General features: G+C 47.8%; 5 protein-coding genes across 11 annotated transcripts; 2 read left to right on the forward strand and 3 right to left on the reverse strand.

Annotated features, from left to right (window-relative positions):
* Positions 1-472: 472 nt before the first annotated feature.
* Positions 473-7,813, forward strand: MAP1LC3B (microtubule associated protein 1 light chain 3 beta). The gene is made up of 4 exons (XM_083370464.1): positions 473-623; positions 2,033-2,088; positions 5,331-5,437; positions 6,641-7,813. Exons 1-4 carry the CDS (start codon positions 584-586, stop codon positions 6,813-6,815), a joined length of 378 nt encoding a protein of 125 aa, XP_083226590.1. The 5' UTR covers positions 473-583; the 3' UTR covers positions 6,816-7,813.
* A 492-nt stretch (positions 7,814-8,305) lies between these two features.
* On the reverse strand, positions 8,306-32,645 carry ZCCHC14 (zinc finger CCHC-type containing 14). Of its 2 annotated transcripts, XM_083370463.1 has the most exons (13): positions 31,559-32,645; positions 27,961-28,087; positions 21,199-21,272; positions 18,474-18,545; positions 18,121-18,230; positions 16,570-16,664; positions 16,403-16,457; positions 15,580-15,865; positions 14,937-15,028; positions 14,072-14,196; positions 13,696-13,836; positions 12,187-13,611; positions 8,306-11,279 (listed from the first exon to the last, which is right to left on the reverse strand). In XM_083370463.1, exons 1-13 carry the CDS (start codon positions 32,132-32,134, stop codon positions 11,224-11,226), a joined length of 3,234 nt encoding a protein of 1,077 aa, XP_083226589.1. In that variant the 5' UTR covers positions 32,135-32,645; the 3' UTR covers positions 8,306-11,223. The 2 variants fall into 2 exon arrangements, with proteins under 2 accessions (XP_083226589.1, XP_083226588.1); XM_083370462.1 differs by having other exon boundaries at positions 12,187-13,836.
* A 10,700-nt stretch (positions 32,646-43,345) lies between these two features.
* On the forward strand, positions 43,346-75,404 carry JPH3 (junctophilin 3; the record flags this gene model as incomplete). The annotated part of the gene is made up of 5 exons (XM_083370845.1): positions 43,346-43,727; positions 55,577-56,354; positions 68,663-68,787; positions 70,793-71,688; positions 75,119-75,404. 5 exons carry the CDS (start codon positions 43,346-43,348, stop codon positions 75,197-75,199), a joined length of 2,262 nt encoding a protein of 753 aa, XP_083226971.1. The 3' UTR covers positions 75,200-75,404.
* Positions 75,405-75,411: 7 nt separating this feature from the next.
* On the reverse strand, positions 75,412-88,113 carry KLHDC4 (kelch domain containing 4). 6 transcript variants are annotated; one of them, XR_014493460.1, is made up of 13 exons: positions 87,931-88,113; positions 86,910-87,001; positions 86,667-86,745; positions 84,651-84,749; positions 84,101-84,237; positions 82,808-82,900; positions 82,069-82,228; positions 81,477-81,546; positions 81,046-81,254; positions 80,527-80,950; positions 79,458-79,574; positions 78,342-79,113; positions 76,290-76,425 (listed from the first exon to the last, which is right to left on the reverse strand). XR_014493460.1 is itself a non-coding variant. In XM_083370847.1 (12 exons), exons 1-12 carry the CDS (start codon positions 88,027-88,029, stop codon positions 78,938-78,940), a joined length of 1,755 nt encoding a protein of 584 aa, XP_083226973.1. In that variant the 5' UTR covers positions 88,030-88,113; the 3' UTR covers positions 78,338-78,937. The 6 variants fall into 6 exon arrangements, 4 of the variants coding, with proteins under 4 accessions (XP_083226972.1, XP_083226975.1, XP_083226974.1 ...); XR_014493461.1 differs by having other exon boundaries at positions 76,300-76,425; positions 78,399-79,113; XM_083370847.1 differs by lacking the exon at positions 76,290-76,425 and having other exon boundaries at positions 78,338-79,113.
* Positions 88,114-93,557: 5,444 nt separating this feature from the next.
* SLC7A5 (solute carrier family 7 member 5) lies at positions 93,558-120,092 on the reverse strand. Its single transcript, XM_083370205.1, has 10 exons — positions 119,435-120,092; positions 111,338-111,463; positions 101,746-101,851; positions 101,428-101,472; positions 101,129-101,252; positions 100,853-100,956; positions 100,036-100,132; positions 98,998-99,147; positions 98,585-98,762; positions 93,558-97,666 (listed from the first exon to the last, which is right to left on the reverse strand). Exons 1-10 carry the CDS (start codon positions 119,964-119,966, stop codon positions 97,611-97,613), a joined length of 1,518 nt encoding a protein of 505 aa, XP_083226331.1. The 5' UTR covers positions 119,967-120,092; the 3' UTR covers positions 93,558-97,610.
* Between the last annotated feature and the right edge of the window lie 1,804 nt (positions 120,093-121,896).

Consider the following 121,896-nt stretch of genomic DNA (forward strand, 5'->3'; position numbering starts at 1 on the left):
AAATAAATCACCTCCAAGCAAAATGTGCCACGAACGAACCTGGGGAGTGAATCTTCCAGCTGCCAAATGCATCTGCAGCACAGCTCAAGGAGCAGGTTAGATGAGGGTGAGGATGATGGGCTCTGTAGCCCAGTAAGAACGATGGGAGTTGTAGTCCAGGATCTTGGAACTTAACATTTCTGGCGGTGACAAAACAGCCTAGGAGCCGGAGAGGATGGGAGAGCGTCAGGCCTAACTGGATGAGACCGATGGGAGTCGCGATCCCCAAATTCTGCCATGACGACAAGGCTGGGTCGCCATGGTAACCGCGGCGCCGGGAGTGGAGCAGTTTGCGCCCGACCCGCGCAGGCGCGCCGGCGTCCGCCTCTTCTCCGGGGAGCGCCGATTGCGCAGGCGCAGCTGGAGCCCAGGCGGCGCCGCAGCCTACCCTTCCGCCGCTTCCTTCCTCCTCCCTGTGACGTCAGAGCCCGGGAGGCGGGGCGGCGCCGGTCAGCTGACCCCGGGAGGGCGGGGGCAGGAGGAGGAGGAGGAGGAGGCCGGGCGCTGCCGAGGAGGCCGCAGAGACGCCGCCGCCGCCGCCGCGATGCCCTCGGAGAAGAGCTTCAAGCAGCGACGCACCTTCGGTGGGCCCGGGGGCAGACGGGCTGGGGGCGCCGCGGAGGCCGGCAGAGGCCGGGCGGGCTGCGGGCGATGGGAGTCGGAGTCTTCCCCGAGGAGGGCGGGAGGGGGCCCGGCTCAGAGCTGGGATCCCGCTCCCCTTTGGCCGCAGCCCCTTGGTCCCCCACAACAGCCCTGCGGAGGAGGCCGGGAGGGGGGAGGGGGGAGGGGGCAGGGCGAGGGAGGCCTTTCCCCCTCCCCGCTGGGAAGGACGGAGGATCCCCCCCACGACCCCAACCCTTTTCTCCAGGAAGCCCCCCCGAGAATCCCGAGCCCTCCAGCCCCCTCCCGGGGCCCAGGCATGCCCCCCCACGGGGACCCCCCCCGCCTGGAGCTGGGCAGCCTGTCCGCGCCAGGGCTGCCCGGGCGGCTTCTCGGAATCCGGGCGTAAACAGGCCTGGCGCCCGTCACTTCCGCCTGGCAGGCGGGCATGGTGGGCTGGCTGGCAGGCACGCCTTCCCCGGGAGCCCGGCGGGCGCCGGGTTGCAAGTGCCGGTCAAGGTTGGGAGGCCGAGCGGGTCAGGCAGGGCGATCCGGGTCCTGGGGCGGTTGGGGGGGGCGGCAGGGGCCTTCCTCTGCAAATGGAGGGGGGGAAGAGCCCTGCAGCTCCCCAGGGAATCGCCGGTGCCCGGCGCATTGCCAGGGTTCCTGCAGCAGAGGCCAATCCTTCCTTCAGGTGTCTCGTGAGACGACCTGATGGGCACCTCCGAAGAGCCGGGTTAGTTGTTGTGGTTGCGGAGAGGCTGAATCACAGGTGATTATTGCCCTAATTGCACGGCTGACTGCCATACTCAGGGGCAGGTGACTTCCCACAGGCCAGAGGCAGAAAAGGGGAAGAAAATATCGAAATGGGTTTTTACCATTGGGAGGGGAAAAAGAAATATCTGTTTTTGCAAGGCTTGTGAATTGGTTTGTTTTCTACTGGAGTTTTAAGTTCAGCTGTTAAATGGAATAATTCAGGCTTAAATGTGATTTTCTTTCTCTCTCTCTCTCTTTCTGCATAAGAGGACTGTGTTTTGTGTGGTTGATTCTGTTTTTGTTCTGCCTAAACTGGTTTTCCTGCTTCTCTGGTAAGGCGGAAGAAGAACTGGGACTTTGTTTTGTTTTTGTGCTACTGAAAATGAAAGTAAAGGTCACGTTTGCTGCTTGTTTTCGTTTAGGAAGCATTTATTGTCCACCAGCACTGCAAATAGACCCATATCAAGGTGTGGGGTGGGGGAGAGGAAATCTTAACTCGTCTAGGCCATAGCAGTAGAAATAACCGCTGGCTACCTTTGTATTTTTTGAAGGGGTTCGAAGCTGATTTTAAACAAGCCTAATTAGTTTCTTTTTGTGGGATAGAATTTAGCAATAACTTTTCTTTTTCCCCTTTTAGAACAAAGAGTAGAAGATGTCAGACTTATTCGTGAACAGCATCCAACAAAGATACCGGTGAGTTGGCTTCAAACTGGTCCCTCTAATGGTGAGACTTGGTTAACAGTATCAGCAATATCTGAGGGCAGAGGGTCTAAAGAGTTAATCAGTTTGTTGTTGTTGTAGTCATAATTAGCGAAAGATACTTTGCCCTGTGTTGTTTATTTTAAAGAAGGTTACACATTTGTTTTGCTCCAGAGCTCAATTTCTGATTGCAGCTGCCTTTTCTTTTAATATGTAACTGACTGGAGAAAGGAAATAGATTGAAATAACAGGGAGAACTGGATTCACAAGCTTCCGATTTATTTTGAGAGAGGAAGATCTAGAGCAAGAGAAGAATTCATTCCTCCGATGCAGTTTGAAGCTCCTTTTCGCTATTTCGTTAAGATGTTCTTGATAATATTTCTGTGGCCCTTGAGTGAAAACTCAAGATTGCATGCCACAAAGGGACCAAAAGTATACTTCTATTTGAAGCATCGCAAGACAGCAACAGAATCATTACTACAAAATAATAAATTCGTCCAAATGAATAAAGCCATATTAGATGTTGAAGAACGAAATGATGCCTATGTTGATAACTGGTAGCCTCTCTCAATTATACTATTCCCAAAGGTCTGTTCCCTGTTGTACATCTAGTTGGGAAGGAAATACAGACGACTTCCAAAACTTCGTGAGCTTGTGTAGGAAATAAGGAAATAGTGATAGAGCTGGACAGATCAGGCAGAGCAATAACAGAACAACAAAACTTGGAAGGGACCTTGGAGGTCTTCTAGTCCAACCCCCTGCTCAGGCAGGAAGCCCTATACCCTTTCAGACTAATGGTTAGCCAATCTGTTCTTAAAAACCTCTGGTATTCTTGGGCACTGAACACGAGGCCCAAGAATAGTTCTGTTCACAAGGATTTCTCAAATACCTTTGAACCCTATCTGCTTTTGTTGACTTCAGCCTTTTGCAGCCCCTGTCCCAAGAGGGGCTTGGGCAGATTGCGGGGGGGGGGGAGGGCATTGGAGTTAAGGATATTCTCTGAATTGATTGTCTCTTTCTAGGGTAAACCTGCACACTCTTCTGTGCTGTAGGATTGTGTACCTAGAATAGAGGTCAGCCACCTCCCATAGGGCTCCTGACCTTGTACCCCTCTTTTCCTGAGCCTATTCCAGGGAAAGATGCCGTTGCTTTAAAGAGCATCTGATGGGCTTTGTTCAGAACATTTAAATGAAAGGAAACCACTACCGCCACCACAATGTTAAAATGACAAAACTGGATTAGAAGAAAGTAAAAAAGGGGATTTCCGTCCTCTGGTCCAATGATAAGCCCAGGGAGGGTGCAATGTGACTTGTGCTTGCCCGATTTTGCTGTCTTAGATGCTTGTGCAATTCTTGGGCAAATCCCACTGCAGGCAGTGTGCAGTTTTTTAAGTTCTCCTGCTCACTGCAAAAGATAATATGAAACCATCATTTCCCAGTCATGTTCTCAGAGCAAGGAACAAAATTCAGAATAGCCTGACTGGCATTTTCAGTATTGTAGACCAGCTGGGGGCCTTATCCCCCACGCCCTTCCCTCCGGATTGTCCAGATCAATGGCTGATTAGGCTGCAGCACATGTTACCCCTCCCCCCACCACCTGGTTAAGGGGGTCTTGTGGACCAGTCAGGACAGTCTTTTGCCCCTGATCCGTTTGCAATTTCAAGGAAGGAAATCAGGTCAACTGCATGGAACAGACTCCTGAAAGGCCATTGGATGTAGCTGCTGAGATGATCCTTGGCAATTTTTAAAATTTATTTATCTCTCCATCATAAAAGTAACCTAGCAGAATTTGTGGTCTTTGGGAATAGCCTGTGAACTGAAGACATGACATCAAGAGTGTCTGGAGTTGGATGAGGGAGTAATTTCCATCAAATAAAGCAGTAAATAATGAAGGAATCATTGTGCATTTGTTCGTTTTCTTTTTTAACTTGCGTAATTGATTTGTTTGTTCATATATGTTGTAATACAGTACTTCTAATCCACCCCATCTGCAGGGATCCTGGGCAGTTTGCAACATCAAACAGGGAAAAAAATATAACTAGATGAGAATTTGTACAAGAAAAGAAAAATCAAGCCCTGGTAAAACTCAAGATAGGTATTATTATCAGCCAAAATTAAAATCAGCATATTTACATTTTTCCTTTTTTTCCCCAGTGCCAAATGTAGCAGGAAATTCTCAAAATTCTGTTTGATTTCTAAACACACAGCCCTTTGTATTGAAACTATGAAATCTGTTACTTTGAAGAACGTTGGTTTTTAGGTTTGAAGCCCAAGTAATCCTTTTCTTTCCAAAAAGAACTAACCATGGGGCAAGCAGTTGCATCCAGTTCCATTTTTATACCTGTCATATGATCTCTTTAGTCAAATCGACACTGGCCTGTCTTAAGTAATGGCAGCAGTTCTGCTTTAAATAGGCTTACATAATCTCTTTCAATGGCACCTCTCTCTTTCTCAATGACAAAAAAGTTGTCAAGATGCTCCTTTGCTTAACAAAGAGCCAGGTTATACTGTATCAGGCTGTAAGGATCAAGCATTCTTCTGTAATAGGGTTCAGATTGATTTTTCAGAGCATGTAAAAATGGGTAAAAAATACAAACAATAGAACTCTTTTGAGCTGATCTTTCTGCACAGACTGTCTGGGAGCCAATCTCATTGAAACGTATAATTTATATTGTGTGGGCATGCATAGGGTTGTATTATGAACGTCTTGGATGTAATGCTTGGCTAATCAATTCCTTTAGAAAACAAATGCAGTTACTCTGTAGGTTAAAAAGTTTTCTTCTGGGGCCATATTTACAAATGGCATCATTTCCTCAGTGGCCTCAAAAGAGCAGAGATAATGTCTGGGCAAATGTTGGATTGATGATGATGATCTGTAGTGCCTTTTATTTAGAACCTCATTTTTGTTACTTCCTTGATTTCTCCTGCAATCGCCTCTATCTTCTCTTGTTTTAAACCTATCGTGATAATTCTTGACACACTAAAGCAGGATTTTCATTAAAAGAAAGGCAACTAGATCCACGAATATCAATATACCCTTTGTGTTGTTCAAGGTGTTGGTTTTAAATACTGCCGAGTAGAAATCGCAGGTAACAATATGAAGCCCGTGCTTGTAATACCAATGAGCATGGGTTAGAAAAACACAGTTCCATTTTGCGCCAATCCAGCCATAAAATGTGAATTTAAAGTTGCCTGTCACATTCCAACGTTTGCTTCTACTCTCGGCATCTTTTTCAGGTAATTATCGAAAGATATAAAGGAGAGAAGCAGCTTCCCGTTCTGGACAAAACAAAGTTTCTGGTTCCCGATCACGTCAACATGAGTGAGCTTATCAAGATAATCAGGTATTTAACCTGTAATCATTTGCATGCAAATTCACTTTCTCAGTGGGTTAGGACGCTGAGCTTGTCGATCAGAAGGTCGGCAGTTTGGCGGGTCGAATCCCGACTGCTGCGTAACAGAGTGAGCGCCTGTTACTCGTCCCAGCTTCTGCCAACCTAGCAGTTCAAAAGCAGGTAAAAATGCAAGTAGAAAAATAGGGACCACTACGGTGGGAAGTTAACAGCGTTCCGTGCACCTTTGGCGTCTAGTCATGCCGGCCACATGACCACGGAGACGTCCTCGGACAAGCGCTGGCTCTTCGGCTTTGAAACGGAGATGAGCACCGGCCCCTAGAGTCGGAAACGACTAGCACGCATGTGCGGGGGAACCTTTACCTTTACCTTTAAGAAACAAAAGGCCACCAGTTTTTACTGGGACTCTGTTGGCTAAGAACTCTAGGCATTGTTGTTCTGCAATATTAGGAGAATGTCTAAGCCAAGACAAGCTACTATAATGGGTAACTCAGCCAGGATTCCACAGGGCTCAGCTGACTTGTGGCAAAACCCAGATCTTAAAAGGCAGCCTATCCTCCGCTTACTCAGGGGTAAAGCTGAAGACGGGCAGGTGCTGTTGGGCGTTGCTGACCGAAAACTGCTGGTTGTCCCAGAGGTGCTTCTCCAAAAGGCAACTGGACTTGCTTGGTTTTTCCTTGAAAACTTTTTGCTTCTCATCCAGGGAGCTGCTTCAGTTCTGACTGAGTCAGTACTTTTGGGACAACCGTGAACTCAATAACATCTCCCTAGACCCCTGCTGGTTGGTATGGAGAAGGGTGGGTCTATTCCAACCTGAGCAAACTAGGTGGAACCTGGAAAAGGATCCCAGGGTCTGTGCAATGCATTGACGGAGAGGAGGGGGAAAGGATTCCATTTTGTCAGCCCATTCAAAATCTGTGAATGGCCTCGGTGAGCCTGGCAGCCACTGTCCTGGCGGTGGTGGCAGGCGCCCAGTCCCTGGAGGTCTGCGTAAGAGGGAGAGGCTGAGAAACGCTTCGGAAGATCAGCTGAATTGGGGGCGATCATTTCTGGATGCGATAAAGGGGACGAGATTGTCATCCCTTCCTTGGGGAGTTCCTGAGGCCAGTTGGCCTGCAGTCAGCCTGCTGAGCTGAGCGCTGGTGCTGGCGTGGGTGGCACACCTTTCCTGAACCGCTTCCTTTTCCCTTCCAGACGGCGGCTGCAGCTGAATTCCAATCAAGCTTTCTTCTTGCTGGTGAACGGACACAGCATGGTGAGCGTCTCCACACCCATTTCGGAGGTGTACGAAAGTGAAAAGGATGAAGACGGATTCTTGTACATGGTGTACGCCTCTCAGGAAACATTTGGCATGAAATCCTCCATGTAAACCTCTTGTCCCCCCACCGGCTTGTAGCCTAGCCTAGTTTTTATCCTTCCCCCCCCCCGCCCCCGCCCCTTTGCTCAGAAAAAAGAAAGGGATATCGCGCCACTGATCTGCTCAGAGTAGTTGTGCTTTGCGGGATGTTCTTAACATCCTTTCCTTTTGTTTGTAAATATTTAACAGATGAGTGCCAGTATTTGGACAAGCAGCCCAGCTTTGTAGACCCGCTATACATTTGCACAGGCATACTTGCTTTTTAAAAGCCTCTGGAATTGGAGCAAGACCCTAACGTGCATGTCGACAATAATAGTAATAATAAAAATGGTGTTACTCAAAACATAGGAACTGGGGTAAATGTTAAATAGCCAACTGAAATACATCTGTGTGATATATCCTGCTAATTTATATTTCAGCTCCTAAAAACTGCTTCTCCTCAAAGGCAGAAGTTAAAAGTCTGCCTCTTTCATTTTCTTGGTGTTTGGAAAATCAGTGCGGGGGGGGGGGCGGGGGGAGAGAGAAAAGGGTTAATTCCCTGGTATTGCTACTTTAGACAATATCAGCAAAACACCAGATTCCTCATTATAACTATATACCAAGCATAGCTTTAGTTTAGGAAGTGTGTATTTTAAAAATTAGGTTATGTACCGTACTTAACAGTTAAGAACGTTGCTCCAATATATTTGTATTCTGTCCTGCATCTTTTTTTCTTTTTCTTTTAATCAAATCCGCCCATCTCGCTCTCCCAAAAGAGGGCTTCCCTTTATCCTTCAAATGGTAATAACAAGCAAGCGGTCAGATCAGGTGCAGGCGAAGGCAAGCTTTTTAGCCATCACCTTTGGGTGTCTTCATCTTTTCACCCACCGAGTTCTTGAACTGGGACAGGTAGAACAAAGATTGAATCTGCATTGCATCCATGCTGAAATCCTTGGCTTCCTTCTGTTTTAATTTCACACTGAACATAATTTCACTTTATTAAAGTCTAGACTGTATCTAAAATGACAAAAGAGTGCGTGTGGATTCGATTGCTACAACTTTGTATCTGCTGCATGTTGACTGAATTTTCATTTTGTTGTGAGTCCTGTGCAGAAGTATTTCAGATATCCGTTTGGATACTTCAGAAATGTAAATTTACTGTTATTTATGAATGTGTAGGTAGAATGGTGTTGTAGAGAGCTGACTTCCAGCAAGGAAATCAGGCTGAATCTTAGTCCGCTGCAAGCGCTCGGCCTGCCAGCCAGCTTGTAGTTTGGGAATTAACCTATGCAGGGTTTGCTTTCAAAATTGTCACTGTGAGATCTCACTGTAAAAATGTAATGTCTTCTGTGCAACTTCAAACCATCAACAAGGATAACTGGAAAGACACTGGGGTCTTTTATTTATTTATTTTTCAGTACATTAAGTTTACTCAGATAAAAACATTCTAAAAATGTACAATTTTACCTTTAACAAAGTATAATAAAACATAAAAATCCCAATACCAGAATACTTGACATTTACAGTTCAAAATCATATTGGGTAAATATTAAATATTTACAAAACTCTTGATATTTATATAAAGTTTCGTGCACATTTTGTAATACTAGGAGCAAAAGAAATGGCTCGAAACGGGCAAAAGGCATCCCTCTTGCTCCAAACGGAGAGTCATAACTGGAACACACGTTAACCTGCCATTTGGGGACATAAATGTTTATTAACAGAATTCGCTTTACGGAGAGTACTCCAAAGGAAGATGTGGGTAGTGGTAGCTTCCTGAATTGCTGCCATCTTTTAATTTCTGCTTCCAGGTAAGAGAGAGCCTGTTAATAAGAGGGTGCAGATACGTCTACTTGTCTGCACCTTTGGCTAGCACAAGGAATCTAATCATTTTAGGGTCATCTCAGCCTTGAAATGAGGTGCATCTGGGAGAGCTTTTCCTCTACATGTCTTAAGTGTGTTTATTTCAGGACAATATGGAAGGCATCGTTTTTAACAGAATTAGAAAGCTGCTCTCTTAATCAGATGCTAGTCTTGTAGTGCTCCATTAGGCTCTCGTTAATTAACTCCCATACCTGGCAAGTATCTTACAGTACAGTCAGTGAAAATAATCTTCCTTCAATGCAGTGTGTCTTGATTTTTTAGCAAGGAAATGCTTCATCCCTCTAGGGCAGGATTTTGGGCAATCCTGCATGTGCTGTTTTGTTTTTTTTAACATGAATTGAGTCACATTCCTTCAAGTCCATCAGTGCAAAGTTGCAACCAAACTGAGGCACACAGTTAGTATGTTCTAAGAAAGTGTTTGTTCTTCCGTGTGAGGCCTGCATGGACATTTCTTCCTGTGTGAAACACTGCCAACCTCTTCTGAGTAGTGGAGAATGTGAATGGAGAACTACAAGGCAAACCTATTGCTCTCAGAAGCGAAACAAAGTCCGATCAGGTTTTCTTCTGGGGATTCCGCTGCATTTTCTCTGCTATTATCAAAGTGGTTCTCTTCGAAAGTTGGAGGGCTGACCGAGTGGCTTTTTTCCCATGGGAAAGAAAATCACTTTTTTTAATTGCACAGAGGTGACAGGCAAGTTTCTAGAGGCTTCCCAATTAAGAAAACCAATCAGATTTTTATTCTGCTAAGCTTGTGGGATGGTAGGATTCCTTTTTTTATGGACATTTGGCTCTTAGCATATATTTCAGACTAATAAAAAGTATTTTCAGCTTTAAGAATAAACATGAACTGAAAGATGTAATAACCATGGCAGGATGCTTCTACTCATGGCAAGATCATTAAGGCCACGTAAATTGCTGAGTTCCCATCCACTTTGAATAGTGTGTTTTGATTTTCCTAACAGTAGCCAGGTATAGCAGCAGCCTCAATCATTCAGGGCACTACAAATGGATTTTACACATTATGATCTTGGCATACTGATTTTAACAGCAGCCACATTACACCCGAGTTTGGAGCGAATAAAGTTCAACGTCTGTCTCACACCCATCTAACCCTGTTTTGGTGAAGCCGAAGTGAGATGGAAACGGAATACTCCATTGCATAGAAATAACGGATGTCAGATGCAGGCATGCCAGAATATCAGTGTCCAAGGCAACAGACCAGCTCAGGAATGGAACTCGCCACTGCTTTGCGGAAAGCAGTGTGCAATTATTGGCACTGCCACTCCTACTGGTTCAGAGGGGACCTCTCTTCTACTACAAAACAGCCATTTAAAAAATGGGGAGAGCCAGCCAATCCCGTCCTACATGACTTATGAACTGAGGCAGCCCAGATGATGAAGCAAGGTGTGCAGCAGGGAGAATAAATTTTTAAAAACCGTTGCCTCCCTTTGACAGGTAAATCCACATTGTTTCAACCCCTTTGGATAAGCGCTACTGGCTGCTACATAGCTACCAAAGCTAAATTTTTTATAGCTCATATCGAATGAAATAGGCAAACTATAAACCTTCCTAAGTAATGAAACGGTATGCTACTGTACTGTATTTGACGCTGTGCCTTCTAAACCCAACAAATTCCTGGAAGAGTCTGAATTTTAAAATTTATTACAGATGCAGAACACCATTTCCTATGGCAGAAACTGCTGAACTGTTAACACTTCCTTAAGTTGTAGAAGAGGATTTTTAAAAACAATCAAACAAACAAACCACCACAGAGTCTCTGGCACTAGACCCTTGGAGACTAAGTTTAATCCACTGCTGGTAACTTAGTCTTACGTTAAGAGTAATTGCTGACCAACGTGGTGTAACTTTCCAGAATGAAGCGTTCACCTCGGTTCTTTGGGAAGAAAAAGAGGGTGAGGTTTTTTCCCTTTATGAGAAGACCCACGTAGCCTGCTGGTGCCTGATCCCAACACCTCTTCCTCCCCTGACCTCAGTTTGCTAGAGGTGCAGATAGTCAGACCAGAATTATACATTCTTCTGTAGTGCAACCCTTTAAAATCCCAGAGTGTAGTGCCTGATTTATTTTGAGAGGGGAAAAAAAGATATGTTTCTCTAGCTTCTGAGGTTGAGTCCAGCAGGCGAATGGCAGCGGCTGCCCCACTGGCCTTCAGCTCTCACTCCAACTCCAGACTATAACGTAGCTGCCCAGGAGTTTAATTTTTCAGCATGGAAGGTGAAATTATGGCAACATTCTTCGGCAAAAGTGCAGCAGTTTCCATACAACAGAAAAGAGAGTTGGCCAGTCTCGCCTATCTTCGGGGAGATCCAACATCTGTTATTGTTTTGGCAATTTCAGGAAAAAAAGGGCTTCAAAGCCCCCCCCCCCCAACGACCCCCAAAGTTTCAGTTCCTTCCTAGGGTTGAAGTAGAGCACCTTTGGATTAAAAAAATAACATTAATTAAGCTCAACAGATAGACTCCCTATGTTCCAATCTGAAGTTTCCTAATTATTTCATGGCCTTGTTGCCATCACAAAATATTGCATCTGAAGTTAAGGTCAGTCCGTGGACTCTAAACTCTCAGCCGGGGGAGCGTATTTTAACCGAAATGTACCTGAAGGAAAAAGAAGGAATGTTAAATTAGCACGTTTTACAATCTGGATTGTAGGAATCCCAACTCAGATCCGTAGATTCTCAGATAACCAGGAACACAACACAGGTAATCCTCGACTTGCAACCACAACTGGGAGTAAGGAAGCTGTTAAGCAGGTCGTGCCCAGTTTTACAACTATTACTTAAGTGAATCCCTGCAGTTGTTAAGTGAGGCACGCCTTCATTAAGCGAATCCGGCTTCCCCCACTGGTCAGAAGCCGGCTGGGGAAGGTCACAAGTGGTGATCACGTGACCCTGGGAAGCCACACACACCCCCTCAATCATAAATACATGCTGGTTGCCAAGCCTCCAAATTTCAATCCAAAGACCCTGGGGAGGCTACGCTGAGTGTGAGTCATCTTTCAGTGCCGCTGCAACTTCAAGCGGCCACTGGCCGTAAGTCAAGGACCACCTGTAGCGGTTCACCTTATGGGCAGCATTTTCTGAAGGAAGCCAAGACCCCTGGGGGGCTACCCTGGCTGCCTTCCCATCTCGGCCTCCTCATGCCAAGATAAGCCTTTACCCCTTCAGCTTCTTTCCTACTACAGAACACTCGAAAAACGATTCGTTTTTTATATTCTGCCTTTCTTCTCGTCCTCACGATAACCTTCTAAAGTAGACAGGGCAGAGGGCGGGGCACTTGCACCCGGGCCTTCTGCTCCCCAGCCCGTGTCCTTCACAACCACAGACCAGTGCTCCTACTAGGGCCATTCGGGGACCGGTTCAAACCTGGCCAAAAACGGCAAATTCACACTTGCATTTTCAACAGGGTTTGTTGTCTCTCCTGGTGCCCAGAACCGCAGGCCCTGACTGCTTTTATTTTGGGGGGGGGGCGCTAACTACCTCCATCAAGCCCTGCCCTGCCTCACCTTGTCGATTGAAATCCATCGGGGGCTGTTTGCAGTCCTGAGCTCGGTGGCCGCTGGCTCCACAGTTGTAGCAGGAGAGGTTCCCGGGCTTCTTGTGTCCCGAGCCCCCACCGTGGTTCGCCATCCCCTGGGCCTGGTACACCCCTGCAGTGCCGGCCATGAAGCTTTGCATGGGGGGCACTGCAAAGGCGGACTGTCCGCTCATGAGGGAGTCCGGCGTGGGGCCGCCGCTGTACGGAGAGTGAACCATGGGGAAGGCTGAGCTGCTGCTGTACTGCTGGGTGTTGACGTAGCCATTGCTGCACAGAGGGCTGAAGGGCAGGAAGGGGAACGTAAACATCGACGGTCCTGAAAAGGGGTGCTGGAAGTAGTTGGTGTAGCTCACAGTCATGCCACTGGAGCCGCAGTTCCCGCTGCAGCCGCAGGAACTGCAGACCATGCAGCCAGGCGGCTGCTGCTGCTGGTGGTGGTGATGGTGGTGGTGGCTGTTCTGGTTAGGGACGGGCACGTTCCCCGCGGAGCCGCCCCCGCCGTAGAAGCTGTTCTCTGCAGCCGAGGAGAGCGTGGGGCTGGAGCTGGGAGGGGGGCAGTTGGGCAGGCTGCCCATGTTGGCGAAGGAGGTGGCGAGGTGGCTGCTGGAAGACGCGCTGGGGTTGCTGTTCGCACAGAAGGTGCTGCTGGGCATGGGGGCCACCGGCATGCCGCTCATGGCGGAAAAGGCCACTTTGGTGTTGGCGGTGTACAGAGCCGTCCGAGGGCTGATTATTGCTGGGGAGACGCTGAATTGCATACTGTTGGAGCAGGACGGCTGCCCCGCCAGGGTGGCATCGGTGGGCACGGACGAGGAGACCAGGAGCTTGATGGGGGGGCGGGCCATGTGGAAGACCGTGCTCGAGGTGACGGTGGCTGTGGTGCTGGTTTCCACCAGGATGCCCGGCGGTTGGGATGGTTTCGCCACTCGGTCCAGCATGGGCGCATGGACCAATTTGGATCTCGGTCCGAAATGAATGGAGGGCGTGGAGGAGCCGTTTTCAGGGACAGCCGAGAGGACTTGGAGGGGCTGATGCAGAGACGTCGGGATCCGATCCGCCAGGGTGTTTCCAAAGCTCTTCTCCATCTTGACACTATTATGAGCGGGCCCGGCTGAGAACTTTGTCCTCTCCTCTAAAGGTAAAAGCGAGTGCATAGGCGAAGAAAGGAGCTTCAGGTCTGCGTTTCCGCGCTCGGATTTGTGCATAGAGTTCAATATTCGAATCGGAGTGGCCATCATTTGTCCTGGCAAGGGGTGGTGAGTGGACGGACTAGACCCTGCCTCGTTCTGCACGGGCAAAACCTGAGCGGTGGGCCGGGCCAAGCTGGAGCCGAAGTGATTCAGGATCATGACCGGCTTCTCTTTCTCCGAGGGCTCCGGGTGAATCTCCACACCTGCAAGGCAAACGGGATCAGCTGCATCACCCCAGCCGAAGGGAGGCACAGGGGCTGCCAGAGAGTGAACAGGGATGCCCTTACGCCTCTCATTCTCCTCAGCGCTGTCCGAACTTTCTTCCCGGGGCTGCATCCCCATGGGGCTGGAGGAGGAGCTGGAGGACTCTGAGGAGCTGCCTTCGCAGGGGGTGGTGGTGACCGTCTGATCCACGTCCACGTGCAGTTCTTGAGGGAGGAAAGCAGAAATCCTGATCAGAAAAAGGTGAGTGCTGCGACTAAGCAAGTTGCTTTTGTAAAGGAAGACCTAACCTTGGAAGTCACAGATTTGAGCAGAAAACAAGACAAGAGCCCTTTTCGGGATCACTCAGTCTTAGCTTGGTCCCTCAAGAGGCAGATGAGGAAAGGCTCCAGGCACTACTAATGGGGGAAGCCCACTCCTCTGACACGGGGACCCCTTTACCTGTGGCATGGTTCCCACGAATGTTCTGCATGGGGTTGATGTGAGTGGTGGGAGGAACTCTGGCCACCCCAGAGCTCACAGATGGGGAGGGGGCCGGGTTCATGGTCCGCTTCTCTGACTTTTCTCTGCCGTTAAAAAAAGGTTGGGAAAACAGTTGAATACTGTCATCATCGTCATCATATGTCTTCTAGCCAGACCGCAATTTTCAGATACCTCCATGAGTCATCCCTTTCCCAACACGGATTAACAGGTGGTTTTTCTATGAGATCGTTGAGACCATTCAGAGCTAGTACAGGCACAGATCCTTCAGAGGCGGCTCAAAGTTCCGATGATCCTGAACAAAAGGTGCTTCTGCCAGGTTCTAGTTCTAGAACATTTTAAGTACATTAAACCCACCATCACACGGCTTCAACCCAGCTGCGCGGTGATTGGCTCACTATGACGACACTGCAGTCCTGTGACCCTGATTTCCAGGGTTCCCTGCTGGCTTCCCGCTAAGTCAATGGGGGAGCTGGCAGAAGTCCAAAGTTGCAGTCAAATAATGTTCTCACTTGACAATGGCAACTGGACTGCCAGCATCACCATATACAAATGCTTTACAGCCGTGTTGCTTGGTGACAGCACTGCCTTCGTAAGTTAAGGACTACCTATACTGACCACGGGAACAGAAATTGAATGACCTCCTCCATCTAGTCTTAAAGTTGTCAAGGTTGCAGACCCCTAATCTAGGATCAAATCTGTCCCAGTTCTTTTTTAAGAACGTACAATACAATTCTGAGTTGCTGGGAATCATGTCTTAAAAACCAAGTTTCTTTAGAATTAGGTACAAATCACCCTGAGGGGAAACCTGCAAGCTGACGCTTACTTTTCCAGTTCCAGCTGGGTCTTGAGTTTCTTCTTTGCTCCCATGGTGAGTGTTTCAAACTTATTAAGATCTTCTTCGGTGAGGCTCAAGAACTTGTGGAGAAAGGCAAATAATCAGCACATTTTTTAAAACATAAAAGCATTTGTCAAATCGAGAATATTGAGAGGCAGGCATGATGAACTGGGATACATCCCAATAAGAGAGAGAATAATATTAAAATGATAAAAAGCAGCCTTGCACTGAATTCAGTGTATAGCTAAAGATATCCCAAAATACTCAAGATTAAAAATCTACTAGAAGATGCACATCAGAGCTGCTCTAGGTTTAAGTGACATGATTCACCTCCACCAGAGGGCACCCCAGTATCATTTTTAAACCAGAATAAGATTGTCGCAGCTTTACAACATACCTCTGCAAAGACCTACTACAAAAGCCATTTTAAAAGTGGCATTCCCCTCAATAAAGCCTACACTGGTGCAGCTCTTTCCCAGATTATTGAGAGATTCTGTTCGCTAGAAATTCAATTTGTGAATTGTGAAACTGAATAGGGAAGGGGAAAGGGAAAAGGGAAAGGGAAAGGAAGGGAAGGTAAAAATAGAAATAGAGAAAACACTGTATTCTTCTGGTGAGGCCTGCATCTTACCTTCTCCATTGTCAACTGTTTAAAAACCGGATAGTACTTGTGCAACCGGAGTTTTCGCAGCCAATCTAAAATTCCTTTTTGCTCCTGGGCCTGTGGGTTTTGTGAGCTCGGAGTCATTAAAACAGGGGAAGAGTTTTCTATCTGGGTGCGGCTACATGCTAATGTGGGTCCGGCCCCGCCTGAATGAGAGCAGTGGGAGAGGGCAACGGCTGTGGCGGCCGGATGGGGCAGGTGGTGCTGAAGACTGTTCTGTGTGGCCTGGACGCCTGCAACCCCACAGATGGGCCTGTAAGAGAGCAGGAAAGCCAAATAGGAAGGAATCATTCTCTAGGAAGTAAGGGAACCACAGGTAGTCCTCGAGTTATGACTGTAATCGAGCCCCCACAATTACTGCCATGTGTCGTGACAGTCGTAAAGCGGGTGACGTGACCGATTTTATGACCTTTTTTGCAATGTTCTTATTGCAAAAAAGTTCATAAAATCGGGTTCAGTCACGTCACCCGCTTTACGACTGTCGCGACTCATGAACGGTGCGGTTGTTAAGTGAATGCATTGCTCACTAAGGGATGTGGGGTTTTTTTTTTGCTGAAAACTGGAACAAATGCCAGCAAAAATGAAAATGCCTCAGCAGGGCAGGGAGGGAGCCTTGCTCAAGCCTTGTAACGTGAGCAAGAGGAGGAACTCGTAAGAATACGAAGCGTGGAATTCACGAAAACGAGAAGGCTGCCTGGGAATTAACCAAAGCCATTTCCCCTAATTACACAGGAAGTGGAACTACATTTCAGTTTTTCTGCATTATACCTGCTCCCTAAATTCATCTCACCTTCCAGAAGCACCCAGCGTCGTACCCACTTTGTAATGGGAAGAATTGCCAGTACCTAAAAACAAGGACATCACAGTATTTAGAGAGTTATTATCTGGCTAAATCTTTTTTTATATATACATATATTTTGGGAGAAGGTTGAGGTGGCGCTTGCTCTTGAAACTCACTTGAACTGTGAAATTGTGGGGAGTGACATGAAGTGCTGAAAAATTTCTTGACGTGGTCATTTTTCCAGACATGGGACGGTAATGATGCCAAATACCTGCAAAATTATTGTGGAGTATAATGTTTTCTTAGCTTCAGGCAAAACAAAACTAAGGCAGCAATGCTGTCAAAAATAACTCATTAGGAAATTACAAATATATAAAGTATTGAAGTCATGAGACAGCCACGATCCTCCCTGTGTGTGGGTTAAATCTGCCGAGACAATCAATTTAGAATTACAGGTAGACATTGACTTATGACCATTTGTTTAATGACCATTACAACAGTGTTGAAAAAAATGAGCTATAGCTGATCCTCACACTTGGAACTGTTACGAGTGTTGATAGGTGAAGCCAGAATCTCTTAACAACCCATGACTGGCTTAACAGCATCACTTAGGGACAGAGGTTCAACTCCCGATTGTGGTCATAAACCAAGGACTAGATTAAAATCTTTTCGCACATTAAAGTTCTTATAAGCAAACAACTCTGCTCACATAGTTTAATTAATTGCTTCTACCAACCAAACAGGAGTTTCCAGAGTTTTGACTCTGGCTTTCCGCTGATGCCCTATTATTTTTTTAAGCAGACTTGCCTTACCAGATGCAGCTGGCCCTTAAGATTTATTTTTTTCTGCCAAAGTTATTCATTTTTCTCATTACTCTACCTACACAATACCTCTTTTTAAGTTCTTTGAAAGAGCTTCCTGTCTGTTCCCAAATCTAGTACAAGCTTCTCAGACTGCTAAAAAATCAGAGGCCTCTTTAGATGGGAGCCACACATATGTTGCAGTGGGTTAATTAAATAAATAAAACGCTTCAGAGTGATCGATCCCGTGATTCTCACTTGTCTGGCTCTTATCAGCTTCAATCATCTCAAAGCCTTCTTGTTTCCTGAAATAACCCACTTTTTTTCCCTCTTTCCATCTGAAGTTGTCCCTCCAAGCTGTTTTTCTTACTTTTATTCCTTCTTCAAAGCTTGCTTTATCTGGGAAACTTCTCAAATAACCCTAGAGTGCATGTATGTTTGTAATTTCAGCAAAGCAACTGCAATTAAAACAATGGTAGGCCTCTCAAAGGGAAGACCTATTAAACCTGATCCTGTGCAGTGCTAATTAGAAAGATGGATCTGGGCCCGAAATTATGCACTTCCAAGGAACCAACTCCCCACTCCCCACTCCACCCCCGGTCCCCCAAAGGGACTGCATGAATTCCTACTGAGTAGACTTGTGTGAGGACTCTGCAGTACAGAATAACAGAACCAGGCACTGCTAATGAAAGCAGAAGGTAGATGCGCCATATGAGAATCTAAGCAGGGTTTCATAATCTGTGCTAAGAAACTATACTAAGTAACTGCAACCAAAGCAAGGGATGAAGCTATGGCAACTAACTGTGGTTATTAAATAAGTTATTACTTTATTAATTAGTTACACATTCATTAACCGAACAATAAAATAATAACTGAAAGTCACACACCCGCATGCAGATAAATTTCAGAAACAAATTCAAAGTATACCTAAGGTCTGATTCCAAGTCCATATGGCTTCTTTCTAAGTAAAATGAATCTGGACCAGCTAGAAAAGGAATGAATTTCTCCAAATTTTCTTCTGGACACAACTGACCTAACTAAGAAAGAAAATGTTGGTTTTGATTATTGGCATTTTACTTTATTGCTGTCAGCTGCTGCTCAGAATCGAGTAGCACATGAATTGATTACTTAAAATATTCAGTATGAAACTGACATTTAGCATGCAAAAAGTAATCTTACTGTGTGGTTTTTTTTAAAAAAAAAAAAGCTGTGCAAGATACACTATATATATGTGCTTCCAAATGTACCTTAAAAACACCAATCGTACAAAACCATTTTACCTTTGAAATGAAATCAGTCACTTCGGCAGAAGACTTTGTTACCACCGTCACTGAGGAATCAGACCACAAGACCTAAGGAAACAACAACAACAAAAAACCCTTGGTCACCTTAACCGTTCTCAGAATGGACGTATGGGGCTGGGCCATGCACCGTGGGGCAATTCTGCCGGCGTTTCTGAAGGTTAACGGTCCATGTTTCTCCCAAAGTGGACTTAAACCAGGGCTCCTCACCCTTGGCAACCTTTAAGACTTGTGGACTTCCACTCCTAGAATTCTGACTGGCTGAGGGATTCTGGGAGTGGAAATCCACAAGTCTTAAAGGTTGCCAAGGTTGAAGACCCCTGACTTAAACAATTCCACTGGCGTGATGCTTTATCCCAACACCGCGTGAAGCAAACCCGGCTTGGGTTTATTAATCTGCAGCTGCTTTTCTGCACAAAATACATTCCATGTGGAATATCCATTCTAAAAACCTTGCAGTGGCCAGGGCTCTTACCTGAGCCAGGTAAAAATTAGCCTGCCAGCAACTTTTAATGATAATATCCTTGTTTTCTTCATCAATTTGTATAGTACTGTAATCAAAAGACTGTGGGCAAGATATTGTCCCTTTGTTGCTCTCTTGTATATATTTACACCTGATCCAAGATCAGAATGACAGAACTATTCTTCAAATAAACAAAGTGTGCTTTAGAAGTATGTTTGGTCTCGTATTGGTAAGACAGGCAATATTGGTATTCCTCGACTTACAACTATTAGTTTAGCGCCGGTTCAAGGTTATAACGGCTCCAAAAAATGGGAGGTACAGCCAGTCCCCGCTTACAGTTGCTGCAGCATCCCCAGGGTCACATGATCAATATTTAGGCACTTGGTAAGTGTTGATGGCAGCACCACATCCTGGGCTCAACGTGATTGCAATCTGTAACCTTCCCAGCCATCTTCCAGTAAGCAAAGTCGACAGGAGAAACCAGATATGTGCCATGACCGTGTGATTCACTTAACAACCGCAGTGATTTGCTTAACAACCATGGCAAAAAAGGTCATAAAATCAGGCACGACTCACTAAAAATAACCTTGCTTAGCAATGGAAATTCTGCTCCCGGAATTGTGAATGTTGAGGACTTATATTGCAATTGTCCTTTCCAAACCTCGGGGAAGGGCATCTGGTCCAGACTCCTATCAGGAGATGACCCAAACTCCTGAGCTAGGAGGGTTTGTAAGAGAGGATGGATCAAATCCCACTAAATCTGCATCCTTTTCTCCCTGCAGGTTCAACCAGCTATCTGAGAACATCTCGTGAAAGTCCACAGAAGCCGAGCGATTAGCTGAACTAACATGTACTTATAATACAAGACACAGACGAACCCAGTGTGTGTTTTGCACGTATTCTAGAGGCTTTGGGGACAGGTGGGGAAATGCTGCCACTATCCTTTTTAAAAACAAGCAGGGATGCGATGAGCAGGAAGTTTCCACACGGTATTAACCACCAAATCCGTTTTTCCAGCCTCGAGGATACTGCCAAAAGCACTGATGGGAGGAAAGAGTTTCAAAATACATTACGCAATTCAGGAATTTCCTTTTTCCAGCCCTTGCTTAACTTAAACTAAGAAACAGAAATGGGCAGGCAGCGTCTATTCTTCCTGGGGCTTTGTTGATTTCTTTTGCTTCCCCTGGCTCTCTCTCTCTCTCTCTCTCTCTCTCTCTCTCTCACACACACACACACACACACACACACACACACAGAGGAAGCCTGCGAGGGGAAGAACAGCGATCCTGGATGCGTTCATTTACGAGACTTTTTGATTGCTTTTCTTCCACATATTTGCAAAGAAGAAAAGTGCCACCAAAATCCGATCAGAAGTCCACGGTTAGGATAACGTCTCCAGGAAAGGCATGCTGAAACACTGACCTCCTTGCTAGCCCCTCGGTTTGCTGTCGGCTTTCCTAATATTCATGTTATTTACGTGAGCTTCTGAAGTCAGGAAGTTCTGCATAGGTTTCCTCTGCAAGTCTGCCAGCGGAGGACTTACAGCCTGCTCTCAGGGGCAAAGCGAACAAGAACAGGAGCAGCTTTTTCACGGAAACCCATTTCTATAGACCGAGTTAAAGTTCAGATTGTACACCTTTCCTTATTTTTAGACTAGAGAGGGCAGTTGGCACATGACATGTCCTCAAGCTAGATTCTCAGGGGATGGAGTTTATAGTCTAAACAGATCAAAATAAAATCATAGGAATTATGGTACTTTCCTTATCCTGTGAATGGAGCTGAATTATGATATTGCACTATTTTTAGATTTAGATATTCAAAACCTCCATTTTTTCTTCTCACTACCTTTGGTACGATTAACCTCAAGGCACGAGATATATACCCAACAACTTTAATAGATATTATTTAATAGGAGGGCACAATGACTGTATTACTGCTTTATCATGGTTACTTTATCACCACTTATGGGGTAAGAGCTGCACGTTAACTTTCCTCTTGTATGTATGCAATTATAAACTAATAATTATAAGCCGACTATTTCCTACAACACAAAATTCTGGTAAATGTCCAAGACACATAATTTTGGAATCAGAGGTAATTTAAAATTGAATATAATATGTATTGAGGGCAAACTATTATTTTAAAGAAAGCATCCCCAAAGGCCTTAAAACAGCATTCTGAATGCTCCACATCTTGTTCCCTTCATCTCTCTTGTATTTCCTTGTAATCTTTGATACTCACCTCAAAAGAATATTCAACAATCCTATCATTCTTCTTGTGTGATAATCCCTTTAATTCCACCTTTTCAACGCTCACTGTTAAAAAAAGAAATGCATGTTACCTATGGAAGAGCCACAGGCCTACTTTCTTTGTTTCATAAGCAGAGAAGGCTGTAGTCATCAGCAATTACTTCTACTGGTCCATATCTGGACAGCAAATTCCATCCAAGATGCCTGGATGCTTTTTGTTGATGCCACACAGGAATGAAGTACAAGCAAGCCAATGTCATGGAACCAAGGTGTCCATTGGAGATTCTCCATCATCCGGGTCATGATTGTCCCAAAGGAACTTTTTCCAAAAGACAACTGGACTTGCTTTTTTTTTCTTTTGAAAAGGAAAAAAGCTTCTTGGATGAGAAGCAAAACGTTTTCACAGAAAAAAAAACAAGACAGTCCATGTACCTTTTGGAAAAAGCACTTTTGTGACAGGCTCACCAAACGTTTGAATCTGAATGGCAAGTTCTAGCTTCAAAAACCAAGATGGCTCCTTATATCATACAGAACATGAAACAATGCATTTGTTAATTATACTGCCTGCCCTCCTTTTCTGCTGCTTTGGGGGAAAAGACCCAACCAGCAGACCAGATTAGCAAGGGAGCTAAGATCTCACAGGTCCCCTGCTGCCCCCAGCCCTGATAATAAAGCCGGGTCTGGAGGGAGTTCAGGAAAATGAGATGGAACTGACCTCACTTGAGGTGGGATGGAGAATGTTCCATAAGGCGGGTGCCATGGCAGAGAAGGCAGACCTCCTTGGGCCTGCCAACTTAATTCCTTAACAGATGGGACCTGCGGCATGCCTTTTGCCTGATCTGATGGGCTAAAAAAATTTTTAGGCAAGCAACAAACGCATGACGAAGTCAGTGTCTTAAAGGTTTTTAATATACATAAAATGCTCATCTTTGAAAAAAGAGTTGACCGATTATCTCCTAGAGTAAAAAATTTTAACATCTTCTGGATAACATGCCAGAAGATAAAAAGGACTTGTTTAAAAATACCCATGTGTGTAATCTGAATATTAATCTCTCTTGGAAAAGCTAACACTGTTTAAAAGCACTTTTCTTAACTAACATTCCTGTTATGTTCTTTCTCGTCTCAAAACACATTTTCTCTCTATGTGGTAAATTAACAGTTGTTAAATGTTTAAAGTTCCTGTTTATTCTATCTTTCTGCAGGAAAGTCATATGAACTGAATCCAGTTGAAGCATCTGGATTAATCAATTGGATTAATGCTTACATTTGTGTCATAATTAAATGTTCTTAATGTTATTTTTCATCTTTTAATTCATAGGATGTAGTTTCCACCTAAACCTTTATCAGAAATTGAACTAATAGGAAAACAGATCATGCCACCAGTAAGCAAATGCTCAATTGTTATTTAGATAACCCCATCACAGGCACGCTAATACCAAGAAAAAACTGAATAGTTTTAAAAGAATACAGAAGAATTGTTTGATTGACTGATATCTTAAAATAACTGCTTGAGGAAAAGAGAAGTATATCCATATTACTAACTTTGCACTAGCTAGCTCTGAAAGAGTCACATGGTTTTATTAGCACTTAGACACAAGAGCACAGAAAGACTATAGATTATAATAGGAAAATAGGATAGTATTCTCTTAATATTTAAACTTGTTTTATACCTAGTCTTTATATGGATCCCACCATAAATTGTGAGAAACAGAAATGTAGCAGCTGCATTTCTTTCTTCTTTCTCTCTGGTCTTACACCAGGAAGATGCCAGAGAGAAAGATGCCAGAGAGACCTACACAAGGATGGCAATGCTAACATATCCAGTTACTACCTTTCTGCTACAAATGCAACCACAGATATGAAACACACATTAGAAACCCATTAAATCCCACTCATGTGGACAACATATGGAACGTTCAGTTCCAATTTACAGTATTAATAGACTTAATTTCCTGTCTGATTCTGCAAATTCATTTCTTTTTTATTTTCAGACCGTGAATAACTTTTTCATGTATTTCCAAAAGCAGGTTCAAGATTAAAAGATCTTGGGTTTCTTTTATTATCCTTGGTTTCCTTTCAATATTAAAAAAAAAGTTAAAATCAAAACAAATATGAATTCAGTGACTAGACAAGTAGTGAAGTCAGCATCTTAAGATAACCACAATGCCCATTAAGTATATTGGGAATTATGAGAAAAACATATAACTGCTATTTTAAAAACATGAGTAATCTCTGGGACAGGAAACTAAAACAGATGAACATTATTTTTGCACAAATAGCCGGAGTTCAATTTATTATACTCTCCGTTAAAAACACGACATTCTTAAACATGTTCTCTAGATAACTGTTTATACTGTTTCATGTATATAGATACATCAAAAACCACAAATATTTTTCAACAAAAAATATCCCATCCACCTGGAACTACGAGTAGCATATGTCTTTCAATCTTCAAGGAAAAAAAATGAGCGTATATACACTTCATTTTAAACTAGGTCTAAAGGGGATATAATCTGCAAGTTTAAATCCTGTACATCAGAGGCCCCCAACCTTTAGGCACCAGGGACCGGTTCTGGGGAGAGAGGTTTTTCCGCAGACCGGAGGGTGCGTGGTTTTCTCTGCTGCCTGCATCACACAGATGGGTCTTTGCTTGTTTGTGTGGACCAGTTGCTGGCATACGTGGCCCGGTACCGGTCCACAGACTGGAGGTTCGGGACCGCTGCTCCACATGAACTACATAAACAATAATAGGTACTGTTCTGTGTCTTTTAAAAAAGTAATCACTAAATCAAATAATATTCTTAGGATGGCCTAGTCTCAATATGCTTGAATTTCTGTAATAATGCTTGACATAACCTATCAACTTAGTTTGAGCTAGCTACGGTATCTACACCACAATAGAATTCCATTCTATGGGGTCACACTTAGGGCAAACATCAAAGGGTTAGGCAGTCATTTACTGTATGGGTTTCACAATGAATACATATGGATTAGAAAGGCCCTAGAGCAGAGGGGTCCATCCCTGGCAACTTTACAACCTGTGAACTTCAACTTCCAGAATTCCTCAGCCAATTCTGGAAGTTGAAGTCCACAACTCTTAAAGTTGCCAAGGTTGACACTCCTGCCCTAGATGACCTCAATATTGTAGTATAATTACAGAAACATACACACATCCCACACACAATAACAGAAAGAAACAGAAGCATTAACACACACACAAAACCCCAAAAAGCTTGGCAACAATTGTAATAGCTGGAAGAGCAAGTAACTGGGCAACCTTCTGCAGATTACTTGCACCAAATCAAAGTACTGAATCACCACGTTTCCAAATACCGGATCCCAGTAAGCTCCAATGAGAGTTTACTGTGAATTCTGCAGAGATGAATATTTTTACCCCCTTCAAAGGAGCGTGGGAGTGGGCAGCTTGCACCTGCACAACTTTCAGAAGCAACTAAACTCCTCAGTCAGCTGAAGCAGAGGAGGAGGAAGCTGAGTGTGCCCTGAGCTGACTAAGGTGTCTCCATCCAGGAGCTGCAGGACCCTACCTCACCCCTCTTCTATACTGGCAAGCCAACTCCATTGCCCAAGCTTGGCTTCGAGCCCTGTTATTCCTGACAATGTCACAAGAGCTTGCAGAATAATAACGCCAGCAGTCAAGAGCAACTTCCTTGTGGTCTAGGGTAGGTTAAGGACTGGCTACTTAACATCTTTGTTACCTGTCATTTTCTCTTATTTCACCCAAGCATCAAACGTCTGTCTCTGAATAGCTCACAATTGTAACGCACACTAACTCTTTATTTTGGCATTACTGTGTTGTTACTTTGGTCTGTGACAGTCAATGAAGATTGACAGGTAAGCCTTAAAGAAGATGCGGGAGATCAGATGACAGGCCGACACAATATTATGCACAAAAAAGGACGATGCCTCAAGTGGTAATCTTTTCAAAATTCAGAAACAAAATCTGTAGGTGCCACAATATCAAAACTGTGAAAAGATAGGGATTTAATGCATTTCAAATGAACACGGATTTCTTTATGAAGGATTTCAACTCCTAAATCACTTCTGCTAAGTATTTAACCTACTGCTGAAAACTATTTTTTTCTCCCTGAATATTCCTCTTTTAGACAATTCTACACTGTACACATTAATTTGAATCTTAATAGCAACAAACCCCCTCACTTCCCAACTACCAGTCATATGCAGTCATATGCAGAATTTATACTCAAAAGAGCTTTGATAAGTAAAAGCAGAACTAAACAACCAATATTTCTTTGGGGTAATTGCAACAAAGTCCGTATTTCTGTTTGTGGGCAAACAATGGTCTGAAATAATGAGCCACCATCTCCTTCCATGACTGCTTCCATGTCTCAGGATAATTCACATCCCCCATCACGCACTGATGCTTTACTTTGAGAAAGCCGCTGGATGCGACTGGTAGCACCTCCTCCAATAACTTGAAAAGGCAGTCATGGTCATAAGCAAAATGAACAGAGTGGCTTGGCCTGGTGGTATCCTTCCACAGATGATATGTATTTTGTGGAACTCACCCGCATCAAAATATCACACAACTACTCCTAATAAATGGCTTGCAAGAAGAAATTATTCAATTGGTAGCTTTATCCAATCACAACCTGAAAATCGTAAATAGTTCAACAGAGTCATAGTGGGATTCTTACAAGCAGTCTTTGTGACCATACCACTTTCCTTTCAGCTGGGTATCAAAATAATGTAATTTCATCAGCACCGTCCCTTCTACTTATTGTTAAAAATAGCATAAGCATGATACGCTAATGAAATGGATATGCTCAATGCAATGAGGTAATGTAATAAATCAATGGTCTTTTCTAAGAGGTGTAGCACAAGCAGTAGTGGAGAAAAACAGCTCCGTCTTCTCTGTTATTCGTCTTCCTTTTCTTTTTTCTTTAGAAAAAAACAAAATGCTGTTTCAGAGTATATTCATGCTGCTGGCCACATGACCATAGAAAATGTCTTCGAGCAACACGGCTCCCTCAGCCAGCAAATGGAGATGAGCACCATGCCCTACAGTCGGACACCTTTCCCTTTAACACTGCAGGACTATGATTATCCTTTGTTCACTGAGTTGCAATCAAATCAACCACAGCTTGGCACGACATCCGAATGCAGTCTTGGGAATCTATAAACCCAAGAACCGCTTCTCACGCTGTACTGCACTTTCTTATAGAGGCACACTAAATAAAACCACTTTGGATCTCCTTTAAGTTTAAATGCGTGCTCAGGTAGTCCTCGGCCTATAGAAGTTCATTTAGTGGCTGTTTGAAGTTACAACAGTGCAAAAAGTGATTTATGACTATTTTTCACATGACCGTTGGGTAGCATCCCCACAATCACGAGATCGAAATTCAGATACTTGGCAACTGACTCATATTTATGACGGTTGCAGTATCCCAGGGTCGTGTGACCGTATTTTGCAACCTCCTGACAAGCCAAGTCAATGGGGAAGCCAGATTCACTTAACAACCATATTACTAACTTAACTGCAGTGATTCACTTAACAACGGTGACAAGAAATGTTGTAACATGAGGTAAAATTCACTTAACAAGGGTTTTGCTTAGCAACAAAAATTTGGGGCTCAATTGTGGTTGTAAGTCGGAGACTACCTGCGTCTTCATTGGAAAATGGACATAACCTTAAAGTAATCTCAGTCCTTCCAAAGCAGAAACAAATGTCCTTTTCCCACCATAAGTAAGTTCTAATTTCTCCTGTTTTGGAAATTACTGCTTGTATGTTATTCTTACAAAATCCAGTAACTTTTGTTTTCAATATTTTAGAATAAATGCTAATGGGGAAAATAGATGAGGCTTCTCTACACAGCGTTAACACTGGTGAAATATTTTATCAGACAGAAAATAATATAGGTTGCCTTAAATAAAATCTCAGGTTTCTTTATCACCCTGATGAGAACACAGCTACACATTGGAAATGTCATTTGAGCTTTACACAATGAGATAGTCATAATGATGCTTCCATACAGATTTGCCATTTCATTAAACTATTGTAAGAGCTTATGGAGTGCAGAGTTCATTTCAACATCTGGTTTAATGTATTTTATCCCACACTATGCTTTTGGAAACTATGCTGTGGTCAAGACATCTGGTAAAGTTCTAAAGAGGCATGCTGCACAGAGAATGAAATATGACTTTCTATCCTGCTTGTTTGTACAAGAGCCAAGGATAAATAATGGTGATCTTTTCATTTAAGGGGCATTGTTTTCAGGGAAACTAAATAATGTAAGAGTTGGAATGTCCATACTTTATCAAATACTGAGTTAGATTCTATGTACCATCCTAGAAGCAAGATCTTCAACATAATGGGGCTACGCATTGCATGAATTACAGCGACTAATCTGTTGCCGTTCAAGTACTTTCTTGTGGAGTGGTATAACTATAGCAGGTAGTTCAGCTTGGCAGCAAGGCTACTCAAAGAACACAGATTCTTCCATGGTCATGAGAATTATTTTCTGAAGGCAAATGGGGAAATGAGTGAAACTCGAGGGTAATAAATTACTCCCATCCATTAAACAGAATCTTCCTGTTCAAAGGCTACCATAACTGATACAGAACAAACTGTTCCTTAGTCTTAAGAGTAACCTATCATTGTTTTGCAATATTAAAAACAGGGGTTTCCTTTATCAATTTATAAGCAATGTTTAAGCAGTCAGACTATGTTCCCACACATGCAAATAGGAATATTGGGCAAAACGTTGGGATGTACCTTTGGAGTGCTTCCCTGAAGGCCTTTTAGGCAATGACTCCTCAATGGAATGTGCTGATGTGTGGAGTGCATTCTCTAAGCTGTTACCCACCACATGATTTATGGGGGTGTCAGATCTTGGAGTGACCTAGGTAAGAGAAAAAGTACAAGAAACCAACCCGTCAATTTGGCTTACGCGAACTAAAAATATTCTTAAAAGTCGTTATTTCTAAAGCAACGTTATTTTCAACTTACTATCATTTAGAAGGCATCTTCAGGCCCCCGAATCTAATTACAGAATGTTAATGCTCATATTTCTGTTATACCTACATTAATTTGCTTTCTATTAAAAGTAATTCTCAAAGCAAAACAATTTGCTGTGTGTCTCAGACACGCTTCTGAGGTAAGGCCACATTTCATTTTGTTTGAAAAGACTTAATAAATCTTGTCCTAATCTCAGTCTTTACTAGTTAAATAATTACAGCGACTGACTTTTAGCAAACACATGGACCAAAAAAGCACCAAGTACTTTCAAGTGCCGCACTTAAGATACCAACTATTATTCTACTTAACCGCAGTTATCTAAGAATGGCTTCTGCTGAGTCAATAGCCTCAGATTCACCGTGTGAATTTTCTCAGCAGGAAATGCAACAAGTGTTCTTTATAGCAGGACACAATTTCTGTAACTCAATATATTCCAAATGCTTTTACAAGGTGGGTTGTTTTTTAAAAAACAGACCACAGGCAAAAGGGGTCAGCCAGACCATGATAGTCGGATCCTAGGTGACCTAATCTGCTTGAAAATTGTTATGGTTCACCATCTAAGCCGTTTTGCCAGCTCCTCCTGGCCAAGATCAAACACCTTCCACACAGTATGCAGCACATTGTTTTCTCCCATTCCTGAGCCGAGGGACACATGCACACAGCTGCATCTGGCCATTCACCATTGCTACACTATAATGCCCAGAGCAAACCGTTTATTTCCAATATATACCTGACCCTATTGCCACTCTAAACATATTGTTTTTTAATACCATACAGGTTTTTATCTTTCTACAAAATATACTTGGCTAAGTAAGTGAAAGTGAAAACAATTTTTATTCTAAATGATGCACGTGCCCATTAACCATGCAGAAACTGGAATTTATAATAGATAGATAGCAGGAATTCAAAAGGTTTTTTAACATTAAATAAAAGAAGGCGAGTATGAGATTTGCTGCCAATGTAACATGCTACAAGGTTATTTGCAGTAAGAATAGTTGTGCTGGGCACAAAAAATGTATCATATCAAGGATTATGCATAATAATGCACCCCGCAAACATTTTATTTCAATTCCATATAACACTAATGCCTCTCTGTGGAATTGTAAATAAACCTACTTAGATTTAGACCCTGTTTTTACAAACTAATGAAATTAGTTATGACAATGTTTCTCCAACTTGGCAACTTTAAAGATGTGTGGACTGTAACATTGTAACTGGTAGCCATGATATAACACTCTAGGAAGCTAGAGACAAAAGAGAAAAACCTACCATGAATTAGTGAGGGAGAAGAACACTTATCAAATGTATCAACTCAGCCTGCTTTTGCCTAAAATCCCAAACTTGATCTGATTCACCCTTTTTTCTTTTGAGAGTTTCAAGTTTGGGATTTGTTAATAACGCGATACATTACCAAATTAAGCATGTTCCACATGGAACCTTTTCTTTGAATTAGCCTATTTTTCCTCAAGTCCTAACATGCATTTTTCTTTTTCTATTAACATTGCAAACTTTTAATTGTCAAAGTTATCAGGAAACTTTGTATCAGAAATACTTTCATAAACTGTTAAATTCAGCTCAACAATGAGTATAAGAGCAAACGTTAAATTTGTTCCATAGCAAACACTAACAAGTAGTTCATCTCTGTGTGTCTTTAAGTTAACACAACTTGGAAAATTAATGCCATCTTTTTAGATTATTATAATTCAGAATGACTCTTATAACGATCTTTAAAACCAGAAATGAATACTGATATTAAAAAAAAATGTAGCACAAAATCCCATTGAATGCTTTTATCCAAACAGGAGTTAATTGGTGTGTGAAAACATTAGATTTTGTTTTACACAATACCTACAGGGATACACAGCACTTTTTATCTCAGTGTATTTTCTGGCTGCTCCTGCAAGTCCCAGCTCTGATTCAAAAGCTTGAATTTGGCAAAGCGTGAAGTATAAATTAGACTTACTTTGTTAATCCCCAGTTAGATTGTTATAGAAACACATGAAGCTAGATGCAGATGCTTACAAATGACATTAAACAAGTATTCAATCAAGAATTTATATCTAACGGTATTTGAAGTATTGTTAGCTGATTCAATTGCTTATATAAATTAATACTTAATCCTGTGTTTTTGTTTGAGAAATGAAAAATTGCCCATGGTATTAAGTTTTGAGAATTAAACCAACTGAGTTTATTCTTTGGAACACAGGATTGTAACAAAAATGTCCTCACACTGGGTTCTGTTTGATGAAATACATAACGTAGACTGTATTAACAGTAGCAACAGAATTAACCCACTCTTACTAGATCAGCGTTCCCCAATTTAATCATGATCCAGGTGCACTGTTCTTTATTCCAACACTGGAGGTTTTTAAGAAGTTGTTTGAAATGATATAGGTTTCCTGCCTGAGCAGGGGGTTGGACTAGATGACCTCAAAGGTTCCTTCCAACTCTGTTTTTCTTATATCCTCAATTTGAACTGCCTGGGGGGGAGGGGGAATCCACACCTGTATGGAAGCAAGATTGTGAAGAGTGGGTTCAAATTCGTATAGTCCAAATGCGGTATAATCTTAAAGAGCATTTACAGGTCTTATATTGAATTTCAGGAGACCACAATGAGAAGAGCAACATGCTTGCCTCAAGCCACTTCTGAGGAATTAAACAACTGTACAAGTTCCTTCCTTCTTGAATTATATCTCTGCATCGGCAAATTTAAAAGCATTCATCACTGCTTACTGATCCCAGTGATTACGAAGCAGCAAACTCTAATAAGAGCCAAAAACATTTAAAATAAAAAAGACACTAAAAGTTTCACATTGAGGACATCATTTAAAATACACACACCACTGAAGGAAATTAACTTTAGCAGGTCCACGTTGCATACTTCCAATGGATTACCACAAGTTGGGAAATAGTTTTAAACAATTGTCACTGATGATGGCCAAAACATCTGTCCAGTCTCAATTCCTGGTTACTAAAACTGTTTCACAAAACCAGGCTGCTTTTTATAAAATAAACAAATGCCTCTTCCCCTAGCTGTATTAACTGGAGAGAAAAAACCCCAATTTAGCTCCGGGGGCCAACATTTGTATTACAATCCCTAGGCCCGACAGGCTGGACAGCTACATAGCTTAGGGACATCTGTATCTTTTGCCAAAGATTGGAGATGCAACTCTCGACTGAAAGACACCCCTTTCCCAAGGGAAAGGAAGTGGGAAGAGGCAGCGGTGGTGAAGACTGTTAGAGACCTAAAAGAGGGGACAGAGAGAACCCCGAACAGCTGCCCTCCCAGCCCCCTTAACCACCGCGGCCTGCATCCCCTCCGGCCCCCTCGTCCCTTCCCAAGCCGGGCACCCACCTTGTGGCACCCAGGGCAGGCGGCCCCCGAGCCGGCCACCCCGGCGGGGGCGCCGGCAGGGGGTCCCTTGGGGGTGCCGGCCAGGAGGCTCTGGATCTTGGTGAGCTCCTGCCTCAGCACCTGCTTCTGGTGGAAGCTGAAGGCCGGGTGGTTGGAGGCCATGGTGAAGAGGAGCAGGAACTCATCGCCGGTGCGGCCCTCGTTGAGCTGCAGCCCGTAGTTGTGGATGACCGAGTCGAGGTGCGTGAGGGTGCGGAAGAGCACGCCGGCCGCCTCGCGGTGCGACGAGCCCAGCAGCGCCAGCGACACCAGCAGCTTGCTGCGCACCACCTCGTCCGTCAGGTTGGTCAGGCCGCCCAGGTCGGCCGCGTTGTTGGCCTTGATCTCCGAGTCGCGCAGCGAGTGGTAGTCCTTGCGCGCCAGGTCCTCCAGGCAGGCGCCCAGGAAGCGCAGCTCCAGCGGGATGCAGAGGTCCAGCAGGCCGCACAGGAACTCCACCCGCTGCGGGGACGGCAGCTCCGAGAACCAGCGGTAGACGCTCTCGCGCTGCAGCCGCGGGCAGCGCTTCTCCACCATGCTGCCCCGCGCCGGCCAGCAGGCCCGCCAGCCGCCCCGCCCGCGAGCGCCCAGCCCGGCCGGGAGGGGGGGGGAGCCGCGGGGTCGCCCGGGCAGGGCCCGAGGGGCGGGGCCTCAGCAGCCCCTGAGGGAGGGGAGCGGGCGGGGGGCCCGTCTGAAGCCTCCTCGGGCCTCCCCGGCGCGCTTCGCGGCTCTCCTCAGGGGGCGGCGACTCCTCCTTCCCGCCGCCGCCTCGGCCCGGGGGCTGCCTCCATCCCTTCCCGCCGAGGGAAAGAAGGCGAGGCGGCAGCAGCGCCACACCCTCGCCGCGCCCGCCTGCTCGCCTTGGCTCTCCGGGATGCGCCGCCTCCGCTGCCCGCCCTCCCGCCCGGCCGGCGCGCGACAAATAATCCCGCGACAGGAGGCGACGCTGCCGGGCGGTGCTTTTCCCCCGCTGCCGTTATACGTGGGAGGGATTCCGCGGGCGGAGGGATCCGATCCGGCGCAGAGGGTGAGGAGGCGCGGCCGGCCAGAGAGGAGCGGGAGGCCGGATCTTCCTCGCCTCGCCCACGCCCCTCTCCCCCTCTCCCCCTCTCGGGCGCGTCACGATTGGGCCGCGTTCGCCTCCGAGGCCCGCCCCTTCACGCCGGCCTTCCTCTCACCACCCACCTAACGGGACTCCGCCCGGCGGCCGCCGCTGTCACTCACGGCTCGCCCCGGGCCCCGCCCTTCGGCGGGTTGCGATTGGCTCTGGCGAGGCCGAAGAGGTGTGGCCGGGAGAGCGCTGTGTCTGCGCGTGTTTCGGACGCGTGCTAACTTGCACTGTCTGACAGGAGGGGGCGGGGGCTCGCCGGTCCATCGCTGACTGATGGGGCGGGGCTTGGGTAACCTAGCAACAGGGAGAGGAACGGCTCCAGAGAGTGAAGAGAGATGGGAAGGGGGGGGGAATAAAAGCTCGGGTTGCCTAGCAACCGGGTCATTAGCACGGAGGGACCCAGGAAACGGCCTGAGGACGGGAGATTCTCTCATGGCCAAGAAGGCTGCACCCCCCCCCGCCCTCCCCAATGACACAGCGACCCTCTGGGGCCAGACAGGCCTACCTCGCAGGGTTGCTGTGAAGGCAGAAACGGAACGTTACATTGTATACAGGGAAGTTACACTGGATCAGCCATGTGGAGAGAAGACGGAGGAATAACAGAAACTGATCTACCAATACAAATATATAAATAAATCAGTAAACAGCCTGAGGGTGGGAGGCTCCTGCATGGCCTTGAAGACCCCTCTCCTTCAGCCAGTGATCCAGACTGACCCACCTGGCAGGGTTGTCGTAGCCCAGGGAATGCATTAGTCTTTCCCACTTCGACCATGTGAAGGAGGGAAGATGGACGCAATTGATAAATACAAATCAATGGAAGCCATAAATGCCTCCCAGGCCCCAAGAAAGCGGAAGGGACCCCTGCCAACTCCTCCCAAAAGGACCACATTGACCGAGACAGCTGAGTGCTTGACCACCTAGGAGAAAGTCCGCATCGTTGTTTAAACTTGGCACCCTATAAATAAGAGGCACTGTCGATGGGGGGGGGGAAGCCACCAAGCCCTGGATTCCCCCCCCTTGCTTTGAGGAGGGGCTGCTACGAATTGAAGGCTTCTGCATTTCTTCCCTGGAGAAATCCACCTGGGGACCAACTTCTGGAGGGCCCACAATCCAGCCGTTTGTGGAAACCAACCTTCGGATTGAGTGGCCATCATAAATGGAGGATTCTGCCATCCAGTGTGAACCCAGACTTCATGTTCCAGGTATTCCACAGTTTCTGATTAGTTGCTTTCCTTTCTAATTAATTCTTTCCTCTTCTCTATAGTTATCCAAATAGGTGAGAGCAATGTTTGTCATCCCTGGCGAGTTTAAGATGGGTGGACTTCAATTCCTTGGCTGAGAAATTCTGGGAGTTGAAGTCCACACATCTTTAAATTCGCCAAGGTTGAGAAACACAGAATAAGAGTCAAGGCCATCTAACATTTACAGGTAGTCCTTGACTTACAACCATAATTAAACCCATCATTTCTGTTGCTAAGCGAACAGAACTTTCTTGCCACAGTTGTTAAGTGAGTCACCACACCCTGGTTGTTAAGTGAATCTATTTCCCCCAATGACTTTGCTTGTCAGAAGGTCACAGAAGGGGACTGCGTGACCCCAGGACACAGCAACTGTCATAAACATGAGTCAGTGGCCAAGCGTCTGAATTTTGATCATGTGACCCTGGGGATGCTGCACCGGTCATAAGTGTGAAAATCAGTCATAAGTCACTGTTTTCAGTGTCGTAAGTTTGAACAGTCACTAAGTGAACTGTTGTAAGTTGAAGACCACCTGTATTTTAGCTAAATAATTTCCTGCCTGCTTCTGGATGTGGCTCGATATTGCTATATTTTGGGATCATTTTCTCCTATCAAGTGAAAGACAATGGATTGTTTCTTTTTAATAGTGAAATGAAATGCCGCATTCATGAGAATGCTTTTTAGATAATCCCATCTGCCTGGTGACTGCATAGGGACAAATATGCTTTAAATCAGTTTAACACAGATTGGTACTGAGTTCACACATTACACTAAATCCCAGCCTGGTGAATAAACAGCTGTTGAGGGTTTCTTCTTCTCTAAAACAAACCAAGCATAGTTCAGTAGGTGGATTAAAAGAAAGAATGGCGTTGCTTACACATGCTTTGCATGTTATAGGAAAAACAGTAATAAAAATTGATTAGAGCTAATCGATAATCTGCGAGTTGCAGTTCCAAATCACACCCGATGTTGGCTGGGGACGTCTGCTTGCCATCTTCCTCTTTGGCCACTGTGGAAAACAGGATGCCGAATAAGAGAGACTTAGTTTAATCTTGGGCAGGCACTTGCATTTTATTATCTTAGATGCCATTAATAAAATAAACAAGGTTGTGGTACTGTATATCGACGTATGGTGGGTGTCCTCTAGTGGCTATTTCCGTGATAGCATTATGCTACAATACAAATCTTCCTTTCCTTGTCCATGAATAGGTTGGTAGAAAAAAGAAAAAAATACGCCTGTACTTGGAAGAAAAAGCTAGAGAAGCAAACAAGGCTTAAACAGAACAAAAATAATACAGTCATGTTGACAGATGCAGCAAAATAGCTAACATCCATATATATGAACATGGCTGAGATTGAAATGTAACCATAAAAAATACAATGAATGAAACCATCATACATCTGAGTTGTTTGTACAAATTTTCATCTAGACTCTCCTATTTCATATTGGCAACCTGTGATTACTAGATAAAAATAATGAGACATTGCTGAATACTTAGGTGTGAATTAAGTATATGAACATTTCAGTTATAAAAACCTGGTGGGACAATTCAGTCATTGCCTTCTGAAAATAACTGAGTGCATCTCCCAATGATAAACTGAGGCTGCAAAGCTAAGTGGGTTTAGTCGAGGCTAAAACCCAGGGAGAAAGACTATAATTGCACAACACAGCATGACATTGTTTGAAAAATCTGTTTCCTTTTGGGTAGTGGAACAAATCTGAGCTGTACCTAGGACTCTTAAAGCAGCTTTGGTGCTCGTATTTTGTTTTTCCATGATGCAATGAAATGGTTTTGTTCAACCATGAATTGTTTTAGTGCTATGGAGTTTTTTTAGAAAAATATAATAATTTCCCAAATCACCTGTGTGAGAGGTAAAGTATTGCAAAATGAGTGGGGGGCACTCCTTGTGCAGATGGGGCTAAAACTGTGGGTGAATTTGAGTGGTCTTTCTTTTTATTGTGATGCATCTTTTTAGTTGCAACCCCAGAGTCTGGGTATGTTTTCCATTTCAAAAAGAAGTTGAAGTTCACAAGTCTTAAAAGTTGCCAAGGTTGGACACCCCTGTCGTAGAAATTCAATAAACTACATTTGACTAGGTTCACACAACATGATATGGTGCAGCCTACAAACCACATCTGTGCCCTCCACACACCACAATACGGTCAAACCAAGCAACTCACATTCTAGTTTTGGGGTTTGTTAAGGATTGTGATGGTTTTGAACAGATACTCAGACTTTGCAGCTTGTGTGGTTTTAGCACACCAGCTTTTCAAAAAGTACACATCCACTGACAGAAGTGACAGCTCCAAGCTGGGATTTAGCCCCCATCACTTGTCAATGGCCGGATGGCTTCAGATGTCAGCCAGATTTTGTGCATGGGCGATGACGTCATTTAGTATAAATGAATAAAACTACTCATGAGGCCACCATCTTGTCAAATACCATGTCATGTCTCAGCAAGCCACCAAGTGGAACAAGGAACATTCAATCTGGTTATGGCCACCCTTATATCTAGCAATGCCACATTCCCTTCTTTGGTCCCCCACATGCCTTTTTCAAAGTGGGGGGGCACACTGCTAATAGCACCAATAGACCAAGAAGGTATTTATAACTCTGGGATTAACCCAATGGGCTGCTGCCAGGGAAACGGGGATGCTAAAACTGTACCAACAATTTGTTTAGGGAGATTGAAAACCAGTGTTTGTGCTTCAAAAGCAGCAGGTCAGCTTCCACCACCACCCACCCAGGAGAGTCCTGAGCTCAAGAGGTTGACTTTCTCTCCCCCATGGAGCTCTGCTAACTGTAACTAGCAGAAACAATACATGCCTTCGAAGGATTTGCTTGTATTCTCAGGAGCAGCACATTCTTGGCTGCTGCTCAGGAGCCAACAAAGCAGCTGTTGCAGCCATTCTAAAGAGAGTGCGCTGGCTTGCTTCCCTGCGCTCTGCACATCATGTGGGTCGTCTTTCTCTGGTGTCGCTGGAATGTCGAGAGGAGGGAACGTTTCTAAGGGTCCCCTGGCCAGCTTCGGCCCCTTTTCCAACCAGGTTCAGCTTTTCCTCTGAATAAATCAAACCCAAACCGTTGACTTTGTGGCCTAGAGCAGGGGTGAGAACAGGCAAAGCTGAGTGTTTGGTTTCATGATGAAGGCACCAGGGTAGAAACCAGGAGATTGTGAGTTCGAGTTCCTTCTCAGGCATGAAAGTCAGCTGGGTGCCTGGGCCAATCACCAGGAGATAGGGACTTCTAGTTCCGCCTTAGGCATGAAAGCCAGCTGTGTGACTTTGGGCCAGTCACTCACTCTCTCAGCCATCCACCTCACAGGGTTGTAGTTGTGGGGAAAATAGGACAAGAAAGGGGTATTAGATATGTTCACTGCCTAAAGGTGGCCATAAAATAATCTTTAAAAAAAAAGAAAGCAGAGCTGGGATGTGAGATTTCTGGGACTACAGACCATTGATGTTTATTTCATGATGCTAACTCTATATTAGGACTTTCAGGAGCATTTTCTGTCCAGTGTTCTCATAGTTAAAAAAAGAAAAAGCCTTTCCATCCACAATATTAATTCTATACATGTGCAAGTTGGTGCCGACTTGCATACTGATATTTATTTGCTCAAAAGATGCCGGCTCCGTTTGATTAATTGCAATGTGAAGGAATGCAGTCAGGTGTACTGAGGTCTCTTGGTTTTGCAAACCATCAGGAGGATGGTGTGGTACCTGGATGAACTCCTGATAGCCGTTCTATTTCTTTCTTGGGCCCAATATATAAACTCACCCACCCATCTGGGAGCGGCTACTCTGCAGATAGGTAAAACACAGAAACGCTGATCATAAAGGGCTTGCAATAGCTCATTTCTTCCAGGTGGAGGAGCCTGGCTCCTTCCCCAAAAGGTGGTTCTTACAAAACAGGACTCAGCCTGGAATAATTACCTGCATCTCAGAAGAGAATTAAGCTCAAGCCTCCTCTGTTGGATGGCAGCCTTCTTCTGTTTACTGTGCACCCACGGAAGGCCTTAACCAGGGGCCCGGCCACAATCTATTTTGTGAAGAACCTCAAGTTTTACTCTTCAGCTCAAAAATATCTGAGTTCAGGTTCAGCTTCCCACAGGACCATTATGTCAAACATTTCATAGTCTATTTCAGGCTTTCAGAGTTCTCAAATCCTTTGGCCACCTAATGAGAAGGAAGGACTCACTGGAGAAGAGCCGGATGCTGGGAAAGGTTGAGGGCAAGAGAAGAAGGGGACGACGGAGAACGGGGTGGCTGGATGGAGTCACTGAAGCAGGAGGCGTGAGCTTAAATGGACTCCAGAAGATGGTAGAGGACAGGAAGTCCTGGAGCAGGGGTGTCAAATTCAATTTCATTGAGGGCCGCATCAGCATTGCGGTTGCCCTCAAGGAGCCAGGTGGGTATGGCCAGGGTGGGCGTGGCCTACTGGGTGGGCATGGCTAGACTGTGTATGGCCTACTGGGTGGGCATGGCCAGCTCTACATTGTTCGCATCAAGGGTGCCTATGGGGGCCTGGGCAGGAGTGGGACAGATCTGAGGGTCTCTGGCAGAAGGAGGGTCTCTGGGCCAGGGCCAAAACAGTGGGGGCCGTTCCTTCATGGTTTCCAAGATGGCTTTGCGGGCCACATGAAACCACTTCACAGGCCGGATCCGGCCCCCGGGCCTTGTGTTTGACATGTCTGACCTGGAGGAACGTTGTCCATGGCGTCGTGATGGGTCGGACACGACTTCGCAGCTAACAACAACAACAAGACTACAATTCTCAGAATTCCCCAGTAGGCCATGGGGAATTCTGGGAGTTGAAGGCCACACATCTTAAAGTTGCCATGGTTGGACTCCCATGTTCTAAGAAGTTTAAGCCTACGTCTATGGACATAAAAGAAGAGGAAAATCTTTACTTTTCCCCATTTTTGCTATTAAGATAAATCTGGGTGAAACCCAACCTCTGTTGCCTCTGCTCCCTTCTCACATTCTCTGTGACCTACCAGCAATGTGAGAATGACTCACACCATGCTTGTAGCAAGACCATCCCTTTTGAAACACCTCTATTGTAAGAGTGGCTCTTAAAAGCATGAAGAATAAGGGAAGAGTCTGTCTGGACACCTGTATTGTTTTCATGGATCCTAGCTCCTAGCTAGGCCTGCAGTCAAACATCTCAAATGATGAAGCATCCATGAGAGAAGTAATGGTGTTACTTCTGATGGCATTTGGAAAGTTTTCTATACAGTATGAGATAATTCATTTAATCTGCAGTAACAGGAGGCCGATTTATGTAAGCAGCAGAGTTTGCCATGGAACAAATGATTTTACCAAGGAATATTGAGGTTTGTTTTCCTATCCAGCTTCCTTTTGTGGAAAACCCACCTTAGGAGTTTATTCCTTTTTAGGAGATGGAGGATTGGCAGCTCTGGTTTGTTTTTTCTGGACTTGGTTTGAGAGCCAGCAGTAGCTTCATGGGTGACTTGCACTCTTTTTTCTCCTGGAAGCCGTAAGATCTCCAGGACTTGATAAAGCTTACTAGCCTTTGTGTTTTCTCTGATCAGGATCAGCTCTCTGCTGCTGAGTTTCTTGATTTCACTTTGGAAACTAGGCTGGAATTTTATCTGGCTGAGGAAGATCAGATTTACAGTGATTGGGAGGATAAACTCTACCAAGATCGCACTGAGATACAGCTAGTGGCCAGCAAAGCCCCTTTGCTAATTTGCTGCACTTATGCAGACAGCAAGAAGATTAAAAGCTTTGATCTCACCTGCACCCTTTGCATGACAGGCCCTTGTGAGAGGGCTCCATATTATTTATGCGCTACAAAGCATGTAAAGAGCATGCAGTTGTCAAGGATAAGTAGAAAGCAGTTTGGGGCTCTTACTAAAGGTTTTGGCAAAATGACTCCAGAGTCAAAAATGTGTCAGAATTTAACTTTTCAATTCATCCACTGCTGACTTTCTTAGCCTGAGAAAGTGTGCGCCCATCACCAACAAACAGAGGTGCTCTTAAGACTATCTGCAGTTCCCACAGATGGAAACCAGAAAGGTTTTCAGAAACACTGTTTATCTTTTAACAGCAATATCACTCCATTGGCTGTGTGAGCAACAGGTTAGATTAATTGGGCAGGTTGGTGTAAAAAGAGAAGCAGATTTGGATGGTATTGTCTGTTAAAAGCTAAACTATTGGAAGAATCAGAAACTCATGTTTCTTCTCCAAGAATGCAATGAGGCCGCTAACTCCTTCTGCCTTCCCTGGGAGTAGCCTCAGACATACGTGTGAAATTTAGTCTGGAAATATGAATTTTGACTTTTTTGAGGGAAGGTTGTCTGACTGCCTGGAGACAGAGCAAAGTTCAGGTTCAGCTCATAACAATGCATTCTTGGAAAACAGTAATATGCTTCATAATGGTTTACCTTTAAACCTCTAGCAACTGAAAGCTATATTAACTGTAAATGTCAGACATGAAGAATCAAAATAACACATTAGACTCCGTTCAGCTAGTTTGTTGTCATGCTGCTACGCAAGAACCTGGTCAGCTAACAGCGCTAAATTGGTGCTAGATAAAAGTCAGTGAAATTCAAGAGGGGTTGGACAGACCATTTGTGGGAATGTAAGTACTCCAGGCTGATCACTGTTTTGACTCCACACCCAGCTCTGCCTACTCTCCTCCTACAGTAGATGTTATCCTAGCAGTTATATCAGAAGACAGGAAAGACTTCCCTAAACTTAGTTTTCTTCAGATGGCCTAGGCTTCAGTTCCTGCCCTATGAAAATTACAGGAGAGAGAGGGGAAGCTTTCAGGCCTTCCAAGGACCAAGTGGACATCTTCCCCAGCAATATCTGGAAGTGCTGGTGAGCAGTTCTGAAGTTGGGATCCTCCAGAGCAGTGCTGGCCTTAGCCCGCATTGTTCCTGAAGAGAACAAAGTTAGCCTTCACCCCTAAGGTAGACCCAGTTTTCTGGATGAGCTCCATCATTTAAAGATTGCTCTTCCCTTCAGTTGGGTATCATCTTGGGTGAGCAGTTCCTTGTGTATACTCACATAGGTGGAGACACTTTTTCCCCCCTCTGGCTGGGAAAGGTGATAAAGCACTGAAGGTGCCTTCCCAGCTCAACATGGCCTGTATCAGAAGAAGCATACAATTCTTGTGTTTGCTAGAAACCAAACCTTTCATAAATAGCAGGCAGAGTATAGAAGGGTTTACTCGAGAAAGAAGTTCAAACCCTAGAAAGTTGTTCCACAGTCAGAAACATTTCATAAAAGCTGTCCCGTGTCTTGATCCCTTCAAAATTACTCTTCCGCCAAGCATTTTGCTTAGCAGCCTTGATTCAGCAAATATTTTTATTTACAGAGGAGATTTAAACCCCTATGCTCCAGAACATTATTTTAAGAATGAAAAAAAGGCTTAATTTTACCCTAACCAACTGCTGGTGAGGCAGAAGCAGGAGACAAACCATCCCCTTTTTGCTATAATATCAGTGTTTAAAATGGCCACTTTCATGGGGGTCATCTAGAAATGCCCACCCAAGTCCTTTTTTACTTTGTTTGAATGACAGCATTGTCATTGCTAAGAAGACTAATGGGTGGGCACAAATCTCTTAAAATCTATTTCCTCACCGAGTGGATGGGTTGGGTTGGGACTGCCTCTCCCAAAATTGCCAGATGAGAGTTGTAGTGCCAACATGCTTGAAGAGAACCAATTTTGACTTCTCAGCTGCAGACCAATCTTCAGATTTTGCAGGGTGGGTTGTTTTTATAACCTTAACACTCTCCCCCCCCCCCCCAGTGTGGAAAGCTGGAGCAAATCGCTGGAGCAATAGCCGGGCTATAGTTTTAATTGATACTAAATCGATGTTGCTGCTCTCTCTCTCTCTTTTTTAATGTGGAGCTGTAATAGTAAACATCTTCCAGAGTTGGTGGGAGACCAAACAAGGAATAAGAAAGAAAAAGCCCTCCTCAGCACTTACGTGAAGACTGCAGTCCTAAGCAGGCTCCCTTCTCATTCTCTAAAATCAAAGTCACTTAGGAAGCAGGATGAGCTATAGATGCCAGCCTTCATCTCCTGCCACATGCAGTACTTCCCTCTTAGGAATGCCAGCCTGCTGCAAGCTGACAGATCCCATCCTTTCTAGTTCTTTAAACTTAAAAATAACGATTTATTTTTTAAAAAAAATCTCCCTGGGCACCGTACCCCTTTGGCCTGAGCCCTCGGCCTCCAAGGAAGGGAAGGGAAGAGCGGCCGAGATCTGTGTCGGGGGGGGGAGGGGAGAAGGGGGGAGGACTCTACCTTCTGCAGTTGCTGTACCTTTAAATGCAAGAAGCTGGAGCCGAGACGGGGGGGGGGGCGAGAGACAGGGATGCTGGGCTCCCTTCCCCTTAATAAGCCACCGCCCATCTAGTGGGGAGAAGAAGAGGGCGAGGGGACCCAAGTGAGTCGGGGGTCGCGGGCGCGGGCTGGAGCGAGGCGAGGCGCTCCTCGCCCCTCCCCACTCGGAGCTCCAGGAAAGGAGCCCCCCCTTGCCCCCTCCCCCGCCGGTCTTCCGCCTCCCGCCTCTCTTCCTTCTGCCGCCCGGCTGGAGCCAGGGCCCCCTCCCCGAAGGGCAGCCCTGAGCGCCGGCATGGGGGAGCTCTGCCTGCCAGCCCGCCCGAGCCGAAGCCAGTGAGCGTCGAGTCGCAGCGGGGCGGGGCGGGCGGGGGAGGCGTGGGGAGAGGATGAAAACGGCCCTTTGGGGGGCCGAGAGAGCGAGCGCGGGTGTGTGTGTGTGTGTGTGTGTGTGTCTGTGTCTGTGAGTGAGAGAGTGCGTGAGATCGAGGCGGTCGCAGCCACTGCATTGCCGCTGACCCGGCGGCTCTCTCGCGAACACGCCGCGGGCAAGATGCTGCTTTGCCCAGGACCCGCGGAGCCATCGTGCCAGCCCAGCAGCAGCAGCGGCAGCAGCAGGTGGAAGGCGCCGGGGGGGCTGTGAGACCCTTTGTCTGGTCGGTGCCATTGCTTTCTCCCTCTCTCGCCCCCCCCTCCTCCTGCAAGTCCAGGAGTCCTCCTCCTCCTCCTATGTTGGCCGCTGGCCTTGGCCCGCGCCCCCTCCCCTCTCCGGCTGCTGCCCGGGGCCGCTCGGGAGGACCCCCAGCGGCGCCCCGCCCGGCCCCCTTGCTGCTCCGCGGGCCCAGGAGGGCTCTCTTCCCCCCGGCGGTGAGGCAGGAGGAGACGGATCCGGAACCGCTCGCCCCCCTCCCGCCTTTGGAGGGGATGTGCCAGCGGCCAAGCCCGGCTCCCTCGGCGGCTCTCGGCGTTTGGTGCAGCGTTTAAGGGGGCGGGTTTTTTTTGTTTTTTTGTCGCTCCGGCTTTCGCCTCCCCCCCCCCCGCCCCACCTTTTTGAGAATTTGCGAACTGCGTTACATGCATGTCCAGTGGGGGAAGGTTTAATTTTGACGATGGAGGGTCCTACTGTGGAGGTTGGGAGGACGGCAAGGCTCACGGCCACGGCATCTGCACCGGCCCGAAGGGGCAAGGCGAGTACGCGGGCTCCTGGAGCCACGGCTTCGAAGTGCTGGGCATCTACACCTGGCCCAGCGGGAACACCTATCAGGGCACCTGGGCGCAAGGGAAGCGCCACGGCATCGGCGTGGAGAGCAAAGGGAAGTGGGTGTACCGAGGCGAATGGACTCACGGGTTTAAGGGACGCTACGGAGTGCGCGAGTGCACCGGCAACGGGGCCAAGTACGAAGGCACCTGGAGCAACGGACTGCAGGACGGCTACGGGACGGAGACCTACTCGGATGGAGGTAAGCGGCGGCGGCGGCTTCCCCGCCTTCTCCTCCCGGCTCGAAGCGCACCACGTCGCCCTTTTAGATGCACCTGCTCGGTGGGGATGTGAAATGCGGTCTCCGGCCCTGCCCTGCGTTGCTGCCCGGGTCCGGTCCTTGAAGTTCAGCCGGCGCCTGAATTAAATCTTGCTGGCTGCAAGGAAGGCCTTTTTCCAAGCCGGGTTTGCGGGCTGGAGACTGGCTCGGAGCCCTCCTCGTTCAGCTAAGAGAATCTCTGTCTCTCCACCTAGCCCAGGACTGATTAGGCATAAACAAGTCGGGCAGGTAAAGGGCTTTTGTTGTGTGTGTGTGTGCAAAGGGTTCCCCTTCCAGGTTCTAAAAAGGCTCCAGGATCCTGGGTGGGAGAGGGGAAAGGAGGTCGCCTGGAGAGGAATTGCAGTCAGAAAAATGGCAGGCTTCCCTTGCTACTGTGAGTCTGGGGCATTTTGGAAAGGGCTGGCACAAAATCCGCCCAAGGGATAGGTGGCGTCTGTTTAATATTATGAGATTTGCTCAGGAAAAGCCTCTCTGTGGATTAGGTCTTCTGGACCAGACCTGGGGGTCTGCCGTGTTTTGTTCCTCCTGTTCAGCATCTACCTCATGAAACAACCATTTATGAAAGACAGGCTGGGCCTCCATTCACCGCATCACTAACCTTACAGGATACGATGAGGAGGGGTGAAATCTTGCCCTAGAAAACCCCTGCCATGGCCAGAGATTTCTCTCCAGGGTCAAACTCTATTGCAAACTCTTTTCATTTTTTAATTTCCCTCCAAGCCTGGCGCTCTACACCGTGGGTCTGCAGTTAATTTGATAACTGGTTGCAATTCACAGAAGATTCTTCTTGATGCGAATGTGTGGCTGGATGTCTGTGGAGCACCGAGAGGCCGATAGGAACATCTGTTTCTTGGCTTCGGGAAGAAGCTTCAGGGGTTATTGCAAGAGGAAGGTGGAGATGTGGACTAAGTGGAAGCAAAATTAGCAAAGGCCAATGGAAGAGAGAAAACCATGAGGACTAGTGTAAGATTAAGGTCTCACACAGAGTAGCTTTCCTTTGGAACGGTCTGAATCACTCCATCTCTGGTTAAGTGGCTGTTTCCTCTGCTAACCTTTCGGTGTGCAGGCGCCAGGCCTACTTACCCCATCCCTGGAGGAAAGCAGCGGGGGGGGGGGGGGGCTTTGGTCTTAATGTCCTGTATCTGCCTCTAAAACACCATTCTTCCTTTTCCTCTCTGCCCCCCCCCCCTCTCTCTGGCATGCCTGCTTTAGAGCTCTGTTCCACCCAATACATTCTCTGCTTCTCAAAGGCCCTGAGGGAAGAGATCAGGAAAGGAAAGGCCAAAGGGAAAATTTATTTCTGTGAAATAGAATTTGCTGATTGGAAGCAAAGAGGGGAGGGCAGGAACTGAGCAAACTTTATTTGATTTTTACAAGGCAGGTGGCTCAGTCTGGGAATCTGTTTTGTGAACCACTTGCAAGGAAGCAAGGGAGGGAAGCCGAACGGGATACACACTCTCTGTCTTTTGCTGTAATTACCTGGCTTATGTTATCCCCTTCTCCCTCCAGAAACCTTCATTCTCGGTGCCCAGGTTTCTCTGAACTCAGGGCTGAAGTTCAATCTGCATTTAATATCTCAGGGTGAATCCTCTAAAACTGCCCTTCCTGATCTGGTGCCCTGAAGGAACGTTTGGAGTGCAATGTCTGGGATTTCTTTCCGCCCCGTGGGTTGCCAGGCTTAGGAATCTTAGTTCCTGTGTAGAAGAAGGCAGATGGGTGGAAAGTGTTCTTGGCCTACCCATGCCTTTACGCAGAAGCCATGCAGGCAAGATGGTACAGTACTGCAGTGCTGCAATCCCCAATGAAACCTGAGAAAAAAAATGCATATATTCAACCAAAGAAGAGATAAGTGTGCAGAGCTTCCCTAACCTCGACGGGGCGGCCTGCTTTAGACTCGGAAAGAATCGAAGAAACAAACCTCAGACTGATGGTGAAAATTGACTCTGGGGATTTGGAAAAATTCTACCCAACCCCACAGAGAGCTAGTTTGTGGAGAACATTTAGGGTACGCAGTGGTTCTGATCCCACTGGTGGTCAGCCTGGAAAGGGGGCTGCACAGAGCCCTCAAATTTATGTCCCACTCGACTTGTCATCTTTCCTCATTTGTTTTGTTTATTTTCATGACGGTAACAAGGAAAAACAACCCATCTGAATTGGTGGAAAGTGCCAGAGAGTTCCCACTGAGCATTGACATCTCTCTTGCTCAGAGCCTTTTCTCTATGCCTCCTGAGAGTGACTTAGCAAATCTTCTACCTCTGGACAAAAGCATTCCAGATGTAGGAGTGGTAATTGCATTATACTGGGAAAGAATGGCTCCCCAGCTGCCATTAAGAACGGAGGCACTGTTGGAAATTAAGATTCCTGTAGCTCCTCAACCCATCTGCTGGGAGCCCTGTTGCTTCCTGGGATGTCAGAAATAATCTACCATATGCCATTTTTTTAAAAAAAACCACAGAGACATCAGTCTAATAAGCAGGTCCACCTTGCTGAGGATTTAGTAATATTAAAATAAAAGCTGTCATGTCTTAACCCAAAAGTCTAGGACAGGGGTCTTCAAACCTGGCCCTTTTATGACTTGTGGACTTCAACTCCCAGAATTCCTCAGCCAGGCACGGGCCAGGTTTGACGACCCCTGGACTAGGAGATAGACCTACCAGCAAACCCCATCCAGAGGCCTTCACTTTATTATCAAACCAGGAGGGACTGAAGCCCCACCATGTCCCTTAACTTGCTGTTGGAATAAAGTCTCCAAACAGCTCTGTGTTCCCCAGTGGATGTGGAAAAACCTTACGGTCAGGTGGTTTGTATCTTGGAATTCCCACACAGCAATCCCCAATGTTTGGGCATTCGTTTCAGTGTTACCATATGCCCCAGTACCCAGCTTTTTCAGGGATGCGGTGTTTGATTTGGATTACTCTCCTGGAAATGCATAGGAGAAGTCCCAGCTGTAGGTTCTTTCTGGGGCATCCGTCTAACACAGCTCAGGCCTCTCCTCCCCCCACCCACTGCCCCCCTCTTTTCCAGGGACAACCCATCCAATTTCTGGATCTCATAGTATTTACTTTCACTCAAGCTCGTTCTGTGTGAAGCTTGTACATAATATCCCATCCTCCCACTGACTCTTCAGCAGAAAACAGGATGGTTTTGTAGGCCCACTTCCTTGTGTGTAGATAAAAGGTTGACTTTGTGACCCCGCTCCCTCCCTCCCTCCCTCCCTCTCCCTCCCTCCCTCTTCCTTGTTTCTAGGCATTTCTGGAAGTGCCATTTCTATCTTTAAAAGTGGGCCTACATCAACCCAAAGTCAATTTTCGTATTTCCAGGACACACATCTTTGGAGAAGCCCAAACAATAAGAGAGGAAGTGAAGGAGAGCCGGTCTCCATTTATAGGCCTCAGAATTACAGTCTCTTTTATTTTATTTTATTTTTTATTTTTTAAAAAGCCTTCAAGCAGTTTGTGTGTCCTCACAATCTCTATTTTAGCTGCTTTATATTAGGAAGTTCCAGCGTAGCTGGCAGAACAATACCCAGAGAGCCCCACTCCTGGAAATGATAAAACAAGGCTGTAGTAATTGAGTCAGGCAGATGCAAGTGATTCAGATGAGCCGGATCCCCAGAATATTTAAAGCAACTTCAGCTGAATGTCCATCAATGTGAGCTTTTAACAACAGGCTTGTCACAGTATTTGCTTCTTTCTCCTTGAAATCCTTTTGATGTCTCAGGACCTTGGAGAGCACCTAACTCGCAGTCTCACTGAAAGGATGTGCCTTAAGTAAGCATTTTTGTCAGGACAGCAACAGTACACTTACAACCACAGCTGAGCCCAAAATTTCTGTGGCTAAGCATGACAGTTGTTAAGTGAGTTTGTCCCACTTTATGACCTTTCTTGCCCCAGTTGTTAAATGAATCACTGCAGCTGTTAAGTTAGTAACTTGGTTGTTAAGTGAGTCCGGCTTCCCCGTTGACTGCTTGTCAGACCATCCTAAAAGGAGGTCACGTGTCTTCAGGACTTTGCAATCATCATAAATACAAGCCAGTTGCCAAGCATCCAAATTTTGTTCACGTGACTAAGAGGATGCTGCAACGGTCGTAAGTATGAAAACTGCTCACCTTTCTTCAGTGCCGTTGTAAGTTTGAATGGTCACTAAATGAGCTGTTTGTTGTAAGTTGAGGCCTGCCTGTACTTTCTCCACTTTTTTAAACCTCCCTTTCTGAAATGGATGGCGGGTGAAGGCCAGGATGTTTGGCGTGCTGGGACTGTGATTCTCCAGCATCCTAGCCAGCCTGGCCTTTCTCCTCTTTGGCTGCTGACCCCAGGAGTTGCAGTCCCAACTCACAGCATCAAGATGTGGGAGCTGCTCTCTTTTCAACCCTGTGTGAAGCTCTGGCACATCCAGCTGTGGAGACAGTTGCAACTCTATGTCGAGAGGTCTACGGGGTGTCCTTTAATCCCTTGCCGTCCTTCCTTGGGCCCTGGAGGTCCGGAGAAGAGCAAGCATGGGACAAATCTGAAGTCAACGGGGAAGCCAGATTCACTTAACAACCCAGTTACTAACTTAACAGCTGCAGTGAGGTGGGGGAGCTACAGGGGTTCCTCCAGTGCTTCTTTGTAGGTGGTAGAACAGGCAGTTTGTGCGATTGTTGGTGGGCCAGCATAAATGACTGCACTGAAAGTTGCAAGGGTCCCTCCTTTGTGTCAGAAGATTTGGTGCGTGAAAGCTTGGGAGCAGAGTCCACGCTCTGCAGACCATACACAAACCTTTCAGGGGAAGATACGGCATGGGATGTGGTGTCCCAATGGCTGAAGCCGGGCAAAAAATTAAATTTGATTAAGGCGAAAGTCAGTTTAAAATGCTAAGAAGACTGCCCTTGGATTTAATTCCTCCCACTCCCAGTCACACTCAAATATTGCAGTCCAGGATTCCTGCTAGGAATCCCCAGTGCTACACTGGGGAAGATTCTTGCCAGTGACATCCAGTTTTCTTCTTCTTGTCTCTCGGCTTTGTTTTTCAGGAGGGCAGCAGTACAGTAAAAGCGATGCAAGTTTTTAATGTAAATCGGTGTTTTCCAACTTTGGCAACTGTAAGATGTGTGAACTTCAACTCCCAGAATCCCCAGACAATTGGAAGTTCGAGGAGTGTTTGGGAAAGGATGGTCTGCGAGAAGCACTTGTCTCTCTCACCATCCCTCTCTGTATTTCGAGGCTTCTGCAGAGATTAAGAGCTTAGTTTAACTGAGAAATGGGGCAAGATTACAGAGTTTATGATGAGGATTACTGAATTTGATGAGAAAGAGAAAGAGGGAGAGAGAAAAAAATTAGGCAGATTCTCCTGTACTTTGTACAGGAAGCATATTAGAATTGATTAGCTCAATGGATTGAGAAGCTTTCAGCACTCTGCCTGCTTGAGATCCAGCGTAGAACGGGAAGCCTTGCTCACTTCACAACTGGAAGAGGACCAGCAGACAGAGCAGAGTCAGTACAGGCAGTGCTTGACGTACAACAGTTGTTTAGAGACTTTTTGAGGTTACAACGGCAGTGAAAACAGCGGCTAATGAACCTTTTTCACACTTAACAATCGTCGTAGCATCCCCCAGGTCACCTGATCACAATTCAAGGTGTGTGATCCCTTTTGCAACCTTCTGACAAGCAAAGGCCATGGGGAAGCCAGATTCCCTTAGCAACCCTGTTACTAACTTAACGATGGCACGGCTTCACTTAACCGCTGGGGCAAGAAAGGTCATAAAATGGGTCAAAACTCACTGGGTTATCTCACTTAGCAACAGAAAATTTGGGTCATAATTGTTATCGTAAGTGGAGGACTATCTGTACTCACCTGCCATGTAGGCTTATTACTATTGCCAGAAAGAACCGCAGACATAATTTGAGAATCAACGCTGGGTTTCAGCAGGCTGGAGCCCAACTTCCTCTCTTCCACCAAGAGCTGCTGTGAGGTTCTGGTGCTCGGCTGGCCCACGTGGCCGTGGCTTTCCCCTCGGGCACCCGGGGCTCCTGGGACTCCGGGCCTTCTGCCCTCTAAGCAACCCGCTTCCGTAGTATTGCCATAGATACAACTCGCTCGGGCTCAGCTGCTCCTGAATCATTCTGGCGACGCCTGCCTGGATCGCCCACACGGCTGCCGTGGCAGAGAGAAGATCCGCTTGCTACTCTCCCTCTCCTGCCGGGGGGGGGAGGGTACAGGGAGTCCTCCACTTGTAACAATTCATTTAGCGACCGTTGGAAGTAACGGCACTGGAAAAAGTGAGTTAGGACCATTTTTCACACCTACAACTGTTGCAGCATCCCCAGGGTCATGTGACCAGAATTCAGATGCTCGGCAACCGACTCATATTTATGACAGGCACAGAGTCCCTGTGTGTGTGAGTGAGTGAGTGTGTGTGTGTGATCCCCTTTTGCGACCTTCCGACAAAGTCAATGGGGAAGCCAGATTCTGTTAACAACTGTATTATTGTACTAACTTAACAGCTGCAGGGATTCACTTAACAACTGTGGCAAGAAAGGTCATAAGACGGGGCAAAACTCACTTAACTGTCTCAGCAGCAGAAACTTTGGGCTCCACTGTGGTTGTAAGTCGAGGACTACCTGTACTGGTGGAAGAACCATTCCAGTTCATAGCAAGCAGTGAGGAAGTACCCAAAGGATGATCGCTTGGGTCTGGAAGGTTCTCCAACCCAGCTGAGACTCCCATCTTTTCACTAGACCACCCAGTGCCCAACAAGGGCTTGTTGCACAAACTTGGCTACCATGTGGAAGCTTGTCTGTTAAGTCACAGGAGGTCTCGGCTTCGATTGAACAAGAAGAACTAGTGACTGCTTTTGAGGCATGGCCATCTGTGTGTGGATGGGGGCAAGTGATGGCATATCTTTTGTGATTGTACAATGAGGTCATGATCTGCAAAAGATGCCACAATATTTGCCTGGGGGCTCCATCAGTGTGCACAGGAGAGGGATGAGGAGGGCCTGGTCAGCTGTCCTTCACTTCCTTTCATAAATGGCCACTCAAGAAAATCAATTCCTGGTTTGGAACTGAAGGGAGTTCCTTGTAGTTTGGGTAGTATTTGCCCAGCTTTATTTACAACACAGTTTCTCAACCACAGCAACTTTTAAGGTGTGTGGACTTCAACTCCCAGAATCCCCAGCCATGATGGGTACAGTGATGTCCAAAGGGGTTTCAACTCTCATAATGTCCTAGCCTTAGCTTCCACCTTAACCTTGAGACTATTTCTCAAAGCAGATCTTTCAGATCAAGTCTCGTGCAGGAAATCAAATGAAAAATAAATGACCTTGTCTAAAGGGAAGATTCTAGACCGACAGACACAGGAAAAAGAGGGGGGATAATCCATAGTCAAAGGCCAACTTAACTTCACCATGGACAACACTGGGCACTTCAGTTCCATGATCAAATCCCATCTCCCATCAGAGGAGAAACTTCCTGGCTAATCATGAGCAGGAAGGTGTCTTCAGCCTCAAAATCCTTGCCTGGTGAATGAATCCGGCTGTGTCCTCACGGGCTGTGGCAAAAAAAAAAGAACAGGTGACTCTTCTAGTGCTACGAAAATAGAATCTGTGATTACTGAGTTCAGAAGCACCTCCAAACAGGCCTTAAAATCACATGCCACGTTCTGAAACTTGGACTGTACTTAGTGGGATTCTACCCAACTCGTCCTCATAGAAATGGATGAAAACAAGCCTTTTCTTTCTCTCTGGAGGGTACAAAGCAGTGAGCTACACGTGTTTCAGGAAACAAAGAAAATGCTGGAAGAATATTGTCTTTTTAAGTACAGTATATTGCAGGAGACTACATGAAGTGGGATTTTTTCCTGATCCAGCTTCCAAGACCATTAAAGAAGGGTGCAGAAAAGCCCTCCCTGATAGCTACTCCTTCCTTCCTTCCTTCCTTCCTTCCTTCCTTCCTTCCTTCCTTCCTTCCTTCCTTCCTTCCCTCCCTCCCTCCCTCCCTCCCTCCCTCCCTCCCTCCCTCCCTTAGCAGTGCTTGAAAGTGAATGTCAGTCCTTGAGTAGTAATTAAATGGCACCACACAAACATTCACACTCACACACAATATTAGCTAAGCGTGGGAAGAACAAATAAGAACAATAAGATTTGCAGGACTAAAAAGTTTAAAAATAATTAAGGAGAATATACCCCCGCATGCATGCGCGCGCACACACGCACACACGCAGGACCTATGGGTGTTATGGTAGATGGCAAGCCTGGCTCTTGCCATATCTGCTTGCTATGCAGAGAGAGAGAGAGAGGGAGAGCATGCATGTGCATATTTTAACCTCATCTAATTTTCAACAACTAGCAAGCGCACAGCAAGTGCCCACCCAGTCCTTTTCCAGCCAAGGTCTCCTACATCTGCAATGCTTCTCAACTGCCGCTTTTCACATAAAGAAGGCTGACTTCCCCATCCACCATTGGGGAAGATCGAAGTTCTGCTAGATTGGTTTGTGCTGCACTCAACAACATTTCAAGCCAGTCTCTCCTGCCATTTTTTTCCTGGCATTCTTTTCCCCCTGGGCTCGCCCTGCTTCGGGATCCTGGCTTGCTCAGCAACCCAGTGCCTGTGATTTCTTTTTCGTGTTCATGAGGGCATCTGAAGTTCTTCCTCAGCTCCCCGAGAAACATTCTCCATAGTTCTTCAGATACTGTCTTCCTTTACTACCACAGTGTCCTCCTTCTTCGCTCCAGGTTCTCTCTTTAATCCTCTCCCACTTATTCCAGGCAGAGAGGAGCTGTGCCAACACCTCTGCCTTCGGCGGGAGTCTCCCTGGCGCCTGCTGCCCGCCAGCCTCTGGAGGAAGAGAATTCAGTGGGCTGGCCTCGTTCAAAGGACTAGGTGCCAAGGATATCCCCACCCACTCCCTTTCCGTGCCAGGCCAGGTAGCGAGTCACCTGGAATGGAAGTGAAGCAGCTAAAAGGAAGGGTAGGAAGAGAAGATAAACGAGACACTCATAATTGTGCTCTTCTCATACATGGCGACCCAAGAAGGGGATAGTGTATTGGGCCACTGAGTCACAGGAGAAGAGCCTGGATCTCAGGCCATAGAGCAGGCATGTCAAACACGTGACATCACGTGACATATCGTGATTTTTTTCCCCATTGCCAGCAATGGGGAGGATGCAGTTTCATCGTGATGCATCCGGCCCATGGACTGGCAGTTTGACATGCCTGCCATAGAGATTCCATTCTGACTGGCCTCATCCAACCCCACCCACTATCAAGCCACATTTTGGCTAAGGGTGTTGTGCGATCATGGACAACAACTGGGGACTCAGCTCTGTTTATGATCACAGTTCTTGATTAGTCTTCAGTGCCTCAGCATTCAGTACCTCTTCTTGGTGCATTAGTTACCTATCTGTTGCTTCTCTTCCTTGCTCCATTTGAATTACCCATCCGTGGCTCTTATTTATTTATTAAATTTACATGCCACCCATCAAAACAGAAACAAAGAAAGACAATACAGTTATTTCATATATGATCCGCTTTCTCTGGATCAGCGATGGCATGTTGGTGCTCCTTATGTTGGTCAGTGTGGAGGCCCAACATTTTCCCCACTTCCTGGAGAATTGCTGGGAGCTTGAGTCAATAATTTTGAGAAAAGCTACATATTCCTCCCCAGCTGCTTAAGTACACCTGGGAGCCAAGTGCTTCTGACAAATGAATTTGCCCAACACAGAAAGCCTTATGAGAAATGCTTGTTTTGGGCTTAACATGCTTGTAAACCCAACCATTGTGGGCCCTTTCTAAAACAAATGTACCACAAGAATACGGAATAAGCTGTGGCTTATTCATCCAAACCTTGGTGAGGCAACCATGATGAGTGAACCAATTTCTGAGACTTCCTTACAATATTTCCATCTAAGAAGGGCCTTTCCTGAGGCTAATTGATAGTTTCCTGCTGAGTCCTTGGTGCTTCTTGATCCTTCTCTTCTATTGATAGTTTCCTGTTTAAAGACTCGGCTTGGTTTGTCCTTTCCCTGACCAGCATTTGGGGATTATCCCTAAATTACCCTTTCATTAATCAGCTTTTATCTCTTCATCATCCACACGGAGCGAAGAGGAACACTGTGTCATTAACATTTTTCAACTGGATGCACCTAGATCTTCTTTCTCTTACAGTGAAATTATATATTATCTACATTGCCCAGGCTTTCAAGCTGAAGAAACCAAAGTCTGCTTTGTGATTGTTTTTACTAGGGAAAGTGAGCTACAAGTCCCGGGGCCTTAATCTTCCAGAAAAATAGATTGCCAAGTAAGGTCGCAGGTTTTGGGATCCATGAAAGTGCAACAGATGTTGTTATTTCATCTCTTGTTATTTGCTAGGGAATAGGAAGAGACAATGTAGGATTTCCTGCCTTTGGGAAGCTTGATTGGTTGAAGATAAACAGAAGCGCCCAGGGAGCCGTTGCCAGCAAACTGCATTGTCCCATCCCTGATAAATAAATGTAACTGCAAGTCATAGTAGAAATTTACCTATCCAGACCTGACTGCTTGTTCATTGCTGGAATTAATGTTTTGCAAGTTCACAAAATAGTCACATTCCAGATTTCAAAAACAGCACAATAAGGAATAGCATAGGAAATGCTGGAATACAACAATTAAGGGGGAAAAAAGTCTAAGGATTCCCTGTCATAAATAAGGAAAGGGGAGGGGAGGGGAGGGGAGGGGAGGAAGGAAGGAAGGAAGGAAGGAAGGAAGGAAGGAAGGAAGGAAGGAAGGAAGGAAGGAAGGAAGGAAGGAAGGAAAAGTGAGATGAGCAAAAGCTGGATCAGAACTATTTGGATTTGGTGACTTTTAGCTCAGGTATCAGGAACAGAAGAGAACGCAGTAGCCAGGATAACCGTGTTGATGGGTTGAGGTATCAAGCAGCAGGGGCCAATGAGCAAAGAGATTGAATGATGAGATCGGTCTCCTTCCGGAACTGTGCACATGTTCATTTGGATTCATCCTTCCTGGGATGTTGGATGACTGCTTTTGCAGCACTGTCCTCACATGACGCTTCAGCCCAGGGAGAGGTCATGGTGAAAACCAGCCTCCTATGCTGCAATCACAGTTGATGAGACAAATCACATTAAAAAAAGTCATGGCTTGATCCAGAATTTGCTGGAAGACTGACTGTCAAAAATATATGTGTAAGCTGGGCTGAGGTGCTCCTTGGAGACGAACAGGATGTAAACATGATGAAGAACTTCCAAGATGTTTGTTGGTAAGCAGATGCTAGGAGGTGCAGAGTACTGACCCCTCCTGGAACTGCTCTGCAGTAGGTTTTCAGCAACAGAGCCCTGGCACAACCCCCCTCTCGCCCACCCACAGCCACCTGTCAAGAGCTTCATCCCACGTTCTGGTGGCAAATTATTTTGGCTTCGCTTGCTGAGCTGAGTTGCCCTCCCCCACTCCCAACCTGCACAAGGAATCTCAGTCTCTTCCAGAAATGGAAGTTTGGACAAAATTCTTCTCCCCAACTGGAGAAAAGGCAGCTGAGGGGTCCTTGGTGCTCTCTGAGCTTGGTTGCTTTTCTTGCGTTTCATTACCCAAACTAGGTAACATTATCAGTGCTAGTTTTAAAAAGCAGCTGCTTTTAAAACATATTGTGAACTCAAATGTAATGGACCGTCCTGAAGTTTGTGGGGCGAGTATATGCATGGCCCCACATCACCCACGCCACCACGCACGACGGTGGCTGAGAAGGCTTTGTTGTGACCAGCCTGCTAACTCTGTTTTCTTTCCTTTCCCCCCTCTTGCTCGCAGGCACTTACCAAGGCCAGTGGGCCGGAGGGATGCGTCAGGGCTACGGTGTTCGGCAGAGTGTCCCATACGGCATGGCTGCGGTTATCCGGTCGCCACTAAGAACATCGATCAACTCTTTGCGTAGTGAACACACCAATGGCACGGCATTGCACCCCGATGTGTCCCCTGCTATGGCCGGGAGCCCCGCTGTCTCAAGGGGGGGATTTGTCCTGATGGCCCACAGCGACGCAGAGATCCTGAAGAGCAAGAAAAAGGGCATCTTCCGACGTTCCCTGTTGAGTGGCCTCAAGTTGCGTAAATCCGAATCCAAGAGCTCATTGGCCAGCCAGCGGAGCAAGCAGAGTTCCTTCCGAAGCGAGGCAGGCATGAGCACCGTGAGCTCCACCGCCAGCGATATCAACTCCACCATCAGCCTGGGAGAAGCTGAGACCGAGATCTCCATCATGGAGGACGACATTGACGCCACCACCACGGAGATTTACGTGGGTGAGTGGAAGAACGACAAGCGGTCTGGCTTCGGCATCAGCCAGCGCTCCGATGGTCTCAAGTACGAAGGGGAGTGGGCCACCAACAAGCGTCACGGCTATGGCTGCATGACCTTCCCCGACGGCACGAAGGAGGAGGGGAAGTATAAGCAGAACGTTCTCGTGAGCGGCAAACGCAAGAACCTCATCCCCTTGAGGGCCAGCAAGATCCGCGAGAAGGTGGACCGGGCCATTGAGGCGGCTGAGCGTGCAGCCACCATCGCCAAGCAGAAAGCGGAGATTGCAGCTTCCAGGTAGGTCTTTGGCAGTGACCTTGCGGGTTGACCAGTGAGGAGGAGGAGGAGGAGGAAGGGATTTGCATTGTTGTGGTGAGTGTTTTTGAAGGCCTGAGTTTGGGATCCACTCTTTAGGTCCTCCGTAGGATCTGAGCCTGCAACACCTGGTGAAAAGTGCTGATGGAGAACGGGTGGAGTGGTGCTTCCAGTACGTTGGAGAAGGCTGTAGATTTTCTGCTGAGTTGGTCAGTGTGCAGCCAGTAGCCTCCTTAGTCCTCTGTGGCCGTCTATTGCAAACTGAACTCAGTTATGGGATTCAGCAGCCGTATCGTAATAGCATCTCTTCTCCTCAGCCAGGAGATGGAAAGTTAGCATGGGAACAGCAGCAGTTCCTTGAGTGGCATCTTCTAAATCAGAGCTCAGAATCCATCACAGTCCAGGAACAATTTGCTGGGCAGGCTTCTTTTTCCTTCGATACAATCACTGCCTGTGTTAAAACTTCCTTCTAGGCGTATCCTTTGCTTGCCACTCCAATCAACTAAAAACCAAGGTTTCATCTTTGGTGTTTTTCAATGGCGCCATGGACCAAATTCTACAGAGCAAGAAGTATGCGGGCTGGCTACTTCTTGGGCAATTATTTTGCTCAGCATTCTGATCGGGAATAGATTGCTTAGCCTAAACTTGGGGTTTTGTAAAAATGCAGGAGAGTATCTTGCACTGAGATCACCCACGCTCCGTCTCTTGCATTTGCCCTGCCTGGAGAAGTCGGGGCTCTCCTTCTCGGCTCAGGTCTGAAGACCCCAGGGGCAGATAAGCGATATAAAGGAGGCCGGGCTTCATCTTCAGCTTTTTTGAAAAAGCACGTAGGTGCTTTAGAGTGCAGATTCCATGGCGGATTTAGCACCACCAACTTAATTTCTTGTCCCAAGTCAGTGGGAAATTGTGCCATTGACAACATTTCAGCAATGCCATCACGGATGTTAATTTAGGGAGGCAGAAGAATGGCCATGCCTGGCTTACAGATGGACGACTGAATATTCCCAGTTCGGAGAGAAGACTTTCTGTTAGCACTTAACAGGCGGTGGTGTTAATAGCAATATTATCATGCATGACGGTTGTCAAAGCCTTTGGATGTGTGAATAAGTAAGAAAAGAAGTGGGGCCTCTCTCTTTGTGTGTAATTTATTCACATTTCTGTATCATTCTGTGCACCAAAGAGATTCCACTTACAAGCACGTAAACGACTAGCACGCATGTGCAGGGGAACCTTTACCTTTACCTAATCTTATCTGGCCACCACAGGGCTTGGATGAATGGGATGTATATGTAAAGTTCTTCTCGTTCTAGACATCTGGGCTGAATGACTGAGAGAGAAGGTGCCCATTTACAGCTACCAGTAATAAAGAAAAGTTCTCTCAACCAGAGAATGAAATGTAGACACACCTCCTTCCTGGAGCAAGACTAAGATTAAGGCTAAAGTCGTTGCCCTGGTTTGGTCAGAATCCATCCGAGGCTGCATGCAAGGAAGAAGCCCAAGACTCAGTTGAGATGATTAGAGAGGGAGTCAGAGTTTCAGGGAAAATAGTAGGATAGCCATCCCACCTTGATCTATTTTGGAGGGGAGAAGGAGAGTCCAGGGACGCAGGCACTGTAATGGGATGGAGAACTTGGTAGCCATCTTCCAATACTTCCAGAGACGAGCGTGTATAAAGTGTTGTTTGCCAACCCCGAGACACCATAATAAATCTCCCAGCACTGCAAATGAATTGTGCTTCAAAAACACAATGCTCATCTTGCAGCTTCATAACAAGGACTCTGACATTTTCCTGGGCCGGTGTTCTGAACCAGCCCTCTTCTCGCACCCCTAATCAAAAGAAGAGTCTGGAAAGCGTCCAAGACCAAAAGGCTTCTGCCAAGTTTTAATTACACTGTTACAAGAATACAAGAGCTTGACTTCTCAAACGGAAAAGTTGCTTTCAGCAACCAGCCCCTCCCCAAACACTTCTTTTATAGAGAGCTCAGGGCGTGGTCTCCCTGTGCCTCCTCCCGAGGAGTCCCATAGCCTTTCTTTGTTTGTCCCTGCTCGTCTGCCTCCTGCGTCGGGCGTCCTTGAACAGGGCCAGCTGTGGGTCATCATCCTCCGCACTCTCGGGCTCACACAGCTGAGAAGAGGTTCCCGGCTGAGGACTCTGCAAAGTCTCCAAATCATCATCAGCCGGTTCGTTTCCCTCCTCCCCCACATCTGAGTCCTCCGATACATCGGACCCGGCTGTCGGACCCACAGGCTGGCCCTGAGTCACAACAGCCGGTTTGGACATTCAGAAGACCCCAAGTGGATTGAATTGAGATACAAATACAATGGAGAATGAATTGTACGAATGGCACACACTGTAGAAAAGCTGGCCTCTCTGGCTGGGTTACATCAGAAAGGCCTCAGAAGAGGCTCTGTCAGTCTGTCTGCCTGCCTGTCTGTCTTTGCTGTCTTTAAGACTTGTGGACTTCAACCGCCATGCTGGCTGGGGAATTCTGGGAGCTGAAGCCCACAAGTCTTAATGATGCCACGTTTGGAGAACCCTGGTTTAAACCAAAGAAGTAAACCTCGAAGTTTAGTTGGCCACAGCCAATGTCAGTTGGGCTGGCGGGTGGGGTCTTGTGGCACCTTAAAGAGGGCGAGATGAAGGTCTGAAGTTGTGGGCGAAGAAGAGGCTCAGGCCAGCTTTGGTTTTTGGGCAGACCCTCAGAAACGTTGTTTTCAAAGCTGCCACAATTTGAAAGGTTGGAGATGGGCACCTGCGGAAGGACAGCTTCCCAAACGGCAGATGTCCCCTGACAGATGATGCTCCGCTGGGGGAGGGCGCGCGGGGGGGTGTCTCTTCTCAGTGCATACAAGCCCAGCAGAGGAGGGGGTTGGAAAAGGGTCCATCTCCCACCTCACACCCCACAGGAGCCTCAGCTGCTCTGCTTGCTGAGGCTCCTGTGCAGAGCTCCTCCTCTTCCTCCTCCCCCTCCCCCTCCGTCGCTGCTACAGAATACCAAAATAGCGCTGCAGGGTTTGCCCATCCTCAGCGCCAGGCCGGGGAGAAAAACCGGGTGGGTGGGGACGGCTGGCCAGGCTTTGCAGAACTGGGTTCGCTCTCCTGGTCCCTAGAATGAGGTGTGGGGTGCTGTGGGGTCCGGGGTCCGCCCTGCAGGGGGGTTCCCCCAAAGGCAGCCGAAGAGGCTGGGAGCGGGGCGAAGGAGGGAGCGTGTGGCGCAGAACGTTCTGTCCCTGCGCTCTCTGGGTGTTGTTCAACAACAAGGCCAGATGGAAGCCGGCAGAAGCGGAGCGGCAGCCGGTAGCGAGACAGCAAGGAGGCAGGCAGAGGCTCCGGTGATTCATCCTTTTTCGGAGAAGGAGGTCAAGGCGGGGAAAGGGAAAGGGCCAGCCGTGTGCAAGAGAGGGGAATTGTCATTCTTCCCCCCTCCCCCCCCACACCCTACATCTGGGACAAACCTCCTCCTCCTCCTCCTCCCCACCCCCAGTCTTTCCTGCTGTCTCAGCCTCCCTCCACCCTATGCCCAGCTTGGCACAGACAAGGCCGCTTAGACCGCCTCCCCCTTATGGCAGGCCCTCGGCTACTAATCCTGCCAGTTTGGTTGCAGAGAGGAAGGACTGGTGGTCCCTGGGGGGGGAGGAGAAAGAGACTCCCTCCCTGAGGAGGAGGAAGAGGAGGAAGAGGAGAGGCTCAGATACTTTGGCTGGTTTCAGTCAAGAAGGCCCTTCCTCTGTTTTGCTAGTGGGAGCCTCCAGGGCTCTAGGAATCTCCCCCGGGCTGGCATTCTGCAGAGGTTTTAACTGCAAACACCTGGAATCCTTTGCCACACAGGGCAGGTTGCCCCTCCCTCGGGAAATTTTCAGAAAGTTGTAGTCAAACATCTATGACATAGGTAGACATGCACTGACTATTTCATCATCATCGTCGTCATTATCACCACCACCATCATCATCATATTCTGAAAGATTGAGCATCCTGTGTATGTCCATGCGAATGGTAAAATAAATACGATGACAATATGAAAATAGGAACTATTAATGAGCTTTACGCAAATTAGTTCAGGCTGTTCTGTGAAGTCATCCAAATGCTTGATTGATGGTTCCCTATTTCATGTCAATCCAGAAAGTTGAACTAAATCATGCTGTCCGTAATGCACCCTGCAATTAACAAACTTCTTCATAACACTGTGATCTATTCCGAAAGAGATTATTTTGGGGGGGCAAAATTGGAAAGATGGAAGAGGTAATCCAGACCGGATATAATGCTCAAGACGGATGGCTCAAGTGAAAGCAGGTGAAGGTCCGTCCGGTGCAAATGCATTTTGATTCCAGAACTGCTTTTGGACTGCATAAATCATTTCTTCTCACCCTTCTTCTTGCCTCCTTCCTTCTTGTCTTGCTGGAGACATAAGCTACTTTTCCTGCAATTTGAAGAGCTATGTTCACTCCCTCAAGCTGCTTGTTTTCAGGCAGCATGGCAGAAGCATGTGTATTTCTGCATTTCTCTATTGTACTTCCTCCCTCCCTCCCTCCCTCCCTCTCTCCCTCTGGAAGGATTACAAATGTGGCACCTTCCAAATCAGGAATTCTGGGATGGGTCAAGCTCAGGCACTCTCCTTTGAGGAAAGTTGCTTTAGGGCAAAATTGGGGAGTGGAGACTTTTCAGATGTTGCTGAAAGACAATTCCAGGATCTTCATTCAGCAGATTGAAGAGTTGCTTTCCACCAAGATCTGTTGGGCTGTTGACTCTTTGGGCCTAAAGCCAGGATGAGTTTGTTCTCATCAGTGCCTTAGTGAGTGACGCCATCACTGGAAACGGAGACTCTGCACAAGCTTTGCTCCTTCCTAAGGAGGCCTGCCTTCAAGAAGAAGGTGGTGTCTGATTCTATTTTAGATTATGCCGATCGTGCTCTGCAGCGGGACGAAAAGATAGCTGGCCATGGATTCTTAGGTAATCCAGATAATTAAAGGCTTTGCCCTCATGCCCAGCTTAGCTAGATAATGAATGCCAATCCCTTTGGTTACCCTTGTAATGTTGTGGCTTGTCAAGGTGGCATCACACAATGCTTCAGAGCCTACTGGGTTCAACAAGAAATGTGTTTGACAATGCAGAGCATACAATGCCCCTTTTGTGTGTTCCAATTGTGGTGGCCCTTTGTGTGTTCCAATCACAGTGAACCAACCTACTCAATCAGTTTCCACTCAATTGGTCAAGTTTGAAGTTTTTTCACCATTTGGATGGATGGGCAAATCAGCTTGTTTGTGAGCTCTTGTGTGTGTTGATCTAGAACAGGGGTGTCAAACTGTCAGCCCCCGGGCCGGACGCATCATCGGGAAGCCCACCCCATTGCCGGCAATGGTGAAAAAGCTCTGATACGTTGCGCGACGTCATGTGACGTCACGAGTTTGACGTGTCTGATCTAGAACAATATTTCTCAGTCTCAGCTGCCTGGGGAATTCTGGGACTTGAAGTCCACACATCTTAAAGCTGCGGAGGTTGAGAAACGCTGGCTTAGAGGGTCCGGCCCAGTTTGCTTCTACTGCTATCTGTTGTCTTGGGGGCTGGGGGGAACGGTGTACAAAAATGGATTTAAGAACAGATTTAGAAACATATTTTCACTCTCTGTTCTCTCAAACATTTTTTAAGGGTATTTTGATCTGTTTTGCAACTCCAAAGCTGTATTTGAACATTTGGAAAGTATAAAAGCCAGGAGATGACTAAATTCTGATCAAATTATTTCAGAATCTGCCCATGTCAGATTCATCCAACGCTCCAAATTGCAGGCCTCCAGATGCAACAAACAGTAATACAGAATTGCTCATGGTAGGGAAAACATTGTGCCTTTACAGGCACCAGAGCCTTGCCGGTTAGAACATAGAAGGTAACGTAGGAAATGAATGATACAGGCTAGTAGATCATGACCCAATTAGCACTTCATGCTAGGTTGTGGCCATTCACTAGTTGCTGAGGAGCAGAAGGTGCAGATGTCAACAATTCATCATTTTTTTCCTGTTGGAAAAATAAGATAATGGATTCTAGACTCCTAAAATGTTATAAGAGGCTGGTGGCCATTATCTATAAATCCCTTCATGGCAAAGGTCTGGATATCTGTGGGACCGTCTGACTCCAAGTGTCTGCTCATCCAGCAATATCTGACAGGATTGGTGTGCTCCATGTCCCAAAAATTATTTCTGCCACCAGGAGAAGAAACCTGGAGTAGGAGGACAGTAACATGTCTACAAAATCATTGCTCCCTCTCTTGAAAAGCACCCATCCTGGCTGTTCTTTACACTGAAGACCTTTTTCCCCATGATGAAGATGATGGCCCGAACCTCTACGTGACTTGGGCAATGATTTTGTAGACATGTTTCTGTCCTCCTATTTCAGTTTCTTCTCCTGGTGGCAGAAGTAATTTTGGGGGGACATGGAGCTCACCAACCATGTCAAAAATTGTTGGATGAGCAAATACGCTTGAGACAGATGGTCCCACAGATATCCAGACCTATGCCATGAAGGGCTTCATAGATAATGACCACCTACACTCCTGCAAGACTATCCTTATTTAGCTATAGTTTATTAATGAAACTGCAGTTGGCTGGGTGTAGTTGACTTACTAATCTATAAGTCATTATTTGTCAACCACATATAGAGAACCAAAGTGAAGTTCTCAAGCTTAGCATGTTGGTGGTCTTGGGTTAGAGAGCTAAAGATCTGGTACTGAAAGAAGTTTCCTGTGTATTTGAAGTCTGTGCAGTAATTTGGACCATACAACCTAAGTAGGATGGGTTTTGCATAAAAGTTGGCACAGTGTGGGATGGTATATGCAATTCCTGTATTTTTCTAAGGATTCACATGTCAGTGAATCGGCCCTGCAGGTCTGATTCTACAATAGCTCTATAAAACATATGGCTCTAGTCCACTTTGGGAAATAACAATGGAAAAGAAAGCAGTAGATCCAGAGAAAGATCTACCCAGCTTGAGTTAATTCATGAGCCTCTCCTTGTTAGCATCTGATAATGTGTAAACAGTGTGTGCAGATGAAAAAAGAGAGTCCTTGCATATGAACCCTCAATGGCTTGATTTCCTGTCCCTCCAGACATTTCCTGTGTATAATTTTTCCTGCCTGCCTTGTCTTAATCAGTCACTTCTCTGATGCCCTTGATAGTGTTCCATTAGAAGTGACAGATGGTGGGAATTGCAAGTCCCTCTCCAGATGTTAATCAAGTTGCAATCTGTAAATAACCAATATAGACATATTCGGTACACAGGTTTTGCATGGCAGAGCTGTCATCGTGAAATAACCCAAAACCAGCTCCTTGTATTCTGAAACCCACTTACATCTCCTGGTGAACATGTGCTTCAGAGGAACGTCACTGTGATATGAACATACATTTTTGCTTAACAGATGTCACTAGAGACCACCCACTGTGCACCTTGGGAAAAAGCTACCTATGCAGACAGGTAGCTATGCTTAACTTGATGCCCCTGTTAAGGCTCTCACGCTGGGTTTAAAAATGTTCGCGCCCAAATGAAACACACATGGGCACATATTTTTCATATACTCTGACGGAAGAAACTCAGACAGATTCTGTGTTACCTTTTAGATGGAGGTGGAGTGATGTCCCCCATCATTCCACGTCTCCTAAATGTTGCTTTGTCTTATGCTGAGCACATACAGGTGACTCATCCTGAGCTGAAAGTCAAAAGAATTTGCTGCACAGCCCCGCACACCTTCTTCTCTGAGTTACATACGTCATCTTCTTTAATTCATATTTAATTTCACCTTCAAGAAAAGATACAACCGTCTAAACCAATGCTTCCCAACCGTGGCAATTTTAAGGAGTGTGAACTTCAACTCCCAAAATTCTGGGAGTTGAAGTTCACACGTCTTAAATTTGCTCAGGTTGAGAAAGACTGATCTAACCTAATCAAACAAGCATAGACTTTATTTCCTTCTTCCACTGTGACTAACAATGCAGGCTTGATGTTAAAATTCAAAAATGGAAGATGAAATATGTATTTGATCTATTCTTCTTCCGTGAAGGAGCAGGAAATGCACGCTGGGTGGAAAGAAAGGAGCTGCTATCCCATTGGTGGGGGTCTTGAGAAGGACCCAGTATGTCCTAAGTGAAAGTCCACTATGAATGGCATGGACGCTCTGAGGAACCAGAAGAGTCTCACCCCAGATCCAAACTGCCCTGTGGCAACATAGCCCACAAAGTTCCTCGGCTCCTGCCATTGGCAACCATAGATGCCCAGGAGAGACAGTGGTGCACGGCAGGTCCCCAACAACTGAGAAAGAGGCTGTCTCAGATGTTACCTGTTCCTATCTTTACCCTCCGTCGATTTGTCTAACGTAGGTTGCAGGAGAATCCCTCCATCTCGTACCAGGGAATCCCATAAGTGGACCAGTATAGCTGATGTTAGAAGTGCTAGGAGGTAGATTCTGGTAAAGATGGGGGAGAAAACTCTGGATATTTGGGAGCATCTTCTTCTGAAAGAGCCATCTGGCAGCTGAGCTGCTTTGCGTGCGCTCCAGCCTGCCTCTGTGGCATCAATTAAGACAAGTCAGTTGTCAACCAAGAAGCCAGGCCTTTGCTGCTTGTAATTCAGGGCACTTGCTTCCCTGTCTGGTTTCAGAGTGCCAGAGCAGATGTTTGTGTCATGCCAGAGGTTGCATTAGCTGCTTTTCCTTTCCCAATTAGAGATCCAGCTAAGGTCCACGTTCCAGGGAGCGAGCAGGGAATAGCACGGAGGTAATGATGTACGAGAGTTGGAAATTGTCTACAGCAAGTTAATGGCACTGGCTAATGGTTTACTTCCACAACCTGGTATTTGTTTACTGGTTTAATCAATTATTGATTAGATGCGGATGGCAATCTGCTGAAAATCGGATGAAGTCATAAATGTAGTTAAAGGCGGAATTTCAGAGATAGGGGGGACTTACCAGACAGTGGCAGTTTTTGAGAAGGTGGAAACTAAACTGCATGGATGGAGATCTCAAAGCCCCTCCCTCCTAATGATGAAGCTGGAGCATCCTCAGGGCGAGAAGGATGCTGGTCCCAATGCCTACAATTTTAGAATATTATTTCAATTCTTTTTTCACCTTTCCTGACAGGGGCCCATGTATTGGCAGTGACCAGTGAGAGTCACTCGTCTGGTTCATCAGTAATGCCATATCTTCTGATGTTGCTTCCTTTTGGCATTGATTGATGTTACAATAGTCAAAAAGTCAACAGATCAACAAATTACGGCTGAACTCAACTCTTGGTTGGGGTTCCATATCATACTGATCTGGATCATGATTTGTTGACTTTTGACTCCATGTGATATTTAAAACCTAGCCAACCATGTTTGTATTTCATGGTCTATGTCATCATCTTATAGATGAACCAGCCAACTATTGTTGGTCGGGAACATACGATGTGCTTCCAGGTAAACTATTCTTGGCTGAGGAAATGAGATTAATACAGGACATAGTGGCCTTCTTTGTAAGGGTGGTGCATTGCTTTCTAGCTTAGTATTGTGTAAATCCAGATAGCTGCGGCATATTCAACAATCCACTGTGAAAGGAACCCTGGTTTGAAATGCTTCCTGAACCAGACCGTAGTGTACAATGGTCCAAGAGGCAAGGCTAGAGGGACCAACAATTCTGAATCGCAGAATACTGATGCGAAATAGGGTCTCTGTTGTTTCCCAAGCAAGGCCATAGAAACCAACAGCTGCTGTCTCCTTCCTTTGCCCTGCCTCCCCCCCCTGCCCCCCGCAACAAACAGGGCACCCTTCCTGCATTCTTCCTCCTCCTGCATGGATGGCTCCTTAAGTCTGCAGACGGAAGCCAACATCTGCAGTGTCAATAAATAATTTACCTCCCGCCAGTCTTCTTGCACCAAAGGCCAGGGTGATCAGGCTACCTTTCTCCGTGGATTGCTTCCAGAGACGGTGCCCCTGAAGCTGGAGAAGAGCTCCTGGCTGGGGATCCTGATCATAAACTGGCTCTTCTGGTTGTGCAGAGAAGCGCCCACCAGCAGCACTCCTAAAGGTGATCCGATCGTCTATGGGAGGGCTTTCCTTTGGGGGAGCAACCCTGCTCGTGGGTCTCTCTCATCCCGAGCCTGCTTTGCCTCCACATCCCTCCTCCCAAGCATCCAGGTTCTCTGCCTCTAAGCAGTCAAGCCCGGCTCCATCTAAATGTGGAGGTGGCTCCTCCCCCACTGTGGGCTTCTCCCCTCCTCTCCCTTCCCCCTTGCCTTCCGTGGCTTTGTTTCCAAGAGAGCTCTCTAGGAAAAGAGAGGATTCTGTGCCTTGGGTTCTAGCAGGAATTCCCGCCCCTGTGGCCTCTTCCCTCCCATCTCCGCAGTGACTGCCTGGCGTCACACAGAGTCCCTTCAAAGGGGGAAGGGTTGCCCAGATTGGTCCACCAGAGGTTGGACCACAAAGATACCTAGCGCAGCTGGTGGGTGGAAGCCTCTTCTGCTTGATGGCTTTTTTTTCTCTGAAGCCCAAGAAGCTTCTCATCCAGAACTGGAAGAAGCTCCTTGGATGAGAAGGGAAACGTTTTCAAAGAAAAATACAAAAAACGTCCAGTTCTCCTTTTGGGAAAGCACCTTTGGGACACTGAAAGCAAAGATTAATTCCAGGGACCCACTTTGGAGAGGGGTGTCATATGGGTGACTATTTGAGTTCCCCAGTAAGGAGGAAGATCAACCAATGCAGTGTTTCTCAACCTTGACAACTTTTAAGTATTCGCTGGCTGGGGAATTCTGGGAGTTGAAGTCCACCCATCTTAAAGTTGTCAAGGTTATTCGATGAGGGTGGTCCACCCCTCATCAGCTCCATCCCTTTCCCACCACAAATATTTGGCAGCTTGCTTTTTCATCAACATCATCTCTGCGAACAGTCGCTCAGTGGGACCATCGCTGAACGAGGACTTCCTGTAGGATCTAGCAGATGCTTGCTAATGACATCCAATCATTTGGCTCCAGTGCCAATGTGTCTTTACCTTGAGGAGAAATAATCGTGTTGCTCCTGATGCATTACAAGTGAAAACAAATTAATTTTAGCCTGCAGGCATACATCATATAATTTGCCCTGGGAAGGATTCATCCAGCTGTAGTAAAGATGGAACCGGTATGGATAGTACGCGACGCTCATTTTTATCCATGAGGCTGATTAATATATCTAGGAAAAAAAATCCCACATGTCCAACATTTGATTAGCGACTGGGCCAGTTGCATTTTGGAGCATAAGGGGAGACTGTAGCCCTGGATATTCTCTCATGGCTACAGAAACTGCTGCCTGTAGAAAACCAGGTGTGTGTCAGGTTGAAGGACTGAAACCTTATTTTTCACCTGTTGGGCCAATCTTCTAGATCAGGGGTCCCCAATCCTGATCCAGGCTGCAGCATGCCAGCAACCGGTCCACACAAACAAGGAAAGCCCCGTCTGCAGGATGCAGGCAGTACACAAAACCACCCACCCTCCGGTCCGTGGTAAAACTCTTTCCACGGAACCAGTCCCTGGTGCCAAAAAGGTTGGGGGCCTCTGTTCTAGATGCCTTGCCCGTCAGGACCTTCCTGCAAATGAGCTTCAACCGTGACCCGTGGGACTTGATTGGAAGGTCAAGATAGGGGCTGGAGACTGAACCAGCCGGACAAGTTGCGGGCTCACGGAGTCAATCTGGCAAACCGGATCCTTGTCCTCCTATCCTCCATCCAGCAGCCCTAAGCCTTAAAATCAAGTATTGTCCAGCTTTTTGAGTGTCTTGTTCGTTCAATTGTGAACTGTTTTCATAGCAGTAGTGATCCAATCATCTCCATTGTGATCTTGTGACCTGTCTGTTTCTTTCTTTTCCCTCATCCGCTGATGGACTCAAAAGCCTCACTTTACGTTGTTTCACTTACTTCCTGATTCCAGCCATTGGCTTTGATCCAATTCCTTCAAATCTGTTAGTCTGCAGAGCCCACCACTCCTCTTCTGTTCTTTGGGTGAAATGTGGAAAGTCTCTTCTTGTTGACTCTACGTTATCATGTTCTTGACAATCGAATTTGCTGGAAAAGTGTTGCGATTAAATTTGTGCTGGAAAAAGTAACTTCACCGATAGGCAGGCCCAAGTTCATTTCTTGTTCACTGTGATTTTTGCCACAAAAGTCCGACCGTTTGTGTGTTCTCCTTTCTGCCCATTGTCTTCATTTTCAGTTGTTGATGTCCTCCTTCCCCTGCTCAGATATCTGCTCACTTACCCAAGCCAAACGCCATAACCATTCGTACCTTTGTCTTTCCGTCTCCCACAGGACCTCCCATTCGCGGGCCAAGGCCGATGCCGCCGTGACAGCAGCACAGAAATCTCAGGAGGAAGCGCGGGTTGCTAGGATCACTGCCAAAGACTTTTCACCTTCCTTCCAGCACCGAGAAAACGGTCAGTACAATCTGGAGAGCCTCTGCAGAACCTGGGACTTAGCTTCTTTCCTCTTGTCCCCACCTCTAGGCTAGGGAGGCAGGGCCATCTGCGTTTGGTGGATTCCTCCCTGTTTCTCCGTTTGGCATGTAGAGTGCTCACCATCTTGATTCCCTGTTGGCTGTCCTCTTCTTTTTTTTCTTCTTTTTTTAAACAGGAACAGGGTACATCTCCCCCATGATAATCACTGGAGCAGCAAGGTGGATGAGGCTGTAGCCAGCCAATGCTGAGAGCAAAAGGGAATCTTGTGGATCTGATACGATTCATTAGTAGTTGCCCATTTATGTACAACCTAATTTTCTGCACTCGGGGAGATTGAGAGTTGTGAGCATTAAAACGTAAGCCAACGAAAGGAGAATCTGAAATAACGGTGCCAAAATTCATTCCTTCGGAATGGAGCAGCCCACATAAAAAACCGCAGCCCAAGTCAGCACAAGCTCTAACAAACCGCGTTTGGAGACATAATCCAAACAACGGGCCTGCAGAGAGTCACTAACAAGGATCTGTGGAGGCTTTGCAATAAAGGTCTGCCTTAGCTCTGTGCGCCTGTATCTGTCTTCTTGGGCAGGGCCAAAGATAGGATGGAAGAAAAGATGTAAGCTGCCTTCTTTAAGCAACCCACTCATTAATACACGTCTGCCGCAACAAACAATGCTAGTCTTTGCACCGAGTTGAAGGCTTTTGCTCACTTAGTGAAAAATGGAAGCTTTAAGTAGCTTTAATCCAGGGTTCTTTGGGCAAGACATTTCGCATTGTGGTTAGCTGTGGGTGTGTATTGTAGATACGTACATAATCTGCCCAGACAAGCAACATCTAGAAAATGCTTCACTCTTGGGACTTTACTTGAAAGAGGGCTGGTGCTCCGACGGAGGGGATTTATTCCTTAAACTGCCAATACCAGAATGTACTGGAATTTGAATTTTTGAAGGATGTGTTGGGGAGGGGCCACAGAGTGAAGATCAAAAAAGCCAAGATCGTGGTTGTGAGGACGAGACTGAAACTCTGCCTGCTTTGGATGGGTGTCTGAGGCGTCTGGTGAAGTGAGCGTGGCTTGCAATGCCTTTGAATGCAATTTGTTATTTGGAAAAGGTGTTACCCAACTCTTTTGATCTTCACTGGAAATGTGTGCCAAGTGCTACGAACGAGTAAAACCGGTGGATACAAGCGTCTTCTTTTAGTCTTGTCTTCGTCACGTTTTCAAGTACCATGTATGCTTAACAGTTTCAGTGTTTCCCCCCCCCACTTATTTTGCTTTTGCCTTTTAGTAGACATCTTTCCTCCCCCCCCCCCGTTTATTTCCCAAGACAATTTGAAGAACGTGGTGGAAATGTCACTTTAATTAGTTATTAATTTATTTTCTAGAAGTTCTGGAGAAAGCACACTGCTGTGCAGAAGGCGGTAGCCCCTGCAGGACCTTAAGTAATTTTGGAAAAAATAGGCAGATTTGGACCTGTTTAATATTTGGAAAGAAGGCCAGGAGGATCTCCAGAAGGGACTGCAGGCCAAAAAGTAAATATTCGAATCCTGGGAAACAGCAGCGGCAAACTATTTTCTTGCTGGTCTTTAAAAAACTCATTTGAAAGTGTGTGTGAAGCTACCCAAGGGCTAAGCTAAACTCGGGAGTCTACACTTTTTATAACGATTCAACAACTAAGATTGGATTCCCTCCCTCCCCTGGAGAAATGCAGTGATGGTTGTGTATTATATTCAGGGAATCTATGGGTGAGAGGTGTTTCATGAAAATGAGTGAGGCCATTAAACTGGTCGTCTTGAAGCTGTCTCAGGACACTCAGTTGTATATGTACAACAGGCTAGCGCTCTCTTTGCGTCCGTTCCCAAGATCTCTGCTTGACATAGAGCATGGGTAGGTCTTCTCCTGCCCCCTCTGGTACCGATAATGGGAGGGAAGTCCTTGTGGAACGGCCACCTTGTTTTGCTCATCCTCTGCTTCTTGTTCGCCTTCTAGGGCTTGAGTGTCAGAGGCCAAAGCACCAGCATTCAAGCGATGAGATCGAGGTCCTTTCTACAGGGACTCCCCTGCAGCAGGAAAGCCCGGAACTCTACCGGAAAGGAACGACACCTTCAGACCTCACGCCCGATGACAGCCCTCTGCAGAGCTTCCCTGCCAGCCCCTCCTCATCCCCACCTCTGGGTCCTTCCTGTCGGAACAAGAACGCCCACTTCTCCAGGCAGCTCTCCGTGGACGAGGAGAGGAGTGGGGAAATCCAGATGTTGGAGGGACGCAGTAGGGAGTTCATGAGGCCTAACAGCTGGGGCGAAGACAAGGAGGGCGGGCCTCATGGGACGAGAGGTGGGGTCATGCGCAGTGGCCAGTTGCAAGACCACCGAGGCCGGAGTGGCGGGCACAAGCATGGTACCGCCAATCACAAACCACGGGAGAGGTGGGCAGACCCTCCAACCGTGGTTTCCTGGACTTATCACCGCCCACACCACCATGGCTCGGGGAGCCACAAGCTCACAGAGCTGGATGAGGAGAAGCTGAGCAATTACGAGATGGAGATGAAGCCCCTCATGAGGATGGACGCTTACATGCAAGAGATGCAGTCCCAAAAAAGGCATCACGGCAAAATGGGTCTCAGCAAGAACCTGGCTGAAGAACATCCTGGGGAAGAGCGGGCCTTTGGTGTCCAGAGGCTGAGGTCAACCTCCCAGAGCAAGGAGAACGTCAGGCCGGCATCTTCTGGTGAGCCAGCAGTGCAGAAACTAGAGAGCCTGAGGTTCGGGGATAAAGGTGAACCCCGGCTGTTGAGGTGGGACTTAACTTGCTCTCCACCACAGAAATCCTTACCTGTTGCCCTAGAATCAGAGGCGGAAAATGGAGAGGAGCTCAAATCCAGCGCGGTAAGTGGAGCACTCTGGATGGGCTGGTCTGTGAGACGTCATAAATAGTGACGATGAAGCCCCAGGTGGATGTTGGCCCTGGCTGTGATGAGCAGGCCACTCGAGGGACGGTGGGCTCTGCACGTATGCAAAGTATGCCTGGGATCTGTGAGCGCTCACTTGCATGCTATGCGTGCAATTACTGATGCCTTTTCTCACTACGTTTATATTTTGAACTCTTAGTTGAATTTACCTTCTGACTTTCTACTCAAATCAAATAGTGTCACCTAACTAAAATAAGGACCATCCAACAAGAGGTTTTGGCAGTCTTTATTACAGTGGGGCCTCTGCCGTGGTTCACCATGAGAGTTGTTGTGTGGAATTTTAGAAGCGTGACAAGGGAACAGAGGTAGGGACAGGCAAGCCGAAAGCAGCGTCATCCATTCAGGTGTCTAGGGGACAATAATCAGCTCCCTTGAAACCATCGATTCCAGCTTAAAACCCTCCACATCTCTGCTTAGCAACTGAATGGGCAGCTCTTGGACAGGTGAGGTTGCTTGTATTTGCATCCCACCAGGAACCAAGATAGAATGTGGTTTGTTGACAGTCTGGGATGGAATGAATAACTTTCAAATCATCCCCCATGATCGTTCTCGTAAAAGAAATATTGGAAGCAAGCAGGTTTGCCCTCCGCTCAGAGGTGTCCTTGTTCAGTGCTAGTTTATTTGTCTACGTTTTCAATCATCCACCAATTCGGAAAGTCTAATTAATTTAAAAACAAAGACTGTTGAACATGATTTTTTTACAAATTCTTGTCTACTATGCAAACCGAGAATCCTCCTCTTCCCCCTCCTTTTTTGATTTGATTAAGAAAAATAAATAAATGAAGCGGTTTTCTTAGAACAGGTAGTACTATACAATATTCTTAGCACAATATTCTTGTGATCTGAGAAAGGCTTTGATATAATTGAATGGATTGCCTTGGTTTACTGAGCAAGGAGATCTCCCAGCAGCCCTTGTTCCTCTGCCAATGATCAAATCATGGATCTCTGTGTGGCCTGAGGTTCTTTCAGCTACAATGGATTGATGGCTAAGCAAAGTTTTGCTGGGTACTCCAAGACCGTTGGGATGTGTTGGAAACCCAGGTTATGTCTATATATGAATGTCAAATAATGCTAAACCTGATTTGCTTTATCTGATGGAGTTCCCATACTGTGCAAGACCAGTCGGGTGTGAATATGACATCTGTCCAGGGAATTTGTCAGACTCTGGTCAGGATCAGACCCTATGGGGTGGCTTTCCTTTTCCATGGCTGTGGAACATGGGAAAGTGCTGGAACGTAGGGGACAAAGAGGTAAGAAGCTTATAGAAGGTTAGTGATAGATATTCTTCCTGGAGTTGCTGAACCAAAGGGGCGGGGAATGATGGAACAATGTCACAGCCTTTTTTATCCAATGAGTATTAGCCAGTCATGGGCCCCCAGCCCCTTTGCAGGGAAAACCTTTTGGAATGACTGCTGAACTTCTCTTTGAGTTTGTGCCAAGCGTAAACTGCCCCTTGTGTTTACTTTAAAGCTTGCCTGGTGGCTTATTTATTTATTCAGTTTGTACACAGCCAAATCAACTAGCCAGCATATCCTTTTATGTGAGTTGGGCTTTTAGCCCTCAGGTGATGGCCGTGGGGAATGTCAAATCTGGCCTTGGCTTGCTCTAAGTTCCCTAATCTCAAAATGTAGAACCTAGAAGAAAAAGAGAAGAACAAGAAACAGTAGGCAGTGTGATGGCTGGCCTACTTGTAGGGCTTCACCCCTATTGCAGAACTGCGTTTTGTATCATCATTCCCTCTAAAAGGACAGGGACATCCTTGGGATCCACCTGTTCTCGTACTAAAACATCACTCTCCACCTCCTTCTTTTACACGTTGCTGTTCTTGCTTCCATTCTGCGGGAGCGTTTTTGCAGCGGCTGAGTTTGTTGTGCAACCTGGCTTTGTCCTGTTCACAATAAGTCTGGCACTGCACCTGGAGTCTTTGTGAGTCTGTGTGTTGCAGCAGAGAGATGTTTCAGCACCAAATTCCCAGGTGGAATCTGAATATTTAGAGCAGTTCTGGCGTTGGCGAAGGAAAACCCCAACAGTCCATTATAGTTTGTGTAACGGGTTCTCCATTTGCCAGCCTCGGAGATCAGGAAATGGGGACTATTCATGCTAAACCGAAAGGCTACAGACACAGATTTAAGGGACTGGTGGGTTCTTGAAGGCTGGTAGACAGATAGCTAAAGGGAGGTCCATCTACCTGGATAAAGCCAAGCTTGGGCAGCCAGGTATTGCGGAGAGGCATGTGAGCTGTTGATCTGGTTGGCCAGGATCCGTGCAGTGTGTTGCTATGCAGCAACAAGGATGTTTTTTCCTACGCTGGAAAAGGGGAGTGCTTTTTCTCTCTCAATCTCTCTCTCTCTCTCTCTCTCTCTCTGTCACACACACACACACACACAGAGAGAGAGAGAGAGAGAGAGAGAGAGAGAGAGGCTTTGCCAGATCCCTTCCTCTTGAAATGCCAGTCCTGCAGATAGGTTTAAGCTAGGAAACTCCCCAAGAGCTCCTTCAAGGCATCTGCAAGAGGCTGCAGCTATTTAGTTCTACACACTTTGCCACCCAAAGTGGCTGCTTCTCCTGGATGGGGAAAGAGTAATACTGTAAAACAAATCCTTCCACGTGGAGAGCCAACAGATTTCCCAGACCCCCCTTTTCGCTCACCCAAACTCGGGAAGAGAATCTCTCTGGTGGAGGATTTGGCCCTCTGAGAGTATCTTGTGGGCATTCTCACAAAATGGCGCAAAATAACTCCTGAACAAAAGCCAAGTGCAAGACATTCCATCCTGCCTCTTAGCTGCTTCTGCGACCCAAACCCTGAACGTGGACTACTTGACTTTGGTTAGCGTGATATAAGAACTCTGTGGCTCGTAGCTTAGCTGTATATGTAAGTTCTGGGTCAGTGGGGCTTCTTCAACCAATAATGGCTTAATGTAATGCCTGAAGCTTGTCTGTGCCATCTTCTATGGTGGAAACAGGAAACAGGATGGAGAATCACAACTGGAAAAGTTGAGGGGGATGACTCAAGCGCAGTCTTTAAGGATCTTTTTAAGGGTCAGTTGAGAAGGGGAGGTGAAGAAACACAGTGGGAACCCAACAGACCCTTGCATTGGATTTGGCAGGGTTTTCAACCTTGGCAACCTGAAGATGTGGACTTCAACTCCCACAATCCCCCAGCCAGCCCACAGTTGAAGTCTGCAGCCAAGTAGTCAAGGTTGAGAAACCCAGGGACTTGGGAATCATTGGTTCCGGGGGTGCCCGAGATGTGGAAATTCCAGCAGCCATTGATCAGCTGTCCTCCCCCCAATTGATCTGGGGGTCCCCCTATAATCCTCTCCCTCTTTTTCTTTCCTCTGTTTCAGGGTTCAGCTCCCATCCTAGTCGTCATGGTGATCTTGTTAAACATTGGAGTCGCCATTTTGTTTATTAACTTTTTCATCTAAACCGAGACTGTCTTGTTTGCAAAACTCCAACCAGTTAATAATTAATTAAAAAAAAAACAAAAAAACCCACCCCCAAGCGGTCTGAAAATGGGGATAATGCTGCGAGAGACCCAACGGGAGAAGGATGTCGTCGTTTTGAACTGTCCCGCGACAACTTTCAAGTCTTTTCACAGAAGACCCACCACCGATTGAGTCTCACTCACAGTTTGCCTTTTTTCCCCCACCCCCACCCCGCCCCCTTCCTAGGTAATGTTTTGGATTTTAGCCCCAAAATCCTTTGCTTGCACAATCCTTTTGCTGTGTGGCATGGCCGAATGGTAGCAGCAGCATTCCCGCCTCCCAGCACCAGACAGGACAGAAAGCGTTCCTCCGGGTGGATTTAGCCAGACCTAGGAAAGCGGTTTCACCTGAATTGCCTCCCTCTTCAGACGTTTAATTCAAGGCAACTTTCGGAGAGATGCGGCTGTCCTGGCATTGCTTGGTGATATGCAGCGGTTGGCCTTAGAGATACAAGGTGGGGGTCCCTCGAGAAAATCCCAGGGCAATCCCGGTGTTTGCCTTGAGCTGGGAAAGGCCAAAACGGAGAACGGTCCGAGCAGATGCCACTCAAGGGACGACGTTGATGGTTGATGACCATTTCTTGAATAATTTAAACCGCCATATCTAGCAGACAGGTCTTAAGCCCCTCCTCGCCTCTTCTTGAAGTCCCAAATATTTTTTCCCACCCAATGTGTTGAAATCATTCATTGTCCCAGGCGACAATAGAAAATTATTTATTTTACTCATTTGTAAAATTTATTGACGGCCCATCCTACCAAAGTTTTGCATAAAGTCACCTGCAGGATGCTGAGGCTCAGGTAAAAATCCTGTATTTATAAACTGCACAATCTTTTTTTTTTATAATCTTGTTCAAGACATGTTTTTAATCCTTTCCAGCAGGTGTTTAAAATAGACCCAGAAAGTTTTTGTTTTCTTTTGAAAGATGACCAAGGTTTTCCAGGAAACGCATCCCCCAGATGGCCTAGGAGTCGGCCCCTCTCTGTGGGGAAAGATGCTTGAATGTCCCCCCCCAAGAGCCCCCGTGGCACCCCGAGGAACGAGGCGTGACGGGCATCCCTTCTTCCATCTTGCCATGAGCCATTTCCAGATGCCTTGCTTGGCCTCGGAGCATGTAATAGTTTCGCATTTTGTCTGCAGGATGTATATTCCAGCTTCCAACATAATCCCTGTACAAAAAGAAGGAAAGAAAAACCAAAACCAAAATAGAGAACAACCACAAAAACAACAACGAAAACATTGTCAACAACAGCCTCTGAGTATGTAATGCTCTTTTTATAATTTGTTTTCTCTCCTCTATGTATCACTTAATTTTGGTATGGTCCAAAACATCTTTATAAGATGCCTGCGTTGTTCTTTCTTCTTTTTCTTCTTATTTGGGGGAGGGGCAAGGTGGGCTTCTCTGCCTTGGGTCTTTCACTGAAAGTACATCTTTCTTACCAAGGATGCAGTGGTGCCCTTTGAATTTCTAGCCTGGAAAAAAGGCACAACAGTTGTTCTCTTCGGATGGATCAAGAGTTCAGAAGACGGCTAGGACACGCAATCAAAAGCTCTAGCTGCCTTTCATGTCGTCTAAAGCCCAAGTCTTCCTTGATAACTAACGGATCTTCATTTGTGTGCGATGCCCAGATGGAGCTTTGTTTGCACTCTTGGCTGCCATGTTGACTTTTTTGACCATACCTTGTGAGTGTCCCAGTTCTATTTTATAAACTTGAGAGGATGTTCTCTCCCCTATCGGGTTTTTGTGCAGCTGGGAAGGTTAACTTCCGTGGTATGCTAGCTGGGGAATTCTGGGAGTTGACGTTCACGAGTTTTAAAAATGCCAAGGTGGGACACCCCTGATTTAATAAAAGGTAAAGGTAAAGGTTCCCCCGCAGATGCGTGCTAGTCGTTTCCGACTCTAGGGGCCGGTGCTCATCTCCGTTTCAAAGCCGAAGAGCCAGCGCTTGTCCGAGGACGTCTCTGTGGTCATGTGGCCGGCATGACTAGACGCCAAAGGCGCACGGAACGCTGTTACCTTCCCACCGGAGTGGTCCCTATTTTTCTACTTGCATTTTTACGTGCTTTCGAACTGCTAGGTTGGCAGAAGCTGGGACGAGTAACAGGCGCTTTAATACATCACTTTAAAAAAATCATTCACAGATACCAGACAAAAACAATCCCACAGCTTCATCACTAAGTTTTGGCGAAGGAGAAGGATGCGTCCGAGTAGCTTTGCAGCCCAAGCTGACTTTGTAAAGCTGGATCCAAGAGGCCTGGTCAACAGCTGGGGGTGGTCTGGAAAACACACAACTGGATTCCCATGCCTTTCCCACCAATCCAGAAATGGCCCTGTGCCCCTGCATTGAGTCTCCAGTGAGGGAAACGCAACTTTATCCTTACTCGAGACACAGTGCAATTCTCAAGAGCCACGGTGGGCCAACGAGACCCTCCTGATATTGTTCAAATCATCTCCATCTTTTCCCATGATGTACATTGGCAGGCGTTGCCACTTGGGCAACATCTGGAAGATCGTGGCTTAGCTACCCAGCAAAATAGTCAAGAGGGCAGTCTTTCAGATCTGTTGGCTGTGAATTATGGGTCTTGGATCCCAAGGTACATGCAGAGAAGCAGATGAGAAAGGTTGCTATTGATCCGTTTTCCTTTATTCTCTCTTGGGAACAGAAAGTGTGAGCTTTTGACCTTGACGATGTTATCCTTCCCATCATTTACCATTAGCCATGGGACAGACAGGATTTGGAGGCCAGCCTGTGGAAGGCCACCTGTTTCAACTCCAATTTCTTTTCAAACAGATTGTAAGAGGGTTAGAGTTACCCACGGAAAGAGCTCCAGGCTACAAGGGGTTTGGAACCAAGTCCCTTTCCCATCCCTCTCCTAAAGGCCCCCACATTCTGCTCATTGATGTTCTCCTAAACAAAAACATGAGTAATTTGGTGGAAAACTCAGTCCACCACGCATTTTCCCCACACAAGCTGATTTTTTAAGCAGCACTAATGATGGTGCAGAGAGAAGCGCCCTGCCAGCACAAGGACCTGATACTTCCTGCTCAAATAAATAACTCATTAAATAAAAATACCGCCCTCACCAGCAAAAGCATTTTTATTGGTAAACTCTCTTAAAATGGCAAATTCCAGCTTCCAGCCTCCTGCCTGCCTCCGTGTGAGATGTGGCTTCTGTTAAACGTTCCAAGGCGTTATTCCAGCCGCTCGCTCCTGAAATGCTTTCCGTTTTCTACGTTCATCCCTCTTTCTCTTCCAGCATAACCGTACATGCACAGGGCCATCGGAAACTACTCCGGCCATTCCGCATCCTCACGCCGCAACTCAGAAGTGCCCAGGAGAAGCAGTAATAACTGGGACTCTCTGACAGAACTAGCTTCACAAGAACATTGTGAGATGGATTTTCCTGAGGATCCTGAATCTTGTAAAACCCTCTCTGCCTGTAAAGGATTAAACCCCATAGAAAGCCTGTCCCTCAAAAGCATTGGCTTGACTTCCATCGATCAAGAACAATGTCAGATTTTCTCAGCATATACATCAGTTACTTTGCTCGCAAATCCTTGACAGAAGTAACTTATTCACCACAGGCCTTCTAAACAATCAACTGTCAAGTCAGATCCTGCCTTGTGGAAGACAGGATTGGCCAAGCACAACCATTCGGCCCATCGCTGGTAAGCCTTGCCTAGGTGGCACCTTCGTAGAATGCCTTCGCCATGGCCTGTCCCACTTTCACCGCCTTCTTCTCTTTGGCATCAGGGCCCAAGTTCTGGCGGGCCAGATCCACCCAGTAGTGCTCTGTCTTGGAAAGGTAGTCTGCAAATGTTTCATCCTGTTGCACAGCTGGATGTTCTTCCTTGTCTGAAAGAAGAAAAAGCAAAGGGTCAGTGTAGAACTGAGGCGAGAAAGGAGTTCTCCCACCGGGGGTGTCATATTGTCCTTTGGATCTACTAGAATCAAGGGCAGCCCTCACCTGCATGAATATTCATAGGCTTTTCTCCAGTTATCCATCCATTTACCTAATTTATGTTGAAGAACAGGTGGGTGGGCAAGATGCAAAACTGTAGGTAGGGAATCCCCACACAGCTATGGCCCCTGAGAGCCACCCATGGGAATCAAAACCCAAAGGTGAGGAACTGGACCTCTTCCTTCTCAACACACGCTGGACACAGTGGTCCTTGTCCAGGGTTTTTTGATGGCCTTACCATCCTCTCCGCTCTCCTCCTCATCAGAGTCCTCTTCCTCCTCCTCCTCTTCCTCTCCTCCCACAGCACCTTCCACGTCTTCATCGGACTCAGATTCTTCAAGCCATTCCTGAGTTTCTGCCACAGTAGAACATGTGTATGTGTGTGTGTATATATGTATACACACACACACACACACACATAAACAAATACACGGGAATGCACACATGCTAATATATGACCCTCGCATGCAGAAGAACATTCAAAATTAACACTAGTTGTTAAGAACGGTTCCTGAAATTACCACCAGTCCTCCATGTTGGCTTCTAAATGTCTGGCGGTGCCCTCCAAGTTAGTAGGAAAGATGCTGAAGTCAACCTGAGGCTGAGCTGTGACTGATTCCAAAGAGGGTGAACAATGCTTGAATTGTTAAAAGGACCCAGATTGTACAGTAATAATAACTTCCTCAAAGTCTGGAGGTCCAGAGAGGACTCTGAATCCTTGGGGCATCTCCTACTGAAATCTGTCTGGACTAGGCTATGGTGGCTGGACTGTTCCTGGGCGAAAAAAAGTTCAGATTTAGGTAAAACAATCACTTGTGGAAGGATTTCATTAAGGATCTTCCCTTCCCCAGTAATTCCAGCAACTGATAGGAAGGTTCAAAGTATTTGCAGCCCATATTAAGGGAACAGTAAGCACTAAGCAGCCCTTGCTAGGATTAATGAAAAAGTTCAGGGCCAGGATCAAGCAAGGCCAAGGCACGGTGAAGTCGTTCTTCCTGGGATTAAGCCCGGCCAAAATTAGCTGCTCTGTGCTGGCCGGTTGGTGACGTATATCCAGAACCCTCAGCATGAAGGTACTTCAGCCACAGGCCCACCCCGTCTCTGAATCGGCCCAAATAAGCTGGGACAGAATTAAACCCAGCTGCCTTTCAGCTCCTGAGGAACGTCTCCAAGAGAAGAATTCGGGAACTCTAAACCGGGCTTCACGTGTCACTTGCCCAGGGGCGCCTGCAGGCTCTGCAGGTACAGAGAATAAGATGGAGGTGAAACCTGAAAGCAGACGGGAGAGCGGGAAGGTCTTAACTCACTTGGGTCCATCTCCACAAGCACCTTCCACTCTTCCATCTTGTGGAGGTCGAGGGCATAGAGGTCGTTGAGAGTGAACTGGCGGTCCCCCACCTCAAACATCCCCCCGTAGAGGTAGAGCACCCCGTGCTTCACTGCCAGCATGGCATTTGATCGCGGGCAGGGCTCCACTGGAGGAGGGCTGGAGGCTTCATTTCCCCTGTCATCGTCGTCTTCAGACTCTGGTGACTCTGCGGACTTCCCCTGAGGAGCTGAGATGAGCTGCTTGACGATCATCACCGTCCCGTCCTCTGCCACCACCTCCTTGACCACCTCCACGGGGCCCGGGGGAGGCTGCCCTTCCACCTCATCCCCTCCACCAGCAGCCTGACGGGCCTCCCCTTTCGCTGCTCCTCGTCGTCTTCTCTTTCTCTCGGACTTTGACCCCTAGGATGGAGACAACGTGAAAATCCAACCCAAGCACCAGAGATGTTCTAAAGAGCTTCTGAAAAGACCTCACTGTGTGAGATTTCTCCACAAACCTTTAACTGTCCAAGAAACCACCGATTCTTTGCCAGATCATAGAAATAAATGTCACTGAAGAAGTCGCCTTCCAGACGCTCCTCTTCTTCCTCATCGTGGACGCCCCCAAAGAGAAGAGAGCGGTTGCCAGGTGCCATGGCCACCGAGAAGCCGGATCTGGGTGTTGGCTTCACTCCAGAAGGGCTGACCCTGCTCCAAGTCCATTTTTCTGTCAAAGATAGAAAAGCAGAACAAGAAAAGTGAGAGATGGATGGAAAGTATAATAATAGGGAAACCTCTTAAAATTCAGGCTTTAAGGGACATCAGGGGGGTCTATACCCAGCATGAGAATCCTTTGCTGCTTGGAAGACACACACACACACACACACACACAAACACACACACACCATTCAACCTTCAGCACAGCAAAAAATTCAGCAAGGACACTTACCCAAGCCTTCAGCACTCAAGAGAAACATATCCGTATGGAGGGTCCCTTTGTCGACGTCCTTCTTAATTCGCTGCACAACAAAAGCGGTTGCATTATGGAATCATAGACTCAGAACCAAGCTATCATCAAGGAACTATTTCCACAAATCTTTCTTTTATAAATAAATGTGCAATCCTTCTAGCCCTTGTTTTATTACTTCACCTATAAGAGCAAAGTGTCAGGATTTTTAAACCAGTGAGATTCCCAGCGACTTTCCCCAAATATTTTCCTAAGGGAACTTAGACATCCTGCAAATGCTTCAGCCATTCCTAACTGAGAAAGAGGTGGGAAAGAGGTCCTCCAGAAGTTACGGAACTATGATCATTCAGAAGTGCCTGCCAGGGTGAGGGAAGGGCAATCTAGCAACAGTGGAGGACCACAGCCTGATCCATAGCACCTGAGGGCAGCTTTTGTGAAGCCCCTGAATCTAGACACGTTGCAGAAAAGGCCCTCCTACTGGTCCCTTTCAAATGTGCTCCAAACCACTCGAAGAGTTTCTATTCTTAAAGACTGATGACTCATATCAACCCTAATGGCAAAAGGTGACCCTCACCTGCTTGGAGTAGCCTCCATAGACCACGAGGTGGCCCTCAGGTGTTGAAGCCAGATGGCAACCTGACCTTGGGGCTGGGCCGATCCCAGAAGGAGCCAGCTTGGACCAAGCAAAGGTGTCCAGGTTGAAAGCATGGACATCGTTGTAATAGATGTAGTCTCTAGTTGATCAAGAACATTACACACAAGTCATGGAAGGCACAGTTGAGTTGGCAACAGATCTCCAGCAGAATGAATGAAGGGACTACCACGACAGCATGAGCAACACGGGCTCAGCTCTGGCCCTCCAGCCTTTCATCTGTTGCAGACCTTCTGATTTCTCTTGGTGGCCCACCCTTGTCCTGGGCAGCCCCACATTCCAGATTCCACGACCTGCCCTAAGTTGACTTCTACCACTTCTACCTGAACTTTCTGCCTAGAGAAGTTAAGTAACCACGATAAAGAAAGCATAAGCACTTAGCATTTGAAAAAGGACCGACAAAGATGGCCCTTAAACGAGTGAAGCTCGGCTCCTTCCTTGAATGTGGGAGAGGTGGGGTCTGAGCAGTTTTGGGGAAAGGCCGTCCTCCTAACGTTGTGCTATGCTCCTCCAGGGAAAGCCCGGTGACGATAGCAGGGCGAAGGAGTCAAAATCTGAACCGCCACCACCTGCCCTGGGTGCCACGGTTCCGACAGGTGAAACTCCAATGTTAGCAGCCTTGATGGAACACCTCCAGGGAAGGACGGGAGAGCAGACTCACCGGCTACTCTCGTGAAAGCCTCCAAAGATGATGAGCTGCCTCTTGCTGACGGCCATCCGGTGCCCACTCCGCCCGGAGGGTCCTCCCGAAGCTCTGCAATCAAAGGAGGGGATTCAGCCGCCCCTCTGGTTTTTTCAATGGGTCACGGCTGCTCCTTCAACCCCCAGCTTCAGTCCCCTTCTTGCAGGCTACCCCCTTGTCACAGGCACTGCTCCCCTTCACCCTCCCCTTCCGGTCCAGGGCAGGGGAGGGTGGAGGCAGAAAGCCCAGGCAACCCCCCCACCCCTTCTGCAGATGCACCCCAAGGCCCGTGCCCAGGAATGGGCTGCGGGGGGAGGGGGGCTCCCTGCCTTTGTCTTGGCTCCTCTGACAGAGGGGGACAAAAGGCAACCCACCCACCTTCCTTCCAGCATTTGGGAAGGAAAAAGGAGGCCTTGAGATGAAGCACCTCCCATACAAGGGGTGTGTTGTGTGTGTCTGTGTCTGTGTGCGTGGAGGAGCCCTCTTCTTCAGCAACCCGGAATTTCAGGATCAAGAGCTCACAAGCAGCTTTTTTCCTTCCACCTTCAAGCCCAGCAAACTAAGAGTCTCTGATATTTTTCTCCCCCTTTTCCTGTTCTTGGCCTGTTTTGGAGTGCAGGTAGCCCTCAAGTTATGATCCCAATTGAACCCAAAATTTCCATTGCAAAGCGAATCAGCTGTGAGTTTTGCCCCACTTTACGACCTCTCTTTGCCACCATTGTTCAGCAAATCACTGCAGTTGCTAAATTAGTAACATGGTGGTTAAGTGAATCTGGGTTCCCCATGGACTTTGCCTGTCAGAAGGTCTCAAAAGGGGATCACAGAAACACACACACACACACACACACACACACACACACACAGACAAACACAGGACTCGGCAACTGCCATAGATACGAGCCAGTGGCCAAGCGTCCAAATTTTGTTCAGGCGACCCTGGGGGACGCTGCTGCAATGGTCGTAAGTGGGAAAAATGGTTGTCACTTTTTTCAGTGCAATTGTAATTTTGAACAGTCACTAAATGAATGGCTGTAAGTCGAGGATTACCTGCATATTTTAAGCAAGGGCCTCGTGTGGAAAAACCCCACTGGCAGCTCTTTGCCTACTTTCTCTTTCTTCTGAGAGAAGCAACAAAGGAACCAACGTCCAGAAAGCAACATGGCACCCAGAGACCCGCGCGTGTCTCAGGGTCGCCGTCCCACCCGATCCCCGGGTTCCCCATTCTGCACCGGGCCCCCGGCCATCCCTGGGGGGGGGCGCACACAGACTTACTTGACTTGCTCCCAGGTCCTGCTGGCCAAATGCAAGACCCAGAGGTCTTTGTAGTGGTAGAACTGCTCCCCATCCGGAGAAGCAAATTCCCCACCAAACAGCCAAAGTTGCCCGCCACCCTGAGCGACCACCACCGCCTGGCAGGAAGAGAGAGAAAGAGAGGGGGGGCACATTAGGGTCCTTTTCGAGATGCAAAGCCCGAGATCTTCCCTGCATCGTTCTCACCACGATGTCTTGAACCACTGTGCTCATGATAAGTAGCTAGGTAAGGAGTGGGGAGGGAAGGGAAGGAAGGAAAGGGAGACAGGGAAAGGGAGGGAGGGAGGGAAGGAAGGAAAAGGGAAGGAAGGAAAAGAGAGAGGGAGGGAGGAAAGGAAGGCAGGCCGCATCCCATACTGGTGGCCTCTACATGTATTTACAGAGCCCTCTTCTCTGAAGAAGAAGCCCGGTTAGGCATGCTCCGGCATAAATCAGTGCCACTACGAAGCAAGGCCCGTCCTGGCTTAGCATGGTGGGCGATCCGAATCGCAGGCCGTCACATGCCCCGTACCTGGTGAGCGCAGCGCCGAGGCGGAGGACTTGGAACGTCAATTTTCGCCCAGCTGTTCTTCCGGAGGTTGTAAACGAAGAGCTCGTTGTAGAGGATGCTCTAAGGGAGAGATCAGAGGAGGAGGAGGAGGAGGAGGGCTTTGCTAGAAAAAGAGGTCTTCCAGGAAAGGCCCATTTTAGTCCACATCTTGAGATCTCAAAGCATTTGCTGCTTTTGGCAACCCTGGAAATCCATTAAAGTCCTTGGGCCTCCCTGGCTGCTTCAGCACCCGAATCGGCACCCGGTACCAAGTCGGCCCTAAGCAGACCCTCGTGTTAGTAAAGCAACTGCAGACTCTGCAAGCTGCTGATTCGGACCATGATCCTCCCCTACTTCAGAGGAGAAAGGTGGCCATTTCAAGGCCAAGAATTCAGAAGGAAAGCAATTGAGGTCCTCCAGATAGACCTCCACTCCCGCTGAAGGTCAGAGCAAGATGGGACCATCCGCCCTTCCGACTATTCCTTCCGCAAGAATATCGGGTGTCTGGAGCAGAAGGAGAGAAGAAAGGCTGAAGCTCCCTCTTGAGGCCATTCAGATTCATGGGTCTCCAAACTTGGCCACTTTAAGAACGATGGACTTCAACTCCCAGAATTCCTCAGCCAGCCAGGAATTGACGTCCACAAGTCTTAAAGTGGCCAGGTTTGGAGAGCCCTGGTTTAGAGCGACCGGTTCTATAAATTAGTTCCATGCTGTGGGATGAAGTTCTCCCAGATAGGCCTTAAATTTCCTGCCAAATGAACTTTGATGACTTCACCATGAAGTCAATTGTCAGGAGAAGCAGAGGGAAAGAATATTTGCTTCCCTACATGTGTGGTTTACATTTATTGCTTTGAATTTGTCTGAAATAGTATAGCGTTTCCTGCCTGAGCAGGGGGCTGGACTAGACGACCTCCAAGGTCCCTTCCTACTACTACTACTACTACTTATTATTATTATTAAATTATTTATATCTCTTTTTTTCCTGCTCAGAGAAGCTCCTCAAGGCGGTCGACAGAATCAAAGCCCATAAAATTAGAAGATAAAAATGCAAGGGCTACTAATGAGAAATCCATTCAGTCAACAGATTTTAGTAAAGCCGCTTTCTGCATTGTTCTGTTCCCCGCTGGATAAAGCCCAGAGCTTCCTCAACCAAGCAACCCACCCTCAATTTTGCTCCCCTCCTCCTCCACCTTCTTCTGGAGCCTTTCTAGGTCTAGGAGGGCTCAAAAGGACTTTGTTCTGCAAGCAAAGCTGTACGGTAGGAGACGTTTTTAACTTGGAATCCTGATCAATTTTCCCTGGGTTAAATGCAGAAAGACAAGAGAAAAAGGATGGGGAAATCCAGTTCACACCATCCAGCTTTGAGACTTTGTCTATCTGTGACTAATGTGAATAATTCTTGACCTTTTTAACGGGATCCGGCACATCTAAAGACACCCAACTCTTATTACTGCTGGCGAAAGGCAGAATACAGGCAGTCCTTGACTTAACAACAGTTCATTTACTGACCAAAGTTACAAAGGCACTAGAAAAAATGACAGTTTTTCACACAACCGTTGCAGCATCCCCCACAGTTACATAATCGGGAGCTTAGCAACTGACTCACATTTATGACGGTTGCAATGTTCTGGGATCACCTGATCCCCTTTTGTGACAGCAAAGCCATTGGAGAAGCCAGTTTCACTTAACAACCGTGTTACTAACTTACCAACTGCAGTGATTCACTTAACAGCGGTGGCAAGAAAAGTCTTAAAATATGAGAAAACTCACTTAACCACTATTTCACAGAAATTTTGGGACCGACTGTGGTTATACCTCGAGAACCACCTGTATTGACCAGCGCTGGGAATAAGGCATAGATCCGTTTGGGGCTCTACAATTCCTTAAAACAATCAAAACTTCAACATGGAATTTCTGGAAGATTTCAAAGCGAAGCTGGCAAGAGAAGGGAGGAGAGAGAGAGAGAGAGAGAGAGAGAGAGAAAAGGGAATACTTTACTTTTTGGCCATTGAAATATTCACCTCCAAACAGGATGAGCTCATCTTTCTCTGGGTGAGCGGACAGAGAGGCGTTGAGCCTGGGGACCAAGAGGAAAAAAGCTAAGCAAATCAAGCACAGGATTTGGAGGAACAGAGTTCTTGAGGACTAGCAGCTTTTCGCTGGAGATTAAAGGGGTGCACCAAACATTTTGAGGCCAAAATTTCCCAGCTGCCCAAATATCCATCACGTTTCCACTCTCACCTTGGGGAGGGAGGGGCGCAGGGGGTCTCCAGCACCTGCGTCTTGGCGGCGTCCAGAGACTGGAATTGGGCAATCAGCGCCTCCAGATCCTCCTGCAAGTCAAGAAAGGGCTCCGTTTTGCGACCAAAAAGGGAGACGTCCCCTCCACGGGGATCACTGTTGCACACTCTTTCATGCATGCACGAAAAGGTATGTCTGTGTGCGCGTGTGTGTGTATAAATTTTTGTTGAAGAGATTTTGTAACAAGATCAAAACATATTGGAAAAGAAACTGCGCAGATAAAGAAAAGCAGTGCCTACTGGGAGAAGAAATTGCGGGGGGGGGGGAGAGAAAATATTATAAAGAAAACCTGTCCAATCTTCTTGAAGGCGGTTATAAATGTGATATTTTACTCTTTCTCTCTAAAGTCAGATCTTAATTTCCTTCCATTAGCTGCCCTTTCTAACAGTCAAACCCATACATCGCAAGTTCATTTCTCTCTCTCTTTTTTTCCCCAGCCAAAAAATGGGGAGGGGGCTGTTTTTCCCGTCCCTGTTGTTGCGCTTTGTCTTGCACTAAAGGGGTCCTCAACTTTGGCAACTTTTAAGACTTGTGGACTTCAACTCCCAGAATTCCTCAGCCAGCTTGGGGAATTGAAGTCCACAAGTCTTTAGGTTGCCAAGGTTGAGGACCCCTGCGCTAATCTGCAGTTGCACTAACTCTCTACTCCAGCGTTTTCCAACCTTAGGAACTTGAAGATGCGTGGACTTCAACTCCCAGAATTCCCCAGCCAGCTATGCTGGCTGGGGAATTCTGGGAGTTGAAGTCCACGCATCTTCAAGTTCCTAAGGTTGGGAAACGCTGCTCTACTCCTCCCCTTCTCTTGCACTAAGCCCATTCCTCCACCTTGGATTGCACAGAGGAAGGGGGAAGGGTGGGCAGGGAGAGAGAGAGACTCAGAAAGTGTGTGTGTGTGGGGTCTGGACCTGTTGGATGCCTGCCTGCCCTGCAGCTGCAAAAGCTCCTGCAGCCCTGTGATCACCTCCTCTTTCTTGGTCCGCTTGCAGACCTTCTTCTCCATCTTGGCGGCCGTCTTCTCGGCCCCCTTGGCCTTCCGCTCCTTCTTGTTTTTCTTGCCCATCTCTGCCAGGCTTTGCAAAGTTGCAAGCGTCGCTCACACGGACCGCTCCGGCCCGGCCTGGCCGTCTCCCGGCCTCGCCTCTTCTTCCCGGGGCGTTTCCTGCCAGCGAAAAGGACCGGGAGGAGGAGAAGCCCGGCCTGCAAAAGGGCTGCCCTCTGCGGGAGGGAGGGCCGCTTTGCAAGGGCGGATGGAAGCCTTGCAGAAAAAGGAAAAAAAAAAGCATTTGGAAAAAGCAGCATAAAGGGAGCGTTACCGGTACGGGGAGCTCGGGGTTGAAACGAGGGGTCCTAGGCGCTCTCTGAGCTGGGCGCTTCTCTTGCAGACGTTTCACTACCCAAGTAGGGAGCGTCATCGGTGCTAGTAGGGCAGCGTTTTCCACAAGTCTTCAGGTTGCCAAGGTTGAGGACCCCTGCGCTAATCTGCAGTTGCACTAACTCTCTACTCCAGCGTTTTCCAACCTTAGGAACTTGAAGATGCGTGGACTTCAACTCCCAGAATTCCCCAGCCAGCTGGCTGGGGAATTCTGGGAGTTGAAGTCCACGCATCTTCAAGTTCCTAAGGTTGGAAAACGCTGTAGTAGGGAGTGGAATTGGCAGAAAGGAGGAGGAGGAGGTGCCAATAAAGGAGAATCTGTGTAGCTCAGGGCTGAAATGAGGGGTCCTTGGTGCTCTCTCAGCTTGGTGGTTTTCTTGCAGATGTTTCGTGACTCAAAAGTCAGTGCCAGAAGTCATCCTCACTGGCGCGGCTGATGATGGCACCTGGTTTGTTTAATGAAACATCTGCAAGAAAACAACCAGGTTCAGAGAGCACCAAGGACCCCTCCTTTGGAAAAAGCCACCCACCCACCCATTCAGAAACCTCCTTCATGCTGGTTGGAAGCCTCCGATACAAGATCCGCTAATTAAATAAATTCTAACCTTTAGTAAAAAAAAACAAAACTGCAGGAAGGTTTTTGGGGGTTTGGGTTGAAATCCAAATGCAGATGCCAGGAAAGAAAGAAAAAACAAATATCTCCCAACAGTGGCTGTGGGCCGAATAAAAGGGACAAACCCCCCCCCCCCCATAGCTGCAGGAGTCCCTCCTTTTGCAAGCATGCAGCTGATGCAACTTTGGCTGCGATGTGGTGAGATGCTGCAGCTGCAGGGGCTGCCATTGGCCGCCAGGTGTCAGTCTTATGCAGAGGATGGGCAGCTTCATCCTGTGCAACCTGGCAGCCTGGTCCAGAAGCTCTGGTTGCCCATCCCATCCCTGAGAGGAAGGTGCCAGGGCAGCCGAAATGTTGCATCGTGCCAGGGCAGCTGGCTTGCATTTCTAGGGGATGAAGAATGGGCCTCAGCCCGCTGGGGAGCTGGCCAAGAGCTGTTCCTGAGCCCTTTCTGCCCGCCACCGACACCTTCATCTCTACGTAGCAAAAGTTCACTGCTTCTTCCTGGGTTCACTCCTCTCAAAAGGTCTCCCAAAATTCCACTGTGATATAATTAGATTCCTTGTGTATTTTCCTTCCCCTGGATACAAGGATTCTGGTTTTCTAACGTATTCTGGGGGAACTCTAGGAGTTGTTTCCATTTGCTTTGTCGTGGCAGGTGGTAGGAAGGGCTGCTTCTCTGTCCTCCCAGGTTCAAATCAGAAAGGCAGCCAGGGACAGGATGAACCCCTTTCGGATGCTTTGGGGGAATCTAAGTGAATTTTGAGGACAGGGAAAGACCACAGAGTCCCAAACTGCACAACGCAAGACCCACAACCCTAGCCTTGCCCCGAGAACTGGGCATTAAGGCAGAGTCCCCTGTTGCCCATCCATGTCTCAATGGAAAGTCACTGGGATGTAGCAATTGAGGGCCCGGATTGGGGTGAGCCAGATTCAGATCCATCTCCGCTACAGAAATGGGTCTCCCCGTCTCTTTCTTAGTTTCTCTTACCTCACAAAGGGGGTTGCTGTGCGGATAAGATGAAGGGAACTATCTTTCTTAAAAGTCTTGGAGGGGAAAAAAAGAATAGATCTAACAAGTACAGAATACAGAATAACAAGACTCGGAAGGGACCTTGGAGGTCTTCTAGTCCAACTCTCTGCTCAGGCAGGGGACCCAAAATTGTTCTGGGCAAATAGCAGTCTAGTCTCTATTTAAAAATCTCCAATATATTAATACTTATGTAATAAGTCATCCATAAGGAATGTCCTTCTGTCAATGTTCACACTTGTAATTTGGAGGATCATTACCTGAATATTCTTTGCTCGATTATTTTCTCAAGCAAAATCTGTGTTGGATTCCCTGTCTCTGCAGTCATCTTTCCCGTTTTAAAAAGCAGGAGAGAAACAGCTGTGCTAGTGAAATATCTGCAAAAGGGGCTTAATTGTCCTACCAGCCATCATCAGCCAGTCCAAATGAGCTCATCAGGCTGTGAAATTGCATTGCTTTGTAGCTTCCTTGTGCTCCCGTGCACACATTCATTATTGTGTACTGCTTTTTTAACCTCCCAAAATTATTTTAATAAAAAAACAGCAAGGTTGCATTAGTAAAAAAAGCAGCATCATGTAAAGATTGCTCCTATGGTAGGAATTTGGGGTGCTTTGAAAGTCATCACATTCTCATTTGTCCACAAGGCAGAAAAATCAAAGCACAGGAAAAGACAGAAGACCAGCCATCGGAAGCCTGATGGAGCCTGGGATTCCAACTCCTGGTTTGTAGCCAGGGATTATGAGAGTTAGTATCTGTGGGGAACGTGCTGATTGTGGAAGGTTGAAAGGAGTCTTCGGGTGGTTACTACATGGGTTTGTTTTCAGAGATCACTTTTGTTTCTAACAACAAATTAACCACTTTGAAAGCCCCTCAACACCCAACAGTGTGTGTTGAAAGTTCTGGATGTCCCCTTGAGTGACACAGCATCGTCAGTTGCTGCTGAAGTGAAATAAAGCCTCTTTGATGTTCTTTTGGCACAACAGTGGTCGGAGAACACCAGGAGACCCTCGTGAGGAACCTCTACAGCAGTGGCCCCCAACCTTTTGGACCCCAGGGACCGGTTCCGTGGAGAAAGGTTTTTTTCCACCAATTGGAGGGAGCCTGGTTTCGCACGCTGCCTGCTTCCCACGGATGGGACTTTGCTTGTTTGCCTGGCCTGGTTTCTGGCAGGCTGCAGCCCGGTGCCGGTCCACAGATCTGGAGTTGGGGACCCCTGGTCTACAGCCTCTTGTCTCATCCACAGAAAAGTCCACTCCTCTACTGCTGCAACCTTTGGACACGGGCTGCCTTTAGCCTGTAATCCCTTTGTGGACTGATGGAAAACGGAGGTGTTGTCCGATTTTTGCATTCACACAGAGGCCTCTTAGTCTCTGTCCATTTTCTTCCACGTGTCCATTGGAATTAAACTGGTGGCGCAGCTGTGCCATAGGACACAAAAGAAGCTGCAGAAATATTGCCCACTACATTTGGGAGGAGGAATTGGCCATTCAAGTGCACCTCCCCACCTAGGTTTGCTCACTCTGCCTGCAGCTTACCTGGGAACTGAGTGCAGGATGTGGCCATCAAACAGATTTCTGGGTTGATAGAGACTAGCAAGAGAAAAGCTGCTAGAGCGGGATTTATGGTGCAACGTTGCAGCCAAAGCCATGTCTGGGCACCTCTCAGTGGCCCAAGCCGTGCTTTTGGCAGCCGGCCCGGGCACAGTCTTGCCTCATGCGCTTCTCAGCCTGAACTTGTAATGGATCAGCCGTCAGGTGTGTGTGGGTTGAGGGCTAAATTTTTACATCAAGGGAGATGGGAATTGCAGATTTTGGAGAAGATGCTTCAGCAAAACACAGCGCACCCAATTATTAAACAACTAAAAAGGTTCCTGGAATAAGGATAAGAATCTAGTGGGGTGCAATTCCCAGAAATAACAAATACGATTCCTAAGAAAAGAAGTGCAATGATGCACAGGCAGCCCAAGGTGCCTATTTTCAACAGGAGCAGTCATACGAATTTGCGATATTACTTACGTAAGGTGGGTGGGTGGGAATAATGTGCGAACAACTCTGTGTAACCAGAATTGGGAAGTGCTTTCAAGACCAAGCTCTGCTTAGCCTCATATCTTGATCTGCTTTCCTGTAGATGGAATATTTATAACATGCCCAGCAGCTCTTATCTTTGACATTTGTATTTTCCTTGGCTCCCGGAGAAAGGACCCATTTGTGACTGCGCTGGACTCAGTTAAGTGCTTTGTGGAAAGCACAACACCCAGCAGGGCCAAGCTAAACAAACCCAAACAATGTCTTCAAAGCACGGATGCGTCTTAGCCAAGAACAGGTAGGCTAAAACAAGGGTTAAGATAATCGTCTCTGGTGGGGGGTGGGGTGGAATGAGAGAAGTGAGTGAGCTGCACACGTAGCAGGAGCTGTAAGGACCATCCTTGGTTCTTCTCCAATCCTCCTCCTCCTCCTGTTGAGTTTATCTTCCCATCGCAACTTACCTGGGAAGCTGGGAAAAAACGGATAGCAATTTGTCTCAGGCAGGTGGTGCTTAAGAAAGGTGATTATGAGCTGAATCCTGGATTTTGCAAATTGCTAGGTATATCCACAGCAAAGTTAATTTGATTTAGAAAGCTCACCTGGAGGATCCCAGTCTTATCTTTTCCTTCCTCTGTTTAATGGATGGATGCAGGAGTATTATTTTAGTAAAAAATAAAGCAGGCGGCACTATCAAGGACTGACTCTGTTACAATTAAAGGAGGAGTTTGCCCACAAAATGCCACCTGCGGGGATTTTCCAAAGCTGCGCGTGGCAACGTTACACCAAGTTCCTGTTTTCTTGTCCTTTTCTCCATGTGTCTGTCCTTTTTGCGCTGGAGATTGTTGAAAAAGACCTAGACAGAGCAAGGTCTTCACAGCCATCTATTTTTGAGGCTGGGCATTTTGAAGTCAGATGTGCCCTGATACAGTTCTAGTAAACAAAACCTCCCTCGGCCATTTGTCCGCCAGGAATTGTACCCTATCAGCAGATTCTTCCCAGCCGCTCCGATGTTTGGATTACGGTTTGGAAAATGCCTTTTGGATTTCCAGGGCCGTAAAAAAAAAAAAAAAGCTGAGCTTGCTAGAAACCATTGCACAATTTCCGAAACACACTAAGCGCTTCCCGCTTTGAAATCTGTACATCTGCCTTTTTCAATTTGCAGGTAAAAATTCTTTCCCAACACTGCAATTATCCTGGGGAAACTTACCTTCTGTTTCTGCAGTACCTGTGTAAGCAAAGCACCAGTGGCTGCATTCACACATGCTGAGACCACTTTGTTGTTGTTTTCCTGGCATTGCAGAGCTGATTAATGCATCTTTCAACTATTTTGCAAATTCAAAAATTGTAAAGAGCTGGAGATACTGGTTTGCAAACCTGTGCTGTGGCACTATGCACCCCTGGCGAAATACGGCTTATTTCAGGGGTGTCTAAATTTTAAGACCTGTGGACTTCAACTCCCAGAATTCCCACAGATCCTCGTTTAACAAGCAAAGTAAGAAATACTCAAATTCAGAAAACCTCGTTCAAATAAAAACCAGAATATTTAAAATGGAATAGCCATGGTTTATAATGAACAGTAAACAAATCCAAAAGGCTGGGCGGGGGGAGTGGGGGGGGGAAACACAGTAAAAAAGACAGGCTGGACTGTATCACACATCTTTTTACAAGGCAGAATTGACTCTTTTTACTACAGAACTCATAAAAAAGCAACAGAACTCTTGGACCAACTCTATATGGACAAATGCAAATATTATTAGATAATAGAGCTGCACTTTCTATACTGATACTCATTTAAAATATAGCACAATAATTAAATTAGTAAAAATATTTATTTTCCAAATGTAACAAAAAGTTTTTTTAAAATTATGTTCTTTTCCTTAGCTTAAAGACTTTGTTATTTCTTTTTATTTTATAAAAAAACTATATTAAAAGAAAATATAGATTTCTAAGGAGTCAGATTTCACTCAGTAGTTATAAAGGTAACAACCCTGTTGCCTGTACAAACGTTGTGCAATTAATCTGCTTCCAAGGGATTAAAAAGAAAAGTGATTAAGGACAGAGGCACAAGCTAAGAAGAGGGACACCTGCATGAACTTTTCAAGCAAATGGCTTAGAAAACCTGGGTCTGGAACGCCACAAATCCTGGATTTTTGCATTCTTCCAAAAAGCACCACTGCCTGCTGACTGCTCCACAGAATTATTTGGAGCATGACCAGCCATCTGCACGAGCACGTAAGTCTTTGAGCTTGAAAGGGGCTCCCAGGCTTGTAGTCATTCTGGGTCCATCAAGAAGACAACTCTTAAGAGGTCCCAAAGGACTTTGCCAGGTTACCTAGATGGCCATCCCACTCTATAGTTCAGGGGTGTCCAAGCTTGGCAACTTTTAAGACTTGTGGACTTCAACTCCCAGAATTCCCCAGCCAGCCAATGCCCACAGGTGTTAAGAGTTGCCAAGCTTGGGCACTTCTGCTCTAGTTGAAGAAACATCACCTTTCTTCAGGAAACAGCTGGAGAGCTTTCTCCTCGGTCATTGGGGTCCTGCGGTTTCAGAAGACCAGTGATGGATTTTGGGCCCAACGCTAATGAACTTAGCTGGGCTCCCATTGAGTTGGATCCTTAGCCTTTTCTTAAGGTGCGCTTCACATCAAGCAACTAGAAAGTCAACCGGGCAGACGCACCAAGCGGATAAAGGGGGTGCAGAACTGGACCACGTGGCTCAAAGGAAAAGCATGGCGAAGCCATTCTCAGTTTGGCCGGCTGGTTTCTTTTACCAAACCGCCCCCGGCCAGGTTTGACCTCTCTGCTCAACCGGCAACGGTGAGCGCAACTGAAGCCAAAACTTTGCAGAAGTCCAAAAACAATAAGGCGCAACTAAGAACAAAAGGAACGGGGTGAGGGAAACACAAAAGCAATTCTACAAGGCTCCACAAAACCTGAGTGTGCTTTGTAAATACCTAGAGAATGCCAAATATTCTCAAGAGGAAAGCAGTGGAAATGAGTGGGATGAAGCAGAATGGCAGGTCCTGGGGGAAGAAGATGAATGGGAAATCTCTGAACTGCAACTGTTCTTTGTAGTTCTCACCTGTGGGGCTCTGCTTCCCATTTCTGCCCTTCTGGACATTTTTTTTCCTTCTAAAAAAACGCCTAGCATACTAAATTGGTGGGTGGAATAATGTTCAAAGCCAGGGGTGGGGGTGGGGTGTTTCCCATAGCAGGTGCACAATTTGGATGAGAAACGGCTACGTGGCTCACTGTAAAATGTGTGAGTTGGGTGGGCAGGAGACAATGGATGTTGCAATGCAACACATCTGGAGGACAGGAGATCTGGGTGCCATACTGTCCACAGGTCAAAAGAGCAGTTAACAGTAAGGGGACCCAGCCTCACCAGATGTGCTGCAGAACGGTAGAATTGTCCCTCTTCGTAAAATATAACCCCCACGATGAGTTCAGCATTTCTGAACCGCCATGCTATCTGGAAATTGTAAATACGGTGGCGGCCCATTTCCTTAACGTTAAGAAATAAAGGCAGAAAAATCATTTTGCAACAGACAACAGAGGGGACGTGTATTTGGAACAGCTGCACAGAGGACTCTAGAAACCCTGGCAGACAAAGTTAAAGAGGCCCCCGCCCTGATGTTCGACATTGTGGCGTCTGGGTTTTTAGACTCTGCATCTGTTGGCATCGCAACTGACAGATGGGCTACTCTCAACTATTCTCCCCCACTTGACTTCAGCCAAATTATTTTGCCTGTTTCCGTGTTTCGATAACCACAATGTACACAACTCCGTGAAGAAAACAATGCAGAAGTGCACAGGTTAGCATCTTGCAAGCAAAACAAAGGAAAACCCACTCCTTGCATCCTGTTTTACAACGGAAACTTTGAATGCATATGTTTTATTCCACGGAGGTGCTGTCCACTCGGGTTTCTGCTCTCATGCTGGCCGAAAGTTTTCATGGCTCAAGTCCAAATCAGGGGTGTCCAATCTTGGCTACTTTTAAGACTTGTGGACTTCAGCTGCCAAGATATCTGGCCTCCCAGATGTGTGGACTTCAACTCTTCTGGCCTCCCAGATGTGTGGACTTCAACTTCAATGGCTGGCTAGGGAATTCTGGGAATTGAAGTCCACACATCTGGGATCTAGGCATTCTGAGAGCTGAATTCCACAGGTTTTAAAGTTGCCAAGGTTGACCACCCCTGCTCCAGAGAAACCAAACTTTCCAGACCAGACATTCCCCAAGAATGGAAGAGAAAGAAAAACAGATCCCAGGAGTCAAAGCATCCCACCCATGAGAGAGCAGTAACGGACAATAAATCACACGAGTGCTGGTTTCAATTCTTTGCCCTAAAACTCAGAAGCCCATCCTCTCGCTTGCTAGGCCAAAGTCTAGCTGCATGTTTCAGAGTACAGCTACGCATCAAGGAAAGTGCCACAAACTAGACACACGTGCATAAACAAACTGACACACAGACACGCACAGAACACTGGTGTTCTGCTTGTTCCCACTTGGTAGCCTCCTCTATCTTAAGCTTCCCATGTCGTCCACTGCACAGAATAGTCACTTCTAGTCCCATTCTTAAGAATACATTTATGGTGCTGCAATGAATGGCATTCTGCACAGCGAGAAAACAAAAATGGAACCTGTTTTGTAGAACCACTGAATGCTGGTAAGAAATGAGGGTTCAAACGGGGACGCCAAGTAAGTAAACTTTCCAGCGTCAAGGTCTTTCCCCCAACTGGCAAATTCAGTTGCTTTAGAGCAGTTTTTCTCAACGTGGGGCACTTTAAGCTGCATGGACTTCAATTGCCAGGATTCCCCAGCCAGGAATTCTGGGAGTTGAAGTCCGTACGGCTTAAAGTGGCCCAAATAGAGAAGTTCTGCTCTATCATACTTTGAGGAGTGTCTAGAAATTTCAACCTGCCCCAAACGGGGGAATTCGTCAGGATGCCAATTAAAGCTGTACAAAACCCCTTACGGGAAATCGGAGTCCTAAGGAGAAGAAAGCTTAAAAAAAACGATGTCACTAAAAAAAAATAAACAATTTTTAAAAATACTCATGTCAGAACCACTTAGTCCAGTGAGAATGAGAAGAGCTGAGGTGGGGGGCGCTGTCAGTTTGTGGGGTTGCCTTCTTCAGCAGGGCCCCCTTTATTGGCAAGGAGTGTTCAGTGTTGGCAGGCGTCTTTTGAAGAACACTACATTGCTGGACCTCATCCGCTGCCTGCATTTTTTTCCTCTTTTTTCTGCCAATATTGAGACAGCTGGTGGAGAAACTAAATAAAGTCCCTAGTTGAGCATGTAAACAAAACATCCTTGTGGGCTTCCCCATTTTCTCGATTTGGCTGGAGGCCTCTCTTCTGTTCTAAGTGACCTCCTCTTCCCAATTTTGAAATTTGCACCTGGGATCGTCTTCGCCTCCAGCACCTTCTCAACTGCCAGGATCTGAGTTGGAGAAGGCCTCAGGAGGACCAGAGGTGGGCAGAGGTCTCCGGGCTGTCTCTGCAGTTTCCATTTTTTCCAGGGAAGAATCAGACTTACGTAAGTTTCAAAAAAAATGTTGTGCGTTGGCTTAAACTAAAGATGGATGGTTTCGCCTCCTTCTTAAGACTCTTGAGGAACCACTTCCATCACCTTCTGGAACAGGACTGTGGTGGAATCTGTTGGTGAGAAACGAAACGGAGGAAGCTTACATGACCAGAAGGAGCTTTTGAGGTCACCGCCATGCCTAAATTGGTCATCCATAACACAAAGAAAGACGTTTATGCCACTAGAAAAATTGCACCACCTCTATCGGTTGTTCTCCCCCCCCCAAAGAGGATGGAAGCACGACAGTTTATAAAACAGAATTTAAAAGTTGTTCTAAACAAATGAATTGTGCAAGTAGTGTCCCTGTTTGGATTTAAGCATTTCCTTTTGTCATGTGCCAAACAACAACTTGAGGAGGACTTCTGCACCCAGGAATCCTGGGGTGGGGTGGGGATTCTTTGTAAATGCCTAGAAAACTAGTTTTGGTTACACTGACTGGTCCCTTGTGGGTAGAGCAAAAAAAAAAAAACGGGGGGGGGAGGGTTTGGGAAATTACTCCAGGCAGCAGGACCAGAAGATTCCAATTAAAATCCTGGCAAAATTTCCATCTAGGCCCTCCACCGCTCTATTCTCCATCCCAGCTTCCGTTCCCACTGTTACCATCAAGGTGACCCTAAAACCTGCAGACTGAGTTTGGCATCAGCTCTGCCGAGTCCAAGCACGCCTGGCTGCTCCTCTCCAGAGACACCAGGGTGTGGACGCCCACACAGCTTGGCCGGGGGAAGTGGCTGGTGCCCCTCCCAGTCATGTCCCATCCTGCCCTGCCCCTCCCTGCTTCCAGGTATCTAAAAGTCGGGCAGCGCTGTCCAGGCGTGATGGCTGAAGATCCAACATAGCCTTCTCCAGCCATTCTTCATCTTCTGGTGGCACCAAAAGAGAGATTCAAACTCAGTGGAAAGGCTACCCCGTCTCTGCTGCGTGGATGAGGGTCCCGCGTGCGGTTCTTCCACTCAAAACAGCTCCTGCAAACCGACGCAACTCGTACTCACAGATGCTTTGCAGAAGCCACTTAGGTTTCTGTTTCCACCAGACCCCAACCAGGTAAACTGGGACTCCGCTGAAGATGATGGCGAAGCCGATGGCACACTCTTTCGGGGTCATCCAGAAGGAGACGACAATAAGGAAGTTGCACGCAAGGATGAAGAAAATGGGCAACAAGATATTAACCTGCAGGTGAGAACACAAGGAAGGCCAAGAACGTTGGAAGCAGGAAGGGAACAACTCAAGAGCCCTTCAATCCAAAAACCCACCAGACTTGTGTCTAGAGACGCAACCGGTCCCACGGATCCTCAGACCTGAACCAGCTCCGGGACTGAAAATCTGGATCCCGCCACAGCCCTTTAACCCGGTCACTTGTAGAATCAGTCGCAGAATCTCCCTTTTCAACGTCAGCTAAGCTCACCTTGATGGGCCTCTCCAGCTCCGGTTTCTTGTAACGGAGCCACATCATGCCGATGATGGCCAGGGCCACACAGAGCCAGTTGAAGAAGCTGAAGAAGTTGATCACGGAGAAGATGTCATTGGAGAAGGCGTAGAACAAAGTCATGATGCACTAGAGGTGGTCAGGGGAGGGGAAGGGGCGAGGAGAAAAATCAGTGCCACATGGGAGCTGGGAGAAAACTGCTTCAGAGAACCTGCACTTCAACCAACACTCGCCTTGTCCAAAGTTCAGAGACTCAGCAAATGTGGGGATGGGACTGTTGCAAACAGTGGATATTGGCCATCGGAGTGAGGTCTGTGGTTCTGACCTCGGAATGGAGCACAAAAACAGAAAGACGAACACCAGAGCCCCATACAGGGGCAGGAATAACAAGAGTTGGAAGGGACCTTGGAGGTCTTCTAGTCCAATGTTCAAGCAGGAAACCCTGTTCCATTCCAGACAAGTGGCTGTCCAGCCTCTTCTTAAAAGCCTCCAGTGATGGAGCACCCACAACGTCTGGAGGCAAGTCGTTCCACTGGTTAATTGTTCTCACTGTCAGGAAGTTTCTCCTTAGTTCTAGGTTGCTTCTAATCCTTTGATTAGTTTCCATCCGTTGCTTCTTGCCCTACCTTCGGGCGCTTTGGAGAACAGGTGGACCCCCAGAGAACTGATGTGCACCAAGGAGAACATGAGATGGTTGCATTCAAAATATGATGTGTGGTTGGTTTGCTTGCACCCATCAAGGGAAGGAGAAGGGCCCAGAAATTATGGAGCAGCTTTCGCACCCTCAAAACAGCACCAGTTTGCAGGCTTCCAAAACTCACAGAACTCCACACAACTCAGCAGGTGTGCAGTTATTGTTCAGGACAAGATGCTTACCAAAGTTACTGAATCGGGCAACTAGTTTTAACGCAAAAGCACTGAGATGGGATTTTCCCCTATACACACAGACACAAATACAAACACACACACACTCCCCCCCCGCCAAAGGAATCTCTACCCTCGTGTAAGCATCCTTACCGTGAAGACAAGGGAGGGCACGGGGGTGAGTAGCCGGGGGTGGATCATGGACAGAACAGAAGGCAGGTGGCCTTCCCGAGCACCTACGAAGAAAAGCCTAAAAGAGATTAAATTAAAATTTTAATTTAGATGAATTTTGAGGCTCTCGGGGGATGTTGGAAGTTGCCTTGTGTTGCTTACAAGGCTTGTCGGGAGTGGGTGGGTGGGGAGTCAGGCCAATCCTACTTGATGTGGTTTGTTTAGGAAGACTGTCAATAAGGGGGTGGGGATGTGGGGGGGGGCTCTACTTCTTCTGAGCAAGAGGCAAATTTCTTGGACTGAGCAGCTGAGCTAGTCAGGCCAGTCCTGCACGCAGAAGGAGCCACCAATGAAAGGTTATTGTTCATTTACTTACTGCACGCTGCCTGGCTCCCGACAACTCTGGGCAGCTCTCAACAGTCAAAGTAAGGACATTACAATAAGACCCATCAAAAGGAAGAGAAATCAAAGACGGCAAAGAGCAGAGGCTGGAGGGGGAGGGGGGAAGGTCTCACAACCCCTCGTCAAAGGCCTGGAGAAGAGCTTGGTCTTCACGCTTCTTTTAAAGAGCAGCAGATCAGGGGCCGCAAAATAGGTTTATTTGTAAAATGTAAGCATGTATTGCAATCCACCTCCCATACTTTGGTGTGAGGAGGGGATTAGATATCTGCCTGTCTATCTCTCCATCCATCCAACCGCAAGTTTTCCAGAATTTTATACTGCAGGGCAAAATAGGCATTAAGATCAGCTTCCATTTCTGGAGAGAGGGTTTTATTCTCATTTTACAGCAGAAACTTACCGGGACGAAGTGAAAAGGGAGCCGTTGACGGAGCCAAAGCAGGACAAGCCCACAAACACGGGGATGATCCAAGACATGACGCCCAGGTGGTAATTTCCAAAATCCTATCGGCAAATAGGAAGACAGGAGGTCAAACGTTTCACCTAGAAAACGCCTGGAAGCCTAAGCGAACGGCCGGGGGGGGGGGGGCGGGGGCGGGGGGGGCACACGAACGAAACTTGATCTGCCACCCAACAGGGAAAAACGGAACTCTAAATGTCGGCTATTGCATTTTACCACGGCAACGGCTTCTGACGCCAGCATCTCGTTGACGGTCAAGGTGGTGAAGTAAGCCAGGTTGGTCAGCACGTAGACCAAGGTGACAATGGGCAACGAAATGATGATGGCCAGGGGGAGATTTCTGGAAGGAGACGGGGGGAAAAGGCCGTTTCACAAGCAGGGCTAGGAACGTCTCTGAACGTTTGCAGCTCTTCCTGTTGCTTCTGCAGTCACAATAGCCAGAAAGTCGGCAGAGGCCATCTTCCCGCCAACAGTAGAGAGAAAGCAATGCAAAATCGGGTTTTGGAAACTCTTACCTATAAGGGTTAATCATCTCTTCTGTGACAAAATTCAAGTAATTCCTGCAGTTTGAAAGACAGGGAGGAAAGAAAAATGGTTCTTAAGTTTACAATACAGAGTTGGGATGGGGGGGGAAAGGTCCTCCTGACTTTGTAGAATAATGAGAACAATGTGGTAACCTAGGAAAACTCTTTCTCTCTCACACACACAAAACAACAGGGCTCCCCAGATCAGAAGATCTGAAGATCACAAGCTCTCCTCGCCCTGGGACTCCTTGTCCTTGATGAACACAGAGGTGCAAACACAAGGACAACGTCACCTGGCCCACAACTCACCATCCTCCGTAGGCAAAGAGGCCGCTGTACAAGGCCAGAACAATGTTGCCGACCTTTGTGTTGGTGCCATCAAAGGAATACTCAGGGCTGAGGTTGTGGACATCACCTGTGGGAGTGAAGGAAGGTGAGTCAGTGGTAGGTCCTTTCCCCTGCTGCAAGCGGGGTGAGAAGGCGGAGGGTGTCAAACAAAGGGAGCCAAAAGGTGTTACAGTTGCCCTGGGGACAGGACGCTCAGGTTCTGCTTAACTGGAATGGGAGAAAACGTTCTCTCCAACAGACTACCTGCTCATAAGCCCTAGAACGGCCATTTTCATATGCACAGCTAAGAGTAAGATTTAAAATAGGTAACTGGACCTTTGGAATTCCATAAGACACAATGGGGAACGAAACCATGCAGAAATGAGGAGCATCTAATTGCTCGCTGGTTGGTTGCAGAAAGAGACACCAACCGGTTCTTAGCATCGCACCCTAGGGGACTCAAAGCAAACCCGGGATATGTTTTCCTTGGAGTCCTCTTGCCTGCCTGTGCATCAGCAGCAGCCCCTCACCCAATATCTGAGATCAAAAACAGCGGAAGCAGCCCAGGAAAACTCGGGAAGGGGAAGCTGGGCTTACAAAGGCCCGGTGTTTTTTGAAGGCTCTTTCAAGATTCTTGCAGCGTTTATTTTACTTGCAAGGAGCCTTTGGCAGAAGCAGGATTTTATGTCTTTTGATCTTAAGGCCGTGCACTTGTCCTAGTTGGGGGAGGGGTTTATTGCCTGGCCCTCCTCCTCCAAGGAAGGAGCCCTCAGGTGGGGAGGGAGCTCAACTCTTTGTCCTTTTCAAAACTCTGCATTCCATTAATTCACGGAAGGGCAGAAAGATGAAAGAAATGAAGGGGGACCCTCCCCCCATCAAGGGAGCTTTCTCCCATTCACCACCAGGCTGGCACTCTCTGATCCAGGCTGGCCAGCCAGCTGAAGAGCAGAAGAAAAAGAGGACAACTGCAGAACCAACCAACATCTCCACTTCATTATCCGAGACCGGAAAGCCGTCCTGGGCCCCATCCCTCCTTGCGCCCACGTGCCAGTAGAAGCCAAGGAGAGTTGTGGGAGGGCGTCATGTCTCCCAGACAGAAGATGCTGTCAGTCTCCGAGATCAAGTGATTGTGGGAACTTTGGACAGGTTAGTCCCCGAGAGCAGCAGCACAGGGCCATCTCCACCAAATCATCTGTAGATCCCAGATGACGATCCCAATCCAAGGCGCCATGAAGTCATCCATCACATCTCCCAGCCCTTGTTGAAATTTAGAAATCCTGTCCTCGTTACGGTTATTTTGGCCCCGTCATAGTTGCTGAGCCCAGAAGAGGCTAGAAGTTGCTAAGAAGACATGGTCTTAGCGGACAATACCTCTTGTCCAAAATGGCCTTCTTTGTTTATGTGCCTGCTTGGTCTCCCCAGCCTTCCACTAATAGACTCAACCAGACATCCAGAAGCACTCTGGGAACTCCACAACTCGTACCCAAACAGGCCAGGAGGGTAACTGCCTCGTTGACTCTACTCTTCTCTAAAATTAACCAAACCAGATTTGACAAGCTCCGTCCTGCTTGCAACCCTTAAGTGGGCAAAACTGCAGCCAGTGGCAACAGGCCCTTTTAATGAGAATATGGAGGCATTTAGGGAGAGGAGGAAGAGATCAGAAATAGCGCTGCTGCCCCATTTCATGCCTGGGAGACTCATTTTTAGATTGCATCTGTATAAGTCATCAGAAAGAGGCTATTAAGGGAGATGACTGACGTCGGCATGGAGGGAGCCACAAGAGCAGTTGAGGGAACCTGCCAGATGAAAGACAACCAGGGAAGGTCCAAAGGCTTGGTCTGAACCTGGGGTGGAATGTAGTCTGGATTCCCAGGAGGGAGGAGCTGCCCTCCCAGAAGGCAAAGAGGCTGTTGGTGTGAAAGGGAACACAGCAGGATAAGCAACCTAGCCCCCCCCCCCTTAGACATTGGGGATTACAACTCCACAAGTTGGAGGCTGGTGGGAGATGAACCCATAGTGACCGAGAACATCTGGGCTGGTCCATCACCACCACTCAAGGAGTCAAGATGATCCTTTCCTGGTCCCATCGGCAGACGCTGCCCAGGTTGCACCTCTTGCCTTTTCCCCAGAATTTCTCCCTGCTGTCCAGATGGCCCGGCACACCCTATTCATGTAACGGCAGGGAATGCAAGACGGGGCTCTCTCTGTTTGTGGGGCAATAAACTAATTTCCCCACGCACTTCCCTACAGAAAAGGTGTGGCAGGCAAAGTCGGCTGACAGACACCATGGGGCCTTCTTATTCCCGTTGCCGAGGCCAGGACCACAAGTACAAAGTGCCTCCCTCTCTGCTGGGCTAACCACAAATCCTTCAGCCAGCTTGAAAGCTTGCAGGACTTGCACAAGTTTGGGAAAGGCTCCCGGGCACTGTGGCCGCTGCTGCCTGGATTCCCACGGATAAGGTGGGGCTGCCCCACCCAGCACAGGAGCTCTTGGTCTTTGCCCGAGAGGGAGGGAGGGAGGGAGGGAGGGAGGGAGGCTCGCCTTCCCCACGGCTGCCCCAGTCCCCTTTTGCCACTGCCCAGGGCAACCAGTGCCAGCAGTTTACACCACCTCGGCTGGGTTTGTTAAATCAATGCAGGCGACGGCCCGGCTTGTCTCGTGGTCCTGGCCTGCCAAGACGACTTTTGAGACTCAGCTGGGAAGAAATGCAGGCTTGGCCTTGGAGGCAGAGAAGGAAGTGGGGGGGGGGACTGGGAAGGGGAGAGGTGCAGAGGGAAAACAATCCCACTGTGACCTTGTGGAGCATAAAATCAGCCAGGCTTTGAGGCTGTCAAGAGCCTGGTTTTTTTCTACCCGGCAGCCATGAAAAACATCCCTGAGAAAGCTCCAAGATTTGGGCGGGGGACGATGAGGCAAAGGTCCCAAAGGTGGTTTCCCCCCCCCCAAAAGGTAACTGGACTTTCTTAGGGTTTTTTTCGTGAAAACGTTTCGCTTCTCATCCAAGAAACTTCTTCAGTTCCAATTGCAGAGGAATGGAAGATAGAACTGAAGAAGCTTCTTGGATGAGAAGCGAAACGTTTTCAAGGGAAAAAAACCCCAAGAAAGTCCAGTGGCCTTTGGGGGGAAAAAAGCGCCTTTGGACAACCACGACCTGCATGACTGAGAAGGAAGCTCCGTAGACAAACTGCCAAGGCTCTTCCTCATTTGCAAGATTGGCGCCAGCTAAATCGCCCTCCGGCGCTCCATGCAGTGCTTCGGGCCCCTGCAGTCCCCTTTTTGGCTAGGAACTCCCTCCCCTCTGGCTGCGCCTTTTCCCAGAGAGGAGAAGCGAACGGGGTGATGGGAGGGCAGGCCTGGCCCTGTAGCCAAATACATGTAACCGAGTAAGCAAGCCTTTAGCATTTCAATTACCTTTACCTTCCGCTCAAGACGCCAAGTGAATTAGACAATTCTTTTCCTGCAACTTGGAGCCTAAAGAGTCGCCCGCAGATGGTTTCGCGCAGATCCGTTATTCCTGCCAACAGACTCTACACGAGTCTTCTGGGATCTCCTTGAAAACCACTTCCAACGGTTTAAACCGCTTGCGCTGTTCTACGGTGGCTTCTCCAAGCAGACCATTTTAAGGGGGGAGGAGGGAGACGAGGAGCTAAACTGCACAGCGTCCCTCCTCTAAATTGGATTTGCATGTGCAACAGAGAATTCGTCTCCAGCGGAAGACAAACTGTCTACTGGAGCGTAAGTTCTGGCATGAAGGCAGACAGGAAAAAATAATAATAATAATTCTCTTTCTGGGAAGGAAAAACAGTTCAGCAACTCTGCAGTATCCTCACGTGACCTTTGCATCTGTTCAGGAAGAGAGAGGGGGGATTTCACCCTGCAATGTGCGGCTGAGGGCTGAGGGGGTGCAACAGGGGGGTTGCGACAGCCACACAGAAGCAGTGAGCAAACTAAAAGCAGGGCTGGATTGGGGGGGGGGGCTTGGGGGTGTCTTTGTCCGAGTCAAATCCTGGATGCAAATGCCTGTCTTCCTGCTTTCCCACAAAGCTCCATTCTGAGTCATTTATCCATTTGCATATCGTCTTTTGGCTTTACAAAGTTGCTTCAATCTGGTATACAAAAGAAAACCGCCCCAAAACAGCCCCTGGCAGATCAAGAAGCATTTAAACAAGCGGCTTTGTCCCCCAGAGCCGGCATCCTAAGGCTGCAGCCTGGGGATTATGGAAATCACAGTGGGTTCTTTTTTTTCCAAATTTGGCAACTCTTAATATGTGTGGACTTCAACTGCCGTTCCCTCAAATTTACGCAAATTACAGAGTTTGGATGAGAGACTCAAGGAGCCCTCAAGGCCGTAGACCAGACTGATAATTGGGGAACAAATTCCCAGAAGAAACTATAAAGCGGGTGGTTCCGCCCCAGGCGCCTGACGGACCCCAAGAGGTTCCAGATGGAGCTTGGGACACTTCCTGCTTCCCTTGCCGACTCTGCCAAGGCCCTAGTCGAAGCCTGGGAGAGGGCGGCTGCCGGAGCCTTGGATCGAGTTGTGCCTTTGCGGCCTCTGACCCCGCACAGACCCCGGGTGGCCCCCTGGTTTACCGAGGGGCTCCAAGAGATGAAGCGCCGGAAAGGACACCCAGAGAGCTGTTGGAGGTCCAGCAGATCCAAATCTGACCGAACACAGCTAAGAACTTATCTTAAGTATTACCTAGTGGCGATGGAAGCGGCAAAGCGTGTTTACTTTTCCGCTCTCATTGCGTCTGTAGATAACCGCCCAGCCGCCCTCTTTAGAGTGACCCACTCCCTGTTTAACCAGGGTCCGAGGGATGACCCCTTGCAGGGTAGGGCTGAGGAATTTGTGCAGTATGTGCAGGACAAAATCACTCAGATCCGGACTTGCTTGGACTCCGACTGGGCAGAGTCCGGCAGAGTGGAGAGGGCAGGCCTTGATTATACCATTTGGGGTGAGTTTCACCCTGTGACTCTGGATGATGTGGACAGGATCATGCGTAAACTGAGTGCTACCACTTGTTTATTGGACCCATGTCCCTCCTGGCTGGTTTCAGCCGCCCGGGAGGTGACGGGGCTGGCTCCAGGCAGTGATCAACGCTTCTTTGACAGAGGGTGTCTTCCCCTCCGCCTTGAAAGATGCGGTGGTGAGGCCCCTCCTCAAGAAGCCTGCCCTGGACCCGGCCTCATTGAATAACTACCGTCCTGTCTCCAACCTTCGCTTTGTAGCGAAGGTTGTCGAGTGTGGTGGTGCGTCAGCTCCCGCAATTCCTGGATGAAGCGGACTATCTGGACCCATACCAGTCCGGTTTCAGACCCGGCTACAGCACGGAAACGGCATTGGTCGCACTGGTGGATGATCTCTGGCGGGCCCGGGACAGGGCTGTTCCTCTGTCCTGGTCCTACTTGACCTCTCATCGGCTTTTGATACCATCGACCATGGTATCCTGCTGCGACGGCTCAAGGGGTTGGGAGTGGGAGGCACGGTTTTACCTCTCGGGCCGTTCACAGTTTGTATTGGCAGGGGGACAGAGATCTACCCCAAAGCCCCTCACTTGTGGGGTGCTTCAGGGGTCGGTTCTCTCCCCACTCCTGTAACATCTACATGAAGCCGCTGGGTGAGATCATCCATGGCTTCGGGGTGAGGTATCACCAATATGCGGATGATACCCAGTTGTTCATCTCCACCCCGAGCCAACCCAGTGATGCCCTTGACGTGATGTCCTGGTGCCTGGAGGCGGTGCAGGTCTGGATGGGAAGGAACAGGCTCAACCCCTCCAAGACCGAGTGGCTGTGGATATCGGCATCTCGTACTGTCCAACAAGTTCCTTCTCTTTTGATGGGGGGGAGGTATTGCCCCCCTCAGAAAGGGCTCGCAACTTGGGTGTCCTCCTGGATTCACGGCTTAACTTGGATGATCATCTAACGGCCGTGACCAGGGGGGCCTTCGCACAGGTTCACCTAGTGCGCCAGTTGCGCCCCTTTTTGGACCGAGATGCCCTATGAACGGTTACCCACGCCCTCATCACTTCTCATTTGGATTACTGCAATGCTCTTTACATGGGGCTGCCCTTGAAGAGCACCCGGAGGCTTCAACTGGTGCAGAATGCAGCTGCGCGGGTGCTTATGGGAGTATCTCGGTACTCCCATGTTACACCACTCCTGCATGAGCTGCATTGGCTTCCAGTTGCCCTCTGGGTGCGATTCAAGGTGCTGGTTATAACCTTGAAAGCCCTACATGGCTTAGGCCCGGGGTACTTGCGAGACCACCTGCTGCCATTGTCAACCTCCCATCGCCCGGTTCGCTCCCACAGTCGGCCTCCTCAGGGTGCCGTCGGCCAGGCAATGCCGGCTGGCGACCCCCAGGGGGAGAGCCTTCTCTGTGGGTGTGCCGACCCTCTGGAATGAATTGCCCCCAGAGCTGCGGATGACTCCTGACCTTCGGTCCTTCCGCCGTGACCTGAAGACGTGGTTGTTCCAACAAGCGGGCCTGGACTGACTACAGTTTTAATTAGCTTTTTACTGGTTTTTAAATTGTCATATAATTATTGTATTTATTGTTTAATTCTTTTTTAAATTTTCTATTTTATGTTTTTAATTTTTACTGTGCGCCACCCTGAGTCCTTAGGGAGAAGGGCGGCATATAGTTTAATAAAATAATAATAATAATCTCTAAACCTGGCCATTTTGAGACTTGTGGACTTCAACGCCCAGGATTCCCAGCCAGCCAGCCAATTCTGGGAGTTGAAGTCCACATGCTGGCTGGAGAATTCTGGGAGTTGAAGTCTTAAAGTTGCTACGTTTGGAGAACCTTGTGGTAAAGCACTTCTGTCTTACTCGAAAAACTCCAGGTGGACTAACTCCTAAGGCTGAGCTTGACCCAAGGAGACCTTGTCCTAAATTCTCCAGGGCTGAGTTGGGTTGTGAGAAAGGAAACTGCATGCAGGGTCTTCCGGAGGCCATGCAAAACAGCAGTCAAGGTAGAAAGAGGAGAAAAAGGGAGGGAGGGAAGGAAGGGAGAGAGGGAGGAAGAGAGAAAGGAACAACTCTCTACAAGGACAAGGAGATCTGCATTCCTCTCTTGTTAAACAATCCTGCCTTAGATTGCTCTAAAGGGTTTCGCTCCACCTTAATTCTGCTCCACAAAAGGAACTTTTCTTTCTTCCCAAAATTTCCTATCCCCCTTATCTGCTTGTCTCTAAGCCCCCCGAAAAAAATAGGTCGAGGAGTCATTTATGCCAATGGCAAGACATTCCAAAGAGTTTTGTGTCATGAGGTCTTCCCCATGAAGCACAATTAACAAAGTTAGCTTTATTCTTTAAAGAATAAATATAAAGAAAGAATAATGACTAAGGCCTCCGGACTTCCTCTAGAAATCTTAATTCCTCCACCTCCATCTGGCTCTCCCATGTCTCTCTGTGCCAGCCTGAGAGACCTCGGCTCCATTTTTTTACATAGTCCCATATCCATCCACCCGCCCAGCCACCCCTCTGCCCATCCATCTATTCATCCATCCATCCATCCAGAGCTACAGTAAAAGGAAGTCTAAATGCATCGGATGAAGTGAACTGCAGCTCGTGAAAGCTTATGCCTAAAAACATTAAAATGTCTTAACTGGAAAAGGCACTAGCCTACTCCTGCTGATTTTTGTGACCCACCGGTAGCTTATACGTAGAGAGCAAAGGAGATGACCTTAACGGACATATGGAGAAACCATAATTCTAAGGGATTTCCCTTAGAAGAGTTGAACTTTCGGAGGAACGGTGTCTCTGGATGTAATATTGAACTGGGCTTTCAACGCAGTGGGAAAAGCCAGAGTCGCTGAAATGTTTTTCAAATGACACCTTGTGTTGGATTTATTAAAAAAATGGCTCCCAAAACACGTAGAGTCACTTTAGACTTCAAACAAGGAAACCTGTCCAAAACAAGAGGTTTGGTGATAAGGAAACTGAGCAGGAATGTTGGGGGGCGGGGTGGGGGGCAGACTGCCCCTCCATGTCAGGACTTCATTCAGTTGCACAATGACAGAAACTCAGCCAGAATGTGTATCGCAGGTCAGGAGAAAACAGGATCTAATGGAAGGTTATTTGTAAAATGGAGATTTCCTCCGAAAGATAGAAGTCTTGTCTAAATAAAGAGGAGAATAAAAAAGAATATAGCCTTAGGCCGGGGTGAAAAAAGGAGGGATTAACAAATAGGATTGCAAAACGAGGTCCTGAAGAACATTTCCCTGGCACTATTGTAAAGCCAAGAATTGAAATCGTCCTTGCTCAGAATTAGGAATCGAGTTAAGGAGGCAACTGGGCCACGGATAAAAAGGGAGTTACAGATATCCCAAAGCAGGGGTGTCCGAGCCTGGGAATTTAAGACTTGTGGACTTCAACTCCCAGAATTCCCCAGCCCGCCAGCGAATTCTGGGAGTTGACGTCCACAAGTCTTAAATGTTCTCAAGCATGTCCTAAGGGAAGATTACGAAACTGCTGCTTTGCCCTGTTTGGGGACCGTTCTTGCCACAGTTATTAAGTGAATCACTGCAGTTGTTAAGTTAGTAACACGTTTGTCAAGTGAAACTGCCTCCCCCTCACTGACTTTGATGCTCAGAAGGTCGCCAAAGGGGATTATTTTTGAGCTCCTTCATCACCAAAGTGGCCAGACAGAATTCCCAGGTATTTGACCTGACCTGGTCTTTTAGGAGGGAAGTCTGACACAAGGAGCGTCACAAAACTGGGACGAGCCCCCCATCCCAATAGCCCTCAGTCAGAACTGCCCAAGGGAGGCTTTATTTGACAGAGCGGCCGATGTCCCACGTGTTTATAGAAGTGGACAGGGGAAGCAGCCGGGCTACAAACCAAGAATGCTAGCTATTCCTTCCAGCATGAGCGGCTGCTGCTTCTCGACACAAGCACCGAGCCGGTCCCAGGGCCGAGGCATTTGTTGAGTCACAACTACAACCCTGAGCCGGTGCTCCTCCCAGAAGGTTTTTCTAGGCATATGTGTGTATTTTTATACAAGTTGCTCTCGTGAGATGGGCAGTCTCTGAATCTGACAAATAAATAAGCAGAAAATAGAACTAGAGGCAGGCCTGGATTTACGATCACAACGGATCCCAAAGTTTCTGTTGTTAAACGAGACGGTTGTGTGTTTTGCCCCATTTTACAACCTTTCTTGCCACGGTGGTTAAGCGAGTCACTGCTGTTAGGTGAGTGACACGGTTGTTAAGTGAATCTGGCTTCCCCGACGGTCACAAAAGGGACACTGCAACCGTCCCAAGTACTGTACATGCCAGTTGCCCAGTGTCTGAATTCTGATCACATGACCGTGGGGATGCGGCAATGTGAAAAATGATCATAAATCCCTTTTTTCATACGGCCACTAAACCAACAGTTGGAAGTTGAGGACTTACCTGTATGTTTCTGCTCAAAGGCACGATGCTTTGATTTTCATGAAGCATTTTTTTTATTTTTTTCAGTTCGGCCAGGGTGTGGGCAGCATTTATCTGACTCCCAGCCCTGGACTGGCTCCTGCCCGCCCTCCCACCCTTTGCAAAGCAGGAGAGGAGGAGACACGTACCCTTCCCCAGCTGCACGAAGCCAAGGATGATGATCAAGGTGAGGGCCAGGAGCTTGGCGGCCGCAAAGGCGTCTTGCACACGAGTAGCAGCCTTCACGCTGTAGCAGTTGACCGCTGTCAGCAGGACTGGAGAGAAACACGCCAGAAAGAGCCGTAAGTAAATCTGCAGGCATTTTTCTTTTCAAAAACAGCGTAGCCCAGGAGTGGAGGGCCAAAAGTTCATGCAAAGTAAATCCACCAGTTTAATAGGATTATTTTCCATGTATTTAGCAGCTTCTCATAATTCATAAATACAGGAAGGAGCTACGTGGGATCGTGGTAGTATACAAAGCAACCAAACCCTCTGAAAACACCCTAAGTCAGGGGTCTTCAAAGTTGGCCTTTTTATGACTTGTGGACTTCAACTCCCAGAATTCCTCAGCCAGGCACGCCCCAGGTTAAACACTAAACAAACACGCAGGCAGAAAACAATAATCAAAGAAACCTGCAGCCCACCAATGCAGGCAGGGGGCAAGACACTGTGGATAAAAGGGGAACAAACCCCACATTCAACAGCACCGGTGATGTTACCTAGCAGGGAAGTGAAACGTCTGCAAGCCAGACGCCAAGCTCAGAGAGCACTGCACAACTACAACTTGACAGATTGCATCCTTTTGTGTATTGTGTGCATGCACGTGGAAGAAAATCAGTCAGAGTCCAGTAGCATCTTCTCTGCCCAAGATTAACTTTTGCGAGCTTCTGCCTTTGAGCGGACAGCCTAATTCCACACTTCTGCCCCAGATGTCCTAGTCTGCCCTCTGTGTCCTCAAGGGTGATCTACCACCCTTGATTATATCTCTAACGCAGCCTTTTAAGGCTTGGGCCAAGGGACCCGATCACCCCTATTGATTTATTTGCTTTTTAAATAAACTGGACTTTCTCTCCTGCTGTTCCAAAACAGTTGTGCGCCAGTGTTCTGTGCTCGACACTGAGCACTCTCCACGCTAAGCACCCGGGATGAACCACAGACAAGGATAAACTCCAACAAGCCCTTTTGTCAGCTCGCGTACATTCTTGAAAAGACTTTTCTGATGCAATTCGCACTGATCACTAAGGTGGATGGAGAAAATGGGAGTGATACTTCCTCTTCTTCTGAATAGATGACTCAGCTTCCGCCCCCTTCTCCTCCCGGGTCAAGCAACAGGGGCAGCCGTTGCATCACCCGCGCCTGCTCCACTGAGGCACCTTGGCGGTTTCCCCCTCCCCACCCTGTGTTTACAGTCTTTGGGCTGCCGGCCAAAAGTGGCAGAAGCCGAGAAGGTCCTCTCCTAAGGAGGAAACAGGAAACGTCACAAGGACCAGGGCTGTTGTGGCGCTAAATATAATCCCAGGCAGGGGTCACTCTGCTTCTGCAATGAGCAGAGAGGCCCACTGCTAGTTCCTGTAGCTCTCTACTTTCTTAGCTGGGAGAGCGCAGCCATTTCTCTAGCGCGCTCTTCCTAAGGTATGTACAGACTCAGATTTGCAAGAAGGAGACCTAATCCTTTGAGTCCACAAGAGCCCAAACCGGTTTGAGTAACAGCACGACTGCACCCGAGAAACTCTTGGTTTCAACAGGGCTGACTGTCCACTGGATGTTCAGCCAAGGGGCTTAGTCTTTCCAGGACACCGCCAACCCCCCCCCCCCCCGGATTAAAGCCTGTCTCAGCCCTTTGGCTCTGCAAACATGGAGATCATCCTGCATTATCTCAAGAGGGTTCAAGGGAGCACCACGACGAGACAACTGGAACTATGAATGCCCCAAAGTACAGATTCCAACACCCATAAAAGAACATGTGCAAAGTGTGTCATTCTCCAGGCTGGGGCTGTTGGGAGCTGTGGCTCTCAACATCTGGAAAGCCAAATAATTCTTGCTCTCAAGTGATGGAATACATGAAGGACAACGGCCTTCAGCTCCCAGTTGTCACTGACACACTCAACAAGAGCCTCCTTGGTGGAGTAAGCAAGGGATGATCGCTGAGAGAATCAAAGAGAATTGGAGCACCCACTCTGCTGGGGTGGAGGGGCCACATTGGCAAGGAGAGGGGATTTCTCTTTATTTACCACCCCTCCCCACCCAGCGGCTGGCCATTCTTTGCGTTTTACCTTCTGACTGTATGGGGAAGAAGGTCTACACAATCAGTAGACTGGCCTCTGGAAGGGAAAGATAACCACTATCAAGAGGAGAACAAATATGGTGCTTAGACCATGTGTTAAAGGGGAGGGGGGATTTAGAATGAATGTCAACAACAAAGCTCCAGTCATCTCTTCAAACCCCCCAGCAGCAAAAAGAGGGAAACAACCCACAAGCGTCTCTTGCCAGCCTCAAATGCTTTTTCTTCTTCAAAAATCCATAAATCATGGAAAGTCATTTCAACATTTGAATTTAACGTTTTCAGGCAAACTTCAGAAGCAGAAGGAAAAAGGCATTTCTTGGACAGGGTTGAACCAGGCACCCTTCCTCCTCTTTCAAGACGTTGCCTGGGCTGAGCTTACCAAAGGATCTCGCCATCGCGGATGGGTCAAGAATGTACCCCAACAGAGATCAAAGGGTTGGCAAGGACAGCCCCAAGCTGGTGAGAGTCCTCCCCTTCAGCTGCCCCCAAACCAGTTTGCCTGTTTCATCCCTGTAAATAGGCCTTTTGTCTCGATGGGCTGGTGACCCAATTTCTAAATCATCATAATCCAAGACGGCCAGTCACTCCAGAATGAGGGGGGGGGGGTGGGTTATAAAACAAAAAGTAAATTGGAACGGGAGGAAGAAACTGAACTGAACCGTGTTTTTTGGCTTGGACGACACAAACTATCCTGCTCGCAAAGAACCGATCAAGGATCGACCCCGCCATTTGGCTGGCAAGCGGCCGGCATCTTGTTGCAGGTGGCCTATTTAAATCCAAGCCTTGTCCAAGATCATCCCCAGGCCTTAACCCAAATCCCAGGTTTTTGCTTCAAAGAAATGAAAGAAAATACTTGCCAGGCTGGAAACACACCCAGGATATTAACTGGATTAAAACGCATCAGAGATGCCAAGCAGAGAAAAACAGGTGCTGGAGGGAAGTGCAAAATCTTCTCATTACCTGCAACTGAATTATTTCCAGTTCTGAATTCATCTATCCCAGCGGTAGGCATCTTGGCTCTTTTATGACTCGTGGACTTCAACTCCCAGAATTCCTGAGCCAGCTGTGCCGGCTCAGGAATTCTAGGAGTTGAAGTCCACGAGTCATAAAAGAGCCAAGGTTGCCTACCCCTGATCTATCCCCTTACGCCAGGGCGTGTCCAACTTTGGCAACTTTAACCCGCTTTTTGTAGAGTTGTGTTTTAAAGTTCCTTTGCAGGAATGGCTAAACCGTCCTTCAATACTCTTGGATTTGTTCAACGTATAGAACAAGTTGCCTTCCTCCGACGGCATTTGCCTATTCACTCAATTGATCCTCCATTACGACAGAACCGTAGCCTGACCAGAGGGAATATATTTCCACAGGGAAGTGTAACCAAGGTTGACAGTCAAACCTTGCAGGTTGTGTAATCTTAACAGTGCATCAGGTGCACCATTGCAATTCTGGCCTGCTTTACAAAGTACATATTTTTGGTTTGGTTTGACCTGCTGGGTCAGTGCCAACCGCTGGGTTTTCAGGCTGTGATTTAGCAGTTGTACAAAGTTGGTCCATTGTGATCGAATGATCTTCAATTCACATAAGCCCAACCAGTGCCTGGAGAAATAACAGGCACAGAAGTTGTGAAGAACGATGACGACTCCTGCTTTTGGGGTGAAACAACCATCCATCCATCCAAGTTGTCCTGGCTGTCAATTGTGGGAGGTACAATATGGGCACAATTATTTCTGGGAAGTCTAAAGATCCGTCATCAAGAAGCATCTAGTCACAGATGAAATGCGGCGAGTGGAGGCTCTTCAGACAGACTTGCAGCTCCCCCCACCCTTCAGGTTTTTGGATCTGATGTATTTTTGTCCTGCTCCTGGCCAAGGAATGGCCAGACAAGCTGTGAGTTGAGTTCTCGCACAGTCAGGAAAAAACAACCGCACCACAGATTGCACGGCTGTAAAAACAAAGAAAGATGGGGATGAGCCAACCCACCCCAAAGACGGAGATGCCAGGAGATTAAAACACCATCTCTCTCTGTAAGGTTCCTTCTACAATCCCTGCAGTCCCTGGCACTCTTGGCTGGGTGCCTCTCTTTCTCCAGAAAATCTGCCTGATCTTGCAGGTCTTGCCCACACACTTGTGATTCACACTCGCCCGCGGGACAGAGGGTGGTAGAGGCCACGTTGCGGTCCACGGATTCCCCTCCAGTGCCGGGAACTTCAAAAGGGTTTCCCAGGTTTCAGAAGCTGCCCATCTTTTACCGTTGCCCAATCAGGGTGGAAGAAGAAAACCTCCAGGACAACCGAGGCACCCAAGAACATGTTCTCAGCAAGCCAACCAGGAGGGATCAGGGTTACTTTTCCCATCAGCTGAGTAACAGGGAACCAAACCTGGCCAGCAGAAGCATTGAGCAGGAAAGAAAGGGGGGGGTTAGTGAGGACCATAGAAGGTGGCACTTTTGCTTACACAACTTGTCATGTTTTCCATTTTGCACCGGGAGAGCAAGCAACAAGGCCTTGCACAACTCAGTGGGTCCAATTCCAACACAGATAACTGCATTTTTTAAAGATAATTAAAAAGACTCTTTACTGAGACACCAGGTAAACAAACAATTTTAAGTGCACACTGCTAAAAGTCTGCTTCAAAATTCCCTCCCACTGCGGCTGGTTCAGCAACTAGCTGCCCAGGAGCCCAACTCGTCCCGGAAATAAAGCCTGGTGGGCCCAACAGGCAAGAAACCAGCCCAGCCATGCCGGGCAGAGGCCAGCCAATAATCTCCAGGGCCATCCTTGCAAATCTGCGGCTAAACCGATCAGCAAAAATAAAGGAACACCAACAACCCAGACGTCATGTGTGCAGTTGCTGGGCAACGCCAGCGCGGCTGCCACGGATTCTGTCATAACCTAGCAGCAAGGTGGGAGCCCATGTGGTTGCTGAGCAACGGCACATGATGCCCCCCCTCCCCAGTCTCGCATGCAGAGAGGCCTTCCTCCTGCCCACCTCCCTTCCCAAGCAGCCAGGTGGAAAACGACGGCAGCCCCTGAAACCAAAACAGTTGCCGCCACAAGGAAGCAGCAGCAGCTGCACCAACCTGGCGCCACGTGGCATATCGCCACCCTTTGTGCACTATTGTTTCCACTTGGTTTTAATCTCTGAGGTGCCGCAGCTATGCATTCCTGAAATAAATGAGCACAGCAGAGTCCCCACGTGGGCACTTAGCAGCACGTGGTGCCACTGCAGGACTAAGCCCAGCTCTGATCACACAAGAGCCTTCAATTCTTGCAATGAAACCCGCACAACTTCTCCACTACGGTCACGCGGCCAGCCTGTTTTGCAGACAGTGGGCAGGCATAAGAGAAGGCGGTCTGCCCCTTGGAGCTCTCTCTAGCCAAGGGACCCCTTCGGGTAGCCCGCCAAGGAGCCCCCTGGGGACGCCCTGCTGAATCAGGCAGGGCTTCATTCAACAAGGGGTCTTCTTTCTGACCTTTTTTTCCAACCTAAACCACAATGCCGGTTAGTGGGAAGTAGTGGGAGAGGGAAGGAAAAGCACCAAGCCGGTTGAGCATCCTGCAAAAGGCACCTCAGCTGGCAGAAGGAAAAGGGGCGTGGGAAGCACTTCAGAAGGGACCCTCCCTAATTTGCTGCACGGTGAACATAAAGGCAGCACTTTGTACTTTAACAATAAAGGCAGTTCAGTCATTCAATTTGCAGGATTGCGCTACCAGGATTTGCAGGATTGCGCTACCAGCTTACCATAATGGTAATCACGGTATATTCTCCTCATCTGGACTACCTCACAGGGCTGGCTGTTAACATGCAGGGCAAACCAAGAAGACAAGACGATCCTTTGAGAAGCCGGCCTGTGGCAAGCAGATAAGTTTCTTTCCCTCTTCACAGGGAGGCATTTGCAAAAGATGAACCATCAACTCTGATAACACACAGCCTTCCTTGACGCCACCAAGACTTTCTTCCAGAGCTGAGAGGTTGCCATCCTTTTAAAACCAAACCAAGAAACCAGCTTTCTACGCACGGTGGCAATGCCACTCTGAGGCCAAGCCCTCTGTCTTCCGATGAGCCTTGGGCCACCCTCCCCTGCCCCAATCACAGACTATGGCACTCCTCCACTGACTGAAGCACCCGGAGACCAACTGACGGAAATCCACCAGCCGGTTGAGTGAGCAAAGGAAGAAAACCGGTCCGTCTTGAACCCGGTGCCCTCCAGATGTGTTTGTGCATCAAGGGAAGGCCTTCTCCTCTAAGCTGCCACTCAAAGGACCTTCCAAGCTTTCACTTCTTCTCTGGAACTGTCACCCACCCCGGAGTTGCCCTTTTATTACGTCAAGGAGAATTGTGCAAGTGTGCCGTGCTTCTAAGAGCTCTCCTGCCGGCAAGACAGTGGGGGGGGGGGAGAGACAGAGGTGGAAAAGTGACTTAATCGCACAGCCACGTCTGCACCAGGTTTCAGGCATAGATAGAAAAGGAGTGTCCAGACATGCAAATTTGGGTTTATCAATAATTTGGTAAAAATTGTGGGAAAACAGAAAGGTTTTCCAAATGCTGCTTTGGCACTTAACTATTCAGTTCTTCTTGGATGCTTAAGATTTTGTTTTCTATCCTTCTTCAAAACAGCTGTGGATTTTTGCTAGCCCCTTTCTGTCCTAAGAATGGCTGGCATATAAACTTAGGGAAGGAAGGAAGGAAGGAAGGAAGGAAGGAAGGAAGGAAGGAAGGAAGGAAGGAAGGAAGGAAGGAAGGAAGGAAGGATCTCCTGACCAGCACCCCCAGCCTGGTTTTTCTGCCTGGAACCCTGAGAAATTGCTACCAAACAAAAATAAACAATGCAACAAGGCCCAGATGGACACAAAGGAGCTTGTCAGAATTTGCAAACAAACTTGGTGACTGCCGTTTCCGCAAGTAAATGCAAAGCATTCAGAGAAGTTTAGAAGGAAGGAAAGAGAGATTCTAGTTTTCCACTAGGACCTGCACCAGGGAAGTCCCCCCACCCAGTGTCTGTGGCAGCTGCAGACTAAGGAGGGCAGGGAGTCAACGAGGAGCCCAGGATCCTTTCTTTCCTGAAGACAGGCTAAGGAGGGTTTCCCTCCCACGTGGAGAAAGTCAGCCGAGCTAACTTCCAGCCCCTCCTTGTACGGGGGAGGAAAGACAAGCAGCGGGTGGGGCTTTGCAGAGGGAGGGGTTTCCATCCCAAAGCCCCACCCCTCGGAGACAACATGGCCCTCGGGGTTGGGAAGAGAAAAATCAAAAAGGCCCCTCCAGTTGCAATGCCCAGCCAGGCTTTGGCCAAGGAGGGCCCGGGGTCCCTCCATCTGCAACGAAGCACCATCTGGCTGACTCCGAGTTTCTGCCGCATGCAGCGCAGAAGAGCCGGACCCAGGACGGCAAAAGGGACAGAACTACGTTGTGGAACGAGGGACTGGGGGGGGGGGCTTTCCAGAAAGGCAGAAGAGGGTTTGGTGGGGGCTGCGGGGGCCTCAAGCAGACGGCTGGGGTTTGGGGGGGCGACTGCTGGAAACCCTTCACACGGGGGGGAGGGAGGGAGGGAGGGGGTGTTGGAATATAGCAAGGCGAACTGGGGGCGAGGGGGGGCCTGATTCCCCAAGCGAGGCTCCGCTGCAGCCTGGGCAGCGAGAGGCGAGCAAAGAGCCTTCCCTGCCTGGATCCGGAGCTGCTCCGAAGCCGCTGAACATCGGCGTTTGCAGACTCGCCGCTCGGCTAGCGCCGGAGCCCCGCCTGGCCCGGACCAGGAACGGAGCGGGGGGGGGGGCGGCGGCAGGGCAGGAGGAGCCTCGGAGAAACTCTTCCGGACTCCCGCGAGTCCGGCGCGCCGCGGCTCCCCTTCCCGGGCAGGGCGGGACGGCGCCCGACCGCAGCGCCGCCTCCCACGCCGGAGGGGAGCCGGAGGGCTGGCGGCCCGGCCGGGGTCTAAGTCGGCCCTCCGCCCGCGCTCGGGGCTACTCACGCACGCAGAGGCAGGCGACCAGCTTGGCGGAGCCGAGCGGCACCGGGCAGGTGGGGAAGAGCGGCTTGAGCAGGTAGGTGGCGAAGACGAAGGCCACGATGTACTGCGAGGAGGGCCGGATGATGAGCAGCTCGATCCAGAGCTTCAGGAAGGCGGGCAGCGAGCCGTAGACCTCCAGCATGTAGGCGTAGTCGCCGCCCGACTTGGAGATGGTGGTGCCCAGCTCGGCGTAGCAGAGCGCGCCGGCGATGGAGAAGGCGCCGCAGGCCGCCCAGATGACCAGCGCCAGCCCGGGCGAGCCGGCCTCCTTCAGCACCCCGGTGGGCGTCACGAAGATGCCCGAGCCGATGATGGTGCCCACGATGATGGCCACGCCGTTCAGCAGGGTGATGTTGCGCTTCAGCGCCACCCCGCCGCCGTCGCCCGCCGCCGCGCAGCCCTTGCCCGGCGGGCCCGCCAGCATCCCCCGCGCCGCCTCCGCCGCCTCCTCCGCCGCCGCCGAGCCGCGCTTCTTGGCCGAGCCGCCCGACATGACCCGGCCGCAGGACGCGCCACGCGCTCGCCCGGGCCCCGCGCCCTCGCCTTTTAGCCGCCGCCGCCGGCCGGACCCGCCCCAGCACGTGAGGAAGGCGCGCCCGCCCGCCCAGCCGCCGCCGCAGCAGCAAGAGCAGAAGCGCGCCCCGGCTGGCCGCGAGGAGGAGGAGGAGGAGGAGGAGGAGGAGGAAGGCCAGAGCGCGCCCAGCCCCCGCCAGCGCCCCCGCGCGCCAGGACCGGCAACCCCCCCGGCCTCGGCTTGCCTTCCCCGGGGACCCTCGAAGCCCCAGGCCGAAGCGCTGGCCCGGAGCCCCCCCTCCCCGAATCGACGCTGCCGGGGACCCGGCGACATTAGGGGAGGGGGTCGTTTTCGTAACCAGTCCGATCGGCGTAGATCCGGGGGTTTGGACCTGGCCGTTCAGAAGCGGATCAACCCGCCGCGTTGGAACCTCCGAGCGAGGCGCTAAGTCAAGTCCGTAAATCGCCGCCAGGCTTTTTATTTCTGAAAGTCTGGAAGAGGGGAGGGGTCCTTCTCTGCCCAAACACAAACGTATTGATAGACGTGAAACATAGTTTTTAGGACTCTCTGGAATATGTTTAAGAATCGTTTTAAAATTCATTGATTCATAATTTTCAAAGATGTTATTCTTAGGGAGGGCCCAGAACGGCCAAAGTGCTTAAGCCCCTCAAAAGTCAAAAAGCAGATGGAATTGGGATAGCTGGAGCTTGCTGCGCCTCTTCCTGCCTATCGGAAGGACGCCCATTTTTGTCCCTGCCAAAGTGGGAAGGGAGATTTGAAAGCAGTTCCCATCAGTGGCTCCCCCCGGGTGTCGGGTCTACTGAAGAGAAGGACGAAGACCAACAGCACAGCAGTCTTCCAATATTTGAGGGGCTCCTACAAATACGAGTGGGGGTCAAACTGTTCTCCAAACTAATTAAGGAGAGAAGCAACCCCCTAGATTCTAGAACTAAGGAGAAATCTCCTGACAGAACAACTAACCAGTGGAACAGCCTGCCTCCAGAAGTTGTGGGTGCTCCATCACTGGAGCTTTTCAAGAAGAGACTGAACAGCCACTTGTCTGACATGGGATAGGGTTTCCTGCCCGAGCAGGGGGTTGGACTAGAAGACCTTCAATAACTCTGTTATTCTACTTGATGAATAAAATTAGTTCTTGCATCTAGTTTAGAGCGGTGCAAAATTTCCCAATTTGGCAGCCGACAAAACCTAGAACTTAAAAACCCAGAAATCAAATTTTGTCTCGTCTCCCCAAATGCCTTTTTAGACCAGGCCCAATCTATTGTAGGCAAATTATATTGTTGCACGTTCATACATCCAAATAAATAATCGAGTGAGAATCAAAAATATGGATACATTCAGCTTGTTACGCCAAGGGCACCTTTTGTTTGAAAAGGGGTCTGGCAGGTGACAGGTCTAGAAAAGAGAAAAGCTTTGTGTTTGAAAAGAGAGATAATTGCAGTCCATTTGATTGGCTTGCCTTTATTGAAAGTGGCATCCGTGGTAATAGTTTTCACTAATGCTGTCATTCAGTCTATAATAAATATTTCCTTCCCGGTGTGCTGCAAATAGAATTGTAGGCTATCCGTGCTTTTTCCTCCATGAATTAGCAAAAGTGATTAATATCTTAATGACCAACTGGGCTGTTTGGTTTTCGCCGCGGTCTCACCTGCTTGTTCCCAGCGCTGCGGGCTCATCAGCTACAGAGAAAATATATTTGCTTTAAGAACCAGATGTTAGCCTAGCAGCTGATCTACAGATCTTGCATTTACCAGCTAATGGCTTCATGCAAATTACAATGTTAAAAGCTCTCCGCAAATAACATCTTGAATATCCTGCAATAGTTAATTGATCATTTTACCGTGTAATTGATAAGGCATCTGCATTACCAACCTATCCAGCTCACCCTAAT

The sequence above is a fragment of the Vipera ursinii genome (genome assembly GCF_947247035.1).
Source record: "Vipera ursinii genome assembly, chromosome: 10".
NCBI classification, from domain to species: Eukaryota; Metazoa; Chordata; class Lepidosauria; order Squamata; family Viperidae; genus Vipera; species Vipera ursinii.

Excerpts from the sequence above, each read along its gene's own strand:
- MAP1LC3B (XM_083370464.1), top strand. The coding sequence starts at position 584 with ATGCCCTCGGAGAAGAGCTTCAAGCAGCGACGCACCTTCG. Across the intron at positions 624-2,032 it reads CAAGCAGCGACGCACCTTCG|AACAAAGAGTAGAAGATGTC; the intron begins GTGGGCCCGGGG and ends TTCCCCTTTTAG. Across the intron at positions 2,089-5,330 it reads AGCATCCAACAAAGATACCG|GTAATTATCGAAAGATATAA; the intron begins GTGAGTTGGCTT and ends CATCTTTTTCAG.
- ZCCHC14 (XM_083370462.1), bottom strand. The coding sequence starts at position 32,134 with ATGGTGGAGAAGCGCTGCCCGCGGCTGCAGCGCGAGAGCGTCTACCGC. Across the intron at positions 16,665-18,120 it reads GACTTGGAATCAGACCTTAG|GTATTTGGCATCATTACCGT; the intron begins GTATACTTTGAA and ends ATAATTTTGCAG. Across the intron at positions 13,837-14,071 it reads TCGTGGGAACCATGCCACAG|AACTGCACGTGGACGTGGAT; the intron begins GTAAAGGGGTCC and ends TCCTCCCTCAAG.
- KLHDC4 (XM_083370846.1), bottom strand. The coding sequence starts at position 88,029 with ATGGGCAAGAAAAACAAGAAGGAGCGGAAGGCCAAGGGGGCCGAGAAG. Across the intron at positions 86,746-86,909 it reads TGCGCCCCTCCCTCCCCAAG|GCTCAACGCCTCTCTGTCCG; the intron begins GTGAGAGTGGAA and ends CTTGGTCCCCAG. Across the intron at positions 84,750-86,666 it reads AATATTTCAATGGCCAAAAA|AGCATCCTCTACAACGAGCT; the intron begins GTAAAGTATTCC and ends TCTCTCCCTTAG.
- SLC7A5 (XM_083370205.1), bottom strand. The coding sequence starts at position 119,966 with ATGTCGGGCGGCTCGGCCAAGAAGCGCGGCTCGGCGGCGGCGGAGGAG. Across the intron at positions 101,852-111,337 it reads CTTCGTGCAGCTGGGGAAGG|GTGATGTCCACAACCTCAGC; the intron begins GTACGTGTCTCC and ends TCACTCCCACAG. Across the intron at positions 100,133-100,852 it reads TCCCTTTTCACTTCGTCCCG|GCTTTTCTTCGTAGGTGCTC; the intron begins GTAAGTTTCTGC and ends AATCTCTTTTAG.